Here is a 141728-nt window from a genome sequence, read left to right as displayed (position 1 = left end):
TGGAGAGGGATAGGAGTCGACGGTATGGGAAAGTATTTAATTAGGGGAGGGAGAATTACAATGCTATTAGGCAGGAACTGGGCCACCTAGACTGGGAACAGATGTTCTCAGGGAAATGTATGACAGAAATGTGGAGGTTGTTTAGGGAGCACTTGCTGTGAGTGCTGGACAGGTTTATCCCACTGAAGCAAGGAAGGAATGGTAGGGCGAAGGAACCTTGGGTGACAAGGGATGTGGAACATCTAGTCAAGAGGAAGAAGGAAACTTACTTAAAGTTGAGGAGGCAAGGATCAGACAGGACTCTGGAAGGTTACAAGGTAGCCAGGAAGGAACTAAAGAATGGATTTAGGAGAGCTAGAAGGGGCATGAGAAAGCTTTAGCACGTAGGATTAAGGAAAAGCCTAAAGCATTCTACACTTCTGTGAGGAACAAGAAAATGGCCAGAGTGAGGCTAGGGCTGACCAGGGATAATGGAGGGAACTTGTGCATGGAGTCGGAGGTAGGTAGGGGTGGTCCTTAATGAATACTTTGCTTCAGTATTCACTACTGAGAGGGACTGCGTGAAACAGACTGAAATGCTAGAACAAGTTGATGTTAGGAAGGAGGATGTGCTGAAAAGTTTGAAAAACATAAGGATAAATAAATCCCTGGACCAGATGGGATATAGTCAAGGTTACAACAGGAAGTGAGGGAAAAGATTGCTGCACCTTTAGCGATGATCTTTGCTTCCTCATGGTCGAATAGAGCTCTATTCCTGATACAGGAACAGGATGCTGCTTGACCTGCGTGCTTTCCCAGCACCACTCTAATCTAGACTCTGGTTTCGAGCATTTGCAGTCCTTGTTTTTACCTATGATCCTGGGAATTACAAACCAGTCAGTCTTACATCAGTGGTGTGCAACGTATTGCAGAGGATTCTGAGAGACAGGATTTATGAATACTTGGAAAACCATAGTTTGATTAGAGATAGTCAGCATGGCTTTGTGAGGGGCAGGTTATGCCTTAAAAACCTTATTGAATTCTGTGAGGGTGTGACAAAAAACGTTGATGAAAGTAGGGCAGTAGATGTGGTGTACATGGATTTTAGCAAGGCCTTTGATAAGGTTCAACATTTCATTCAGAAAGTAAGGAGGCGTGGGACACAGTGAAATCTGGCTGTTTGGATACAGAATTGGCTGGCTCAGCTGTTATGGACTAGGCCAGACTACTCAAAATATTCTTAAGCAGGCAGCCCAGACCATAACTTTGCTATTCCTTTTGGTAAGTGTACAGTGAAAATTACCCTGGAGTAAGTTAGCTAGGTTGACTACCAGGTTTTAAAACAGACAAAAATGTATTCACAAAATTACGGAATGAAACACAACGAACAGAATATAGAATACCCACAGAGCTCAGTCTTTCCAAACTAGACTTAATTATGCTGTTCCAAAAATATACAACAGTCCCAATATTACAACCTCCTTATACACAGAGTAACAATGAAAGAGGTCGAACTTAGAAGGGCAACAGGAGAGAGAGAAGTTCCAGTCTGACTCCAGCAGCCTTTCCTCCGCACAGGCCGCTGCTGAACTGAACTAACTAAAGTTCTGAACTAAACGGCACAGCTAGAGAGCTGGCCATGCCCCCTTGACTGTACAGATTACTTCTGAAGCATAAAAGCTTTGGCCTAAAGTCTCACCTGCTTACATATAAACAAAAAGCCTTTCAGTAAACCCTTTCATCTCAGTACCATTTCGGCCAATTCTGTGCAGGCGCTGTTTGATGACCCCTCTGAAAAAAGTCAAGGACTCGGTAACCTTGAGAAGAAGGAACAGCTTTTAGAAAAAAGGACCACTTTTGTGACATAGAAGACAGAGGGTCGTGGTAGATGGACAGTATTCAGCCTGGAGCTCAGTGACCAGTGGTTCTCTGCAGGGATTGGTTTTGTGACCTCTGCTGTTTGTGATTTTTACAAATGACATGGATGAGGAAGTGGAAGGATGGGTTAGTAAGTTTGCTGATGACACATAGGTTGGTGGAGTTGTGGATAGTGTGGAGGGCTGTTATAGGATGCAGTGGGACATTGACAGGATGCAGAACTGGGCTGGGAAGTGGTACATGGAATTCAACCTGGGAAAATGTGAAGTCATTCACTTTGGAAGGTCAGATTTGAATGCGGAATACAGGATAAAGGCAGAAATAGAGAGATCTTGGGGTCCATGTCCATAGATCCCACAAAGTTGGCACCAAGGTTGTTAGCATTGTTAAGAAGGCATATGGTGTGTTGGTTTTTATTAGCAGGGGGATTGAGTTTAGAGCCATGAAGTTATGCTGCAGCTCTGTAGAGCACTGGTTAGACCACACTTGGAATATTGTGTTCAGTTCTGGTCACCTCATTATGGGAAGGATATGGAAGCTTTAGAGAGGGTGCAGGGGAAAGTTACCAGACTGCTGTCTGGACTGGAGGGCATGTCTTATGAAGAAAGATTGAGAGAGCTAGGGCTTTTCTCATTGGAGTGAAGAAGGATGAGAGGTGATTTGATAGAGATATATAAGATGACGAGAGGCATAGATAGAGTGGATAGACAGAGACTTTTTCCCAGGACGGAAATGTCTATCATGAGGGGACATAATTTTAAGGTAATTGGAGGAAGGTTTAGGGGAAATGTCAGAGGTAGGTTTTTTACACAGAGAGTGGTGGGTGCGTGGAATGCAGTGGTAGTAGAGTCAGAGACATTAGAAACATTAGAGACATTTAAGTGACTCTTGGATAGGTACATGGATGACAGTACAATGAAGGGTATGTAGGTTAGTCTGATCTTAGAGTAGGATAAAAGGTCGGCACAACATCGAGGGCTGAAGGGCCTGTACTGTGCTGTGCTGTTCTATGTTCTATGATTGAGCGATTGAGTAACCCACTCCTGTTCCTGTGTTCTACATCGGTATTTCAGCACAACAATGTCTTTAATTGTATGAAAAGAAAGTTTTCCTTTGCGAGAAACTCCATCACTCGATGTCAGTTTCACCAGCTCTAATAAATTGGCATTTTATTGCTTTGTTGTCTCGTAAAAGTCTGTTGCTTGAATCCATGGGCTTTTATTCAAGACATCTTTAGTTCCAGCTAAAGATACACGCACATTGGACCTTGACTCAAGGTTAGAGTTTCTGCTCCCTCCCAAATCCTTTGACCTCATATAAAAAATGAATATATGAACAAGAGGAGGCCACTCAGCCCATCGAGCATGCTAAGCCATTTAATAATGTTATGGATGATTGGATTTGAACTGCAATTCTATATTTCCCCACAGTAGGATTGACTGGCACAAGGGTTCATAGTTTTAAGGTGTTAGGGGGAAGGCATAGAGGAGATGTCAGGGGTAGGTTCTTTACGCAGAGAGTTGAGAACGCATAGAATGCGTTACCAGTGGTGGCGGTAGAAGCAGAGTCATTAGGGACATTTAAGCAACTGCTCGACATCCACATGGACAGCAGTGAATTGAGGAGTGAGTAGGTTAGGTCATTTTATTTTAGATTAGGAATAATTCTCGGCACAATGTTGTGGGCCGAAGGGCCTGTTCTGTACAGTACTTTTCTGTGTTCTATGTTCTTTCTCCTTGCATATCCCCCAATAATCTTTCAGCCCCATGGTCATCATGAATTTACTTACATGTGCCTTGAAAATAGTAAAAGCTTCTACATCTGCTGACTCTTGAGGAAGGGAATTCCAAAATCTTACAACCCTCTGAGAGAAAAATGCTTCCTCACCTCCAACTTAAATTGGTGACCCCACATTTTTACACGATAAACCCTAGTGTTAGAATTCTGATATTATCAACGCATTATTATCATGTATGTGTCTGATGTTAACCCCAGTACTCCGCAATTATTAGGCAATATTAACATAAGGACAGAACATTAACACTTACTTTGTTTTGTGGTAGGACAGCAAAGAAGGTTACCTCACATTACAACAGGATCTGGACCAGATGGGCCAATGGGCTGAGAAGTGGCAGATGGAGTTTAGTTCAGATAAATGCAAGGTGCTGCATTTTGGAAAAGCAAATCTTAGCAGGACTTATACACTTAATGGTAAGGCCCTCGGGAGTGTTGCTGAACAAAGAGACCTTGGAGTGCAGGTTCATAGCTCCTTGAAAGTGGAGTCGCAGGTAGATAGGATAGTGAAGAAGGCGTTTGATATGCTTTCCTTTATTGGTCAGAGTATTGAGTACAGGAGTTGGGAGGTCATGTTGCGGCTGTGCAGGACATTGGTTAGGCCACCGTTGGAATATTGCGTGCAATTCTGGTCTCCATCCTATCGGAAAGATGTTGTGAAACGTGAAAGGGTTCAGAAAAGATTTACAAGGATGTTGCCAGGGTTGGAGGATCTGAGCTACAGGGAGAGGCTGAACAGGCTGGGGCTGTTTTCCCTGGAGCGTCAGAGGCTGACGGGTGACCTTATAGAGGTTTATAAAATAATGACTTTTTTTACCCTATACATCCTTGAGGGGGATGGATAGGGTAAATAGGCAAAGTCTTTTCCCTGGGGTTGGGGAGTCCAGAACTAGAGGGCATAGGTTTAAGGTGAGAGGGGAAAGATATAAAAGAGACCTCAGGGGCAACTGTTTCATGCAGAGGGTGGTACGTGTATGGAATGAGCTGCCAGAAGAAGTGGTGGAGGCTGGTACAATTGCAATATTTAAAAGGCATTTGGATGGGTATATGAATAGGAAGGGTTTGGAGGGATATGGGCCGGGTGCTGGCAGGTGGGACTAGATTGGGTTGGGATATCTGGTCGGCATGGACGGGTTGGACCGAAGGGTCTGTTTCCATGCTGTACATCTCTATGACTCTATGACAAGATATGATATTAAAGCTGGAATAATAGTGTTAAAAATGCTAATGAATGGTTCTAACAGTTTTTTTTATTATCCATTCATAGGATGTGAGTACCATTGACTGGACCAGCATTTATTGCCCATCCCTAATTGCCTAGAGGGCAGTTAAGAGTCAACCACATTGCTGTGGATCTGGAGTCACATGTAGGACAGACCAGATAAGAACAGCAGTTCCCTTTCCTGAAAGACATCAGTGAACCAGAACGTTATTTCCTGACAATCAGCAATGGCTTCATGGTCATCATTCAACCCATAATTCCAGATCTTTATTGAAATGCCACCATCTGCCATGGCAAGATTTGAAACCAGGCCCCCAGAACAGAAGCTAAGTTCCTGCATTAAGAGTCCAGTCATAATGCCACTAGGCCATTACCTCTCCAATGATTTTCTACCCTTCTGTGATTTGGTCTCCAATCTCCATGGACAGAATCAGTAAAAAACAAAACCTGAGTTGAAATTATTTCAATAAGCGATTTGTCTAGGAAAGGAACAGCTCGGCAAAGTTTTGTTATCCTAGTGCATTGTTGTTGCAACTCTCTAGTGCACATAGTCTGGATGTGCTCTGTACCAGTGATACTACAGACAATAAAACCATTCATTTGACCACAGTCTTGACAAATTCCCTTCCCAAACAAAGCAATAAAAATATGTACTTGTGTTCTGCTTTTATAACCCAGATCTGAAGAAGGGTTATACCTGAAATGTTGACTTCTCCACCTTCTGATGCTGCCTGGCTTGCTGTGTTCTTCCAGCCTCCTGCCTGTCTACTTTTTATAACCTCTGGGACATCCCAAAACATTTTACAGCCATTGAATTCAAACTCTAGACACTTTTTGTAACAAAGGAAAGCCACGCATCTCTACGAATCATCAGCTTGACGTGAGGGAGAGGTATTGACCTTCATTTGATCTCTTGACCAAAACCATTGAGAGCCCCTTGCTCCTGGCAGGACCACCCAGAGAGGGCAGAGGTGCCAGACGATGCGCAGTCCAAAATGTTCCAGAAGTCCTCAGTGGTCTAACAGGTGAAGGAAAACTGAGCTGGAAATGGCTCAGAAGATAGAAAGAAGGCTGTGGTGATGAGGTGTACACTGAAAGGTGATCATCGAGACTATCTGGACAAAGAGGGGAACCCAAAGTTGTTAAATAAAGTCTCGCAAATAAAAGCCTTTGACCAAATTCCACACAAAGATCAATGGGTTGAGAATTGGCTAGTTCTGTCACATGAAAACCCATGACAGAATCAAATGTTAGCCAATTTAGAAAAAAACAGTTATACCAAAGACTACATTAATTTAAAGCAACCAGTTAATCTGCTTCATTTTAATCATAGAATTCCTATAGTGTAGAAGCAGGCCATTCAGCCCATTGAGTCCACTCTGACCTTCCAACGAGATCCCACCCACTCCTTTCACTGTTTTTCCTATGGCTAATCCACCCTCCCTGGACTCTATAGACAATTTAGCATGGTCAATCCATCTAAGCTACACATCTTTGAACGATAGGAACACACACAGGAAGCCCATACAGAAAAGGGGAGAATGTACAAACTCCACATTGACAGTCACCCGAGGGTGAGATCAAACCCAGGCCCCTGGTGCTATGAGGCAGCAGTGCTAACCATTGAGCAACTATGCCGCCTCTTTTTAATACCTACTTTTATTTTGTCAGTGTTTTCTATGAAACAGTATTTAATTTTGGATAGACACAAGCAAGATAAATCCACTCTTAGCAACCTATTGTTATATGAGGGTGTGACAAAATGACATTATTGATATTTGAGCTGGCAGCATTGTGTGTAAATACAGTCGCTAATTAAATATGATCAGCAAGTATTTGAATCAGCTGCACAGCTTTGTTTTAGTCTGATCCAGGTGACAGTTGATGCAAGAAAAATGGATTTTCCACACTTGGCTATTTCAGTAAGAGGCACAGATGTGGTTAAACTAGGTACACACACAGAAAAGTCAGAAATGAAGGACTTTTGTCTGAAACGTCAATTCTCCTGCTCCTCAGATGCTGCCTGAACTGTTGCACTTTGCCAGCACCACACTCTTGACTCCGATCTCCAGTCCTCACTTTCTCGCGCCAAACATTTGGAGAGCATCCCTCCCAGACTCACCCCTCTACCCTATCCCTGTAACACCACATTTCACATGGCTAACACACACATCCCGAGACATTATGGGCAATTTCCCATGGCCGACCCACCCAATTGCACGTCTTTGGACAAGAGGAGGAAACCGGAGCACCTGGAGGAAATCTGCAGAGACATGGGGAGAATGTGCAAACTCCACACAGTCAGCCAAGGCTAGAATTGAACCCAAGTCTCTGGTCTGATGAAACAGCAGTGCTAACCACTGAGGCACTGTACCACTCATAAGCACCTTTATGTGTGCCACATAAATTAATCATTCAGGCTTCAACTTAAGGTGGGCGATGCCATGTTTTTATGAAACGTGCAGTGTAAATGCATCTACAAATAGTCATGAAGTTAAATTTCAGGCAGAACCATAACATTCAACTGTGTTAAGTCAGTATAGTCTGCCTGGTGAAAACTGACCCTCTCTTCTTGTCAACCTCCATTTTCTTTCTTTTATTATTTCACAGGATGTGGACATTATTGGCTAGGCGGTATTTATTAGCCATCCCTGACCAGCTTGAGAAGGTGTGCCTAGTTGCCTTCTTGAATTACTGCAGCCCATCATGTAGCCACTCAGAGTTTGAGGTTATCTGGAAGAGTGTCCAACACTGATTATGTTTGACACATTTGGAGCAGGCTCAGAACCGAATCAAACCTGTCTTTTTTTCCCAGTGCAAGCTTATTGTTGGTAACACCGTCAAGTTCCCTGCCAAGCCACTCACCACCCTGACATGGAAATTAATTGCCGTTGTTTAGCTGTCGCTGGATCAAAATCCTGAAATTCTCTCCCTTATGGGATTGTGGGTCTACTTACAGCAGCGGTTCACGAACACAGCTCACCCCCACCTTCTCAAGGGGCAACTAGGGAGTAAATGTTGCCCACATTCCACAAATAAACAAAGAAAAACAGATTAAGTAAATCATTCAAGTGAACAATAACTCTTGGTGACTCTGCCACTCATACAAATGGGGCTAGCCTTTTTATAGATCGTCCCAAGACCAAAATCAAATTGAGAGTTTCAGCATCTAATTATCCAGCAAGTCAAAGCATAATCTTATATTTCGAGCATACTAGGTTGTGATTAGAAGTATTTCAGTAATGGCTTGTAGAAGCCATACATACCATAGTAAAACCAATATTTTGTGGATAAACATTCTTTCAAGAGCCAGATTAGGGTAAATGTTAAAGGCACAACTTTACTTTCTGGCTATACCTCCTACACTCATATGACAAGCAGTATAGGCAGGGTGAGATGAACGATACTTTAACAGGTCTGTGATTTCCAATTCCGTGATATTTACCTGTAACAGTCGAAAATGTACAACAATAATTAGAAGCTCTCAATAAATAGCAGTTTTGCTTTTGTAACATATTTCATGCGATTACAGAAACTGCACATCCTTTCAAGAAATGCCCTTAAGGTAAGATAGCAAGCCTTCGGGTGGGATTTTAAGACATATCCTGTGGAAATTATCACTGGCCTGTAAATTCAGAGACTAGGAGAAAGCGAGGACTGAGGATGCTGGAGAGTCAGAGTCGAAACGTGTAGTGCTGGATAAGCAGAGCAGGTCAGGCAGCATTATGCCCAAAACGTCAACTTGTCTGGTCGTCAAATGATACCTGACCTGCAGTGCTTTTCCAGCGCCACACTTTTCAACTCTGTTAAGCCAGAGATTCGGGTAATGCTCTGGGAACCCAAGTTCAAACCCCACCATGATAGATGATGGAATTTAAATTGAATGAAAATAATCCTCTACTGTTATGGTTTCAAGGACCTCTGCTGTTTTACATCCTCAGAAGAATTCACACACACAACAAGTGCTTTTTCTACACCACATCGGACATTAAAAACTGTAAGATGAACAGACTTTCATGTACCCACCTCAATAGTCGGGATTCCTCAACCATGTCAGAAACATCCCTTCGGCTTCCGGAACTGCTCGGCCGACATCAGCCACACCAGCCACCGTCACCACGGGGAATGATGACATCATTTCCATCCCCGCCACCTCGCAGCCATGGCTGACCATGTCACCTCCGCGACAACCGGCTAGACAACCGGCTAGACCACGGGCCATACACCCGACTCCACATCCACCGGCCAGACACACAGCTCCACGACCACCTGCCAAGCACCCGGCTCCACAACCACCAGCCAGACACCCGGCTCCACGACCACCTGCCAAACACCAGCTCCACAACCACCAGCCAGACACCCGGCTCCACATCCACCGGTCAGACACACAGCTCCACGACCACCAGCCAGACACCGGGCTCCACAACCACCAGTCAGACACACGGCTCCACAACCACCGGCCAGACACCCGGCTCTACAACCACCGACCAGACACCCGGCTCCACAAACACCAGCCAGACACCCGGCTCCACAACCACCGGCCAGACACCCGGCTCCACAACCACCAGCCAGACACCCGGCTCCACAACCACCGGCCAGACACCCGGCTCCACAACCACCGGCCAGACACCCGGCTCCACAACCACCAGCCAGACACCCGGCTCCACAACCACCGGCCAGACACCCGGCTCCACAACCACCAGCCAGACACCCGGGTCCACAACCACCAGCCAGACACCCGGGTCCACAACCACCAACCAGACACCCGGCTCCACAACCACCAGCCAGACACCCGGCTCCACAACCACCAGTCAGACTCACGGCTCCACAACCACTGGCCAGACACCCGGCTCCACAACCACCAGCCAGACACCCGGCACCACAACCATCGGCCAGACACCCGGCTCCACAACCACCGGCCAGACACCCGGCTCCACAACCACCAGCCAGACACCCGGCACCACAACCATCGGCCAGACACCCGGCTCCACAACCACCGGCCAGACACCCGGCTCCACACCCAAAGGCCAGACATCGGGCTCCACACCAAACAGCCAGACCCCCTGCTCCACAGCCACTGGCCAGACACCCTGCTTCACGACCAAGGGCCAGACACCCTGCGCCACAACCACCGGCCAGACACCCTGCTCCACGACCACCGGCCAGACACCCTGCTCCACGACCACCTGCCAGACACCCGGCTCCACAACCACCTGCCAGACACCCGGCTCCACAAACACCGGCCAGACACCCGGCTCCACAACCACCTGCCAGACACCCGGCTCCACAACCACCGGCCAGACACCCGGCTCCACAACCACCGACCAGACACCCGGCTCCACAACCACCGGCCAGACACCCGGCTCTACAACCAATGGCCAGACACCCGGCTCCACAGCCATTGGCCAGACACCCAGCTCCACAACCACCTGCCAGACACCCGGCTCCACAACCACCTGCCAGGCACCCGGCTCCACAACCACCGGCCAGACACCCGGCTCCACAACAACCGGCCAGACACCCGGTTCCACAGCCATTGGCCAGACACCCGGCTCCACAACCACTGGCCAAACACCCGGCTCCGCAACCACCTGCCAGACACCAGGCTCCACAACCACCGGCCAGACACCCTACTCCACAACCACAGGCCAGAACCCCTGCTCCACAACCACCTGCCAGACACCCAGCTCCACAATCACCGGCCAGACACCCGGCTCCACAACCACCAGCCAGACACCCGGCTCCACAACCACCGGCCAGACATCCGGCTCCACAACACCGGCCAGAAACCGTGCTCCATAACCACCGGCCAGACACCCGGCTCCACAACCACCGGCCAGACACCCGGCTCCACAAACACCGGCCAGACACCCGGCTCCACACCAAACAGCCAGACATCCGGCTCCACAACACCGGCCAGACACCCGGCTCCATAACCACCGGCCAGACACCCGGCTCCACAACCACCAGCCAGACACCCGGCTCCACAACCACCGGCCAGACACCCAGCTCCACAAACACCGGCCAGACACCCGGCTCCACACCCAACGGCCAGACATCCGGCTCCACAACACCGGCCAGAAACCGTGCTCCATAACCACCGGCCAGACGCCCGGCTCCACAACCACCGGCCAGACACCCGGCTCCACAAACACCGGCCAGACACCCGGCTCCACACCAAACAGCCAGACATCCGGCTCCACAACACCGGCCAGACACCCGGCTCCATAACCACCGGCCAGACACCCGGCTCCACAACCACCGGCCAGACACCCGGCTCCACAAACACCGGCCAGACACCCGGCTCCACACCCAACGGCCAGACATCCGGCTCCACAACACCGGCCAGAAACCGTGCTCCATAACCACCGGCCAGACACCCGGCTCCACAACCACCGGCCAGACACCCGGCTCCACAAACACCGGCCAGACACCCGGCTCCACACCAAACAGCCAGACATCCGGCTCCACAACACCGGCCAGACACCCGGCTCCATAACCACCGGCCAGACACCCGGCTCCACAACCACCGGCCAGACACCCGGCTCCACAAACACCGGCCAGACACCCGGCTCCACACCCAACGGCCAGACAACCGGCTCCACAACACCGGCCAGAAACCGTGCTCCATAACCACCGGCCAGACACCCGGCTCCACAACCACCGGCCAGACACCCGGCTCCACAAACACCGGCCAGACACCCGGCTCCACACCAAACAGCCAGACATCCGGCTCCACAACCACCGGCCAGAAACCGTGCTCCATTACCACCGGCCAGACACCCGGCTCCACAACCACCGGCCAGACACCCGGCTCCACAAACACCGGCCAGACACCCGGCTCCACACCAAACAGCCAGAGCCCCTGCTCCACAACCACCAGCCAGACACCCGGCTCATTAACCATCGGCCAGACACCCTTCTGCACAACCACCAGCCAGACACCCGGCTCCACAACCACCTGCCAGACACCCAGCTCCACAACCACCTGCCAGGCACCCGGCTCCACAACCACCGGCCAGACACCCGGCTCCACAACCCCCGGCCAGACACCCGGCTCCACAACCACCAGCCAGACACCCGGGTCCACAACCACCAGCCAGACACCCGGGTCCACACCCAACGGCCAGACATCCGGCTCCAGAACCACCGGCCAGAAACCGTGCTCCATAACCACCGGCCAGACACCCGGCTCCACACCAAACAGCCAGACCCCCTGCTCCACAACCACCAGCCAGACACCCGGCTCCACACCCAACGGCCAGACATCCGGCTCCACAACCACCGGCCAGAAACCGTGCTCCATAACCACCGGCCAGACACCCGGCTCCACAACCACCGGCCAGACACCCGGCTCCACAACCACCGGCCAGACACCCGGCTCCACACCAAACAGCCAGACCCCCTGCTCCACAACCACCAGCCAGACACCCGGCTCCACAACCACCTGCCAGACACCCGGCTCCACAACCACCTGCCAGGCACTCGGCTCCACAACCACCGGCCAGACACCCGGCTCCACAACCACCGGCCAGACACCCGGCTCCACAACCCCCGGCCAGACACCCGGCTCCACAACCACCAGCCAGACACCCGGCTCCACAACCACCGGCCAAACAACCGGCTCCACAAACACCGGCCAGACACCCGGCTCCACACCCAACGGCCAGACATCGGGCTCCACACCAAACAGCCAGACCCCCTGCTCCACAGCCACTGGCCAGACACCCGGCTCCACAAACACCGGCCAGACACCCGGCTCCACACCCAACGGCCAGACATCCGGCTCCACAACACCGGCCAGAAACCGTGCTCCATAACCACCGGCCAGACACCCGGCTCCACAACCACCGGCCAGACACCCGGCTCCACAAACACCGGCCAGACACCCGGCTCCACACCAAACAGCCAGACATCCGACTCCACAACACCGGCCAGACACCCGGCTCCATAACCACCGGCCAGACACCCGGCTCCACAACCACCGGCCAGACACCCGGCTCCACAAACACCGGCCAGACACCCGGCTCCACACCCAACGGCCAGACATCCGGCTCCACAACACCGGCCAGAAACCGTGCTCCATAACCACCGGCCAGACACCCGGCTCCACAACCACCGGCCAGACACCCGGCTCCACAAACACCGGCCAGACACCCGGCTCCACACCAAACAGCCAGACATCCGGCTCCACAACCACCGGCCAGAAACCGTGCTCCATTACCACCGGCCAGACACCCGGCTCCACAACCACCGGCCAGACACCCGGCTCCACAAACACCGGCCAGACACCCGGCTCCACACCAAACAGCCAGACCCCCTGCTCCACAACCACCAGCCAGACACCCGGCTCCTTAACCATCGGCCAGACACCCTTCTGCACAACCACCAGCCAGACACCCGGCTCCACAACCACCTGCCAGACACCCAGCTCCACAACCACCTGCCAGGCACCCGGCTCCACAACCACCGGCCAGACACCCGGCTCCACAACCCCCGGCCAGACACCCGGCTCCACAACCACCAGCCAGACACCCGGGTCCACAACCACCAGCCAGACACCCGGGTCCACACCCAACGGCCAGACATCCGGCTCCAGAACCACCGGCCAGAAACCGTGCTCCATAACCACCGGCCAGACACCCGGCTCCACACCAAACAGCCAGACCCCCTGCTCCACAACCACCAGCCAGACACCCGGCTCCACACCCAACGGCCAGACATCCGGCTCCACAACCACCGGCCAGAAACCGTGCTCCATAACCACCGGCCAGACACCCGGCTCCACAACCACCGGCCAGACACCCGGCTCCACAACCACCGGCCAGACACCCGGCTCCACACCAAACAGCCAGACCCCCTGCTCCACAACCACCAGCCAGACACCCGGCTCCACAACCACCTGCCAGACACCCGGCTCCACAACCACCTGCCAGGCACCCGGCTCCACAACCACCGGCCAGACACCCGGCTCCACAACCACCGGCCAGACACCCGGCTCCACAACCCCCGGCCAGACACCCGGCTCCACAACCACCAGCCAGACACCCGGCTCCACAACCACCGGCCAAACAACCGGCTCCACAAACACCGGCCAGACACCAGGCTCCACACCCAACGGCCAGACATCGGGCTCCACACCAAACAGCCAGACCCCCTGCTCCACAGCCACTGGCCAGACACCCGGCTCCACAACCACCAGCCAGACACCCTGCTTCACGACCAAGGGCCAGACACCCTGCGCCACGACCACCGGCCAGACACCCTGCTCCACGACCACCGGCCAGACACCCTGCTCCACGACCACCTGCCAGACACCCGGCTCCACAACCACCTGCCAGGCACCCGGCTCCACAACCACCGGCCAGACACCCGGCTCCACAACCACCGGCCAGACACCCGGCTCTACAACCAATGGCCAGACACCCGGCTCCACAGCCATTGGCCAGACACCCAGCTCCACAACCACCTGCCAGACACCCGGCTCCACAACCACCTGCCAGGCACCCGGCTCCACAACCACCGGCCAGACACCCGGCTGCACAACCACCGGCCAGACACCCGGCTCCACAGCCATTGGCCAAACACCCGGCTCCGCAACCACCTGCCAGACACCCGGCTCCACAACCACAGGCCAGAACCCCTGCTCCACAACCACCTGCCAGACACCCAGCTCCACAATCACCGGCCAGACACCCGGCTCCACAACCACCAGCCAGACACCCGGCTCCACAACCACCGGCCAGACACCCAGCTCCACAAACACCGGCCAGACACCCGGCTCCACACCCAACGGCCAGACATCCGGCTCCCCAACACCGGCCAGACACCCGGCTCCACAACCACCGGCCAGACAACCTGCTCAACAACCACCGGCCAGAAACCGTGCTCCATAACCACCGGCCAGACACCCGGCTCCACAACCACCGGCCAGACACCCGGCTCCACAACCACTGGCCAGACACCCGGCTCCACACCCAACGGCCAGACATCCGGCTCCACAACACCGGCCAGAAACCGTGCTCCATAACCACCGGCCAGACACCCGGCTCCACAACCACCGGCCAGACACCCGGCTCCACAAACACCGGCCAGACACCCAGCTCCAAATCAAACAGCCAGACCCCCTGCTCCACAACCACCAGCCAGACACCCGGCTCCACACCCAACGGCCAGATATCCGGCTCCACAACCACCGGCCAGAAACCGTGCTCCATAGCCACTGGCCAGACACCCGGCTCCACAACCACCGGCCAGACACCCGGCTCCACAAACACCGGCCAGACATCCGGCTCCACACCAAACAGCCAGACCCCCTGCTCCACAACCACCAGCCAGACACCCGGCTCCACAACCATCGGCCAGACACCCTTCTGCACAACCACCAGCCAGACACCCGGCTCCACAACCACCAGCCAGACACCCAGCTCCACAATCACCTTCCAGACACCCAGCTCCACAATCACCGGCCAGACACCCGGCTCCACAACCACCAGCCAGACACCCAGCTCCACAATCACCGGCCAGACACCCGGCTCCACAATCACCGGCCAGACACCCTGCTCAACAACCACCAGCCAGACACCCAGCTCCACAACCACCAGCCAGACACCCGGCTCCACAACCACCGGCCAGACACCCTGCTCCACAACCACCTGCCAGACACCCGGCTCCACAACCACCTGCCAGACACCCAGCTCCACAATCACCGGCCAGACACCCTGCTCCACAACCACTGGCCAGACACCCTGCTCCACACCCAGCAGCCAGACACACTGCTCCGCAACCACCTGCCAGACACCCAGCTCCACAACCATCGGCCAGACACCCAGCTCCACAATCAAAAGCCAGACACCGGCTAAAAAAACCACCGTCCAGACACTCGGCCTAACAAACACAGGCCAGACACCCGGCTCCACAACCACCTGCCAGACACCCGGCTCCACAACCAACGGCCAGACACCCGGCTCCACAACCACCTGCCAGACACCCGGCTCCACAACCACCGGCCAGACACCCGGCTCCACAACCACCTGCCAGACACCCGGCTCCACAACCACCGACCAGACACCCGGCTCCACAACCACCGGCCAGACACCCGGCTCTACAACCAATGGCCAGACACCCGGCTCCACAGCCATTGGCCAGACACCCAGCTCCACAACCACCTGCCAGACACCCGGCTCCACAACCACCTGCCAGGCACCCGGCTCCACAACCACCGGCCAGACACCCGGCTCCACAACAACCGGCCAGACACCCGGCTCCACAGCCATTGGCCAGACACCCGGCTCCACAACCACTGGCAAAACACCCGGCTCCGCAACCACCTGCCAGACACCCGGCTCCACAACCACCGGCCAGACACCCGGCTCCACAACCACAGGCCAGAACCCCTGCTCCACAACCACCTGCCAGGCACCCAGCTCCACAATCACCGGCCAGACACCCGGCTCCACAACCACCAGCCAGACACCCGGCTCCACAACCACCGGCCAGACACCCAGCTCCACAAACACCGGCCAGACACCCGGCTCCACACCCAACGGCCAGACATCCGGCTCCACAACACCGGCCAGAAACCGTGCTCCATAACCACCGGCCAGACGCCCGGCTCCACAACCACCGGCCAGACACCCGGCTCCACAAACACCGGCCAGACACCCGGCTCCACACCAAACAGCCAGACATCCGGCTCCACAACACCGGCCAGACACCCGGCTCCATAACCACCGGCCAGACACCCGGCTCCACAACCACCGGCCAGACACCCGGCTCCACAAACACCGGCCAGACACCCGGCTCCACACCCAACGGCCAGACATCCGGCTCCACAACACCGGCCAGAAACCGTGCTCCATAACCACCGGCCAGACACCCGGCTCCACAACCACCGGCCAGACACCCGGCTCCACAAACACCGGCCAGACACCCGGCTCCACACCAAACAGCCAGACATCCGGCTCCACAACACCGGCCAGACACCCGGCTCCATAACCACCGGCCAGACACCCGGCTCCACAACCACCGGCCAGACACCCGGCTCCACAAACACCGGCCAGACACCCGGCTCCACACCCAACGGCCAGACATCCGGCTCCACAACACCGGCCAGAAACCGTGCTCCATAACCACCGGCCAGACACCCGGCTCCACAACCACCGGCCAGACACCCGGCTCCACAAACACCGGCCAGACACCCGGCTCCACACCAAACAGCCAGACATCCGGCTCCACAACCACCGGCCAGAAACCGTGCTCCATTACCACCGGCCAGACACCCGGCTCCACAACCACCGGCCAGACACCCGGCTCCACAAACACCGGCCAGACACCCGGCTCCACACCAAACAGCCAGACCCCCTGCTCCACAACCACCAGCCAGACACCCGGCTCCTTAACCATCGGCCAGACACCCTTCTGCACAACCACCAGCCAGACACCCGGCTCCACAACCACCTGCCAGACACCCAGCTCCACAACCACCTGCCAGGCACCCGGCTCCACAACCACCGGCCAGACACCCGGCTCCACAACCCCCGGCCAGACACCCGGCTCCACAACCATCAGCCAGACACCCGGGTCCACAACCACCAGCCAGACACCCGGGTCCACACCCAACGGCCAGACATCCGGCTCCAGAACCACCGGCCAGAAACCGTGCTCCATAACCACCGGCCAGACACCCGGCTCCACACCAAACAGCCAGACCCCCTGCTCCACAACCACCAGCCAGACACCCGGCTCCACACCCAACGGCCAGACATCCGGCTCCACAACCACCGGCCAGAAACCGTGCTCCATAACCACCGGCCAGACACCCGGCTCCACAACCACCGGCCAGACACCCGGCTCCACAACCACCGGCCAGACACCCGGCTCCACACCAAACAGCCAGACCCCCTGCTCCACAACCACCAGCCAGACACCCGGCTCCACAACCACCTGCCAGACACCCGGCTCCACAACCACCTGCCAGGCACCCGGCTCCACAACCACCGGCCAGACACCCGGCTCCACAACCACCGGCCAGACACCCGGCTCCACAACCCCCGGCCAGACACCCGGCTCCACAACCACCAGCCAGACACCCGGCTCCACAACCACCGGCCAAACAACCGGCTCCACAAACACCGGCCAGACACCCGGCTCCACACCCAACGGCCAGACATCGGGCTCCACACCAAACAGCCAGACCCCCTGCTCCACAGCCACTGGCCAGACACCCGGCTCCACAACCACCAGCCAGACACCCTGCTTCACGACCAAGGGCCAGACACCCTGCGCCACGACCACCGGCCAGACACCCTGCTCCACAACCACCGGCCAGACACCCTGCTCCACGACCACCTGCCAGACACCCGGCTCCACAACCACCTGCCAGGCACCCGGCTCCACAACCACCGGCCAGACACCCGGCTCCACAACCACCGGCCAGACACCCGGCTCTACAACCAATGGCCAGACACCCGGCTCCACAACCACCTGCCAGACACCCGGCTCCACAACCACCTGCCAGGCACCCGGCTCCACAACCACCGGCCAGACACCCGGCTGCACAACCACCGGCCAGACACCCGGCTCCACAGCCATTGGCCAAACACCCGGCTCCGCAACCACCTGCCAGACACCCGGCTCCACAACCACAGGCCAGAACCCCTGCTCCACAACCACCTGCCAGACACCCAGCTCCACAATCACCGGCCAGACACCCGGCTCCACAACCACCAGCCAGACACCCGGCTCCACAACCACCGGCCAGACACCCAGCTCCACAAACACCGGCCAGACACCCGGCTCCACACCCAACGGCCAGACATCCGGCTCCCCAACACCGGCCAGACACCCGGCTCCACAACCACCGGCCAGACACCCTGCTCAACAACCACCGGCCAGAAACCGTGCTCCATAACCACCGGCCAGACACCCGGCTCCACAACCACCGGCCAGACACCCGGCTCCACAACCACTGGCCAGACACCCGGCTCCACACCCAACGGCCAGACATCCGGCTCCACAACACCGGCCAGAAACCGTGCTCCATAACCACCGGCCAGACACCCGGCTCCACAACCACCGGCCAGACACCCGGCTCCACAAACACCGGCCAGACACCCGGCTCCAAATCAAACAGCCAGACCCCCTGCTCCACAACCACCAGCCAGACACCCGGCTCCACACCCAACGGCCAGATATCCGGCTCCACAACCACCGGCCAGAAACCGTGCTCCATAGCCACTGGCCAGACACCCGGCTCCACAAACACCGGCCAGACACCCGGCTCCACACCAAACAGCCAGACCCCCTGCTCCACAACCACCAGCCAGACACCCGGCTCCACAACCATCGGCCAGACACCCTTCTGCACAACCACCAGCCAGACACCCGGCTCCACAACCACCAGCCAGACACCCAGCTCCACAATCACCTTCCAGACACCCAGCTCCACAATCACCGGCCAGACACCCGGCTCCACAACCATCGGCCAGACACCCTTCTGCACAACCACCAGCCAGACACCCGGCTCCACAACCACCAGCCAGACACCCAGCTCCACAATCACCGGCCAGACACCCAGCTCCACAATCACCGGCCAGACACCCTGCTCAACAACCACCGGCCAGACACCCTGCTCCACAACCACCTGCCAGACACCCGGCTCCACAACCACCTGCCAGACACCCAGCTCCACAATCACCGGCCAGACACCCTGCTCCACAACCACCGGCCAGACACCCTGCTCCACACCCAGCAGCCAGACACACTGCTCCGCAACCACCTGCCAGACACCCAGCTCCACAACCATCGGCCAGACACCCAGCTCCACAATCAAAAGCCAGACACCGGCTAAAAAAACCACCGTCCAGACACTCGGCCTAACAAACACAGGCCAGACACCCGGCTCCACAACCACCGGCCAGACACCCGGCTCCACACCAAACAGCCAGACCCCCTGCTCCACAACCACCAGCCAGACACCCGGCTCCACAACCACCTGCCAGACACCCGGCTCCACAACCACCTGCCAGGCACCCGGCTCCACAACCACCGGCCAGACACCCGGCTCCACAACCACCGGCCAGACACCCGGCTCCACAACCCCCGGCCAGACACCCGGCTCCACAACCACCAGCCAGACACCCGGCTCCACAACCACCGGCCAGACACCCGGCTCTACAACCCCCGGCCAGACACCCGGCTCCACAACCACCGGCCAGACACCCTGCTCCAGGACCACCTGCCAGACACCCGGCTCCACAACCACCAGCCAGACACCCGGCTCCACAAACACCGGCCAGACACCCGGCTCCACAAACACAGGCCAGACACCCGGCTCCACAACTACTAGCCAGACACCCGGCTCCACAAACACCGGCCAGACACCCGGCTCCACAACCACCAGCCAGACACCCGGCTCCACAACCACCAGCCAGACACCCGGCTCTACAATCACTGGCCAGACACCCGGCTCCACAACCACCAGCCAGACACCCGGCTCCACAACCACTGGCCAGACACCCGGCTCCACAACCACCAGCCAGACACCTGGCTCCACAACCACCGTCCAGACACTCGGCCTAACAAACACAGGCCAGACACCCTGCTCCACAACCACCAGCCAGACACCCGGCTCCACAACCACCTGCCAGACACCCGGCTCCACAACCAACGGCCAGACACCCGGCTCCACAACCACCTGCCAGACACCCGGCTCCACAACCACCGGCCAGACACCCGGCTCCACAACCACCGGCCAGACACCCAGCTCCACAACCACCGGCCAGACACCCTGATCCACAACCACCGGCCAGAAACCGTGCTCCACAACCACCGGCCAGACACCCGGCTCCACAACCACCGGCCAGACACCCGGCTCTACAACCACCGGCCAGACACCCGGCTCCACAACCACCGGCCAGACACCCTGCTCCACGACCACTTGCCAGACACCCGGCTCCACAACCACCTGCCAGACACCCGGCTCCACAACCACCGGCCAGACACCCAGCTCCACAAACACAGGCCAGACACCCGGCTCCACAACTACTAGCCAGACACCCGGCTCCACAAACACCGGCCAGACACCCGGCTCCACAACAACCGGCCAGACACCCGGCTCCACAACCACCAGCCAGACACCCGGCTCTACAACCACTGGCCAGACACCCGGCTCCACAACCACTGGCCAGACACCCGGCTCCACACCCAACGGCCAGACATCCGGCTCCACAACACCGGCCAGAAACCGTGCTCCATAACCACCGGCCAGACACCCGGCTCCACAACCACCGGCCAGACACCCGGCTCCACAAACACCGGCCAGACACCCGGCTCCAAATCAAACAGCCAGACCCCCTGCTCCACAACCACCAGCCAGACACCCGGCTCCACACCCAACGGCCAGATATCCGGCTCCACAACCACCGGCCAGAAACCGTGCTCCATAGCCACTGGCCAGACACCCGGCTCCACAAACACCGGCCAGACACCCGGCTCCACACCAAACAGCCAGACCCCCTGCTCCACAACCACCAGCCAGACACCCGGCTCCACAACCATCGGCCAGACACCCTTCTGCACAACCACCAGCCAGACACCCGGCTCCACAACCACCAGCCAGACACCCAGCTCCACAATCACCTTCCAGACACCCAGCTCCACAATCACCGGCCAGACACCCGGCTCCACAACCATCGGCCAGACACCCTTCTGCACAACCACCAGCCAGACACCCGGCTCCACAACCACCAGCCAGACACCCAGCTCCACAATCACCGGCCAGACACCCAGCTCCACAATCACCGGCCAGACACCCTGCTCAACAACCACCGGCCAGACACCCTGCTCCACAACCACCTGCCAGACACCCGGCTCCACAACCACCTGCCAGACACCCAGCTCCACAATCACCGGCCAGACACCCTGCTCCACAACCACCGGCCAGACACCCTGCTCCACACCCAGCAGCCAGACACACTGCTCCGCAACCACCTGCCAGACACCCAGCTCCACAACCATCGGCCAGACACCCAGCTCCACAATCAAAAGCCAGACACCGGCTAAAAAAACCACCGTCCAGACACTCGGCCTAACAAACACAGGCCAGACACCCGGCTCCACAACCACCGGCCAGACACCCGGCTCCACACCAAACAGCCAGACCCCCTGCTCCACAACCACCAGCCAGACACCCGGCTCCACAACCACCTGCCAGACACCCGGCTCCACAACCACCTGCCAGGCACCCGGCTCCACAACCACCGGCCAGACACCCGGCTCCACAACCACCGGCCAGACACCCGGCTCCACAACCCCCGGCCAGACACCCGGCTCCACAACCACCAGCCAGACACCCGGCTCCACAACCACCGGCCAGACACCCGGCTCTACAACCCCCGGCCAGACACCCGGCTCCACAACCACCGGCCAGACACCCTGCTCCAGGACCACCTGCCAGACACCCGGCTCCACAACCACCAGCCAGACACCCGGCTCCACAAACACCGGCCAGACACCCGGCTCCACAAACACAGGCCAGACACCCGGCTCCACAACTACTAGCCAGACACCCGGCTCCACAAACACCGGCCAGACACCCGGCTCCACAACCACCAGCCAGACACCCGGCTCCACAACCACCAGCCAGACACCCGGCTCTACAATCACTGGCCAGACACCCGGCTCCACAACCACCAGCCAGACACCCGGCTCCACAACCACTGGCCAGACACCCGGCTCCACAACCACCAGCCAGACACCTGGCTCCACAACCACCGTCCAGACACTCGGCCTAACAAACACAGGCCAGACACCCTGCTCCACAACCACCAGCCAGACACCCGGCTCCACAACCACCTGCCAGACACCCGGCTCCACAACCAACGGCCAGACACCCGGCTCCACAACCACCTGCCAGACACCCGGCTCCACAACCACCGGCCAGACACCCGGCTCCACAACCACCGGCCAGACACCCAGCTCCACAACCACCGGCCAGACACCCTGATCCACAACCACCGGCCAGAAACCGTGCTCCACAACCACCGGCCAGACACCCGGCTCCACAACCACCGGCCAGACACCCGGCTCTACAACCACCGGCCAGACACCCGGCTCCACAACCACCGGCCAGACACCCTGCTCCACGACCACTTGCCAGACACCCGGCTCCACAACCACCTGCCAGACACCCGGCTCCACAACCACCGGCCAGACACCCAGCTCCACAAACACAGGCCAGACACCCGGCTCCACAACTACTAGCCAGACACCCGGCTCCACAAACACCGGCCAGACACCCGGCTCCACAACAACCGGCCAGACACCCGGCTCCACAACCACCAGCCAGACACCCGGCTCTACAACCACTGGCCAGACACCCGGCTCCACAACCACCAGCCAGACACCCGGCTCCACAACCACTGGCCAGACACCCGGCTCCACAACCACCAGCCAGACCCCTGGCTCCACAACCACCGGCCAGACTCCCGGCTCCACAACCACCGGCCGGACACCCGGCTCCACAAACACCGGCCAGACACCCGGCTCTACAACCAATGGCCAGACACCCGGCTCCACAGCCATTGGCCAGACACCCAGCTCCACAACCACCTGCCAGACACCCGGCTCCACAACCACCTGCCAGGCACCCGGCCCCACAACCACCGGCCAGACACCCGGCTCCACAACCACCGGCCAGACACCCGGCTCCACAACCACTGGCCAAACACCCGGCTCCGCAACCACCTGCCAGACACCCGGCTCCACAACCACTGGCCAGACACCCTACTCCACAACCACAGGCCAGAAACCCTGCTCCACAACCACCTGCCAGACACCCAGCTCCACAATCACCGGCCAGACACGCGGCTCCACAACCACCAGCCAGACACCCGGCTCCACAACCACCGGCCAGACACCCAGCTCCACAAACACCGGCCAGACACCCGGCTCCACACCCAACGGCCAGACATCCGGCTCCCCAACACCGGCCAGACACCCGGCTCCACAACCACCGGCCAGACACCCTGCTCCACAACCACCAGCCAGAAACCGTGCTCCATAACCACCGGCCAGACACCCAGCTCCACAACCACCGGCCAGACACCCGGCTCCACAAACACCGGCCAGACACCCGGCTCCACACCCAACGGCCAGACATCCGGCTCCACAACACTGGCCAGACACCCGGCTCCACAAACACCGGCCAGACACCCGGCTTCACACCAAACAGCCAGACCCCCTGCTCCACAACCACCAGCCAGACACCCGGCTACACAACCATCGGCCAGACACCCTTCTGCACAACCACCAGCCAGACACCCGGCTCCACAACCACCTGCCAGGCACCCGGCTCCACAACCACCGGCCAGACACCCGGTTCCACAACCACCGTCCAGACACCCGGCTCCACAACCACCGGCCAGACACCCGGTTCCACGACCACCGTCCAGACACACGGCTCCACAACCACCAGCCAGACACCCCGCTCCACAACCACCGGCCTGACACCCTGCTCCACAAACACCGCCCAGACACGCTGCTCCACACCCAGCAGCCAGACACCCGGCTCCACAACCACCGGCCAGACACCCGGCTCTACAACCACCGGCCAGACACCCGGCTCCACAACCACCGGCCAGACACCCTGCTCCACGACCACTTGCCAGACACCCGGCTCCACAACCACCGGCCAGACACCCGGCTCCACAACCACCGGCCAGACACCCAGCTCCACAAACACCGGCCAGACACCCGGCTCCACAACAACCGGCCAGACACCCGGCTCCACAACCACCAGCCAGACACCCGGCTCTACAACCACTGGCCAGACACCCGGCTCCACAACCACCAGCCAGACACCCGGCTCCACAACCACTGGCCAGACACCCGGCTCCACAACCACCAGCCAGACCCCTGGCTCCACAACCACCGGCCAGACTCCCGGGTCCACAACCACCAGCCAGACACCCGGCTCCACAACCACTGGCCGGACACCCGGCTCCACAAACACCGGCCAGACACCCGGCTCTACAACCAATGGCCAGACACCCGGCTCCACAGCCATTGGCCAGACACCCAGCTCCACAACCACCTGCCAGACACCCGGCTCCACAACCACCTGCCAGGCACCCGGCCCCACAACCACCGGCCAGACACCCGGCTCCACAACCACCGGCCAGACACCCGGCTCCACAACCACTGGCCAAACACCCGGCTCCGCAACCACCTGCCAGACACCCGGCTCCACAACCACTGGCCAGACACCCTACTCCACAACCACAGGCCAGAAACCCTGCTCCACAACCACCTGCCAGACACCCAGCTCCACAATCACCGGCCAGACACGCGGCTCCACAACCACCAGCCAGACACCCGGCTCCACAACCACCGGCCAGACACCCAGCTCCACAAACACCGGCCAGACACCCGGCTCCACACCCAACGGCCAGAGATCCGGCTCCCCAACACCGGCCAGACACCCGGCTCCACAACCACCGGCCAGACACCCTGCTCCACAACCACCGGCCAGAAACTGTGCTCCATAACCACCGGCCAGACACCCAGCTCCACAACCACCGGCCAGACACCCGGCTCCACAAACACCGGCCAGACACCCGGCTCCACACCCAACGGCCAGACATCCGGCTCCACAACACTGGCCAGACACCCGGCTCCACAAACACCGGCCAGACACCCGGCTTCACACCAAACAGCCAGACCCCCTGCTCCACAACCACCAGCCAGACACCCGGCTCCACAACCATCAGCCAGACACCCTTCTGCACAACCACCAGCCAGACACCCGGCTCCACAACCACCTGCCAGGCACCCGGCTCCACAACCACCGGCCAGACACCCGGTTCCACAACCACCGTCCAGACACCCGGCTCCACAACCACCGGCCAGACACCCGGCTCCACGACCACCGTCCAGACACACGGCTCCACAACCACCAGCCAGACACCCCGCTCCACAACCACCGGCCAGACACCCTGCTCCACAAACACCGGCCAGACACGCTGCTCCACACCCAGCAGCCAGACACCCTGCTCCGCAACCACCTGCCAGACACCCAGCTCCACAACCATCGGCCAGACACCCAGCTCCACAATCACAAGCCAGACACCGGCTAAAAAACCACCGTCCAGACACTCGGCCTAACAAACACAGGCCAGACACCCTGCTCCACAACCACCAGCCAGACACCCGGCTCCACAAACACCTGCCAGACACTCGGCTCCACAACCAACGGCCAGACACCCGGCTCCACAACCACCTGCCAGACACCCGGCTCCACAACCACCGGCCAGACACCCTGATCCACAACCACCGGCCAGAAACCGTGCTCCACAACCACCGGCCAGACACCCGGCTCCACAACTACCGGCCAGACACCCGGCTCCACAACCACCAGCCAGACACATGGCTCCACAACCACCGGCCAGACACCCGGCTCAACAACCACCAGCCAGACACCCGGCTCCACAACCACCTGCCAGACACCCGGCTCCACAAACCCCGGCCAGACACCCGGCTCCACAACTACTAGCCAGACACCCGGCTCCACAAACACCGGCCAGACACCCGGCTCCACAACCACCAGCCAGACACCCGGCTCCAAAACCACCAGCCAGACACCCGGCTCTACAACCACTGGCCAGACACCCGGCTCCACAACCACCAGCCAGACACCCGGCTCCACAACCACTGGCCAGACACCCGGCTCCACAACCACCAGCCAGACACCTGGCTCCACAACCACCGGCCAGACTCCCGGCTCCACAACCACCAGCCAGACACCCGGCTCCACAACCACCGGCCAGACACCCGGCTCCACAAACACCGGCCAGACACCCGGCCCCACACCCAACGGCCAGACATCCGGCTCCACAACACCGGCCAGACTCCTGGCTCCACACCAAACAGCCAGACCCCCTGCTCCACAGCCACTGGCCAGACACCCGGCTCCACAACCACCGGCCAGACACCCTGCTCCACAACCGCCAGCCAGACACCCGACTCCACAACTACTGGCCAGACACCCGGCTCCTCAACCATCGGCCAGACACCCTTCTGCACAACCACCAGCCAGACACCCGGCTCTACAACCACCAGCCAGACACCCTGCTCCACAACCACCGGCGAGACACCCGGCTCCACAACCACCGGCCAGACACCCGGCTCTAAAACCAATGGCCAGACACCCGGCTCCACAGCCATTGGCCAGACACCCAGCTCCACAACCACTGGCCAAACACACGGCTCCACAACCACCTTCCAGACACCCTGCTCCGCAACCACATGCCAGACACCCAGCTCCACAACCATCGGCCAGACACCCGGCTCCACAACCACCTGCCAGACACCCGGCTCCACAACCACCTGCCAGACACCCGGCTCCACAACCACCTGCCAGACACCCAGCTCCACAACCACCTGCCAGACACCCAGCTCCACAACCATCGGCCAGACACCCAGCTCCACAACCACCTGCCAGACACACAGCTCCACAACCATCGGCCAGACACCCGGCTCGACAACCACCTGCCAGACACCCGGCTCCACAACCACCAGCCAGACACCCGGCTCCACAACCACCGGCCAGACACCCGGCTCCACAACCACCAGCCAGACACCCGGCTCCACAACCACCGGCCAGACACACGGCTCCACACCCAACGGCCAGACATCCGGCTCCACAACCACCAGCCAGACACCCGGCTCCACAACCACCGGCCAGACACCCGGCTCCACAACCACCAGCCAGACACCCGGCTCCACAACCACCGGCCAGACACCCGGCTCCACAAACACCGGCCAGACACACGGCTCCACACCCAACGGCCAGACATCCAGCTCCACAACACCGGCCAGACACCCGGCTCCACAACCACCGGCCAGACACCCGGCTCCACAACCACCGGCCAGAAACCGTGCTCCACAACCACTGGCCAGACACCAGGCTCCACAAACACCAGCCAGACATCCGGCTCCACAACTACTAGCCAGACACCCGGCTCCACACCCAACGGCCAGACATCCGGCTCCACAAACACCGGCCAGACACTCGGCTCCACAACTACTAGCCAGACACCCGGCTCCACAACCACCGGCCAGACACCCGGCTCCACAACCACCGGCCAGACACCCGGCTCTACAACCACTGGCCAGACACCCGGCTCCACAGCCACCAGCCAGACACGCAGCTCCACAACCACCGGCCAGACACCCTGCTCCACAGCCACCAGCCAGACACCCTGCTCCACACCCAGCGGCCAGACACCCGGCTCCACAACCATCGGGCAGACACCCAGCTCCACGACAACCGGCCAGACACCCTGCTCCACAACAACCAGCCAGACACCGGCTAAAAAACCACCGTCCAGACACTCGGCCTAACAACCACGGGTCATACACCCTGCTCCATGATGACTGGCCAGACACCCTGCTACACAACCACTGGCCAGACACCCGGCTCCACAACACCGGCCAGACACCCGGCTCCACAACCACCTGCCAGACACCCGGCTCCACAACCACCTGCCAGACACCCGGCTCCACAACACCGGCCAGACACCCTGCTCCACAACCACCTGCCAGACACCCGGCCCCACACCCAACGGCCAGACATCCGGCTCCACAACACCGGCCAGACTCCTGGCTCCACACCAAACAGCCAGACCCCCTGCTCCACAGCCACTGGCCAGACACCCGACTCCACAACTACTGGCCAGACACCCGGCTCCTCAACCATCGGCCAGACACCCTTCTGCACAACCACCAGCCAGACACCCTGCTCCACAACCACCGGCGAGACACCCGGCTCCACAACCACCGGCCAGACACCCGGCTCTAAAACCAATGGCCAGACACCCGGCTCCACAGCCATTGGCCAGACACCCAGCTCCACAACCACTGGCCAAACACACGGCTCCACAACCACCTTCCAGACACCCTGCTCCGCAACCATCGGCCAGACACCCGGCTCCACAACCACCTGCCAGACACCCGGCTCCACAACCACCTGCCAGACACCCAGCTCCACAACCACCTGCCAGACACCCAGCTCCACAACCATCGGCCAGACACCCAGCTCCACAACCACCTGCCAGACACACAGCTCCACAACCATCGGCCAGACACCCGGCTCGACAACCACCTGCCAGACACCCGGCTCCACAACCACCAGCCAGACACCCGGCTCCACAACTACTAGCCAGACACCCGGCTCCACAAACACCGGCCAGACACCCGGCTCCACAACAACCGGCCAGACACCCGGCTCCACAACCACCAGCCAGACACCCGGCTCTACAACCACCTGCCAGACACCGGCTCAAAAACCACGGGCCGGACACCCTGCTGCACAACCACCGTCCAGACACACGGCTCCACAACCACCAGCCAGACACTTGGCTCAACAACCACTGGTCAGACACACGGCTCCACAACCACCTGCCAGACACCGGCTCAAAAACCACGTGCCGGACACCCTGCTCCACAACCACCGTCCAGACACACGGCTCCACAACCACCAGCCAGACACTTGGCTCAACAACCACTGGTCAGACACACGGCTCCACAACCACCTGCCAGACACCGGCTCAAAAACCATGTGCTGGACACCCTGCTCCACAACCACCATCCAGACACACGGCTCCACAACCAGCAGCCACACACCCGGTTCCACAACCACCGGCCAGACACCTTCCTCCACAACCACCGGCAAGATACCCGAATTCACAACCACCGACCAAACACCTGGCTCCATAACCACCAGCCAGACACTAGGCTCCACAACCACAGGCCAGACACCCAGCTCCACAACCACCTGCCAGGCACCCAGCTCCACAAACATCGGCCAGACACCCAGCTCCACGACAACCGGCCAGTCACCCTGCTCCACAACAACCAGCCAGACACCGGCTACAAAACCACCGTCCAGACACTCGGCCTAACAACCACGGGTCATACACCCTGCTCCATGATGACCGGCCAGACACCCTGCTTCACAACCACCGGCCAGACACCCGGCTCCACAACACCGGCCAGACACCCGGCTCTACAACCACTGGCCAGACACCCGGCTCCACAACACCGGCCAGACACCCGGCTCTACAACCACTGGCCAGACACCCGGCTCCACAACACCGGCCAGACACCCGGCTCTACAACCACTGGCCAGACACCCGGCTCCACAACCACCAGCCAGACATCCGGCTCCACAACCACCGGCCAGACACCCGGCTCCACAACTACCAGCCAGACACCCGGGTCCACAAACACCGGCCATACACCCGGCTCCACAACCACCAGCCCGACACCCGGCTCCACAAACACCTGCCAGACACCCGGCTCCACAACACCGGCCAGACACCCTGCTCCACAACCACCTGCCAGACACCCGGCCCCACACCCAACGGCCAGACATCCGGCTCCACAACACCGGCCAGACTCCTGGCTCCACACCAAACAGCCAGACCCCCTGCTCCACAGCCACTGGCCAGACACCCGACTCCACAACTACTGGCCAGACACCCGGCTCCTCAACCATCGGCCAGACACCCTTCTGCACAACCACCAGCCAGACACCCTGCTCCACAACCACCGGCGAGACACCCGGCTCCACAACCACCGGCCAGACACCCGGCTCTAAAACCAATGGCCAGACACCCGGCTCCACAGCCATTGGCCAGACACCCAGCTCCACAACCACTGGCCAAACACACGGCTCCACAACCACCTTCCAGACACCCTGCTCCGCAACCACATGCCAGACACCCAGCTCCACAACCATCGGCCAGACACCCGGCTCCACAACCACCTGCCAGACACCCGGCTCCACAACCACCTGCCAGACACCCGGCTCCACAACCACCTGCCAGACACCCAGCTCCACAACCACCTGCCAGACAACCAGCTCCACAACCATCGGCCAGACACCCGGCTCGACAACCACCTGCCAGACACCCAGCTCCACAACCACCAGCCAGACACCCGGCTCCACAACCACCGGCCAGACACCCGGCTCCACAAACACCGGCCAGACACCCGGCTCCACAACAACCGGCCAGACACCCGGCTCCACAACCACCAGCCAGACACCCGGCTCTACAACCACCTGCCAGACACCGGCTCAAAAACCACGGGCCGGACACCCTGCTCCACAACCACCGTCCAGACACACGGCTCCACAACCACCAGCCAGACACTTGGCTCAACAACCACTGGTCAGACACACGGCTCCACAACCACCTGCCAGACACCGGCTCAAACACCACGTGCCGGACACCCTGCTCCACAACCACCGTCCAGACACACGGCTCCACAACCACCAGCCAGACACTTGGCTCAACAACCACTGGTCAGACACACGGCTCCACAACCACCTGCCAGACACCGGCTCATAAACCATGTGCCGGACACCCTGCTCCACAACACCGGCCAGACACCCGGCTCCACAACCACCGGCCAGACACCCGGCTCCACAACCACCGGCCAGAAACCGTGCTCCACAACCACTGGCCAGACACCAGGCTCCACAAACACCAGCCAGACATCCGGCTCCACAACTACTAGCCAGACACCCGGCTCCACACCCAACGGCCAGACATCCGGCTCCACAAACACCGGCCAGACACTCGGCTCCACAACTACTAGCCAGACACCCGGCTCCACAACCACCGGCCAGACACCCGGCTCCACAACCACCGGCCAGACACCCGGCTCTACAACCACTGGCCAGACACCCGGCTCCACAGCCACCAGCCAGACACGCAGCTCCACAACCACCGGCCAGACACCCTGCTCCACAGCCACCAGCCAGACACCCTGCTCCACACCCAGCGGCCAGACACCCGGCTCCACAACCATCGGGCAGACACCCAGCTCCACGACAACCGGCCAGACACCCTGCTCCACAACAACCAGCCAGACACCGGCTAAAAAACCACCGTCCAGACACTCGGCCTAACAACCACGGGTCATACACCCTGCTCCATGATGACTGGCCAGACACCCTGCTACACAACCACTGGCCAGACACCCGGCTCCACAACACCGGCCAGACACCCGGCTCCACAACCACCTGCCAGACACCCGGCTCCACAACCACCTGCCAGACACCCGGCTCCACAACACCGGCCAGACACCCTGCTCCACAACCACCTGCCAGACACCCGGCCCCACACCCAACGGCCAGACATCCGGCTCCACAACACCGGCCAGACTCCTGGCTCCACACCAAACAGCCAGACCCCCTGCTCCACAGCCACTGGCCAGACACCCGACTCCACAACTACTGGCCAGACACCCGGCTCCTCAACCATCGGCCAGACACCCTTCTGCACAACCACCAGCCAGACACCCTGCTCCACAACCACCGGCGAGACACCCGGCTCCACAACCACCGGCCAGACACCCGGCTCTAAAACCAATGGCCAGACACCCGGCTCCACAGCCATTGGCCAGACACCCAGCTCCACAACCACTGGCCAAACACACGGCTCCACAACCACCTTCCAGACACCCTGCTCCGCAACCATCGGCCAGACACCCGGCTCCACAACCACCTGCCAGACACCCGGCTCCACAACCACCTGCCAGACACCCAGCTCCACAACCACCTGCCAGACACCCAGCTCCACAACCATCGGCCAGACACCCAGCTCCACAACCACCTGCCAGACACACAGCTCCACAACCATCGGCCAGACACCCGGCTCGACAACCACCTGCCAGACACCCGGCTCCACAACCACCAGCCAGACACCCGGCTCCACAACTACTAGCCAGACACCCGGCTCCACAAACACCGGCCAGACACCCGGCTCCACAACAACCGGCCAGACACCCGGCTCCACAACCACCAGCCAGACACCCGGCTCTACAACCACCTGCCAGACACCGGCTCAAAAACCACGGGCCGGACACCCTGCTGCACAACCACCGTCCAGACACACGGCTCCACAACCACCAGCCAGACACTTGGCTCAACAACCACTGGTCAGACACACGGCTCCACAACCACCTGCCAGACACCGGCTCAAAAACCACGTGCCGGACACCCTGCTCCACAACCACCGTCCAGACACACGGCTCCACAACCACCAGCCAGACACTTGGCTCAACAACCACTGGTCAGACACACGGCTCCACAACCACCTGCCAGACACCGGCTCAAAAACCATGTGCTGGACACCCTGCTCCACAACCACCATCCAGACACACGGCTCCACAACCAGCAGCCACACACCCGGTTCCACAACCACCGGCCAGACACCTTCCTCCACAACCACCGGCAAGATACCCGAATTCACAACCACCGACCAAACACCTGGCTCCATAACCACCAGCCAGACACTAGGCTCCACAACCACAGGCCAGACACCCAGCTCCACAACCACCTGCCAGGCACCCAGCTCCACAAACATCGGCCAGACACCCAGCTCCACGACAACCGGCCAGTCACCCTGCTCCACAACAACCAGCCAGACACCGGCTACAAAACCACCGTCCAGACACTCGGCCTAACAACCACGGGTCATACACCCTGCTCCATGATGACCGGCCAGACACCCTGCTTCACAACCACCGGCCAGACACCCGGCTCCACAACACCGGCCAGACACCCGGCTCTACAACCACTGGCCAGACACCCGGCTCCACAACACCGGCCAGACACCCGGCTCTACAACCACTGGCCAGACACCCGGCTCCACAACACCGGCCAGACACCCGGCTCTACAACCACTGGCCAGACACCCGGCTCCACAACCACCAGCCAGACATCCGGCTCCACAACCACCGGCCAGACACCCGGCTCCACAACTACCAGCCAGACACCCGGGTCCACAAACACCGGCCATACACCCGGCTCCACAACCACCAGCCCGACACCCGGCTCCACAAACACCTGCCAGACACCCGGCTCCACAACACCGGCCAGACACCCTGCTCCACAACCACCTGCCAGACACCCGGCCCCACACCCAACGGCCAGACATCCGGCTCCACAACACCGGCCAGACTCCTGGCTCCACACCAAACAGCCAGACCCCCTGCTCCACAGCCACTGGCCAGACACCCGACTCCACAACTACTGGCCAGACACCCGGCTCCTCAACCATCGGCCAGACACCCTTCTGCACAACCACCAGCCAGACACCCTGCTCCACAACCACCGGCGAGACACCCGGCTCCACAACCACCGGCCAGACACCCGGCTCTAAAACCAATGGCCAGACACCCGGCTCCACAGCCATTGGCCAGACACCCAGCTCCACAACCACTGGCCAAACACACGGCTCCACAACCACCTTCCAGACACCCTGCTCCGCAACCACATGCCAGACACCCAGCTCCACAACCATCGGCCAGACACCCGGCTCCACAACCACCTGCCAGACACCCGGCTCCACAACCACCTGCCAGACACCCGGCTCCACAACCACCTGCCAGACACCCAGCTCCACAACCACCTGCCAGACAACCAGCTCCACAACCATCGGCCAGACACCCGGCTCGACAACCACCTGCCAGACACCCAGCTCCACAACCACCAGCCAGACACCCGGCTCCACAACCACCGGCCAGACACCCGGCTCCACAAACACCGGCCAGACACCCGGCTCCACAACAACCGGCCAGACACCCGGCTCCACAACCACCAGCCAGACACCCGGCTCTACAACCACCTGCCAGACACCGGCTCAAAAACCACGGGCCGGACACCCTGCTCCACAACCACCGTCCAGACACACGGCTCCACAACCACCAGCCAGACACTTGGCTCAACAACCACTGGTCAGACACACGGCTCCACAACCACCTGCCAGACACCGGCTCAAACACCACGTGCCGGACACCCTGCTCCACAACCACCGTCCAGACACACGGCTCCACAACCACCAGCCAGACACTTGGCTCAACAACCACTGGTCAGACACACGGCTCCACAACCACCTGCCAGACACCGGCTCATAAACCATGTGCCGGACACCCTGCTCCACAACCACCATCCAGACACACGGCTCCACAACCAGCAGCCACACACCCGGTTCCACAACCACCGGCCAGACACCTTCCTCCACAACCACCGGCCAGATACCCGAATTCACAACCACCGACCAAACACCTGGCTCCATAACCACCAGCCAGACACTAGGCTCCACAACCACCGGCCAGACACCCGGCTCCACAACACCGGCCAGACACCCGGCTCCACAACACCGGCCAGACTCCCGGCTCTACAACCACTGGCCAGACACCCGGCTCCACAACACCGGCCAGACACCCGGCTCTACAACACCGGCCAGACACCCGGCTCTACAACCACTGGCCAGACACCCGGCTCCACAACCACCAGCCAGACATCCGGCTCCACAACCACCGGCCAGACACCCGGCTCCACAACTACCAGCCAGACACCCGGGTCCACAAACACCGGCCAGACACCCGGCTCCACAACCACCAGCCCGACACCCGGCTCCACAAACACCAGCCAGACACCCAGCTCTACAACCACTGGCCAGACACCCGGCTCCACAACCACCAGCCAGACACCCGGCTCCACAACCACCGGCCAGACACCCGGCTCCACAACAACCGGCCAGACACCCGGCTCCACAAACACCGGCCAGACACCCGGCTCCACACCCAACGGCCGGACATCCGGCTCCACAACACCGGCCAGACACCCGGCTCCACACCAAACAGCCAGACCCCCTGCTCCACAACCAGTGGCCAGACACCCGGCTCCACACCCATCGGCCAGACACCCTTCTGCACAACCACCAGCGAGACACCCTGCTCCACGACCACCGGCCAGACACCCTGATCCACAACCACCGGCCAGAAACCGTGCTCCACAACCACCGGCCAGACACACGGCTCCACAACAACCAGCCAGACACCGGCTCAAAAACCACGTGCCGGACACCCTGCTCCACAACCACCGTCCAGACACCCTGCTCCACAACCACCGGCCAGACACCTTCCTCCACAACCACCAGCCAGATACCCGAATTCACAACCACCTGCCAGACACCCGGCTCCACAACAACCAGCCAGACACCGGCTAAAAAACCACCATCCAGACACTCGGCCTAACAACCACGGGTCATACACCCTGCTCCATGATGACCGGCCAGACACCCTGCTACACAACCACATGCCAGACACCCGGCTACACAACCACCGGCCAGACACCCGGCTCCACAACCACCGGCCAGACACCCGGCTCTACAACCACCGGCCAGACACCCGGCTCCACAACCACCGGCCAGACACCCGGCTCCACAACCACCGGCCAGACACCCGGCTCCACAAACACCGGCCAGACACCCGGCTCCACAACCACCAGCCAGACACCCGGCTCCACAACCATCGGCCAGACAACCGGCTCCACAACCACCAGCCAGACACCCGGCTCCACAACCACCAGCCAGACACACGGCTCCACAACCACCGGCCAGACACCCGGCTCCACAAACACCGGCCAGACACCCGGCCCCACACCCAACGGCCAGACATCCGGCTCCACAACACCGGCCAGACACCCGGCTCCACGACCACTGGCCAGACACCCTGCACCATGACCACCGGCCAGACACCCTGCTCCACAAACACCTGCCAGACTCCCGGCTCCACAACCACCGGCCAGACACCCGGCTCTACAACCAATGGCCAGACACCCGGCTCCACAACCACCAGCCAGACACCCGGCTCCACAACCACCGGCCAAACAACCGGCTCCACAAACACCGGCCAGACACCCGGCTCCACACCCAACGGCCAGACATCGGGCTCCACACCAAACAGCCAGACCCCCTGCTCCACAGCCACTGGCCAGACACCCGGCTCCACAACCACCAGCCAGACACCCTGCTTCACGACCAAGGGCCAGACACCCTGCGCCACGACCACCGGCCAGACACCCTGCTCCACGACCACCGGCCAGACACCCTGCTCCACGACCACCTGCCAGACACCCGGCTCCACAACCACCTGCCAGGCACCCGGCTCCACAACCACCGGCCAGACACCCGGCTCCACAACCACCGGCCAGACACCCGGCTCTACAACCAATGGCCAGACACCCGGCTCCACAGCCATTGGCCAGACACCCAGCTCCACAACCACCTGCCAGACACCCGGCTCCACAACCACCTGCCAGGCACCCGGCTCCACAACCACCGGCCAGACACCCGGCTGCACAACCACCGGCCAGACACCCGGCTCCACAGCCATTGGCCAAACACCCGGCTCCGCAACCACCTGCCAGACACCCGGCTCCACAACCACAGGCCAGAACCCCTGCTCCACAACCACCTGCCAGACACCCAGCTCCACAATCACCGGCCAGACACCCGGCTCCACAACCACCAGCCAGACACCCGGCTCCACAACCACCGGCCAGACACCCAGCTCCACAAACACCGGCCAGACACCCGGCTCCACACCCAACGGCCAGACATCCGGCTCCCCAACACCGGCCAGACACCCGGCTCCACAACCACCGGCCAGACAACCTGCTCAACAACCACCGGCCAGAAACCGTGCTCCATAACCACCGGCCAGACACCCGGCTCCACAACCACCGGCCAGACACCCGGCTCCACAACCACTGGCCAGACACCCGGCTCCACACCCAACGGCCAGACATCCGGCTCCACAACACCGGCCAGAAACCGTGCTCCATAACCACCGGCCAGACACCCGGCTCCACAACCACCGGCCAGACACCCGGCTCCACAAACACCGGCCAGACACCCAGCTCCAAATCAAACAGCCAGACCCCCTGCTCCACAACCACCAGCCAGACACCCGGCTCCACACCCAACGGCCAGATATCCGGCTCCACAACCACCGGCCAGAAACCGTGCTCCATAGCCACTGGCCAGACACCCGGCTCCACAACCACCGGCCAGACACCCGGCTCCACAAACACCGGCCAGACACCCGGCTCCACACCAAACAGCCAGACCCCCTGCTCCACAACCACCAGCCAGACACCCGGCTCCACAACCATCGGCCAGACACCCTTCTGCACAACCACCAGCCAGACACCCGGCTCCACAACCACCAGCCAGACACCCAGCTCCACAATCACCTTCCAGACACCCAGCTCCACAATCACCGGCCAGACACCCGGCTCCACAACCATCGGCCAGACACCCTTCTGCACAACCACCAGCCAGACACCCGGCTCCACAACCACCAGCCAGACACCCAGCTCCACAATCACCGGCCAGACACCCGGCTCCACAATCACCGGCCAGACACCCTGCTCAACAACCACCAGCCAGACACCCAGCTCCACAACCACCAGCCAGACACCCGGCTCCACAACCACCGGCCAGACACCCTGCTCCACAACCACCTGCCAGACACCCGGCTCCACAACCACCTGCCAGACACCCAGCTCCACAATCACCGGCCAGACACCCTGCTCCACAACCACTGGCCAGACACCCTGCTCCACACCCAGCAGCCAGACACACTGCTCCGCAACCACCTGCCAGACACCCAGCTCCACAACCATCGGCCAGACACCCAGCTCCACAATCAAAAGCCAGACACCGGCTAAAAAAACCACCGTCCAGACACTCGGCCTAACAAACACAGGCCAGACACCCGGCTCCACAACCACCTGCCAGACACCCGGCTCCACAACCAACGGCCAGACACCCGGCTCCACAACCACCTGCCAGACACCCGGCTCCACAACCACCGGCCAGACACCCGGCTCCACAACCACCTGCCAGACACCCGGCTCCACAACCACCGACCAGACACCCGGCTCCACAACCACCGGCCAGACACCCGGCTCTACAACCAATGGCCAGACACCCGGCTCCACAGCCATTGGCCAGACACCCAGCTCCACAACCACCTGCCAGACACCCGGCTCCACAACCACCTGCCAGGCACCCGGCTCCACAACCACCGGCCAGACACCCGGCTCCACAACAACCGGCCAGACACCCGGCTCCACAGCCATTGGCCAGACACCCGGCTCCACAACCACTGGCAAAACACCCGGCTCCGCAACCACCTGCCAGACACCCGGCTCCACAACCACCGGCCAGACACCCTACTCCACAACCACCGGCCAGACACCCTACTCCACAACCACCTGCCAGACACCCAGCTCCACAATCACCGGCCAGACACCCGGCTCCACAACCACCAGCCAGACACCCGGCTCCACAACCACCGGCCAGACACCCAGCTCCACAAACACCGGCCAGACACCCGGCTCCACACCCAACGGCCAGACATCCGGCTCCACAACACCGGCCAGAAACCGTGCTCCATAACCACCGGCCAGACGCCCGGCTCCACAACCACCGGCCAGACACCCGGCTCCACAAACACCGGCCAGACACCCGGCTCCACACCAAACAGCCAGACATCCGGCTCCACAACACCGGCCAGACACCCGGCTCCATAACCACCGGCCAGACACCCGGCTCCACAACCACCGGCCAGACACCCGGCTCCACAAACACCGGCCAGACACCCGGCTCCACACCCAACGGCCAGACATCCGGCTCCACAACACCGGCCAGAAACCGTGCTCCATAACCACCGGCCAGACACCCGGCTCCACAACCACCGGCCAGACACCCGGCTCCACAAACACCGGCCAGACACCCGGCTCCACACCAAACAGCCAGACATCCGGCTCCACAACACCGGCCAGACACCCGGCTCCATAACCACCGGCCAGACACCCGGCTCCACAACCACCGGCCAGACACCCGGCTCCACAAACACCGGCCAGACACCCGGCTCCACACCCAACGGCCAGACATCCGGCTCCACAACACCGGCCAGAAACCGTGCTCCATAACCACCGGCCAGACACCCGGCTCCACAACCACCGGCCAGACACCCGGCTCCACAAACACCGGCCAGACACCCGGCTCCACACCAAACAGCCAGACATCCGGCTCCACAACCACCGGCCAGAAACCGTGCTCCATTACCACCGGCCAGACACCCGGCTCCACAACCACCGGCCAGACACCCGGCTCCACAAACACCGGCCAGACACCCGGCTCCACACCAAACAGCCAGACCCCCTGCTCCACAACCACCAGCCAGACACCCGGCTCCTTAACCATCGGCCAGACACCCTTCTGCACAACCACCAGCCAGACACCCGGCTCCACAACCACCTGCCAGACACCCAGCTCCACAACCACCTGCCAGGCACCCGGCTCCACAACCACCGGCCAGACACCCGGCTCCACAACCCCCGGCCAGACACCCGGCTCCACAACCACCAGCCAGACACCCGGGTCCACAACCACCAGCCAGACACCCGGGTCCACACCCAACGGCCAGACATCCGGCTCCAGAACCACCGGCCAGAAACCGTGCTCCATAACCACCGGCCAGACACCCGGCTCCACACCAAACAGCCAGACCCCCTGCTCCACAACCACCAGCCAGACACCCGGCTCCACACCCAACGGCCAGACATCCGGCTCCACAACCACCGGCCAGAAACCGTGCTCCATAACCACCGGCCAGACACCCGGCTCCACAACCACCGGCCAGACACCCGGCTCCACAACCACCGGCCAGACACCCGGCTCCACACCAAACAGCCAGACCCCCTGCTCCACAACCACCAGCCAGACACCCGGCTCCACAACCACCTGCCAGACACCCGGCTCCACAACCACCTGCCAGGCACCCGGCTCCACAACCACCGGCCAGACACCCGGCTCCACAACCACCGGCCAGACACCCGGCTCCACAACCCCCGGCCAGACACCCGGCTCCACAACCACCAGCCAGACACCCGGCTCCACAACCACCGGCCAAACAACCGGCTCCACAAACACCGGCCAGACACCCGGCTCCACACCCAACGGCCAGACATCGGGCTCCACACCAAACAGCCAGACCCCCTGCTCCACAGCCACTGGCCAGACACCCGGCTCCACAACCACCAGCCAGACACCCTGCTTCACGACCAAGGGCCAGACACCCTGCGCCACGACCACCGGCCAGACACCCTGCTCCACGACCACCGGCCAGACACCCTGCTCCACGACCACCTGCCAGACACCCGGCTCCACAACCACCTGCCAGGCACCCGGCTCCACAACCACCGGCCAGACACCCGGCTCCACAACCACCGGCCAGACACCCGGCTCTACAACCAATGGCCAGACACCCGGCTCCACAACCACCTGCCAGACACCCGGCTCCACAACCACCTGCCAGGCACCCGGCTCCACAACCACCGGCCAGACACCCGGCTGCACAACCACCGGCCAGACACCCGGCTCCACAGCCATTGGCCAAACACCCGGCTCCGCAACCACCTGCCAGACACCCGGCTCCACAACCACAGGCCAGAACCCCTGCTCCACAACCACCTGCCAGACACCCAGCTCCACAATCACCGGCCAGACACCCGGCTCCACAACCACCAGCCAGACACCCGGCTCCACAACCACCGGCCAGACACCCAGCTCCACAAACACCGGCCAGACACCCGGCTCCACACCCAACGGCCAGACATCCGGCTCCCCAACACCGGCCAGACACCCGGCTCCACAACCACCGGCCAGACACCCTGCTCAACAACCACCGGCCAGAAACCGTGCTCCATAACCACCGGCCAGACACCCGGCTCCACAACCACCGGCCAGACACCCGGCTCCACAACCACTGGCCAGACACCCGGCTCCACACCCAACGGCCAGACATCCGGCTCCACAACACCGGCCAGAAACCGTGCTCCATAACCACCGGCCAGACACCCGGCTCCACAACCACCGGCCAGACACCCGGCTCCACAAACACCGGCCAGACACCCGGCTCCAAATCAAACAGCCAGACCCCCTGCTCCACAACCACCAGCCAGACACCCGGCTCCACACCCAACGGCCAGATATCCGGCTCCACAACCACCGGCCAGAAACCGTGCTCCATAGCCACTGGCCAGACACCCGGCTCCACAAACACCGGCCAGACACCTGGCTCCACACCAAACAGCCAGACCCCCTGCTCCACAACCACCAGCCAGACACCCGGCTCCACAACCATCGGCCAGACACCCTTCTGCACAACCACCAGCCAGACACCCGGCTCCACAACCACCAGCCAGACACCCAGCTCCACAATCACCTTCCGGACACCCAGCTCCACAATCACCGGCCAGACACCCGGCTCCACAACCATCGGCCAGACACCCTTCTGCACAACCACCAGCCAGACACCCGGCTCCACAACCACCAGCCAGACACCCAGCTCCACAATCACCGGCCAGACACCCAGCTCCACAATCACCGGCCAGACACCCTGCTCAACAACCACCGGCCAGACACCCTGCTCCACAACCACCTGCCAGACACCCGGCTCCACAACCACCTGCCAGACACCCAGCTCCACAATCACCGGCCAGACACCCTGCTCCACAACCACCGGCCAGACACCCTGCTCCACACCCAGCAGCCAGACACACTGCTCCGCAACCACCTGCCAGACACCCAGCTCCACAACCATCGGCCAGACACCCAGCTCCACAATCAAAAGCCAGACACCGGCTAAAAAAACCACCGTCCAGACACTCGGCCTAACAAACACAGGCCAGACACCCGGCTCCACAACCACCGGCCAGACACCCGGCTCCACACCAAACAGCCAGACCCCCTGCTCCACAACCACCAGCCAGACACCCGGCTCCACAACCACCTGCCAGACACCCGGCTCCACAACCACCTGCCAGGCACCCGGCTCCACAACCACCGGCCAGACACCCGGCTCCACAACCACCGGCCAGACACCCGGCTCCACAACCCCCGGCCAGACACCCGGCTCCACAACCACCAGCCAGACACCCGGCTCCACAACCACCGGCCAAACAACCGGCTCCACAAACACCGGCCAGACACCCGGCTCCACACCCAACGGCCAGACATCGGGCTCCACACCAAACAGCCAGACCCCCTGCTCCACAGCCACTGGCCAGACACCCAGCTCCACAACCACCAGCCAGACACCCTGCTTCACGACCAAGGGCCAGACACCCTGCGCCACGACCACCGGCCAGACACCCTGCTCCACGACCACCGGCCAGACACCCTGCTCCACGACCACCTGCCAGACACCCGGCTCCACAACCACCTGCCAGGCACCCGGCTCCACAACCACCGGCCAGACACCCGGCTCCACAACCACCGGCCAGACACCCGGCTCTACAACCAATGGCCAGACACCCGGCTCCACAGCCATTGGCCAGACACCCAGCTCCACAACCACCTGCCAGACACCCGGCTCCACAACCACCTGCCAGGCACCCGGCTCCACAACCACCGGCCAGACACCCGGCTGCACAACCACCGGCCAGACACCCGGCTCCACAGCCATTGGCCAAACACCCGGCTCCGCAACCACCTGCCAGACACCCGGCTCCACAACCACAGGCCAGAACCCCTGCTCCACAACCACCTGCCAGACACCCAGCTCCACAATCACCGGCCAGACACCCGGCTCCACAACCACCAGCCAGACACCCGGCTCCACAACCACCGGCCAGACACCCAGCTCCACAAACACCGGCCAGACACCCGGCTCCACAACCACCGGCCAGACATCCGGCTCCCCAACACCGGCCAGACACCCGGCTCCACAACCACCGGCCAGACACCCTGCTCAACAACCACCGGCCAGAAACCGTGCTCCATAACCACCGGCCAGACACCCGGCTCCACAACCACCGGCCAGACACCCGGCTCCACAACCACTGGCCAGACACCCGGCTCCACACCCAACGGCCAGACATCCGGCTCCACAACACCGGCCAGAAACCGTGCTCCATAACCACCGGCCAGACACCCGGCTCCACAACCACCGGCCAGACACCCGGCTCCACAAACACCGGCCAGACACCCGGCTCCAAATCAAACAGCCAGACCCCCTGCTCCACAACCACCAGCCAGACACCCGGCTCCACACCCAACGGCCAGATATCCGGCTCCACAACCACCGGCCAGAAACCGTGCTCCATAGCCACTGGCCAGACACCCGGCTCCACAACCACCGGCCAGACACCCGGCTCCACAAACACCGGCCAGACACCCGGCTCCACACCAAACAGCCAGACCCCCTGCTCCACAACCACCAGCCAGACACCCGGCTCCACAACCATCGGCCAGACACCCTTCTGCACAACCACCAGCCAGACACCCGGCTCCACAACCACCAGCCAGACACCCAGCTCCACAATCACCTTCCAGACACCCAGCTCCACAATCACCGGCCAGACACCCGGCTCCACAACCATCGGCCAGACACCCTTCTGCACAACCACCAGCCAGACACCCGGCTCCACAACCACCAGCCAGACACCCAGCTCCACAATCACCGGCCAGACACCCAGCTCCACAATCACCGGCCAGACACCCTGCTCAACAACCACCGGCCAGACACCCTGCTCCACAACCACCTGCCAGACACCCGGCTCCACAACCACCTGCCAGACACCCAGCTCCACAATCACCGGCCAGACACCCTGCTCCACAACCACCGGCCAGACACCCTGCTCCACACCCAGCAGCCAGACACACTGCTCCGCAACCACCTGCCAGACACCCAGCTCCACAACCATCGGCCAGACACCCAGCTCCACAATCAAAAGCCAGACACCGGCTAAAAAAACCACCGTCCAGACACTCGGCCTAACAAACACAGGCCAGACACCCGGCTCCACAACCACCGGCCAGACACCCGGCTCCACACCAAACAGCCAGACCCCCTGCTCCACAACCACCAGCCAGACACCCGGCTCCACAACCACCTGCCAGACACCCGGCTCCACAACCACCTGCCAGGCACCCGGCTCCACAACCACCGGCCAGACACCCGGCTCCACAACCACCGGCCAGACACCCGGCTCCACAACCCCCGGCCAGACACCCGGCTCCACAACCACCAGCCAGACACCCGGCTCCACAACCACCGGCCAAACAACCGGCTCCACAAACACCGGCCAGACACCCGGCTCCACACCCAATGGCCAGACATCGGGCTCCACACCAAACAGCCAGACCCCCTGCTCCACAGCCACTGGCCAGACACCCGGCTCCACAACCACCAGCCAGACACCCTGCTTCACGACCAAGGGCCAGACACCCTGCGCCACGACCACCGGCCAGACACCCTGCTCCACGACCACCGGCCAGACACCCTGCTCCACGACCACCTGCCAGACACCCGGCTCCACAACCACCTGCCAGGCACCCGGCTCCACAACCACCGGCCAGACACCCGGCTCCACAACCACCGGCCAGACACCCGGCTCTACAACCAATGGCCAGACACCCGGCTCCACAGCCATTGGCCAGACACCCAGCTCCACAACCACCTGCCAGACACCCGGCTCCACAACCACCTGCCAGGCACCCGGCTCCACAACCACCGGCCAGACACCCGGCTGCACAACCACCGGCCAGACACCCGGCTCCACAGCCATTGGCCAAACACCCGGCTCCGCAACCACCTGCCAGACACCCGGCTCCACAACCACAGGCCAGAACCCCTGCTCCACAACCACCTGCCAGACACCCAGCTCCACAATCACCGGCCAGACACCCGGCTCCACAACCACCAGCCAGACACCCGGCTCCACAACCACCGGCCAGACACCCAGCTCCACAAACACCGGCCAGACACCCGGCTCCACACCCAACGGCCAGACATCCGGCTCCCCAACACCGGCCAGACACCCGGCTCCACAACCACCGGCCAGACACCCTGCTCAACAACCACCGGCCAGAAACCGTGCTCCATAACCACCGGCCAGACACCCGGCTCCACAACCACCGGCCAGACACCCGGCTCCACAACCACTGGCCAGACACCCGGCTCCACACCCAACGGCCAGACATCCGGCTCCACAACACCGGCCAGAAACCGTGCTCCATAACCACCGGCCAGACACCCGGCTCCACAACCACCGGCCAGACACCCGGCTCCACAAACACCGGCCAGACACCCGGCTCCAAATCAAACAGCCAGACCCCCTGCTCCACAACCACCAGCCAGACACCCGGCTCCACACCCAACGGCCAGATATCCGGCTCCACAACCACCGGCCAGAAACCGTGCTCCATAGCCACTGGCCAGACACCCGGCTCCACAACCACCGGCCAGACACCCGGCTCCACAAACACCAGCCAGACACCCGGCTCCACACCAAACAGCCAGACCCCCTGCTCCACAACCACCAGCCAGACACCCGGCTCCACAACCACCAGCCAGACACCCAGCTCCACAATCACCTTCCAGACACCCAGCTCCACAATCACCGGCCAGACACCCGGCTCCACAACCATCGGCCAGACACCCTTCTGCACAACCACCAGCCAGACACCCGGCTCCACAACCACCAGCCAGACACCCAGCTCCACAATCACCGGCCAGACACCCAGCTCCACAATCACCGGCCAGACACCCTGCTCCACAACCACCTGCCAGACACCCGGCTCCACAACCACCTGCCAGACACCCAGCTCCACAATAACCGGCCAGACACCCTGCTCCACAACCACCGGCCAGACACCCTGCTCCACACCCAGCAGCCAGACACACTGCTCCGCAACCACCTGCCAGACACCCAGCTCCACAACCATCGGCCAGACACCCAGCTCCACAATCAAAAGCCAGACACCGGCTAAAAAAACCACCGTCCAGACACTCGGCCTAACAAACACAGGCCAGACACCCGGCTCCACAACCACCTGCCAGACACCCGGCTCCACAACCAACGGCCAGACACCCGGCTCCACAACCACCGGCCAGACACCCGGCTCCACAACCACCGGCCAGACACCCAGCTCCACAACCACCGGCCAGAAACCGTGCTCCACAACCACTGGCCAGACACCCGGCTCCACAACTACTGGCCAGTCACCCGGCTCTACAACCACCAGCCAGACACAAGGCTCCACAACCACCGGCCAGACACCCGGCTCCACAACCACCGGCCAGACACCCGGCTCTACAACCCCCGGCCAGACACCCGGCTCCACAACCACCGGCCAGACACCCTGCTCCAGGACCACCTGCCAGACACCCGGCTCCACAACCACCAGCCAGACACCCGGCTCCACAAACACCGGCCAGACACCCGGCTCCACAAACACAGGCCAGACACCCGGCTCCACAACTACTAGCCAGACACCCGGCTCCACAAACACCGGCCAGACACCCGGCTCCACAACCACCAGCCAGACACCCGGCTCCACAACCACCAGCCAGACACCCGGCTCTACAATCACTGGCCAGACACCCGGCTCCACAACCACCAGCCAGACACCCGGCTCCACAACCACTGGCCAGACACCCGGCTCCACAACCACCAGCCAGACACTCGGCCTAACAAACACAGGCCAGACACCCTGCTCCACAACCACCAGCCAGACACCCGGCTCCACAACCACCTGCCAGACACCCGGCTCCACAACCAACGGCCAGACACCCGGCTCCACAACCACCTGCCAGACACCCGGCTCCACAACCACCGGCCAGACACCCGGCTCCACAACCACCGGTCAGACACCCAGCTCCACAACCACCGGCCAGACACCCTGATCCACAACCACCGGCCAGAAACCGTGCTCCACAACCACCGGCCAGACACCCGGCTCCACAACCACCGGCCAGACACCCGGCTCTACAACCACCGGCCAGACACCCGGCTCCACAACCACCGGCCAGACACCCTGCTCCACGACCACTTGCCAGACACCCGGCTCCACAACCACCGGCCAGACACCCGGCTCCACAACCACCGGCCAGACACCCAGCTCCACAAACACAGGCCAGACACCCGGCTCCACAACTACTAGCCAGACACCCGGCTCCACAAACACCGGCCAGACACCCGGCTCCACAACAACCGGCCAGACACCCGGCTCCACAACCACCAGCCAGACACCCGGCTCTACAACCACTGGCCAGACACCCGGCTCCACAACCACCAGCCAGACACCCGGCTCCACAACCACTGGCCAGACACCCGGCTCCACAACCACCAGCCAGACCCCTGGCTCCACAACCACCGGCCAGACTCCCGGGTCCACAACCACCAGCCAGACACCCGGCTCCACAACCACCGGCCGGACACCCGGCTCCACAAACACCGGCCAGACACCCGGCTCTACAACCAATGGCCAGACACCCGGCTCCACAGCCATTGGCCAGACACCCAGCTCCACAACCACCTGCCAGACACCCGGCTCCACAACCACCTGCCAGGCACCCGGCCCCACAACCACCGGCCAGACACCCGGCTCCACAACCACCGGCCAGACACCCGGCTCCACAACCACTGGCCAAACACCCGGCTCCGCAACCACCTGCCAGACACCCGGCTCCACAACCACTGGCCAGACACCCGGCTCTACAACCACCTGCCAGACACCCAGCTCCACAATCACCGGCCAGACACGCGGCTCCACAACCACCAGCCAGACACCCGGCTCCACAACCACCGGCCAGACACCCAGCTCCACAAACACCGGCCAGACACCCGGCTCCACACCCAACGGCCAGACATCCGGCTCCCCAACACCGGCCAGACACCCGGCTCCACAACCACCGGCCAGACACCCTGCTCCACAACCACCGGCCAGAAACCGTGCTCCATAACCACCGGCCAGACACCCAGCTCCACAACCACCGGCCAGACACCCGGCTCCACAAACACCGGCCAGACACCCGGCTCCACACCCAACGGCCAGACATCCGGCTCCACAACACTGGCCAGACACCCGGCTCCACAAACACCGGCCAGACACCCGGCTTCACACCAAACAGCCAGACCCCCTGCTCCACAACCACCAGCCAGACACCCGGCTCCACAACCATCGGCCAGACACCCTTCTGCACAAACACCAGCCAGACACCCGGCTCCACAACCACCTGCCAGGCACCCGGCTCCACAACCACCGGCCAGACACCCGGTTCCACAACCACCGTCCAGACACCCGGCTCCACAACCACCGGCCAGACACCCGGCTCCACGACCACCGTCCAGACACACGGCTCCACAACCACCAGCCAGACACCCCGCTCCACAACCACCGGCCAGACACCCTGCTCCACAAACACCGCCCAGACACGCTGCTCCACACCCAGCAGCCAGACACCCGGCTCCACAACCACCGGCCAGACACCCGGCTCTACAACCACCGGCCAGACACCCGGCTCCACAACCACCGGCCAGACACCCTGCTCCACGACCACTTGCCAGACACCCGGCTCCACAACCACCGGCCAGACACCCGGCTCCACAACCACCGGCCAGACACCCAGCTCCACAAACACAGGCCAGACACCCGGCTCCACAAACACCGGCCAGACACCCGGCTCCACAACCATCGGCCAGACACCCAGCTCCACAATCACAAGCCAGACACCGGCTAAAAAACCACCGTCCAGACACTCGGCCTAACAAACACAGGCCAGACACCCTGCTCCACAACCACCAGCCAGACACCCGGCTCCACAAACACCTGCCAGACACTCGGCTCCACAACCACCGGCCAGACACCCGGCTCCACAACCACCGGCCAGACACCCAGCTCCACAACCACCGGCCAGACACCCTGATCCACAACCACCGGCCAGAAACCGTGCTCCACAACCACCGGCCAGACACCCGGCTCCACAACTACCGGCCAGACACCCGGCTCTACAACCACCAGCCAGACACCCGGCTCCACAAACACCTGCCAGACACTCGGCTCCACAACCAACGGCCAGACACCCGGCTCCACAACCACCTGCCAGACACCCGGCTCCACAACCACCGGCCAGACACCCGGCTCCACAACCACCGGCCAGACACCCAGCTCCACAACCACCGGCCAGACACCCTGATCCACAACCACCGGCCAGAAACCGTGCTCCACAACCACCGGCCAGACACCCGGCTCCACAACTACCGGCCAGACACCCGGCTCCACAACCACCAGCCAGACACATGGCTCCACAACCACCGGCCAGACACCCGGCTCAACAACCACCAGCCAGACACCCGGCTCCACAACCACCTGCCAGACACCCGGCTCCACAAACCCCGGCCAGACACCCGGCTCCACAACTACTAGCCAGACACCCGGCTCCACAAACACCGGCCAGACACCCGGCTCCACAACCACCAGCCAGACACCCGGCTCCAAAACCACCAGCCAGACACCCGGCTCTACAACCACTGGCCAGACACCCGGCTCCACAACCACCAGCCAGACACCCGGCTCCACAACCACTGGCCAGACACCCGGCTCCACAACCACCAGCCAGACACCTGGCTCCACAACCACCGGCCAGACTCCCGGCTCCACAACCACCAGCCAGACACCCGGCTCCACAACCACCGGCCAGACACCCGGCTCCACAAACACCGGCCAGACACCCGGCCCCACACCCAACGGCCAGACATCCGGCTCCACAACACCGGCCAGACTCCTGGCTCCACACCAAACAGCCAGACCCCCTGCTCCACAGCCACTGGCCAGACACCCGGCTCCTCAACCATCGGCCAGACACCCTTCTGCACAACCACCAGCCAGACACCCGGCTCTACAACCACCAGCCAGACACCCTGCTCCACAACCACCGGCGAGACACCCGGCTCCACAACCACCGGCCAGACACCCGGCTCTAAAACCAATGGCCAGACACCCGGCTCCACAGCCATTGGCCAGACACCCAGCTCCACAACCACTGGCCAAACACACGGCTCCACAACCACCTTCCAGACACCCTGCTCCGCAACCACATGCCAGACACCCAGCTCCACAACCATCGGCCAGACACCCGGCTCCACAACCACCTGCCAGACACCCGGCTCCACAACCACCTGCCAGACACCCGGCTCCACAACCACCTGCCAGACACCCAGCTCCACAACCACCTGCCAGACACCCAGCTCCACAACCATCGGCCAGACACCCAGCTCCACAACCACCTGCCAGACACACAGCTCCACAACCATCGGCCAGACACCCGGCTCGACAACCACCTGCCAGACACCCGGCTCCACAACCACCAGCCAGACACCCGGCTCCACAACCACCGGCCAGACACCCGGCTCCACAACCACCAGCCAGACACCCGGCTCCACAACCACCGGCCAGACACACGGCTCCACACCCAACGGCCAGACATCCGGCTCCACAACCACCAGCCAGACACCCGGCTCCACAACCACCGGCCAGACACCCGGCTCCACAACCACCAGCCAGACACCCGGCTCCACAACCACCGGCCAGACACCCGGCTCCACAAACACCGGCCAGACACACGGCTCCACACCCAACGGCCAGACATCCAGCTCCACAACACCGGCCAGACACCCGGCTCCACAACCACCGGCCAGACACCCGGCTCCACAACCACCGGCCAGAAACCGTGCTCCACAACCACTGGCCAGACACCAGGCTCCACAAACACCAGCCAGACATCCGGCTCCACAACTACTAGCCAGACACCCGGCTCCACACCCAACGGCCAGACATCCGGCTCCACAAACACCGGCCAGACACTCGGCTCCACAACTACTAGCCAGACACCCGGCTCCACAACCACCGGCCAGACACCCGGCTCCACAACCACCGGCCAGACACCCGGCTCTACAACCACTGGCCAGACACCCGGCTCCACAGCCACCAGCCAGACACGCAGCTCCACAACCACCGGCCAGACACCCTGCTCCACAGCCACCAGCCAGACACCCTGCTCCACACCCAGCGGCCAGACACCCGGCTCCACAACCATCGGGCAGACACCCAGCTCCACGACAACCGGCCAGACACCCTGCTCCACAACAACCAGCCAGACACCGGCTAAAAAACCACCGTCCAGACACTCGGCCTAACAACCACGGGTCATACACCCTGCTCCATGATGACTGGCCAGACACCCTGCTACACAACCACTGGCCAGACACCCGGCTCCACAACACCGGCCAGACACCCGGCTCCACAACCACCTGCCAGACACCCGGCTCCACAACCACCTGCCAGACACCCGGCTCCACAACACCGGCCAGACACCCTGCTCCACAACCACCTGCCAGACACCCGGCCCCACACCCAACGGCCAGACACCCGGCTCCACAACACCGGCCAGACTCCTGGCTCCACACCAAACAGCCAGACCCCCTGCTCCACAGCCACTGGCCAGACACCCGACTCCACAACTACTGGCCAGACACCCGGCTCCTCAACCATCGGCCAGACACCCTTCTGCACAACCACCAGCCAGACACCCTGCTCCACAACCACCGGCGAGACACCCGGCTCCACAACCACCGGCCAGACACCCGGCTCTAAAACCAATGGCCAGACACCCGGCTCCACAGCCATTGGCCAGACACCCAGCTCCACAACCACTGGCCAAACACACGGCTCCACAACCACCTTCCAGACACCCTGCTCCGCAACCACATGCCAGACACCCAGCTCCACAACCATCGGCCAGACACCCGGCTCCACAACCACCTGCCAGACACCCGGCTCCACAACCACCTGCCAGACACCCGGCTCCACAACCACCTGCCAGACACCCAGCTCCACAACCACCTGCCAGACACCCAGCTCCACAACCATCGGCCAGACACCCAGCTCCACAACCACCTGCCAGACACACAGCTCCACAACCATCGGCCAGACACCCGGCTCGACAACCACCTGCCAGACACCCGGCTCCACAACCACCAGCCAGACACCCGGCTCCACAACTACTAGCCAGACACCCGGCTCCACAAACACCGGCCAGACACCCGGCTCCACAACAACCGGCCAGACACCCGGCTCCACAACCACCAGCCAGACACCCGGCTCCACAACCACCTGCCAGACACCGGCTCAAAAACCACGGGCCGGACACCCTGCTGCACAACCACCGTCCAGACACACGGCTCCACAACCACCAGCCAGACACTTGGCTCAACAACCACTGGTCAGACACACGGCTCCACAACCACCTGCCAGACACCGGCTCAAAAACCACGTGCCGGACACCCTGCTCCACAACCACCGTCCAGACACACGGCTCCACAACCACCAGCCAGACACTTGGCTCAACAACCACTGGTCAGACACACGGCTCCACAACCACCTGCCAGACACCGGCTCAAAAACCATGTGCTGGACACCCTGCTCCACAACCACCATCCAGACACACGGCTCCACAACCAGCAGCCACACACCCGGTTCCACAACCACCGTCCAGACACCCAGCTCCACAACCAGCAGCCACACACCCGGTTCCACAACCACCGGCCAGACACCTTCCTCCACAACCACCGGCAAGATACCCGAATTCACAACCACCGACCAAACACCTGGCTCCATAACCACCAGCCAGACACTAGGCTCCACAACCACAGGCCAGACACCCAGCTCCACAACCACCTGCCAGGCACCCAGCTCCACAAACATCGGCCAGACACCCAGCTCCACGACAACCGGCCAGTCACCCTGCTCCACAACAACCAGCCAGACACCGGCTACAAAACCACCGTCCAGACACTCGGCCTAACAACCACGGGTCATACACCCTGCTCCATGATGACCGGCCAGACACCCTGCTTCACAACCACCGGCCAGACACCCGGCTCCACAACACCGGCCAGACACCCGGCTCTACAACCACTGGCCAGACACCCGGCTCCACAACACCGGCCAGACACCCGGCTCTACAACCACTGGCCAGACACCCGGCTCCACAACACCGGCCAGACACCCGGCTCTACAACCACTGGCCAGACACCCGGCTCCACAACCACCAGCCAGACATCCGGCTCCACAACCACCGGCCAGACACCCGGCTCCACAACTACCAGCCAGACACCCGGGTCCACAAACACCGGCCATACACCCGGCTCCACAACCACCAGCCCGACACCCGGCTCCACAAACACCTGCCAGACACCCGGCTCCACAACACCGGCCAGACACCCTGCTCCACAACCACCTGCCAGACACCCGGCCCCACACCCAACGGCCAGACATCCGGCTCCACAACACCGGCCAGACTCCTGGCTCCACACCAAACAGCCAGACCCCCTGCTCCACAGCCACTGGCCAGACACCCGACTCCACAACTACTGGCCAGACACCCGGCTCCTCAACCATCGGCCAGACACCCTTCTGCACAACCACCAGCCAGACACCCTGCTCCACAACCACCGGCGAGACACCCGGCTCCACAACCACCGGCCAGACACCCGGCTCTAAAACCAATGGCCAGACACCCGGCTCCACAGCCATTGGCCAGACACCCAGCTCCACAACCACTGGCCAAACACACGGCTCCACAACCACCTTCCAGACACCCTGCTCCGCAACCACATGCCAGACACCCAGCTCCACAACCATCGGCCAGACACCCGGCTCCACAACCACCTGCCAGACACCCGGCTCCACAACCACCTGCCAGACACCCGGCTCCACAACCACCTGCCAGACACCCAGCTCCACAACCACCTGCCAGACAACCAGCTCCACAACCATCGGCCAGACACCCGGCTCGACAACCACCTGCCAGACACCCAGCTCCACAACCACCAGCCAGACACCCGGCTCCACAACCACCGGCCAGACACCCGGCTCCACAAACACCGGCCAGACACCCGGCTCCACAACAACCGGCCAGACACCCGGCTCCACAACCACCAGCCAGACACCCGGCTCTACAACCACCTGCCAGACACCGGCTCAAAAACCACGGGCCGGACACCCTGCTCCACAACCACCGTCCAGACACACGGCTCCACAACCACCAGCCAGACACTTGGCTCAACAACCACTGGTCAGACACACGGCTCCACAACCACCTGCCAGACACCGGCTGAAACACCACGTGCCGGACACCCTGCTCCACAACCACCGTCCAGACACACGGCTCCACAACCACCAGCCAGACACTTGGCTCAACAACCACTGGTCAGACACACGGCTCCACAACCACCTGCCAGACACCGGCTCATAAACCATGTGCCGGACACCCTGCTCCACAACCACCATCCAGACACACGGCTCCACAACCAGCAGCCACACACCCGGTTCCACAACCACCGGCCAGACACCTTCCTCCACAACCACCGGCCAGATACCCGAATTCACAACCACCGACCAAACACCTGGCTCCATAACCACCAGCCAGACACTAGGCTCCACAACCACCGGCCAGACACCCGGCTCCACAACACCGGCCAGACACCCGGCTCCACAACACCGGCCAGACTCCCGGCTCTACAACCACTGGCCAGACACCCGGCTCCACAACACCGGCCAGACACCCGGCTCTACAACACCGGCCAGACACCCGGCTCTACAACCACTGGCCAGACACCCGGCTCCACAACCACCAGCCAGACATCCGGCTCCACAACCACCGGCCAGACACCCGGCTCCACAACTACCAGCCAGACACCCGGGTCCACAAACACCGGCCAGACACCCGGCTCCACAACCACCAGCCCGACACCCGGCTCCACAAACACCAGCCAGACACCCAGCTCTACAACCACTGGCCAGACACCCGGCTCCACAACCACCAGCCAGACACCCGGCTCCACAACCACCGGCCAGACACCCGGCTCCACAACAACCGGCCAGACACCCGGCTCCACAAACACCGGCCAGACACCCGGCTCCACACCCAACGGCCGGACATCCGGCTCCACAACACCGGCCAGACACCCGGCTCCACACCAAACAGCCAGACCCCCTGCTCCACAACCAGTGGCCAGACACCCGGCTCCACACCCATCGGCCAGACACCCTTCTGCACAACCACCAGCGAGACACCCTGCTCCACGACCACCGGCCAGACACCCTGATCCACAACCACCGGCCAGAAACCGTGCTCCACAACCACCGGCCAGACACACGGCTCCACAACAACCAGCCAGACACCGGCTCAAAAACCACGTGCCGGACACCCTGCTCCACAACCACCGTCCAGACACCCTGCTCCACAACCACCGGCCAGACACCTTCCTCCACAACCACCAGCCAGATACCCGAATTCACAACCACCTGCCAGACACCCGGCTCCACAACAACCAGCCAGACACCGGCTAAAAAACCACCATCCAGACACTCGGCCTAACAACCACGGGTCATACACCCTGCTCCATGATGACCGGCCAGACACCCTGCTACACAACCACAATGCAGACACCCGGCTACACAACCACCGGCCAGACACCCGGCTCCACAACCACCGGCCAGACACCCGGCTCTACAACCACCGGCCAGACACCCGGCTCCACAACCACCGGCCAGACACCCGGCTCCACAACCACCGGCCAGACACCCGGCTCCACAAACACCGGCCAGACACCCGGCTCCACAACCACCAGCCAGACACCCGGCTCCACAACCATCGGCCAGACAACCGGCTCCACAACCACCAGCCAGACACCCGGCTCCACAACCACCAGCCAGACACACGGCTCCACAACCACCGGCCAGACACCCGGCTCCACAAACACCGGCCAGACACCCGGCCCCACACCCAACGGCCAGACATCCGGCTCCACAACACCGGCCAGACACCCGGCTCCACGACCACTGGCCAGACACCCTGCACCATGACCACCGGCCAGACACCCTGCTCCACAAACACCTGCCAGACTCCCGGCTCCACAACCACCGGCCAGACACCCGGCTCTACAACCAATGGCCAGACACCCGGCTCCACAGCCATTGGCCAGACACCCAGCTCCACAACCACTGGCCAAACACACGGCTCCACAACCACCTGCCAGAAACCCTGCTCCGCAACCACATGCCAGACACCCAGCTCCACAACCATCGGCCAGACACCCGGCTCCACAACCACCTGCCAGACACCCGGCTCCACAACCACCTGCCAGACACCCAGCTCCACAACCATCGGCCAGACACCCGGCTCCACAACCACCGGCCAGACACCCGGCTCCACAACCATCGGCCAGACACCCTGCTACACAACCACCTGCCAGACACCCGGCTCAACAACCACCTGCCAGACACCCGGCTCCACAACCACCGGCCAGACACCCGGCTCCACAACAACCGGCCAGACACCCGGCTCCACAACCACCAGCCAGACACCCGGCTCCACAACCACCGGCCAGACACCCGGCTCCACAACCACCGGCCAGACACCCGGCTCCACAACCACCGGCCAGACACCCGGCTCCACAAACACCGGCCAGACACCCTGCTCCACACCCAACGGCCAGACATTCAGCTCCACAACCACCAGCCAGACACCCGGCTCCACAACCACCGGCCAGACACCCGGCTCCACAACCACCGGCCAGACACCCGGCTCCACAACCACCGGCCAGACACCCGGCTCCACAAACACCGGCCAGACACCCTGCTCCACACCCAACGGCCAGACATTCAGCTCCATAACCACCAGCCAGACACCCGGCTCCACAACAACCGGCCAGGCACCCGGCTCCACAACCGCCGGCAAGACACCCGGCTCCACAGCCACCGGCCAGACACCCGGCTCCACAACCATCAGCCAGAGACCCGGCTCCACATCCACCGGCCAGACACCCGGCTCCACGACCACCTGCCAGACACCCGGCTCCACGACCACCAGCCAGACACCCGGCTCCACAACCATCAGCCAGAGACCCGGCTCCACATCCACCGGCCAGACACCCGGCTCCACAACCATCGGCCAGACACCCGGCTCCACAACCACCGGCCAGACACCCTGCTCCACGACCACCTGCCAGACACCCTGCTCCACGACCACCTGCCAGGCACCCGGCTCCACGACCACCTGCCAGACACCCGGCTCCACATCCACCGGCCAGACACCCAGCTCCACAACCATCGGCCAGACACCCGGCTCCACAACCATCGGCCAGACACCCGGCTCCACAACCACCGGCCAGACACCCGGCTCCACAACCACCGGCCAGACACCCGGCTCCACAACCACCGGCCAGACACCCAGCTCCACAACCACCTGCCAGACACCCTGCTCAATAACAACCAGCCAGACACCAGCTAAATAACCACCGTCCAGACACTCGGCCTAACAACCACGGGTCATACACCCTGCCCCATGATGACCGGCCAAGCACCCGGCTACACAACCACCTGCCAGACACCCGGCTCGACAACCACCTGCCAGACACCCGGCTCCACAACCACCGGCCAGACACCCGGCTCCACAACAACCGGCCAGACACCCGGCTCCACAACCACCAGCCAGACACCCGGCTCCACAACCACCGGCCAGACACCCGGCTGCACAAACACCGGCCAGACACCCGGCTCCACAACCACCGGCCAGACACCCGGCTCCACAACCACCGTCCAGACACCCGGCTCCACAACCACCGGCCAGACACCCGGCTCCACAAACACCGGCCAGACACCCTGCTCCACACCCAACGGCCAGACATTCAGCTCCACAACCACCAGCCAGACACCCGGCTCCACAACAACCGGCCAGACACCCGGCTCCACAACCGCCGGCAAGACACCCGGCTCCACAGCCACCGGCCAGACACCCGGCTCCACGACCACCAGCCAGACACCCGGCTCCACAACAACCGGCCAGACACCCGGCTCCACAACCATCGGCCAGAGACCCGGCTCCACATCCACCGGCCAGACACCCGGCTCCACGACCACCTGCCAGACACCCGGCTCCACGACCACCTGCCAGACACCCGGCTCCACATCCACCGGCCAGACACCCGGCTCCACAACCATCGGCCAGACACCCGGCTCCACAACCACCGGCCAGACACCCTGCTCCACGACCACCTGCCAGGCACCCGGCTCCACGACCACCTGCCAGGCACCCGGCTCCACATCCACCGGCCAGACACCCGGCTCCACAACCATCGGCCAGACACCCGGCTCCACAACCACCGGCCAGATACCCTGCTCCACGACCACCTGCCAGGCACCCGGATCCACGACCACCTGCCAGACACCCGGCTCCACATCCACCGGCCAGACACCCGGCTCCACAACCATCGGCCAGACACCCGGCTCCACAACCATCGGCCAGACACCCGGCTCCACAACCACCGGCCAGACACCCGGCTCCACAACCACCGGCCAGACACCCGGCTCCACAACCACCGGCCAGACACCCAGCTCCACAACCACCTGCCAGACACCCTGCTCAATAACAACCAGCCAGACACCGGCTAAATAACCACCGTCCAGACACTCGGCCTAACAACCACGGGTCATACACCCTGCCCCATGATGACCGGCCAAGCACCCGGCTCCACAACCACCGGCCAGACACCCGGCTCCACAAACACCGGCCAGACACCCTGCTCCACACCCAACGGCCAGACATTCAGCTCCACAACCACCAGCCAGACACCCGGCTCCACAACAACCGGCCAGACACCCGGCTCCACAACCGCTGGCAAGACACCCGGCTCCACAGCCACCGGCCAGACACCCGGCTCCACAACCATCGGCCAGAGACCCGGCTCCACATCCACCGGCCAGACACCCGGCTCCACGACCACCTGCCAGACACCCGGCTCTACATCCACCGGCCAGACACCCGGCTCCACAACCATCGGCCAGACACCCGGCTCCACAACCACCGGCCAGACACCCTGCTCCACGACCACCTGCCAGGCACCCGGCTCCACGACCACCTGCCAGACACCCGGCTCCACATCCACCGGCCAGACACCCGGCTCCACAACCATCGGCCAGACACCCGGCTCCACAACCATCGGCCAGACACCCGGCTCCACAACCACCGGCCAGACACCCGGCTCCACAACCACCGGCCAGACACCCGGCTCCACAACCACCGGCCAGACACCCGACTCCACAAACACCGGCCAGACACCCGGCTCCACACCCAACGGCCAGACATCCGGCTCCACAACACCGGCCAGACACCCGGCTCCACAAACACCGACGAGACACCCGGCTCCACAACCACCAGCCAGACACCCGGCTCTACAACTACTGGCCAGACACCCGGCTCCACACCCATCGGCCAGACACCCGGCTCCACAACCACCAGCCAGACACCCGGCTCCACAACCACCAGCCAGATACCCGGCTCCACAACCACCAGCCAGACACCCGGCTCTACAACCACTGGCCAGACACCCGGCTCCACAACCACCAGCCAGACACCCGGCTCCACAACCACCAGCCAGACACCCGGCTCCACAACCACCGGCCAGACACCCGACTCCACAAACACCGGCCAGACACCCGGCTCCACACCCAACGGCCAGACATTCAGCTCCACAACCACCAGCCAGACACCCGGCTCCACAACAACCGGCCAGACACCCGGCTCCACAACCGCCGGCAAGACACCCGGCTCCACAGCCACCGGCCAGACACCCGGCTCCACAACCATCGGCCAGAGACCCGGCTCCACATCCACCGGCCAGACACCCGGCTCCACGACCACCTGCCAGACACCCGGCTCTACATCCACCGGCCAGACACCCGGCTCCACAACCATCGGCCAGACACCCGGCTCCACAACCACCGGCCAGACACCCTGCTCCACGACCACCTGCCAGGCACCCGGCTCCACGACCACCTGCCAGACACCCGGCTCCACATCCACCGGCCAGACACCCGGCTCCACAACCATCGGCCAGACACCCAGCTCCACAACCATCGGCCAGACACCCGGCTCCACAACCACCGGCCAGACACCCGGCTCCACAACCACCGGCCAGACACCCGGCTCCACAACCACCGGCCAGACACCCGGCTCCACAACGACCGGCCAGACACCCAGCTCCACAACCACCTGCCAGACACCCTGCTCAATAACAACCAGCCAGACATCGGCTAAATAACCACCGTCCAGACACTCGGCCTAACAACCACGGGTCATACACCCTGCCCCATGATGACCGGCCAGACACCCGGCTCCACAACACCGGCGAGACACCCGGCTCCACAACCGCCGGCCAGACACCCGGCTCCACAACCACCTGCCGGACACCCGGCTCCACAACCACTGGCCAGACACCCGGCTCCACAACCACTGGCCAGACACCCGGCTCCACAACCACTGGCCAGACACCCGGCTCCACAACCACTGGCCAGACACTCGGCTCCACAACCACCGGCCAGACACCCGGCTCCACAACCACCTGCCAGACACCCGGCTCCACAACCACCGGCCAGACACCCGGCTCCACAACCGCCGGCCAGACACCCTGATCCACAACCACCGGCCAGACACCCGGCTCCACAACCACCGGCCAGACACCCGGCTCCACAACCACCGGCCAGACACCCTGATCCACAACCACCGGCCAGAAACCGTGCTCCACAACCACCGGCCAGACACCTGGCTCCACAACCACAGGCCAGACACCCTGCTCCACAACCACCAGCCAGACACTTGGCTCAACAACCACTGGTCAGAAACACGGCTCCACAACCACCTGCCAGACACCGGCTAAAAAACCACCGTCCAGACACTCGGCCTGACAACCACGGGTCATACACCCTGCTCCATGATGACCGGCCAGACACCCTGCTCCACAACCACCGTCCAGACACACGACTCCACAACCACCGGCCAGACACCTTCCTCCACAACCACCGGCCAGATACCCGAATTCACAACCACCGACCAAACACCCGGCTCCATAACCACCAGCCAGACACTAGGCTCCACAACCACAGGCCAGACACCCAGCTCCGCAACCACCTGCCAGGCACCCAGCTCCACAAACATCGGCCAGACACCCGGCTCCACAACCACCTGCCGGACACCCGGCTCCACAACCACTGGCCAGACACCCGGCTCCACAACCACCGGCCAGACACCCGGCTCCACAACCACCTGCCAGACACCCGGCTCCACAACCACCGGCCAGACACCCGGCTCCACAACCGCCGGCCAGACACCCTGATCCACAACCACCGGCCAGACACCCGGCTCCACAACCACCGGCCAGACACCCGGCTCCACAACCACCGGCCAGACACCCTGATCCACAACCACCGGCCAGAAACCGTGCTCCACAACCACCGGCCAGACACCTGGCTCCACAACCACAGGCCAGACACCCTGCTCCACAACCACCAGCCAGACACTTGGCTCAACAACCACTGGTCAGAAACACGGCTCCACAACCACCTGCCAGACACCGGCTAAAAAACCACCGTCCAGACACTCGGCCTGACAACCACGGGTCATACACCCTGCTCCATGATGACCGGCCAGACACCCTGCTCCACAACCACCGTCCAGACACACGACTCCACAACCACCGGCCAGACACCTTCCTCCACAACCACCGGCCAGATACCCGAATTCACAACCACCGACCAAACACCCGGCTCCATAACCACCAGCCAGACACTAGGCTCCACAACCACAGGCCAGACACCCTGCTCCATAACCACCAGCCAGACACCCAGCTCCACGACAACCGGCCAGACACCCTGCTCCACAACAACCAGCCAGACACCGGCTAAAAAACCACTGTCCAGACACTCGGCCTTACAACCATGGGTCATACACCCTGCTCCATGATGACTGGCCAGACACCCTGCTACACAACCACCGGCCAGACACACGGCTCCACAACCACTGGCCAGACACCCGGCTCCACAGCCATTGGCCAGACACTCAGCTCCACAACCACCTGCCAGGCACCCTGCCCCACAACCACCGGCCAGACACCCTGCTCTACAACCACCTGCCAGACACCCAGCTCCACAACCCTCGGCCAGACACCGGCTAAAAAACCACCGTCCAGACACTCGGCCTTCCAACCACGGGTCATACACCCTGCTCCATGATGACCGGCCAGACACCCGGCTCCACAACCACCGGCCAGACACCCGGCTCCACAACCACCGGCCAGACACCTGGCTCCACAACCACAGGCCAGACACCCGGCTCCACAACCACCGGCCAGACACCTGGCTCCACAACCACCGGCCAGACACCCTGCTCCACAACCACCAGCCAGACACCCGGCTCCACAACCACCGGCCAGACACCCGGCTCCACAACCACCGGTCAGACACACGGCTCCACAACCACCAGCCAGACACCGGCTCAAAAACCATGTGCCAGACACCCTGCTCCACAACCACTGTCCAGACACACGGCACCACAACCAGCAGCCACACACCCGGTTCCACAACCACCGGCCAGACACCCGGCTCCACACCAATCAGCCAGACACCCGGCTCTACAACCACTGGCCAGACACCCAGCTCCACAACCATCGGCCAGACACCCTTCTGCACAACCACCAGCCAGACACCTTCCTCCACAACCACTGACCAGACACCCGGCTCCATAACCACCGGCCAGACACCCTGCTCCACGACCACCTGCCAGACACCAGACTCCACAACCACCGGCCAGACACCTTCCTCCACACCCAACGGCCAGACACCCGGCTCCACAACCACCAGCCAGACACCCAGCTCCACAACCACCGGCCAGACACCCGGCTCCACAACCACCGGCCAGACACCCGGCTCCACAACCACCGGCCAGACACCCGGCTCCACAACCACCGGCCAGACACCCGGCTCCACAACCACCGGTCAGACACACGGCTCCACGACCACCTGCCAGACACCCGGCTCCACACCAATCAGCCAGACACCCGGCTCTACAACCACTGGCCAGACACCCAGCTCCACAACCATCGGCCAGAAACCCTTCTGCACAACCACCAGCCAGACACCTTCCTCCACAACCACTGACCAGACACCCGGCTCCATAACCACCGGCCAGACACCCTGCTCCACGACCACCTGCCAGACACCAGACTCCACAACCACCGGCCAGACACCTTCCTCCACACCCAACGGCCAGATACCCGGCTCCACAACCACCAGCCAGACACCCTGCTCCACAACCACCGGCCAGACACCCGGCTCTACATCCACCGGCCAGACACCCGGCTCCACCACCACCGGCCAGACACCCGGCTCCACAACCACTGACCAGACACACGGCTCTACATCCACCGGCCAGACACCTTGCTCCATGACCACCGGCTACACACCCTGCTCCAAACCACTGACCAGACACACGGCTCGACAACCACCGGCCAGACACCTTCCTCCACAACCACCGGCCAGACACCTTCCTCCACAAGCACCTGCCAGACACCGGCTCAAAAACAACCGGCCAGACACCCTGCTCCACAAACACCTGCCAGACACCCGGCTCCACAAACACCTGCCAGACACCCGTCTCCACAACCACCAGCCAGACACCCGGCTCCACAAACACCTGCCAGACACACGGCTCCACATCCACCAGCCAGACACCCGGCTCCACATCCACCGGCCAGACACCCGGCTCCACATCCACCGGCCAGACACCCGGCTCTACAACCAATGGCCAGACACCCGGCTCCACATCTACCGGCCAGACACCCGGCTCCACATCCACCGGCCAGACACCCGACTCCACAACTACCGGCCAGACACCCGGCTCCACATCCACCGGCCAGACACCCGGCTCCACATCCACCGGCCAGACACCCGGCTCCACAACCACCGGCCAGACACACGTCTCCACATCCACCAGCCAGACACCCGGCTCCACATCCACCGGCCAGACACCCGGCTCCACATCCACCGGCCAGACACCCGGCTCCACAACCACCGGCCAGACACCCTGTTCCACCACCACCGGCCAGACACCCGGCTCCACAACCACTGACCAGACACACGGCTCTACATCCACCGGCCAGACAGACTGCTCCACAACCACCGGCTACACACCCTGCTCCAAACCACTGACCAGACACACGGCTCCACATCCACCGGCCAGACACCCGACTCCACAACCACCTGCCAGACACACGGCTCCACATCCACCAGCCAGACCCGGCTCCACATCCACCGGCCAGACACCCGGCTCCACATCCACCGGCCAGACACCCGGCCCCACGACCAGCAGCCAGACACCCGGCTCCACAATCACTGGCCAGACACACACGCTCCACAACCACCAGCCAGACACACGGCTCCACAATCACTGGCCAGACACACGGCTCCACAACCACCGGCCAGACATACGGCTCCCCAACCACCAGCCAGACACCCGGCTCCACATCCACCGGCCAGACACCCGGCTCCACAACCACCAGCCAGACACCCGACTCCACAACCACCGGCCAGGCACCCTGCTCAACAACCACCAGCCAGACACCCTGCTCCACAACCAACGGCCAGACACCCGGCTCCACAAACACCGGCCAGACACCCGGCTCCACAACCACCAGCCAGACACCCTGCTCCACAACCACTGGCCAGACACCCGACTCCACAACCACCGGCCAGAAACCCTGCTCAACAACCACCAGCCAGACACCCTGCTCCACAACCAACGGCCAGACACCCGGCTCCACAAACACTGGCCAGACACCGGCACAACAACCACCAGCCAGACACCCAACTCCACAACCACCAGCCAGACCCCCTGCTCCACAACCACCGGCCAGACACCCAACTCCACAACCACCAGCCAGACCCCCTGCTCCACAACCACCGGCCAGACACCCTGCTCCACAACCACTATGCGATCAGCTGCCGCTTAAACCAGCACAAGGCCTAACTGGAACATCATTTCCGCCCCCTTTGTTGCAGCGGCCGCAGCCATTTCCGCCACCACTGACATCACATTTGCCACGTGTTTCGCCACTTCCAGCCCCGTAGCTTCCCCCGTCGCAGCCACATCCGCTCCCACGGATGCTACTCACCTGAACACCACCGACCGAATCCCCGTCCCTCACCCCCGCGGATCCCACAATCACCACCTCCGCGCACCCCCACCGGTGGGCGTCACTTCCGTAAATGATGTCATCCCAGTCCCTCTACTACCACCCCCACTCCCAGCTCCTAGCCCTGCTGAGTTTTCACCATTCCCCCCAAGACCTCCCCCTCACTGAGGACAAATGATCAGTCCTCAACAAAGGCCTTATCTTCATCCCCCTCCACTCCCGGATCAACAAATTCAATGCACGTTGTGACATCGAACACCTTTTCCTCCTCCTCCTCCGTGTTTACTCCTCCCGACCACTTTCCAAGGACCCCTTCTCTCACCTCCAACACGGCCCATCCACCTGGACACCCCCTACCTGTCTGTTACCCCACCCTCAACCTCTTTATTTCCAACTGCCGCTAGGTCATTGACTGCTTCAACCTGACCACTCCCCTCCCCCACTCCAACCTCTCACCCTTGCAATGCACAGTCCTCCACTCCCTCCACTCCAAACCCCCAACCTCATCTGCAGCCCTCACTTTTGCCTTGAAAATAAACCTAATTAATCAGATATTTCTATTGTTCTCTCCCGTTCTTAAATACTTGTTTCTGGTGTTATTGGCTTTAATTTTATATTGCTTGCTGAATTAAGTCTTTGATTGCAGTGACATTATCACTGGCAAATATCCAGAGTCATAAGATGCATTCCAGTGCAAAAATAGAGTAACAGAGTTGAGATCTTATCAAAATACAGCAAATAAAATTGGGTCATCTGGTGTACATATTTGCGTGATCATTGTCGGGACACATAAATATTCAAATACTTTAATAGCTAAAAATAATACTGTGGGAAAAGTTCTGCTATTTACTTTAAGAACAGATCAAACAACTTGTGCAGCATGCATTGAAAGCTAGAAAGCCACATTCTGTTTTAGTTGCATTATTTCAACACTGACTAAATCCCAGAATTGACTCAAAAGTAAGTTTAAATTTAGAATAACTGATGCATGATGGTTCCGGATGCTTTTGATCGTTGAGAAAGCACATTTTGTCCAAATAATCATTGGATTGCTCTTCTGGAGTACTGTGTCATGTTTTTAAAGTGAGAGGAGGAAGATTTAAAAAAGACATGAGGGGTAATTGTTTTACACAGGGGGTGGTTCGTGTGTAGAATAAACTTCCAGAGAAAGTGATGGATTCGACTACAGTCACAATGTTTAAAAGACATTTGGAGAAGTACATGAATAAGAAATGGTTGCAGGGATTTGGGACAGCAGCGGGCAGGTGGGACTAGTTTAGTTTGGATTATGGTTGGCATGGACTGGTTGAACTAAATGGTCTGTTTCCATGCTGTTTGACACTACGACTCTGTGATTTATGACTCTACACGTGGCTGGGCACACTAACAGGGGATCACACAAAGAATTGGATCATCAGAGTAGTTTGCAATGTGCAATTGTTCATTTTGGAAGAGAGAACAAAAGAACAGAATACTGTTAAAATGGAGAAAAACTGCAGAAAGCTGCAACACAAAGGGACTTGGAGGCACTTCTGAATAAAACACAGAAAACTAGCACACAGAGGCAGCAGGTAATCAGAAAGGCTGGAGGAATGTTGGCCCTTATTTCAAGAGGGTTGGAGTATAAGAACAAAGAAGTCTCACTGCAACTGTACAAGGTCCTGTGAGCAGTTTTGATCCCCTTATTTAAGGAACAACATCATTTCATTGGGGGTAGTTCAGAGAAGGTTCACTCAGATGATCCCTGGGATGGAGGGATTGTCATATAAGCATGAAGAAGGGCCTGTGCCCGAAACGTCGAATCTCCTGTTCCCTGGATGCTGCCTGACCTGTTGTGCTGTTCCAGCAATAAAGTTTCAACTTTGATCTCCAGCATCTGCAGACCTCACTTTCTCCTCATATAAGCAAAGGCCAAGCAGGTTGAGGCTCTACTCACTGGAGTTTAAGATTATATTATATCACTTACAGGGTGGAAACAGGCCCTTCGGCCCAACTAGTCCACACCAACCCTCCGAAGAGCAACCCACCCAGACCCATTCCCCTACACCTAACACTACGGGCAATTTAGCGTGGTCAATTCACCTAACCTGCACATTTTTGGACTGTGCGAGGAAACCAGAGCACCAGAGGAAACCCACACAGACAGGGGGAGAATGTGCAGACTCCGCACAGACAGTTGCCTGAGGCGGGAATTGAACCCAGGTCTCTAGCACTGTGAGGCAGCAGTGCTAACCACTGTGCCACCATGCCGCCCATTAAAGGGTTGAGTGGTGATGACCTCATTGACACGTATGGTATTCTCAAGGGGCTTGACGGGGTAAATGCTGAGAAGATGTTTCACCCCATGGGAGAGTCTAGGACCAGAGGGCATAATCTCAGAATAAAGGGGCACCAATTTAAGACTGAGATAAGGAGGAACCTCTTCTCTCAGAGGATTGTGAGCTTTTGGCACTAATTACCACAGAGAGAGGTGGGGCCAGAGTCCTTGTGCGTATTTAAGGCTGAGATCGATAGATCGCTGATCAGTCGGGAATCAAGGGGTATGGGGAAAGAGCAGGAAAGTGGATGTGAGGAGTTTTGGATCAGCCATGGTCCTATTGAATGCTGGAGCAGGCTGAAGGAGCTGAATGGCCCACTCCTGTTATAGAGTCATAGAGTCATAAAGTTGTACAGCACAGAAATAGACCCTTCGGTCCAACTTGTCCATGTTGACCAGATATCCTAACCTAATCTAGTCCCATTTGCCAGCATTTGGCCCATATACCTCTAAACCCTTCCTATTCATATATTCATCTAGATGCCTTTTAAATGTTGTAATTGTACCAGCCTCCACCACTTCCTCTGGCAGCTCATTCCATACCCATACAACCCCCTGCATGAAAACATTGCTCCTTAGGTTCACTTTATATCAGCCCCCTCTCACCCAAAATCTATGCCCTCTAGTTCTGGACACCCCCACTCCAGGGAAAAGACTTTGTCTATTTACCCTATCCATGACCCTCATAATTTTATAAACCTCTATAAGGTCACCCCTCAGCCTCTGCGCTCCAGGAAAAACAGCCCCCGCCTGTTCACCCTCTCCCTGTAGCTCAAACCTTCCAACCCTGGCAACATCTTTGTAAATCTTTTCTGAACCCTTTCAATTTTCACAACATCCTTCCGATAGGAAGGAGACCAGAATTTCACGCAATATTCTTAAAGTGGCCTAACCAACGTCCTGTACAGCTGCAACATGACCTCCCAACTCCTCTACTCAATACTCTAACTGATTAAAGAAAACATATCGAGCGCCTTTATTTCACAAGGTCTTATGTTGTCATCATGGTCATCACAGAATCACAAAATTGCAACTGTACAGAAGGAGGCCATCCATCCCTCTGGTCCTAGAGTCATAGGGTCATCCAGCATGGAAACAGACTCTTCAGTCCAACTTGTCGATGCAGACCAAATTTCCCAAACTGAACGAGTCCCATTTGCCTGTGTTTGGCCCATATGTTTTCCTATTCATGTACCTGTCCAAACATCTTTTAAATGTTGTAATTGTACTATATCTAACACTCTCTCTGGCAGCTCATTCCATATACAAACAAACTCTGTGCCCCTCAGATCCCTTCTAAATCTTTCTCTTCTCACCTTAAAAATGTGCCGTCTAGTTCTGGACTCCCACTACCCCTGGGGAAAATAACTTGACTATTCACCTTATCCATGCCCCTCATGATTTTATGCACCTCTATAACATCACTCCTTAACCTCCCACACTCCTCAACTCTCGCTCTCCCATGTGGGGAACCATCCTGTCAGCATTCATCCTGCAAAGCCCTTGTTCTCAAAGTAAAATCCGACAGAGAACTAGCTGCAGTAAAACCCATCTCTTGACTTACTTAGTACTGCTTCTTGTGGTCACCTAGATGACATGCAATATTATAACAGCCTCAACAATTTCTTTACAACATCTTGAAACACGTTAACATTGAAGCTCAAGCTACACCTTCATTATAGTCATTTTTTAAGCAATATATTGAAGATAATCTTAACAATCATCTTTGGGATTGATCCATAATGAAGCTGCTGATAATGCAATTCCTTTTATTTCATTCTGAAATATGAAACCTCTCAACCTGTGAATTGTTTCACTGACATGGCTGCATTGACTCGCTCCTGCTTGTTGCCAGCTTTGTAAAGACAGCCACACCTGAATGATTAAGCATAACTCAAAAAGAGGCAGCTCCTATGTAAGAAAACTCTCCAACATTTCTTTCCAAAATTCTGCCAATATTAGCTGTCCCTCCACCTACTGTGTGCCCCAGGTTTCTGCCCATGGTTCTTCATTTGTCTGGTGAGGCCAAATTGTGGCCCACAGATCTTTGGGCACCTGCAACCCACATCCTGGGGTTTACTGTTGACCAGAAACTCAATTAGACTCACCACACAAACGCAGTTAAAAATCTTAGAACACTGCATTATAGTCCAACAGGTTTATTTGGAAGCACAAGGTACACTAACTAGGTAGTTGTGGAATATAAGATCATAAGATACAGAATTTATAGCAAAAGTTTCAGTGTGATGTAACTGAAATGCATTATCTGGGCTGATATGACACCTATTGTTAAAGTTCACTTGAGAATGTAACTTAAAAAAAGTTCTGAGATTTACATATAAAAGAACTGAAACCAACATGGTCAATTCTAAACAATGAGAGATTTAACAAACAATCCAGGTCTTTTTCAATATATAATTTCAATTACATCACAGTGTAAATCTTTGCTATAAATTCTGCGTCTTACGATCTTATACTCCACAACAACCTGATGAAGGAGCAGCACTCCGAAAGCTAGTGCTTCCTAATAAACCTGTTGGACTATAACCTGGTGTTGTGTGATTTTTAACTTTGAACACCCCAGTCCAACACCGGCATCTCCAAATCAATAAACACAGTATTTACAAAAGCAAGTCAGAGGCCAGGAATACTGTGGCGAGCAACTCACCTCCTGACTCCCCAAAGCCCATCCATCATCTATAAGGCACAAGTCAGGAGTGTGATGGAATACTGGATGGATGCAGCTCCAACTACGCACAAGAACCCTGACACCATCCAGGGCAAAGCAGTGACTGGCACTATATCCACAAACATCTGCTCCCTCCACCACCGACACTCAGCAGCAGCAGTGTGTACTATTGACAAGATGCACTGCAAAAATTCACCAAAGATCTTCAGACTGCACCTGCCAAACCCCAAATTCCATCTGGAAGGACAAGGGCAGCAGATACATGGAAGCTCCACCAGCTTTAAGTTCCCCTCCAGGTCACTCACCATCCTGACTTGGGAATATATCGTTGTTCCTTCACTGTCACTGGCTCAAAATCCTGGAATTCCCTCCCTAATGGCTTTGTGGGTCTACCTACATTACAACAGTTCAAGAAGGCAGCTCATCCCCACCTTCTCAAGGGGCAACTAGGGACCAGCAATAAATGTTGGCCCAGCCAACAACAACCACATCCCACAAATCAATAAAAAGAATCAAGGCTGATACTCAGTGCAGTGCTGATGGGGTTCTACACTGTCAGAAATGCTGCCTTCTGTTTGAGACATTATACCAAGGTCCCATTTGCCTGTGAAGTGGATGTAAAGGAACACATGCAATAGCTCAAGAAGAGGAGGGCTCAGTGTTGCTACCTCTGGGTCAGGAGGTCTAGGTTCAAGTCGCAGTTGCTCCCAGAGGTGTGTAATAATATACTGAACAAGCCATTTTATGAAGTCCTAAGATAAATGCAAATTGGTTCTTTCTTTCTATGCAGCAGCTTCTGGTAAGATATTTTATGATGTAAATTGTGGGTGGCATAGTGGCACAGTGGTTAGCACTGCTGCCTCAGCGCCAGAGACCTGGGTTCAATTCCCGCCTCATTTGCACGTTCTCCCCGTGTCTGCGTGAGTTTCCTCGGGATGCTCTGGTTTCCTCCCACAGTCCAAAAACGTTCAGGTTAGGTGAATTGGCCATGCTAAATTGCCTGTAGTGTTAGGTGAAGGGGTAAATGTAGGGGAATGGGTCTGGGTGTGTTGATCTTCGGAGGGTTGGTGTGGACTTGTTGGGCCGAAGGGCCTATTGCCGCACTGTAAGTAACCTCATCCATCACAATTCATGCTTGTCATAATAATTGAATATCGATCCGTCAAACAAAGCACTGAAAAAGACTGGATCTAAGGCAAAATACTGTGAATGCTGAACATTTAGGAAGTGGTTTTGAGCTGTGTCTATTGGATGTTGCTCTGTGCTAACTGGTTGTTGTGTTTGTGTGTGTAACAACAGTGATTACATTTAAAAATGTTTAATTGCCCAGGAATTGTTTTGAAATGTACTGAAGATATGAAAGTTCCATAACAAAAGCAACTTTCTTCCTTTCCCCAAAATGCTGAATTTTCGAATACCAAAATCACAAACTGTAAATGTGCAATATGCTTTAACATTCAGTGCATTGCAAGTTCCTCATGTTAAAACTCTAAAAGGAAAGTTTAGATATAAAACACACAACAGATTGGGGAAATTAGGTCCATGCAATTAAAGACTTTCATAACAATAACTAATAAGCAAAGTACATCATGACGGCAGTAACTTAAAAGGAAATTGGCTTCAAAATGCTTCCTGTAAAACAATGAATGCTTCTTGGCAGTTTTATTTTACAGAAGTAATGCTCATTTGACTAGCACTTATGTGTGGATAATCTCGATCAGTTTCCTGGAGTGAAACAAAAATCAAGTCATAAATTCTCAGGTGAAATATAGGATTTCCATAGCAGTTAGTATAGCAGGTCCAACTGGTAACATGGTAAGCATGAAGGAAGTTAGAATGTTTTGTTGATAAAGGTAGTGTGACTCATGATCATGCAAAAACCTGTTTTCAGATTTACATCTACCTTTGAGGAGAGTTATCATATATGGCTGCCTTGGCATTAAATTAAAATGCTAATTTCAAGTTAGGAACAACTTGCTGTCTCAAGCCAACATCCACAGCATCAAGGCATTGGCCATGGTCAATCAGCTGCGTTGAGTGGATCACATTGTCTTCCTGCCAAACAAAAGACTCCCAACGTGAACTGTCTACTCCGAACCCCATCATGGGTACTGGGAGGGCAGAGGAAACACTTCAACAGCATTCTGAAAGCCTTGCTGGAAATGAGCAATAACCTCACAGACTGACTTGAGTCTCCAGCCCAGATCGCCGATATTAGAGAAGAGGCAATAGCAAAAGAGCCAACCACTTTGACCATCGTTACATGGAGGCCAAGCATTAATCACTAAAGGAGGACATGGAAGCTGGTGGCAGGGTGGGTGGACTCCATATTGCATTACTTAATCACCTCAGGACTCACAACAGCAGAGTGGAGGAAATTCTCAACCTCAAGAGACTGGCTAAGAGCAAATCATAGAATCTCTACCGTGTTGAAACTGGCCATTCAGCCCTTCAGATCCCCACCAACCCTCCGAAGGGCATCCCACTTATCCACAAGCCATTCCTATCCCTGTAATCCTACGTTTCCCATGGTTAAACCACCCAGCCTGCACATTCCTGGACACCATGGGACACTTTAGTATGGCCAATCCACCTTAACCTGCACATCCCTGGACACTATGGGGCAATGCAGAATGACCAATCCATGCTAATCTGCACATCTTTGGACTGTAGGAGGAAACCAGAGAAAACCCACACAGTGACAGGGAGAATATGCAAACTCCATAAAACAGTCACCCAAGGACGGGATCAAACCTGGGACTCTGGAGTTATAAGCCAGCGACACTAACCACCAGGCCAGCATGCCTCCCTGGCAGTTTTGATGGCGCTTGCAGGAAATCTCAAAGCACTTCCCTGGACATTAATCACTTTTAAGTGTAATCACTGACATTATGTACACAAACACAACAGCCACTTTGCACAGAGCAATATTCTATAGACAGCAGACACAATAATTAATCAATTCATGGATACCCAGTATTGACAAAAGAAGAAAGTAATGACCACATCGCCCGTAATGGAATTTACTAATTTAGTTCCAAACACAAATTTTTGTTACCAGTTGTTAAAGGTGAATGGGCAGCTATCCAATACAATAGAGGGAAGTGTTTTTATTTATTCTGATAAAGCAGAATAGAGAAATGAGTTAAAGTAGGAAGTTATATAAATACTTCTGCGACCAAGTTAAATATTCTTTGCCTATGTAAACAATCAATGCCTGCACTTGCTTACCCAATTCAGACAGGCCTAAAATCAGGACATGAGGAGTGATTGGAAATTAAAGAAACTAGACTTGCTGTGGCAATGACTGAAGCACTCCTGTCTCTGAGCCCAAAGATTGTGGCGTCAAGTCTCTCTCCAACGTCCTGAACACAAACTCCAGGGTGCCACTTTCACACAACTTTCATGGAGGAAGCGTTTCATCGTTGGAGGATATTTCGGATGAAACATGAAACTGAGACCCTGAACAGTGGGGCAAAAAAAGTTCCCACATCACTATTAGAGGTAAAGCAGGAATCTTCTGGCGAACACTCATTTCACACACACCTAACACAGAGGATCTATTCATTAATTATACTGTCACCCTGTCTATGATGAAACTGGGCTGTCACCTTCTTTAATTACAGCAATGATATGTTACTTGAGGCCATGAAAAACATTGCATAAATTCAAGATTCAGCAGGACGATAAACTTCATTTATAATTTCACACCTTCAGTTGCTTCTTTGAAAACAAACATTAACTTTATGCATGTACACTGGGATATGTTTACCTTGTCAAAAAACGATTACATTCACTATGATAAAAGCAAGTGGCACAAAAGCATATACAGTACTCATTATCATGATTTTATTTTATTCATGGGATATGCATGTCACTGGCTAGGCCAGCATTATTACCCCTCCCTAATTGCCCAGAGGGCAGTTAAGTGTCGACCACATTGCTATGAGTCTGGAATCACATGTAGGCCAGACCTAGGAAGGACAGCAAATTTCCTTCCCTGAAGGGCCATCAGCTCTTCAGATTCTAAGACCATAAGATATAGGAGCAGAATTAGGTAATTTGGCCCATTGTGTCTGCTCTACCATTCAATCAAAATGATATGTTTCTCTCTTGCCTTCTTCCTGTAAACCTGGATTCCCTTACAATTCAAGAACCTATCTATGTCTGTCTTAAATACACTCAAATGACTTGGCCTCCACGGCCTTCTACAGCAATCAGTTCCACATATTCACCACCTTCTGGCTGAAGGAATTCCTCCTCATCTCTGTTCCATAGGGTCAGCCCTTCACTCTGAGGCTGTTATAGCAGGTCTTAGTCTTTCCGTCTGGTGGAAACATCTTCTCCATGTCCACTCTATCCCAGTATCTGTAAGTTTCAACAGATCCCCCTCATTCTTCTAAACTCCACCAGTACAGACCCAGAGTCCTCAACCACTCCTCATATGACACACACTTCATCCCAGGATCATTCTTATGAACCTCCTTTGGACCCCTGGAAGGCCAGCACGTCCTTCCTTAGATACTAGGCCCTAAACTGTTCACAATATTCTAAATGTAGTCTGGTCAATCTTATACAGCCCTAGCAATATATCACTGCTCATGCATTGTAGCTCTCTCAACATGAATGCATTTGCTGTCCTAATTGCCAACTGAACCTGCGTAATAACCTTGAGAGAATCCTGAACTCGGACTTCCAGTTCCCTTTATGCTTCAGATTTCTGAATCCTTTTCCCATTGAGAAAAGAGTCCAGACCTCTATTCTTCCTACCAAAGTGCATAACCTCACACTTTCCCATATTCTATTCCATCTGCCATTTCTTTGCCTACTCTCCAACCAGCCAATCCTCTATCCATGCCAACATCTTATCTTTAACACCATGCCTCCCGTGCAGTACCTTATCAAAGGCCTTCTTAAAATTCAAACACATCACAGCCACTGGCTCTCCTTTGTCTGACTTGCTCATTACCTCCCCACAACTTTAACAGATTTGTCATGGAATGACCTCTCCTTGATGAAGCCACACTGACTCAGCACTATTTTACCAGCACAACCAAGTACTCTGCAATGTTATCACTAATGCTGGACTCCAAAATGGACTAATGAAGGTATGGGGAGAAAGTGGGAACAGGATTCTGAGTTGGATGACCAGCTATGTTGAATAGTGGATCAGGCTCAAAGGGCTGAATGGCCTACCCCAGCTCTGATTTTCTATGTTTCTATGGCTGACCTGCACACTTAGTCTAAGAAAACCAGATACCACCAATTGAAATTCACAAAATACCAATCTATACTGGTCAGTGAGTATACTGCAATGCATTGAATGGTAAATATGACTATTTTTGCACTACGTTGCATCCTGGATAATTTCAGCATGAAATATGGAGACTGAATGAAAAAACATTCATTCGGAAGCAAGAGTTGTACATCCTGCAGCAAATCCCAGCTTTTATTTGCAGTAAAACACCTGGCTTCAGGTGATTGAACTGAGTGTTTATTCAAGAACACCCTCCTTTTGGAGAGTATTTTGCTGAATTGCTCTTATATCTGACATTAAGTCAACATGTTGGCTCAGATTCACTTGCAAATTCTGGCAAGGTTGGAGAACAAGGTGGGCATGTGAACATTTTTGGAGGTGTTTCCTGGGTTGGGACCAGTTTGCATTGAGTTGGCACATGCATAATGACAGTGCTGCAATAATTATCATTTTCTGTGCCTTTTGTGAAATGAATATGGTGATACTCCTGAAAGCCTATTAATTTACATGACCGATTCTGAGTGCTGAGAAACTTTCACTGCTGCGTCTGGGCTAGTTAATGGAGGCAAGCTTGTTACCACCGTGAGTGCAGATTGGTAATAGAGCCTGCAGAATGAAAACCCTTTGATGAAAGTTGCCATCATGCCTAATAATTGATCCCTTTCTGGCATTGGTTTGTGGGTCTGAGATGAGAGGACACTGCCATCTCCTTTTGCATGGCATGGAAGACAATTTGACAGTTTCTTCCTGGGGTCACTCGCTAGTCCTCGGCTGGAATTGTGTGATCATGCAGGCTAGGCACTTACAGGTGGAAAGGCATTAGATGCCAGGGTGGTAGCATACCCAAACCCTACCATCTTCCCACCTTCACTAGACCAATGATGACCCTCTTGTTCCACTGCCGTTTGAGATTCTTAAGACATTACTGAAGGAAAATATAAGCACCTCAGCCCTACTGTAGCTGCGTATGTTACAGTGTAATATTCCCATGCGAGGGGAGGGTGTCAGCTGGCAGAGATCGGGAGAGAGGTATCCCTCGATCAAAGCCGCTCACTGCTCAATCGAGAGATTGGACGTGGTTGCAAGGTGTCAGTCTGACGACACACAAATCCTCCCCCCGCCTTTGCTTCTGATTCCACCCACCCCCTCACCCAATGACTGCACCCAGATCTCCTTCCCCAACCCCCAGCAAATCATTTATCCTCCACCATGTTGCATGTCTTTCTGGGCAGTACCTACTGCCAATCTGTAGCACGGTCAAGTGCAAGAGCGGCCAGCCCCTGTCTGTCTGTCTGTCTGTCTGGGGCTTCAATTCCTTGGGATCTTCATTCCAGGTGAGGCCTCACCAATGGCTGATATTACTGTTGGTAGATCTTCGATTAGAAAGTCAGTGTCAGCTTCTCACCTCCAGCTCCTCATTCAGACTCCAGCCTTTATCTCCATTCCTCCATCAACTCCAAGGTTAACCTCATTAAAGTGTTTTGCTTCTCTCTCCTTCCCATACCCTGTCCACCTCGATGATTGCCTCTCTTGTTCTCCTGCTTGAAGACATTCTTCATCATTGTCATAATATTTCATCTGATATTACAGTTGACTCAATAGCCCAGCACCTAGCCCATATCCCTCCAAACCCTTCCTGTTCATATACCCATCCAGATGCCTTTTAAAAGCTGTAATTGTACCAGCCTCCACCACTTCCTCTGGCAGCTCATTCCATACATGAACCACCCTCTGTATGAAAATGTTGCCCCTTAGGTCTCTTTTATATCTTATCCCTCTCATCCTAAAACTATCCCCTCTAGTTCTGGACTCCCCACCCCAGGAAAGAACCTTTGTCTATTTATCCTATCCATGTCCCTCACAATTTTATAAACTTCAATAAGGTCACCCCTCAGCCTCCAATGCTCCAGGGAAAACAGCCCCAGCCTATTCAACCTCTCCCTAAAGCTCAAATCCTCCAACCCTGACAACATCCTTGTAAATATTTTCTGAACCCTTGCAAGTTTCACAATATCTTTCCGATAGGAAGGAGACTAATATTCCAAATGTGGCCTAACCAATGTCCTGAACAGCTGCAATGTGACCTCCCAATGCCTGTACTTAATACTCTGACCAATAAAGGAAAGCATACCAAACACCTTATTCACTATACTATATATCTAGGGCTCTACTTTCAAGGAGTTATGAATCTGCACTCCAAGGTCTCTTTATTCAGCAACATTCCCTAGGACCTTACCATTAAGTGTATAAGTCCTGCTATGATTTGCTTTCCCAAAATACAGAACTCGCATTTATTTAAATTAAACTCCATCTGCCACTTCTCAGCCCATTGGCCCATCTGATCAAGATCCTGTTGTAATCTGAAGTAACTTCTTCGCTGTCCACTACACCTCCAATTTTAGTGTCATCTGCAATCTTACTAAGTATACCTCTTATGCTCACATCCAAGTCAGTAATATAAATGCTGAAAACTAGTAGACCCAACACCGATCCTTGTGGCACTCCACTGGTCACAGGCCTCCAGTCTGAAAAACAACCTTCCACCACCACCCTCTGTCTTCTACCTTTGAGCCAGTTCTGTATCCAAATAGTGAGTTCTCCCTGTATTACGTGAGATCTAACCTTGCTAATCAGTCTCCCATGGGGAACCTTGTTGAACACCTTACTGAAGTCCATATAGATCACATCTACTGCTCTGCCCTCATCAATCCTCTTTGTACTTCTTCAAAAAGCTTAATCAAGTTTGTGAGGCATGATTTCCCATGCACAAACCCATGTTGACTATCCCTAATCAGTCCTTGCCTTTCCAAATACATTTAGATCCTGTCCCTCAGGATTCCCTCCAACAACTTGCCCACCACCGATGTCAGGCTCACTGGTCTATAGTTCTCTGGCTTATCATTACCATCTTTCTGAAAGTGTGGCACCACGTTTGCCAACCTCCAGTCTTCCAGCACCTCACCTGTGACTATCGATGATACAAATATCTCAGCAAGGTCTCCAGCAATCACTTTCCTAGCTTCCCACAGAATTCTAGGGTACACCTGATCAAGTCCAGATGATGTATTCACTTTTATGCATTTCAAGACATCCAGCACGTCCTCCTCTGTAATATGACATTTTTCAAGATGTCACCATCTATGTCCCCACAGTCTATATCTTCCATTGTCCTTTTTCACAATAAACACTGATGCAAAATACTCATTTAGTAACTCCCCCATCTCCTGCATCTCCACACAAAGGCTGCCTTGCTGATCTTTGAGGGGCCCTATTCTTTCCCTAGTTACCCTTTTGTCCTTAATGTATTTGTAAAATCTGTTTGGATTCTCCTTAATCCTATTTGCCAAAACTACCTCATGTCCCCTTTTTGACCTCCTGACTTCCCTCTTAAAAATACTCCTACTGGGCACCCAGGACAAATTTTATTCCAACAGCCTTCTCTAATCATGAGAGGCATGGATGGGGTGAATAGTCAGTGTCTATTTCTCAGGGTAGAGGAGTCCAAAACTAAAGGACATAGGTTTAAGTTGAGGCGGGGTTTGGGTTGGGGGAGGGAGGGGGAGGGGGGGTGCAAAGACTGTACAAGAGACCTAAGGGCTAACTTTTTTCACACAGAGGGTGGTGTATGGAACGAGCTGCCAGAGGAAGTGGTGGAGGCTGGCACAATTACAACATTTAAAAGACATCTGGATGGGTATATGGATAGGAAGGGTTTAGAGGGATATAGGCCAAATGCTGGTAAATGGGATTAGATTACTTTAGGATTTCTGGTCAGCATGGATGAGTTGCACTGAAGGGTCTGTTTCTGTGCTTGACATATCTATGACTCTATGATTTTACATAATGTAATGGCATTTGTCATGTTTCTATACTGACTTACATCTAAAAATATTACTTTTGCTTTTTTTCAAATTGGTTGCTCACTGGCAAAACTATTTGTTCCGTCAAATCTTTATCTCGTAATGATGCCTCATTGCCCACGATGTGAGCCTAAATTTTTCTTAATTTAAAACTGAGATGAGGAGGCATTTCTTCTCTCAGACGGTTGTGAGACTTTGGAACTCTTTACCACAGAGAGCCGAGGGAGCAGTGTCCTTGTGCACAATTAAGAATGAGATAGAGAGATTTTTGATCAGTCGGGGAGCCAGGGGTCATGGGTGAAAACACAGGAAAGTGAACATGAGGAATACTAGATCAGCCATGAATTTATTGAATGGCAGATCAGATTCGAGGAGCTGAATGGTCTACTTGTTATGATAAACCTGTCATTTTCTTTTGTTCCTAGTTCATGGATGCCAAAGAGTGATGCATTTTTACAAAAAAAGCATATTTGTTTGAAAAAGAATCAACAGCGGCAATCTGACCCGACCAGCATTGTGAAGGGGTCAGGCAGAAAAAAAGTTGACATTCCCTGGGTGATCTGGGGTGTGTTTCTCATTATATTTTCATTGGAATAGACTAAAAAAACAAATAAGCTCGGGTTTGAAATGCACGTCATCGCTGGACTGTGTTTGTATATTGCCCAGAATCTCCCTTCCAACCTGCGTACTGTTTTTGATGAGCAGCTAACAATATAAACGCACAAGGTTCTCAATGCCTCTGCAGATACTGGGATGTTACATATGATCCCGAAAAGACTCTCAAAAGGCCCCGACTAAAGTCGATTCAATAGTAAAAAAAATTCAACTTGGGAATGAATATATTGGTACATAAAACAGTTAACATTAAATCTTTGTGTGATTTTTCTCTAAAGTTTTTATTTGAACAAGCCATATTTTGTTTTTTTCAAAGTAAGATGAGAAGGAAAAACACGTGCAAGCAAAGTATCTGTTACATTCTGATGACTACGAGCTCTGTTCATTCAGAATGGATTGTGGTCATAGTCACATGCTTTCTTTTCAGTAACAAGAGAGTGTGTGTTTCAGTCTGAAAACAATTAAATCTGATACAACCCGCTAACGTCACCTCTGTTAATTAGTAATCTATCTACTTTCCTTTATTTCTGTACTATCTCTTTGTGAAGAGATCTCCAGCTCATGCCAGTCAAGCTGCTGGTATTTGGCAAAAGTAGCGATTCTTTGCAGAAGTCTAAACAGTGGGTGGCAGCAAACTGTTCAGTCGGAGTGTGCATCGCTGCCATTAATCCTGTCTGTGTCCAACAGGTACTCAAATGCATTGCCAGCCATTAAGTAACAACAGAGGTTTGCTTGTTAGCTGAGCTGGCTGGATAGCTGGTTTGGGATGCAGAGTTAGGCCAGTAATGTAGGGTCAGCTCCCACATTGGCTGAGGTTGTCATGATGGATTTTCCCTTTCAACCTCTTCCTTCAACCAAGGCATGGTGACACTCAGGTGAACCATCACCTCACTGTCTCGTGATGGAGGAATCCTCTGGAACAATGGCCACTTCATTCTTTTTTATGTAAGTAAGGTAAATTGTAAAAGAGCTGAAAATGTGTTGCTGGAAAAGCGCAGCAGGTCAGGCAGCATCCAAGGAGCAGGAGAATCGACGTTTTGGGCATGAGCCCTTCTTTATGCCCGAAACGTCGATTCTCCTGTTCCTTGGATGCTGCCTGACCTGCTGCGCTTTTCCAGCAACACATTTTCAGCTCTGATCTCCAGCATCTGCAGTCCTCACTTTCTCCTCGTAAATTGTAAAAGAGTTTGCCAAATGAATTCCTTGCATTTAATAGGGTAAAGAGCAAAGTATTTTCTTTATTAAGCAGACACTGTTAACCTGCCCTTTATTGGGAACTGAGAAGATCCTATTTATTGTCATTGTAGAACTTGAAGCGTTATGAACAAGCAGTAAGCTCAGTGGCATTTCATTTAGGCATGTGTTCACTTGCAAGTTGGAAAGGATAACGATGAAAAGGAATTTTTTGAAACAGGAGTGGCAAAATGACTCAATCTCCTGCATTAGATGAAAGAATAGGTGCGGCAGTAAATATGTGGCTTTACGTTTAACTTATCTAGCTGTAGGGGGAGACATTATATTCTGACACACCCATTACACAAATCAGGAACCTTACATAGTAACGATCTGAACATTGTGTACATTGTTGGTCTTGAGAAGTGTTTTTCCTTAAGAAGTTAATCATAGCATTAGAAGTAGTTCAGAGAAGGTCATTCAATTGATTCAAAGAAATATAGGAAATAAGGGCAGGGGAAGGCCATTCGGCCCTTTGAGCCTGCACCTTCATGCAATACCATCTTGGTTGATCATGCAGTCTCAGTATCCCACTCCCATTTTCTCTCCAAACCCCTCGATCCCTTTTGTCACAAGGGTCACGTCCAGCTCCCTCTTGAATAATGAACTGGGCCCAACAGCTTCCTGTGGTAAATAACTCCACAGGTTCACAACTCTCTGAATGAAGAATTTTTTCCCCAACTCAGCCCTGAGTGGCTTACCCCTCATTTTTAGACTGTAACTTCTAGTCCTGGACTTCCCCAACATCAGGAACATTCTTCCCACATCTAGCTTGTCCAATCCGATCAGGATTTTATATGTTTTATATGATCGCGCCCCCCCCCCCCCCTCCCCCCATTTATCTAAAGCCCCGATGATCCAGTCTTTTCTCATGTCAGGCCTGCAATCCCAGGAATCAGTCTGATGAAACTTCACCTGATTACATCAGTAACAAGAATGCTCTCTCCAAGTTATGGCCTCATCAAGGCCCTGTATATCCGCAGCAAGACTTCTTTACTCCAATACTGAAATCCTTTCTCTATGAAGGCCAGCATGCCATTAGCTTTCCTCACTGCCTGCTGCACCTGCATGCCAACCTTCAGAGACTGTTCCACCATGACCCCCAGGTCTCATTGCACCTCACCTTTTCCTAAACTGCCACCATTCCGATAATAACCTGTCTTCTTGTTTTTATCACCAAAGTGGATAACCTCACATTTATCCACATTTAGTTGCATTTGCCAAGTATTTGCCCAGTCTGCCAGCCTGTCCAAGTCACCCTGCAGCCTCTTAGCATCCTCCTCACAGCACACACTGCCACCCCGCTCAGTGTCATCTGCAAATGTGGAGATATTGCATTCAATTCCTTCGTCCAAATCATTAATGTATATTGTGAACAGCGAGGGTCCCAGCACTGAACCCTGCAGTATCCCACTTGCCACTGGCTGCTATTCTGAAAAGGACCTGTTTATTCCAAGTCTCTGCTTCCTGTCTGCCAACCAGTTCTTTATCCATGTCAATACATTACCTCCGATATCATGAGCTTTCATTTTCCTTACTAATCTCTCATGTGGAAACTTGTCAAAAACCTTTTGAAACTCCAGATACACAACTTCCATTTATTCACTCTTGTCCACTCTACTATACACATCCTTAAAACAATCCAAAAGATTTATCAAGTATTGTCTCTCTTTAGTAAATCTATGCTGACTAGGACTGAGTCTGTAACTGCTTTCCAAATGTTCAGTTATTACATCCTTAATAATTGAATCCAGCAATTTCCCCACCGCCAATGTCAGGCTAAGTAGTCTATAATTCCCCTATTTTCTCTCTCCCTCCTTTCTTAAAATGTGAGTTAACATTAGCCACCCACTAGTCCATTGGAATTCTTCTAGAGCCTATAGAATGCTGGAAAATGATCACCAATGTATCATCGATAGTCAATGGTGAGGTGCCAGAAGACTGGAGGTTGGCTAATGTGGTGCCACTCTTTAAGAAGGGTAGTAAGGACAAGCCAGGGAACTATAGACCAGTGAGCTTGATGCAGTGGTGGGCAAGTTGTTGGAGGGAATCCTGAGGGACAGGCTGTACATTTATTTGGAAAGGCAAGGACTGATTAGGGATAGTCAACATTGGTTTGTGCATGGGAAATCATGTCTCACAAACTTGATTGAGTTTTTTGAAGAAGTAACAAAGAGGATTGATGAGGGCAGAGCGGTAGATGTGATCGATATGGACTTCAGTAAGGCATTCGACAAATTTCCCCATGGGAGACTTGGTTAGACCTCACCGAAGGTTAGATCTCACGTAATACAGGGAGAACTCGCTATTTGGATACAGAACTGGCTCAAAGGTAGACAGAGGGTGGTGGTGGAGGGTTGTTTTTCAGATTGGAGGCCTATGACCAGTGGAGAACCATAAGGATCGGTGCTGGGTCCTCTACTTTCTGTAATTTATATAAATGATTTGGATGCGAGAATAAGGGGTACAGTTAGTAAGTTTGCAGATGACACCAAAATTGGAGGTGTAGTGGACAGCGAAGAAGGTTACCTCAGATTACAACAGGATCTTGATCAGCTGGGCCAATGGGCTGAGAAGTGGCAGATGGAATTTAATTCAGATAAATGCGAGGTGCTGCATTTTGGGAAAGCAAGTCTTAGCAGGACTTATACACTTAATGGTAAAGTCTTAGGGAGTGTTGCTGAAGAAAGAGACCTTGGAGTGCAGGTTCATAGCTCCTTGAAAGTGGAGTCGCAGGTAGATAGGATAGTGAAGAAGGTGTTTTATATGCTTTCCTTTATTGGTCAGAGTATTGAGTACAGGAGTTGGGAGGTCATGTTGTGGCTGTACAGGACATTGGTTAGGCCACTGTTGGAATATTGCGTGCAATTCTGATCTCCTTCCTATCGGAAAGATATTGTGAATCTTGAAAGGGTTCAGAAAAGATTTACAAGGATGTTGCCAGGGTTGGAGGATTTGAGCTATGGGGAGGGGCTGAACAGCTGGGGCTGTTTTCTCTGGAGCATCGGAGGCTGAGGGGTGACCTTATAGAGGTTTACAAAATCATGAGGAGCATGGATAGGATAAATAGACAATGTCTTTTCCCTGGGGTGGGGGCATCCAGAACTAGAGGGCATAGGTTTAGGGTGAGAAGTGGAAGATATAAGAGGAACATGAGGGCCAACATTTTCACACAGAGGGTGGTACGGGTATGGATTGAGCTGCCAGAGGAAGTGGTGGAGGCTGGTACAATTGCAACAATTAAAAGGCATCTGGATGGGTATATGAATAGAAAGGGTTTAGAGGGATATGGGCCAAGTGCTAGCAAATGGGACTAGATTAGGTTAGGATATCTGGTAAGCATGGATGAATTGGACTGAGGTCTGTTTCCATGCTGTACATCTCTATTATTCTATGACTCTGAATCTGTGCTTTATCCTTCTCAATCCTTTCATGGGTGAATTCTCAAGATTTTGAACACTTCAATCAGATCACCTCTCAGCCTTCTCTTCTCCAGGGTCAGTCCTGTTCCTGCAATCATTCTACAATTCATCATCCCTGGATCCAGACTCATCGAACTCTTCCCCACTCTCTCCAACGTCTTCACATCCTTGTGAAAGTGTGGCACCAAGAACTGGATATAATACTCAAGCTGAGGCCAATCTAGTGTCTTGTATAAGTCTCAAAGCAACATTCTTGTTATACTCTTACCAGTATTAATAAAGCCTTGGCTATTGGTATGCTTTAATAACTGCTTTCTCAATTTCCTTAATCAAGAAAGAGACATTCAGGAGGGTATGAGGCATTTAAGAGGGCATTGAATGGTTAGTTGGATTGAAATGGTGTGCAAAGATGTGGGAAAAGGGAAGAAATTGGCAGTAGGTAATAGGATTGAAAAGAGTAGCACTGGAAAAGCATAGCCGGTCAGGCAGCATCCAAGAAGCAGGAGAATCGACATTTCGAGCATAATATCCACATTCCTGCTCCTCAGATGTGCCTGACCTGCTGTGCTTTTCCAGCTGCACACTTTTCAAATTGTCATGTGGCAGTCAGATCAAGTGGGAGAGACTTCACTGAGGAATCCCGGCACAGAAAGTCAAGGGCAGCCTTCTATACTAGTCCAGGGTGTTGGACATGATCGGTTAGCTGCTCAGGGTGGTCAGTATTTGGATCATCTCCACATAAAGGATGAGGAATGAATATCAGGCAGCTGATCATCCAACCTGACTCTTTCTGCCCTATTGAGGGCTGTTTTCCCCCTGGAAAGAGAGACAGAGGCTGGTATTAAGGGAAATGAGAGTGGGTGGCACAGCTGTTACTGCTAATGCAGTTGAAGTTGTCCTGAATGAGTAAGTAGGCAGCACAGAGGGCATGCAGGGTCAGTGGTGCCCAGTGTTAGGTGGGTTAGGGCGGGTGGAGAAGGCGTTGCAGGGAACAGTGAGAATGGTGGATACAGGAGCAGAGATGGTGAGAGATCAGAGAGAATCTTTTGGCACTCTTGTTGGCAAAGTGGAGAAGGTCATTGACCTTCTGACAGTGTGGGGCACTCAACTGGATAAGGAACCTCAGACCAGGCTGGTGTGCTCTGGTGTGACCTCCACCTGGTGGTTCTGAGGCAAGTGGACGTACCACCTCTTCACCAGCTTGCCCAACAGGGCCTTCTTTGCTGTGCCCATAAAGTGGAGCTTTCCAATTTACCCCACTCGGGGCAAATATGCAGGGCAGCTCTGCACTGACAGCTGTCCTCTGGATGCACAGCGGAACTTTATTGATGGTGCAGCTGATGGGCACATTGCTTTTGTGGCAGATGCTTACTGTGTGCTGAGTTGTTTCAGAAACGGCACATGGTCACAATTGGGTGTCAGTTACTAAACAAGGGGAGGTGGGACCGTTAGGTGTGCGATGCATCTGGTCACATGGTGAGAATCCCTTCAGAAAACTCAATGTAACTTGCACTTAATAAAATGGCATAAAATTCAGCCGATTAAAACTCTGACTCCTACAAAAAAATGCTGCTTGGCTTGCTAAGTATTTCCAGCATTTTTGCCTTGTTTACAGTGTATCATTCAAGCTTTGAACTTGAGGCGACAAATCCTAAAAGTGGAGCCATTATTTGTAGTGGACTTTTTCTCTGCCATCAATGCCCGAAGTTCTTTGTCAGTGTTTCATTTATTTTTGGGTTATTCAACTGTCAATCTTACCATTTTATACCCAGCTGCTTTCAACGCTAATAACCTCTGGAGGCAAATGCAGAAACACACTTTAAATTGCGCAAGTCAAATTTGAACAGTTTGTTCTGAATGAGACCTGGGCACGTCAGGCATCATACTGGGATGGAAGGTCAAATCTTTCAATTTCCCAAGGATAACAAACAATTAAAAAAACAGTGAGCATGTCATAATCTGGGCAAGGTTACATAAGTCTGTGGTACCTTGTAAATTGATGTAAAGTACATTTAGGCCAACATTTTATTATCTCTCCTTGTCGAAAAGTTAGGAATAAAAATTGTAGAATCCCTACAGTTTGGAAGTAGACCATTTGGTCCATCGAGTCTACACTGACCGTCCGAAGAGGAGCCCACCCAGACTCACCCCGCTGCCCTATAATATTCCCCCGGCTAGCCTGCACATCCCTAGACACCATGGGGCAATTTAGCATGGCTAATTCACCTGACCGGCATATCTTTAGACTGTGGGATGAAACCCACGCAGACACAGGGAGAATGCATAAACTCCACACAGGCAGTTGCCAGAGGTTAGAATCGTACCCGGGTCCCTGGCGCTGTGAGGCAGCGGTGCTGACCACTGAGCCACCATGCCACCCTAAAGATGCCACAGCAGCGGGATTCAAGATGTGGCGATCTAACAGGTCTGCCTGGCTAACATCTGCACCATAATCCAGGTAAAGTGGTGCTCCCATCCTCCCATACTAGCCATTTCTGAAAAAAGAATCAGTAGAATAAAGCCCCCAGAACCTTTAAATATTAATTTTAATGTTTAGGGAAGAAGAAGAAGAAGATGACAAAAGAAAAGGGATTGCTAGGATCGCAACATGCAGGCCACACTCCTACAGCAATGGGCTGGCCCGCGGCCCCAGCTGCAGAGGTGCCTTTGATCTCGTTGGAGCAGCAGAACTTAATCTGGGAATTCGTGAAACTCCGAGAGAAGATTAAGGCAGCGCTGGAGGAATCTTGCACCAGACTGGAACCGATCTCTGCCATGCTACAAAAGCATGAGTAGGAGATTCAAAGTCTTGATCAACGTGTTGGCCAGGTCGAACAGAGAACCGAGGTGTTGGAGACTGTGGCGGAGACTTCAGCGGGGCAGGTCCAGGTCCTGGAAAGTCAAGTGCGGGCATTAATCGTCGACGACCTTGAAAATCGAGGTCGAAGTAAGAATGTATGTATAATCGGGCTGCCAGAACGCAAAGAAGGTGAGCTTCTGGTCAGCTTCCTGGCACAATGGCTCCCACAGCTCCCGGGACTGGGAGTCGAGTCGGGCTGCGTGCGAGTGAAACAGGCCCATCGGATCACGGTGCACAGGCCCAGATTGGACCAGCGCCCCCTGCCCGGTCCTAGCAGGATTCCAGTGTTATAAAGAGAAACAAATTGTTATGGAAGCCTCCAGAAAACTGGGGAAAGACTCATAGGCCCTAATTTACAAGGGGTCAAAAATTATGTTTTTTCAAGACTCTTCTGGGGCTGTGATTAGAAAATCATATGATGAAGTAAGGAAGAGGCTGAGATGCTTGAACATCCAATATTCTGTAAGGTACCCAGCTGTGTTGTCTTTGGCCATGGAGGCCCCATGTATAACTTTGACTCAGCAGAGAAGGCAAAGGATTTTCTGGATTCTTTAAAATAGACTGGCTGGGTTAAATATCATGGATAATAGTGTATCCTTTACTCTCTCGGTTGTCTATTGTATATGCCTGACACTATTTCGAGAATGAGTGTGGTTAGGGGGATTTCTTACCTCTCTTTCCCCTTTCTTGTGTTTTTCTTTTGCTAATTCCTGTTATTCCCTTTATTATTTCTTGGCTTGGGATGGTAATTTCTTTAATTGATTATAAGCAGGTTGATGTATGGGGGGGAGGCAGGTTGGAAGCCTACTTTTAATTCCCATGTGTATAAAATAGATGTTTTTCTTGTCTTTGTTTTGCTTGGGTTTGGGGCACAGCTCTAGCCAAAAGAAGCTATAGTGGTATTAGGGCATAGGATGAGTGCCCCCATGGGCAAGGGGGGATGTCTCCAGCTATTGGGTATTTTTTGTTCGGTTTAAAAGTAGTAGTAGTAGTTTGAGTTTTTGCTTTTGTAGTGTTTGCAGTGGGGTTTTCTAGACTTTATGAATTCTATTTTATCTCCACTCGACCGGGTTTCTTCCTCTCGGGGTGGGGGAAGGGGGGGTGCCCAGCTTTAGACAGTTATAGCTAGTTGTTCGTTTAGATAGTGTACCTGAAAAATAAAGGGGAGGTCACTCACCGGTCAAAATAAAGAAAGTGCTCTCAAATCTCAGAAAGGAAAGCGTTGATGTTGTTCCACTATAGGAAACACACTTGAATGATAAGGAGCATTTCAAACTACAGCTCAGAGAGTTTGGCAGGGTGTTCTTTTTGTTTTTCAATTCTAAAAGTAGAGAAGTGGCTATATTAATACAGAACAACCTTCCCTTCCAGTTAATAGACCAACTTCAGGATGAACAGGGGCAGTTTATCATCCTCAAAGCCTTAATACATGGGAGGAGTATGGCATCTTGAATTTCTACTGCCCTCCTGCATGCCCCCTTAAATTTTTAATTGATGCACTTTCTAGATTAATGGCTCTTGGGGTGCGCCATACAATTACAGGGGGACACTTTAACCGTCTCTTGGATCCAAGGGGTCTTTTGGGCATCTCCCTACAATCCAAGTAGTTGGTGGACTTGTGTGGGGAGTCGGGGCTGGTAGATGTGTGGACGTGTCTTCACCCTGAGGGCAGGGATTTTACCGTTTACTCCAACTTGCACAAGTGCCACACAAGGATAGATATGTTCTTTGCTCCATCGATCTTTCTGAATTCGATATTATCCTGCAGAATTGGCAATATCGCCATTTCAGACCATGTGGCAGTGTATTTGGAGACTAAGATCGGGGCAGTGGTACAGGCACACGGCACTGGATCCATTTCTTTTGTAAGACAGCAAATTTATTGAGTACTTCACAAGGGAGTTTAAGACTTGTTGGGACATTAACACAGGTACGGTCAGTAATCCATCAGTGCTCTGGGAGGCCACCAAGGCTTATTCGTGGGGTATAATTATTTCGTAATCAGCAACCAGGAAGAGACAGAGGGGAGAGCAGCAGCATATGCTCGAGGCCTGGCTGAAGGAGCCAAGGAGCCATACTATAACAGACAGTCTGTGACTAAATTGCAGCGGTTTACCACTCTCTGGGCTGCCCTGAACTCTGTACTTATTCAAGCAGCAAAGAGAGAAGTTTCCTTCATAAAGCAAAGATTATTTGAGTACTTACTTACAGTGTGGAAACAGGCCCTTCGGCCCAACAAGTCCACACCGCCCCGCCGAAGCACAACCCATCCATACCCCTACAGTTACCCCTTCCCTAACACTACGGGCAATTTAGCATGGCCAATTCACCTGACCTGCACATCTTTGGACTGTGGGAGGAAACCGGAGCACCCGGAGGAAACCCACGCAGACACGGGGAGAAATTGCAAACTCCACACAGTCAGTCGCCTGAGGCAGGAATTGAACCCGGGTCTCTGGCGCTGTAAGGCAGCAGTGCTAACCACTGTGCCACCGTGCTGTACGGTGATAGGTCCGGTAGATACTTGGCATATCTGGCCAGGAAGAAGAGTGCACTGCAATCTATCCCCTTCATTAGGGAAGGTAATGATACTCTCACCCGTGAGTCTAAAAAGATCAATGCAACATTCAGGAAATTCTATGCAGACTTAGACCAGTCAGAGGGATGTGAGGATGGGTTAGCAAGGATGAGATCCTTTTTTGAGAACTTGGATCTCCCAGGCATAACTGCAGTGCAGGCCTCCTTTCTGAATGCTCCTCGAACAACACAAGATTCAAGAAGCGATAAGGCAGCTCCAAAGATGCAAAGCAGCTGGCCCAGGCGGGTTCCTAGCGAGCTCTACAAGTAATTCATAAACATACTGGCTGAGCCAATGTTGGGAACGTGTAACCGTTCATACAGTCAGGACTGTCTTCCTCCCTCCCTTAGGGAAGCTAATATCTCTCTTATTCTTAAGAGAGGGAACGTTCCTGAGGGCTGTGGCTCGTACAGGCCTGTCTCACTGCTGAACATAGATTTTAAAATTCAGTCTAAAACGCTAGCATTGAGATTGGAGAACGTTTTGCCTCCTCTGGTAAAGGAGGATCAGACAGGCTTTATTAAGGGTTGCAGTTCTTCCAATAACATTAGAAGAGTGTTAAATATGATGCAGGCATGTCAGCAGAGGTCAATCGCGGGCTTGGTGGTCTCCTTAAATGCAGAAAAGGTTTTTGACCAGGTGGAGTAATTGTATCTCTTTTATGTCTTGGAATGTTTTGATTTTGGGGAGGCCTTCATCAGGAGAGTGGCCGTGTTATATAGTGATCCCATGGTGGTGCTCCTTACGAACGGAATAAAATCAGAAAACTTTAGTATTGGGAGAGGCAGCCAACAAGGGTGCCCTCTTTCACCGCTGCTGTTCACATTAGTGATTGAACTGCTGGTGGAGGCTATTTGGAAGGACTCTAAAATAGCTGCCCTGGTAATGGGAATATGAGAGCATAAAATCACTCTCGATGCAGACAATGTCCTTCTCTTTCTGGCTAACGCAACAAAGTCTGTGCCCCATTTAATACGAAAGATTAGTTTATTTGGTACCTTTTCGGGGTATAAAATGAATTATATGAAATCAGAGGCCATGCCCGTCGGAGGGCCTTGTGGGAGTACCTGACCTGGCAGACGGAACTTGACTTCCTTTTAAATGGTCACAGAAAAGTTTCTTGTCTCATCACCACCCCCTTTTCACCAATTGTGCAGAGCCAATTTTGTACAGTTGTTTGAGAAAATAAAACAAGACCATCAGCATTGGGAAGGGTTACCGACATCATGGTTTGGTCGAATAGCTTTGATGAAAATGAATGTTTTTCCTCACCCACTATACCCGATGAGAATGTTACTGTTGTTGTTGCCTAGACAAACGTGCGGAGGGTTAATAGTTGGCTTGGTTCACTCATCTCGCACCGCAGCCATCCTCTTATTAAATTTGCTAAGTTGCAACTTCCACAGGGACTGGGAGGGGTAGATCTCCCAGACTTTAAGTAATAGCAAATAAGCTCCTTATTGTCCTATGTGAGTGATTGGATGTGTAAGGATCCGAGGTCGGTATGGCTTGATATTGAGGCCTCCCAGGCAAAATGTCCCCTCCTCAATTTGTTATTTATGGACAAGATGGAAACTGTTGCTGAGTACTGTAAGAGTCCAATCATTTTCAACACAGTCAAAGTGTGGAGAACGATGCAACAGAGCGAGGGTAATTTACATAAGACCTCCCTGTTCACCCCCTTTGTAGGAACAGGGAGGGATTCAGGCCAGGATCAATGGACTCTGGCTATAAGGCATGGGAGGCCAGGGGAGTCTCCTGTCTGGAGCTCTCCAGTAGGGACCTTTTCCATTATTTCCAGATCTGGGACTACATGCAGAAAAGGACACTCTTGGCTCAGCCCTATAAGTCTGATATGGAGAGAAGTGTGCTTTGGTGTGCGGACACTCTTTCAGTCAACTACAGAGAGGGGGTACCCTGGAAGATGTGGAAAGACTTTATGGAGTCAGGAATCAGGAATTGGGAACGGAAATCTCATTGGAAGTATGGATGGATATCTGGGAGAATGTGAAAAAAATTCCGATTTGCAATAAAGCGCAGGCTATGCAACTAAAGACTCTCCACAGGGCCCATTTGGCCCCAGAACCAACTGGCAAAATTTAAGACAGGAGCATCCCCAAGGTGTCCTACATGCAAAACAGACACTGGTACTCTCACGCACTGCTTATGGTCGCACCATAAGATTGTAGGTACTGGGGTGCCATAGCGAACGTGTTGGAGAGAATCTTGGGAACGGAGGTTAAGGTGGATCCGGTATCCTTCCTTCTGGGACTGCCAAATCTGCCTTTGCTAGATGAGCAAGGGAAGAGGTTATCCAACATTCTCATGTAATGTGCAAGGAAGAACGTTCTAATGAGCTGGATCGCGGAAACCCCCCACCCCGTGTCTTCCAGAATGGCATATGTTAGTAATGGAGCATGTCCCCAGGACTTTCTTACAAATGTGGTGCACCAGAAATTGGAATTATTTTATAAGATGAGGCGGTCCTACCTGAACCACATAGACGCGGACATATCAGCCAAACTAATTAGGGCCTTTTGTACCGTCACGAAGGCCAGATTTGGCGGCTCGGGGGCCCCCTTAAGGAGGAAGCTTGAATGAATGGTTAAATAAATACGGGTATATTAACTGATGCTCCCATTGGTGGGAGCCTCGGTGGGGGAGCATCTGGTGATGTAAATTAAATTAAATTAGTTTAGTCCAATTCAAGTTAGCTTAATTTAATTTGTAATGTTTAATTACTTATTGAATTGCAATATGGCAAAATTGTTCTGTATTTCTGTAATAGTTTGGTTTGATCTGTCGAGTAGTGGGTAGTTTGTTCTGGTACAGTTGTTGTACCATAAGATTGCTGTATTATCTTTTGTACTTTTATAATTTTGTAAAACAAAAACCTTTCTCAATAAAAAAAATGCCACAGCAAGTAAATATTTTCTCATACTTCTTTTTGAAAAAAACAATTGGCGAACATTTGCAACTGGAAGTTACATTGCAAGGGTACTCAGCAATTATCCATTTGGTGCTAATCAGGAGGAAGAGAAATCTCCCTCTCCAATTATCGCTGTCTAGTTTCGTTATGGTAAACATCAAAAAGAGGCATGCATCACAAGTTTAGCTGATGTTTCTCAAATGGAGGAACACGCTATCTGTGAGATGTTTAATTTTTTTGTGCATTTAGCACATTACAAGAAAAATTAGTCATCATGGATTGGGATAATTAATTAGCGTCACCTGAAGATTGGTTAAACTACAGAAAACAAGGAGTACAAATAAATAGGCCATTTTCAGAATGTCTGAGTATAGCTGGTGGAGCAGCACAGTTGGGCTTCAACTTAGTATCTATAGTAATGATGTACGTGTGGGGACCAATTGTAATCTGTTTAAGTTTGCTTATGATAAAAAAATCTAGACAGCAATAAGGAGGAGTCAAAAAGTGTGGCGCTGGAAAAGCACAGCCGGTCAGACATTCCTGATGAAGAGCTTATGTTCGAAATGTTGACTCTCCTGCTCCTCGGATGCTGCCTGTCCTGCCGTGCTTTTCCAGTATCACACTCTTTGACTCTGATCTCCAGCATCTGCACACCTCACTTTCTCCTCAGAATAAGGAGGACACAAAGCATTTACAAAGGGATATTAATGTGCAAAGTGGTAGGATAAGAAGTTGGTAAATAGATTATTTTGTGAGGAAGTGCGGAATTATCCACATTGGTCAGAAGAATAGAAAAGGAAAATACATTTTCAGTGGTGAGAGACCAGAGAGTAATTTTGGTGGCATTGTACACAAAACAAAACGTTGCAGGTACAACAGGGAATTAAGTAGAAAAATTATATTTATTTCAAGGGTATTATAGTATAAAAGTGAGAAAATCTTACCTGGAGGGGGCAAAATAATAATTCCCTTGATGATTCCTGTGATTAGAGGGACATCCCTTGAGAAGACATTGAGTAGAATAAATCTATTGTCACAAATGGGTCTGTTTTTTCCCAGGACTCTTATGGAGATTTTCTCAAGGGCATTTATAAAAATAATTTTGGTGGATATGTTATGATTTTTGATAGCATTTCAGCACTGCAGCTGTTATTTCATGTAGCAGAATGACATCCACACTCTCAACAGAACATGACTTTGCTGGACTATACATAGGTTAGGAGGCTTGAGTAACAGGCAAGGTATATTCCCCCCTCTTGCCTGCCACCTGAATGGTTTCTGCTCACCTGTTTCCCAGGTTACAAAACTAAACTAAAATTGCTGCCACCGCAGGACTTGCAGGGAAGTTGAACTGAGACAGATCCTCTTCCCACAGTGTTTAGCATGTCTGGTTTCTCTTCTGCAAATTCTGCCTGCACAGTAACATTACCTTTCAATTCTTTTAGACTCATTTAACACAAAGCAGCATTTGATATTTCTTCAATCCTTTCTGTCAAATAGCCATGTCAATATTAGATTTGATCTTTATTGCAAGGCCACACAGAGAACTGGGAGGGTCCTAATGTATACACCTAAAGTTCGCTGACTTTCTGTTTACACAACAGGATTGTTCCCATCAGGAATTGATCTCAGCTCTCTGGCTTGTCCCTCTATTTCAGCCTATGTCAATACCCTCAGTTTAATAATCCGCTATATTTCATTCCTAACTTTGCTTTAACGTATGAAACGTCAAGACATTAACAGGTGGATTATCTGTTGGTAGACCATTAGGATTACTTAAGAGGCAACCTCCTTCTCTATGTCTACTTGATTCACATCACCGTCACCACGATCATTAGATGGCCTCTATGATGTCCGGGTGCTTACTTTCTCCCCCTCCTGTCTTCAATCTCCTCGTGTACGCCATTGTCCTGTTTCTTCAGCTCGACAATTGCCTTAGCTCCAAGTGCAGGACGTGAATACTTCACTTGGCCTTGATATTCTGCCTGCAAGTTACATAGAAGATCAACGAACTCCTCAAATCAGAACGAGATAACTCAAAGGTTAATAGTCTGGACTACTACTCCAGAGCCCCAAGTAATGATCTGGGGAATACCAAAAGAACTGTGGCTGCTGTAAGTCAGAAACAAATACAACAATTGGTGCAAAATCTCAGCAATTCTGGCTGCAATTGTGGCATGAAATCAGAGTTAACTTCAGCAGCTTCACAGATGCTGCCAGACCTGCTGAGCTTCTCCAGCAATTTCTGTTTTTATTGTTAATGACCTGGGGACCCATGTTCCAATCCCACCATGGTGGAGTTTAAGTTGAGAGTGTAGTGCTGGAAAAGCACAGCAAATAAGGATTCCATCAAATTTCTGATGAAGGGCTTATGCCTGAAACATCGATTCTCCTGCTCCTTGGACGCTGCCTGACCTGTTGTGTTTTTTCTAGCCCTACACTCTTGACTCTGATCTCCAGCATCTGCACTCCTCACTTTCTCCATGGTTGAATTTAAACCCAATTGTTTTTTTAAAGAATCTAATGATGACCATGAAATTGCTGCCAATAGTCAGGAAAAACCCATCAGGAAAAACCAATTAATACTGTTTAGGAAAGGCAGCTGACCTGGTCTGGACTACATGTGACTCTAGACCCACAGTGATGTAGTTGACTCTGGCCTAGCCCCACCCATGAATTAATTATAATAAGATGCTGTCTCTGTAGGAACATCAAGAATGGGAGAATGGAAACCAGTAATTGGAGGAGAGTGAGCAGGAAAAGAAAGAATTTGAGATTAGGGAAATGATTGTATTCATCTCACTGAAGTATCTTTTATCTCTTCAATATCTTAGAATAAAGGGAAGACCTTTTAGAATGGAGATAAGGAGAAACTTCTTCAACCAGAGAGTGGTGAATCTGTGGAACTCATTGCCACAGAAGGCTGTGGAGGTCAGGTCACTGAGCATATTTAAAGCAAAGATAGATAAGTTCTTGATTGCCAAGGGGATCAAAGGTTATGGGGAGAAAGCAGGAAAATAGAGTTGAAAAACCTATCAGCCATGATTGAATAGCAGAGCAGACTCAATGGGCTGAATGGCCTAATTTTTGCTTGCTGCTATGTCTTATGGTGTTATCTTTCATTGTTCCTGCTAAACACAGTGACCTTAACTAGAAGAATTTTAATCTCCTACATTTCCTTTTCAGAGGAACTGTTTCAGGCTAACACCATCTGGTTGACATTTTATTGTGTGAATGTCCATCTTAGGTCATCTCTTCCTTGCAATGTGCTGGATTTTCAGACAAGGTCATTTCTCCTTCATGGCCATGTTTTGAATCTATGGGTGTTGAACTGATCTACGTTGAACTGTGGTGTCAATGCAGCACACCTCCATATGATTCAGGCAAGTTTTTACTCTCAGTTTATTGATGCACCATCCATGGAGCAGATACATCCTCTTGCGGGGCATTCTAGGATGAGATATCATACTCATGATAAGGGACAGAAAATTTAAAACAGAGTTGAGGAGAAACTACTTCTCTCGAAGGGTTGTGAATCTGGGACAGTGAGTAAATTTAAAGAGGAGTTAGACAGATTTTTAATTGGCAGGCAAATGGAGGTGAGGAGCAAATCGGGAGAAAGTGAGAATTGCAGATGCTGGAGATCAGCCCTTTGTGGGCGGCACGGTGGCACAGTGGTTAGCACTGCTGCCTCACAGCGCCAGAGACCCGGGTTCAATTCCCGCCTCAGGCGACTGACTGTGTGGAGTTTGCACGTTCTCCCCGTGTCTTCGTGGGTTTCCTCCGGGTGCTCCGGTTTCCTCCCACAGTCCAAAAGATGTGCAGGTCAGGTGAATTGGCCATGCTAAATTGCCCGTAGTGTTAGGTAAGGGGTAAATGTAGGGGTATGGGTGGGATGCGCTTCGGTGGGGTGGTGTGGACTTGTTGGGCCGAAGGGCCTGTTTCCACACTGTAAGTAATCTAATCTAATCTAATTCTCCTGATGAAGGGCTTCTGCCCGAAACGTCAATTCTCCTGTTCCTCGGATGCTGCCTGACCTGCCATGAGGAGCATATCAGCCATGATCGAATGGCAGAGCAGACTGGATGGGCCAAATGGCAGAAGTGGGTACTACAGATGCTGGAGATTAGAGTGGTGCTGGAAAAGCACAGCAGGTCAGGCAGCATCCGAGGAGCAGGAAAAATGAGGCTCATTTCTGATGAAGAGCTTTTGCCCGAAACGTTGATTTTTCCTGCTCCTCAAATGTTGCCTGACCTGCTGTTCTTTTCCAGCACCACTCTAATCTAGACTTAATGGGCCAATGGCCTAATACTGCTCTTATGAACTAAAACATGTAAGATTGATACTTAACTTTTTGATGAGATTGGGCAACTTCACTCACCCTCTGCAATTGTCTTGTTGATGAACCAGACATGGTCATACCCTTAAACATATTACTGAAAGTTATAGTTTCCTGTTACATACAAATGTCAATGGGCCTTATTTGTCATCTATATAATATTCCGTCCATTCATAAACAAATAAAATTAACATAAATTTTGTCATCATTTTTAACTCTGTTGTTAAAAGTTGGTGCTACATTCTCTTGAGACAGCAAAACTATCTCTTCTTGAATCACCATTGAAGTAAGAAAACTTAAATTAACTAAACATTTTCCATTTCTCTTCTTGTCCTACAATAACTTATTCAGCAGGGTGAAGATCGTGAGAATAATTTGATCACCAAACAGACATAATACTTTTAAAAACTGCATCAAAATTTTCTTTTAATGTAAAACATTCACTTATTTCAACTAATACATTGAATCCATTTTCATTTTCAAGTTTCCATCATTCAGATGAGATCGAGCTGCCTTGCAACAAAGCCCAACTAAGAGGGATTCCTGAGAAGTTGGAGATGGTCACAAGAAGTATAAAACCTGTGCCTACCACCTCCCGCCCTCACCTTCATCCAAGGCCCCAAAGTATCCTTCCACATCAGGCAGATATTTTCCTGCAAATCCAAACACCTCATCTACAGTGTCCGTTGCTCTCAATGTGTTCTCCTCTACATTGGGGAGACAGAACGCCAACTTGCAGAATGTTTCAGGGAACATCTCCAGGACACATCCACTAAACAACCCCACTGCCCTGTGGCCGAACAGCTTCAACTCCCCCTCCCACTCCCCCAAGGAATTGCAAGTCCTGGGCCTCCTCCACTGCCAAATCCTAGCTAACTAACAGCTGGAGGAAGAACAACTCATATACCTCCTTGGGACCATCCAACCACACGGCTTCAATGTTGATTTCACCAATTTACTCATTTCCACTGACCCCACCTTATCCCAGATCCAACCCTCCAACTCGGCACTGCCTTCTTGAACTGACCTACCTGTCCATTTTCCTTCCCACCTGTCCACTCCACCCTCCGCTCCAACCTGTCACCACCCCCAACTTCATCTACCTATCGTCTTCCCAGCTACCTTCCCCTGCGTCACCCACCTCCCATTTATCTCTCAGCCCCCTTAGGTCCCCCCACATTCCTGATGAAGACATTATGCTCAAAACATCGACTTTCCTGTTCCTCCGATGCAGCTTGACTGGCTGTGCTTTTCCACCACCACAATTTTTGACTCCTTAATAATCAGTTGATTAAATATGGAGGTTGCGAGCAGTCTGGATATGAAGCTCATTCTGTGCCTGTTTAATAATGAAGACCAAGAAAATGAGTTCTACAATCTTCTAGTTGGATTGCGGTCTCAGTTTGTCCACTGAGGTCACTGCTATCATTGGTCAATCACCTTGTGTAGAACTGCAAATATTTTGCCTCATCATCTCAGCTGGATGCCGGTTCACAGTCTGAGACATCAAAAGTAAGATTGCAGTATTGCATGCTGTTCGACTTATAACTTGTAATTATGATCTACATCAGGCGAAAGAATCCCTCCAGCATTGTCCTCAACTTGGAATTCACACTTCTAAACATTTTGCAGTAATGCACTCAAATATCAAGACTGGAATACAGCACAGAAAGTTAGGATTACAAATAATGTACTGAAGCATTTGTGTTTCACACATCAGACTAGCTAACTACCAATTGTTTTTATATGATGAGCTTTTGTAACAAAGAATTTCCTGTCCATCTCATGTCAATTAGCTCCAGTAAATCACTGTTTATGAACAAGAAAGTTATAATTTTAAAACTTCATTCGGCTTAGACATATGAACAATGTTCAATACAATGAGTTGGCGTTGACGGTGATATTGTTCTTTGAATGAGACATTACAATAAGGATCTATCAAGTATTCTCTGTTAAGACAGACTTTTGTATGTACATCTGGCTCCGTCTAGAATAGGTAAAAACAATGGCTGCAGATGCTGGAAACCAGAGTTTAGATTAGAGTGGTGCTGGAAAAGCACAGCAGTTCAGGCAGCATCCGAGGAGCAGTAAAATCGACATTTCGGGCAAAAGCCCTTCATCAGGATTCCTGATGAAGGGCTTTTGCCCGAAACATCAATTTTACTGCTCCTCGGATGCTGCCTGAACTGCTATGCTTTTCCAGCACCACTCTAAACTAAACTCATCTAGAATACTGTGACCTGTTTTAGCTCCCTCTCAGGGTGCGCAATATGGAGGGCCACTTAATTGATATCTAATGTCATGATGATATAAAATGCAAATTATTGTTCTTGGAATTCCATTGCTGGTTTAATAGCTGGTAGTGAAACAGTTTTAAAATGGGAACAAAGCACTATCTTAAAATGGCCACAGTGAACATTTGATCCACATAGATTGGTCAATTTTGATGAAACTAACTTGAATTAGATCAAAGACAGTCTAACCTGAAATTGACACCATACAGGTGGGCAATAGAAACTGTCAGCCAAGCACCCCATAGATAGCTTGCAAAGATTCTCATCCTCTATTTGACTTACACCATTACGAGAATCATCACATGTTGGAGGTGAAGTCTATCCACAACGAACAAACCTGCATAAATAACGTCAACAGACATGGAATATTTAGAAAAGCTGCTACTTAAAGGCAATTTTTGGGCAGAGTAGAGGAAATTAGTTATAGTATGTAAAACTCAACACAGGCAGCGATAAGTCTTCCTCAACAAGAAACAACATGCAAGGTGTGACGCAGAGAGTGGAAAGGAGCTTAGCGAACCAGGCGTGGAAAGGATAACTAACAATACAAGAATCTAACAAACCAACTGGAATATGAGGTTAAAACTTTATGCCTCGGGGATACCCAAAGTATTCTAAACTAATTCTTTTAGTTACTTTTATACTTTTAGCTTTGCATACTTACGTTTTTCCCTTGAGACAAGTGAATGTGCATATGCTTAATGCACATCTTTATTACTTTTCAAGGGTCAGCAGGTAACAAACTTGTTTTTTCTTTAACTCAAGAATATAATTGTGATTGGCTCATTATGGCTTGAAGTAGGAATTAACTAATTACATATTATTGGAAGAATGGTATAGCATCTTGAAAAGTATTTAAACCTTTGATATGATCAGTCATGGGTTCCCCTATTCTCCCAGCTCATAACATCAGAATCCCTACAGTGTGGGGATACACCATTTGACCCATCAAATCCACATTGACCCTCCAACACACAGCCCAGCCCCCTATCCTGTGTTCCATTCACTTCCATGGCACACAATGGACAATTTAGCATGGCTAATCCACCTGACCTGCACATCTTTGGACTGTGGGAGGAAACCAGAGCAAACCTGCACAGACACAAGAAGAACGTGCAAGCTCCACACAGACAGTCACCCGATGGTGGGCTCGAACCTGAGTCCTTGACACTACAAGGCAGCAGTGCTAACCACTGAGCCACAATGCCTTCTGGTTTAAAGTATTAGATCCAATAGCAAGAAGCCTAGTGAGTGTGGTATGTTGCAAGATCTGAGCATTTTGTTATATCACCTCTTTGCTGGGACATGTAAATGAAGTTAGTTTATTAATAGTTATCTGGATTTGAACGTAGCTGGTCATAGTTCAACTGACAGTAAAATGGGACAAAGGTGGAGTGGAATGTTCTTTTAGATATCATTTGTGAAATTAAGGAATAAAGAACATTATGTCATGTCTTTGGAATGTCTAACAATGGTTTTGAAGAGGTTTGGGGAGTTTGAAATATGCTGTGTCATGTTTAGGTATGTGGTAAGGCAGCTCAACACAGAGAAAGGGACACTGAAGGGTTTGTTGGGGATAATGAGGACTAACGTAATTATAAATGAAAGTCATACATTTGGCTGCAAGTAAATAATATGAGATGAGAATAAAATCAATATTTCCCCATAATGTGTCTAACAACGATTCCTTGTGAAAACACAGAGCTACGGGCTTGCTAGAAAAAAAAGGGTGACTCAGTGTTTCGACAGCTGCCTCACAGTGCCAGGGACCCACGTTCAATTCTAACCTCCGGTGACTGTGTGGCATTTGTACATTCTCCCCATGTCAACATGGATTTCCTCCCACTGGCCAAAGAAGACAGGTTAGATGGCTTGTCCACCTCGTGCTCCCGCGAGGAGGTTGAGCAATTCATCAACTTCACCAACACATTCCACCCTGACCTTAAATTTACCTGGACCATCTCTGACACCTCCCTCCCCTTCCTGGACCTCTCCATCTCCATTAATGATGACCGACTTGACACTGACATTATTTACAAACCCACCGACTCCCACAGCTGCCTGGATTACACCTTTTCCCACCCTACCTCTTGCAAAAATGCCATCCCGTATTCCAAATTCCTCTGCCTCCACCGTATCTGCTCCCAGGAGGACCAGTTCCACCACAGAACACACCAGATGGCCTCCTTCTTCAGAGACCGCAATTTCCCTTCCCACGTGGTTAAAGATGCCCTCCAACGCATCTCGTCCACATCCCGCACCTCCGCCCTCAGACCCCACCCCTCCAACCGTAACAAGGACAGAACGCCCCTGGTGCTCACCTTCCACCCTACCAACCTTCGCATAAGCCAAATCATCCGCCGACATTTCCGCCACCTCCAAAAAGACCCCACCACCAGGGATATATTTCCCTCCTCACCCCTTTCCGCCTTCCGCAAAGACCGTTCCCTCCGTGACTACCTGGTCAGGTCCACGCCCCCCTACAACACACCCTCCCATCCTGGCACTTTCCCCTGCCACTGCAGGAACAGCAAAACCTGCGCCCACACCTCCTCCCTCACCTCCATCCAATGCCCTAAAGGAGCCTTCCACATCCATCAAAGTTTTACCTGCACATTCACCAATATCATTTATTGCATCCGTTGCTCCCGATGCGGTCTCCTCTACATTGGGGAGACTGGGCGCCTCCTAGCAGAGCGCTTTAGGGAACATCTCCGGGATACCCGCACCAATCAACCACATCGCCCTGTGGCCCAACATTTCAACTTCCGCTCCCACTCTGCCGAGGACGTGGAGGTCCTGGGCCTTCTTCACCACCGCTCCCTCACCACCAGACGCCTTGAGGAAGAACGCCTCACCTTCCACCTCGGAACATTTCAACCCCAGGGCATTAATGTGGACTTCAACAGTTTCCTCACTTCCCATTCACCCACCTCACCCTAGTTCCAAACTTCCAGCTCAGCACTGTCCCCATGACTTGTCCTACCTGCCTATCTTCTTTTCCACCTATCCACTCCACCCACCTCCCTGACCTATCACCTTCATCCCCTCCCCCACTCACCTAATGTACTCTATGCTACTTTCGCCCCACCCCCACCCTCCTCTAGCTTATCTCTCCACGCTTCAGGCTCACTGCCTTTATTCCTGATGAAGGGCTTTTGCCCAAAACATCGATTTTGCTGCTCCTCGGATGCTGCCTGAACTGCTGTGCTCTTCCAGCACCACTAATCCAGAATCTGGTTTCCAGCATTTGGAGTCATTGTTTTTACCATGTTAAATTACCCAATTGTGTTCAGGAATGTGTAGGTTAAGTGGATTAACATGGGAAATGCAGGGCTGCAGGGATAGGGTAAGAGGGACGGGTCTTGATGGGATGCTTTTCAAAGGTAAAAGCAGAAGTTTGCCAGAAAAGCACAGCAGGTCTGGCAACATCTGTGAGGAGAAATCAGAGTTTAAGTTTTGGGTCTGGTGGCCCTTCCCCAGAATGGCTGTTCAGAGGGTCGGTGTGGACTTGTTGGGCTGAATAGCCTGTTTCCACATTGGAGAGATTCTATGATTGAATGAGATCGCACTGAGGAAAACTCAAGGTGTGGATTCATTGTGAACTACTGCTCTCTCTCTTAAGGAGGTGTACATAATGTTAGTTCCATAATAATTGCCTGCAGTTGAGCATGTGTCAGGCATAGTGCAACACGTTTGTATATTTATCTTATAGAATGCGTAAGGAAATTTGCTTAAAATTATGAAAGACTTAAATCTTTGAGCTGAGAAATTGAACCAGAAACAGACTTATCAGTTAAGTGGTAAACACAGGAGCAAATTACTGCAGATGCTGGACTCTGTACACGACTTGAGAGACATCTGTTTCAGATTAAAGCCTTTGACTGATAAGACTACAGGGTGAGAAAAACAACAAACTTTGGAGACTCTGGAGCCTTTTGTTGCAGATTTTGTGATAAAAATAATGATGTTTTTAAGAATGTGAACCTCATGGCTTGTTGGAGCCAAGGAGAGGAGGGACTTGTGCTGTATATAATGGGAGACTTTGTAAGCCTCAGCGCGCCTTTTCTTTAAGGGTGCCCGACTCTGCAGACTTGACTTGTTAATAAAACTTTGTTTTCCTGAATTTGTCTAGAGCGATTATTGAGAAGCGATTTTCGTTTCTAACAGTACTGAAAACAACAAATGCTGGAGATCACAGCGGGCCAGGCAGCGTCTGTGGAGAGAGAGCAAGCTAATGTTTCGAATCCACATGACTCATCATCAACATTTGCTGTTTTCAGTTAGGTAAGCATTGGACTAGATGCAAGGAGGCTTTCCTAATTCACAGAGTGTTGGCCAACCTTTTGAATAAGCTAGCAGTTCTTTCAACAGACGCAAATTTGCCAGAGCTTCCTTCGGAGCTGATCAAGTCTCTGACACGACAATGTACAAATGTAGGTCAGGGATCGGGGAAGATATCTTGGTGTAGCCAACAGGAACTTCATGTTCAAAAAAGAATTTCCCAGGGCTTTATTTCCTGGATCAGCCTACATTCATTCCCTCTGTTTCTTGCCTCTTCAGGGAGATTAGGTAACTTGTGGTAGATGGGAGGAGTCGCTGTTATTAAATAGCCATGCTATTAAACTGGTATTAAATGACAGGGTTTATGCAAAATGGTAACATCTTTCACCACATGTACACACCTTGGCATAACTTATTTTACATTAATGGCTCTATATAAATGCATCCTGTTGTTATTCTGATCATTCGTTTGTTGTTGCAGGGATCCTGCTGCATATAAGTTTTGATGTTGTACTTATCAATGGAAAGTGCTTAGCAATGAATGAGTTATTTTGAAATGGACTCCACTTTGGACAGGGGAAAGTGAGGACTGCAGATGCTGGAGATCAGAGCTAAAAATGTGTTGCTGGAAAAGCACAGCAGGTCAGGCAGCATCCAAGGAGCAGGAGAAGGAGCAGGAGGAGCCCTTCCTGAAGAAGGGCTCATGCCCGAAATGTCGATTCTCCTGCTCGTTGGATGCTGCCTGACCTGCTGCGCTTTTCCAGCAACACATTTTCAGCTCCACTTTGGACAGAACCATTGATATAAAAAAGCATGAGGAAGTGGCAAGGCACCATCTAAGGTTGTTTCTTGCAATAATTCTGATAATCTAACAGAATGATCATTCACTCTGGTGGAATGTTTTAGTACCCAATCAATCAGCTATTGCAGAACTTTAGATTAAGAACTAAAAAAATTGTTCACTGCCAAAGATCTGCAATTAATTTGAATTGGCAGGGGGTTGGTGTAGACATGATAAGTTGCTTGTTCTGACAGAGCAAGTGGCAAGATTTGAATAAATTGCAACATTCTTTGCCTATTCTAGCCTTGCTCTGACACACCTAAAACCACAGCAGAATGTCACGCAGTTGTAAAATTCCATTTACTTTCATTTGTTTGTTTTTGCTACCTTGAACACATATCCTGACAGACTCTGACATGTAATTGAAGAATGGTTTGCAAAAAAAAAAGCTTGCAACAGCAATTTGGAACTATTCAACCTTTCTTATTCCATAAGTACCAAAAATAAAATCCAAACAAAATCGCACCTGTTTTGACAACTGATGATCAGTTTTGAACTTGAAATTGTACGATTGGCTTAGACCACAAAATGGCGTTCAGCAAATTATGGCACTTGCCATTCCGAAGGAGGGGTTGGTGTTGGGGTGGGGGGTTGTGCAGCGGTTTCTCTCAGGTGCTCACACAGTGAAGTTTTTAAAAGTAACAAAGTCATGGAGAAGAGCAATCCATTTTTGGACCACCCCAGACTGTTCTATAATGTATCAGAGCTACAATGAAATATACCTTGAAATGGTATGCTCACAATGTCACCACTATATCAAGGCATGCGGCCTGATGTTGCAAGGTTCTCATACTCTATTTATTGAGTCCAGTTGTAGTATGACATACTGATTGAAGCACGTTCTAACCTGTCTCGGGAATTACTTCATTAGAGTTCATTCAGACAATAGAGGTCATAGGTTTAAGGTGAAAGGGGAAAGATTTAAAAGAGATCTAAGGATCAACCTTTTCATTCAGAGGGTATGAAATGAGCTGCCAGAGGAGGTGGTGGAGGCTGCTACAATTACAACATTTAAAAAGCACCTGGGTGGGTACATGAATAGGAAGGGTTGAGAGTGAAGAGGGGCCAAGTGGTGGCAAAATGGGACTAGATTAAGACTGATGGACTGAAGGGTCTGTTTCCATGCTGTACAATTCTATGACTCTAAGTGTCCATATTGTAATATACATAGACACCAGGGAATGTAATAAAGATCAATTCAATCCCTCAGAACTGTATTGCATGCATTTTATTATTATGGGAGCTAACACATGTATCACTCATCAGGTACAAATATCTTGCAGTAGTTGAAAAGGCTCATCACTGCCCTTACAATTGATCATTAGGGCAGAACAACTCAGGGTTAACTGAAATGGCTGTTCATAAAGGAACAACTTGCAGATCCAAATATCTTATGTGTGGTGTAGTGGCATTGTCATTGGGCTCAAAATCCAGGGGTCCAGGCTAATGTTCTGGGAATTTGTTTGCAATATCTTTTCACTCACTCATGGGATGTGGGTGTCACTGGCTGGGCCAGCGTGTATTGCCCATCCCTAGTTGCCCCTTGAGAAAGTGGGGGTGAGCTGCCTTCTGGAACCACTGCAGTCCATGTGCTGTAGGTAGACCCACAATGTTCTTAGGGAGGGAATTCCAGGATTTTGACCCAGCAACAGTGAAGAAACAGCGATATATTTCCAAGTCAGGAATGTGAGTGGCTTGGAGGGGAATTTGCAGGGGGTGGTGTTCCCATGTGTCTGCTGCCCTTGTCCTTCTAGATGGAAGTGGTTGTGAATTTGGAAAGAGCTGTTTAAAGTTCTTTAGCAAATTTGTGCAGTGCATCTTGTAAATGGTGCATACTGCCGCTACTGGATGCTTGTGGAAGTGGTGTCAATCAAACAGGCTGCTTTGTCCTGGATGATGCCAAGCTTCTTGAGTGTTGTTGGAGCTGCATCCATCCAGGCCCGTGGGATATATTCCATCACACTCCTGACTTATGCCTTCTAGATAGTGGACAGGGGTTGAGGAGTCAGGAGGTAAGTTAATTGCCGCAGTGTTCCTAGGCTCTGATCTGCTCTTGTAGCCAATGTGTTTATGTCGTGATTCCAGTTGAGTTTCTGATCAATGGCAGCCCCTAGGATGCTGATAGTGGGGGATTCAATGATGGTAACCCCATTGAATTTCAAGAGGCAGTGGTTAGATTATCTCTTATTGGAGATGGTCATTGCCTGGCATTTGTGTGGCACAAATGTTACTTGCCATCTGTCAACACAAGCCTGGATGTTGCCCAGATTTTGTTGCGTTTGAACATGGACTATTTCAGTATCTGAGGAGTCATGAATGGTGCTGAACATTGTGCAATAATTGGCACACATCCCCACTTCTGTCCTTGTGATGGAGGGAAGCTCATTGATGAAGGAGTTGAAGATGGTTGGGCCCAGGGTACTACCCTGAGCAACTCCTGCATAGATGTCCTGGAATTGAGCTGACTGACCTGACCTCTAACAAGCATAAACACTTTCCTCTGTGCCAGATATGACCCCAACCAGCAGAGAGTTTGCCACTGCTACCCATTGGCACTCAGTCAACTATAGCTTTGATGTCAAGGGGTATCGCTCTTACCTCACCTCACCTCAGGAATTTAGCTCATTTGTCCATGTTTGAACTGGAATCAGGTCAGGAAACCAAACTGGATGTCACTGAGCAGGTTATTGCTGAGCAGGTGCTGCTTGACAGCATTGTTGATGACACCTTCCATCACATTACTGATGATTGAGAGCAGACTGATGCGGTGGTGGCGGGGGGGTGGGGGAGTAATTGGCCTGGTTGGATTTGTCCTCTTCTTTGTGTCCACAACATATCCTGAGATAAAGGATGTGATTGCAGGTCATTTAAAAACACCAGCAGGATTAGACTTGAATATTCTCAATGACTGAGTTTCCACAGCCTTCTGGGGTTGAGTCATACAGCACAAAAGAGGCTCTCCAGCCTATTGAGCCTGTGCCAACCCCCCACTTGCCCCTAAACTAGCTCAGGGAAACAACAAAGGAAAAAGAACAATACAGCACAGGAACAGGCCCCTTTGGGCCTCCAACCCTGCGCCGCCACATTTTGCCCTTCCATGTAAAACCTCCTTCTTGCACCTACCCAATTGACTCCTTCAAGAGTTCTAATTAAATCATTAAGGTGCCCTTGGGGCAGCTATTTAAATGCATTATGTAGAACATAAGGTTAGCTGTTGGTTTATTATTTCTGGCAATTATTTGATTTTTGGATGTTTCCTTGTTCCCAACACACTGCAGAGTTTAATTTGATCACACACAATGACAACTTGCTGCTCTCATGCAATTGTTGGGAGCAATCTCACACGCTATCTATACCAGCAGCCTTCACCTTTCTCGTTATTAGTGAGTAACATGGATTATTGACACCCAAGCTCCCCCCACCTAAACCTCAAACCTGGTTCCTGCTGTCCAAACCCACCATCTCGGACATGCCTCAGCTCATGATTGCAATTAGAAACTGTTGTGCCGCCAAACAATTGGTCTACGATGGGAGGCAGAAATCCACATCATTGAGCCAATGATCAGTGATTTCACCCAATTCATCCAGTGCCTAGGCTGTTCAGGAGCTGACTGTCAAGAGTTAGACTGGGTGGGCAATCAGATTCGCGAGCATGTTTTGCCGACTCTGCAACTCAGCCGGAGTTAGCCGTTATGGCCACTCGTAAGCCAATACGTTCTGATGTGGAATGGCAGAGGAGGAGAAGACACAGTGCACAAGAGAGCCCCAGTCAGCTTGCATTCTTGAAGATTCAATTAATATCATGTTAGAATTCATTCATGAGCTGTAAGCATCACTAGCCAGGTCAGTATTCATTGCTAATCCCTAATTGCCCAGAGGGAAGTGTGGGCCTACCGCATTGCTGTGGGTTTGGAGTCACATGTAGGCCAGACCAGGTAAAGATGACAGATTTCCTTCCCTTAAGAACATTAGTAAAGCAGCTGGATTATATGCTTATATATGATTATATTAGCCTAACTATTTAATTCCAGATTTATATCGAATTCAAATCTTGCCACCTGTCACTATGTCCTGAGGAACATTAACCTGGGGTTTAGGATTGCTAGCTGAAAATGTGTTGCTGGAAAAGCGCAGCAGGTCAGGCAGCATCCAAGGAATAGGAGAATCGACGTTTCCTGAAGAAGGGCTTATGCCCGAAACGTTGATTCTCCTGTTCCTTGGATGCTGCCTGACCTGCTGCACTTTTCCAGCAACACATTTTCAGCTCTGATCGCCAGCATCTGCAGACCTCACTTTCTCCCCGTTTAGGATTGCTAACCCAGTGACATTACTGCTGCACCACTCCAGATTTTTCAACTACAGGAGAGTCAAAAGTTACAGACAATGGGCAGCAAAACAAGGAGGGTCACTGGGCATGAAACGTTAACTCTGTTTCTCTCTCTACAGATGCTGCTGATTTGCTCCAGCGCTTTCTGCTTTTGATAGGCCAAATTCAAGTTTGTTTTTGTCTCATAGCAACCCAGGTACTGCTAGCTGCTGAACCAAATGTTACATTGTAAATTCTCCAGCACTCTGTGTGCTTGCTAAGTCACTCACTCTCTTAAAGATATAGTACACCTCTACACCTTCATAACACCTCCTCTTTAACAAAAAGTGAACCATCATAATGAAAAGATGGTTTTTTTTCTCTATTCTTTAAACACATTACCCTAACACACAGATAACTTTAATCTAAGTTCACCTCAACAGCTTCCCATATAACTGTATATATGTATATAACATTAAATAAAGACAAATCTCACCTAAACGTTATCAGTTAAATCCATGATAACACACCTACAATTACATTCTTATGACCCACTACATGTATGATTTTAAAATTAAAAGTCTGTAACGTAAGACTCTCATGAAATGGTCTCATATTCTTGTCTTTAAAGTGGTCTACAAATGTAAGCAGATTGTGACCCGTGTACACAACCGTCTCCGACACATTGTTTGTGACACACACATTAAAATGTTGTAAGGCCAGTACCAACCTCAATCGTTCCTTTTCGATCGTGGAGTATTTCCTCTGGTCGATGTGGAGCTTCTTTGAAAAGGAACCAACTGGCAGTTCAATCCCATCCTTATCTTCCTGTCGGAGTACAGCTCCAACTCCTATGTCACTAGCATCGATGGCGACTTTAAAAGGTTTTGAAAATTTTGGTGGAGCTAAAACTGGTTTGGTGGTTAACATCGATTTCAAATGGTTGAATGCCTCCTGGTATTGTTCTGTCCACCGAAACTTTGTGTTCTTCTTCAGCAAATCGGTTAACGGTGCCACTACACTACTGAAGTTTGGAACAGACAAGAGACTTGCGATAGAAGTCTTAAGAATTGAAGCACCTCTTTCTTTGAGGTTGGTTGTGGAAACTCCTTGATGGCGTTCATGTTCACATTTTGTGGGCTCAACCTTCCGTGACCGATGTTATGCCCCAAGAATGTCACCACTGCTTTCACAAATTCAGTTGTTTAAGTTTGTTACCAGTTTTGCTTCTCGTGGTTGTTCAATGAGCTCTGCCAACTGTACCATATCATCTTTCCAGTTCTTACTAAAGATCACTCCATCGTCCAAATAGACCGCACAGTTTGTTCACCCAGCCACAACTCTGTCCATGAGTCTTTGGAATGTGGCGGGTGTGTTCTTCATTCCAAAGGGCATCACTTCAAACTGATATAGCCCATTTGGGGTTACAAACACAGAAATTTCTTTCGCCATCTCTGATGAAGGTAACTGCCAATAACCACACAGTAAGTCCAACTTGGTGATGTAAATGTCTTGTCCAACTTTCTTGACACAATCCTCCAGTCTAGGAATTGGATACAAGTCTGATTTTGTAATGCCGTTGACCTTCCGATAATCCAGCAGAATTGTTGAGTCCCGACCGGTTTGGAAACTAAGACAATCTGTGAACCCCACTCGCTCTGACTTGGTCCAATGATGTTCTCATCGAGCATGGCCTCCACCTCCTTCCAGACCAGTTTGGCTTTGAAAAGATTAAGCCGATAGGGGTGTTGCTTTATCAGAGCAATATTCCTGACATCTACTTCATGTACAATAGCATTAGTCCTCCCCAACTGATTCTTACATATGTCTTCATACTGCAGTAATAGATCTTTCAACTGTGTTCTATGTTCCTGAGACACATAGCTTACTAACCTATCCCACTCCTCAAGGACTTCTTCATTTTTGGATCTATTTTGAGGCACCTCAAAATAAATATCTTCTGGATTTGATTCCTCACTCTGCGGGGCAGTAACTAACACCTGTTCCTCCAGTTCTTTCTCTCTCGTATGATACGGTTTCAACATGTTCACATGACATACCCAATACCTTTCTTTCCTATCTGGCATGTTTACTAGATCGTTTACTTGCCTCAACCTTTTCTCAGTTTGATAGGGGGTTGAGAAAAGAAGTGAGTCAAACCATCAGGGCAGGCAGGAACAAAGCAGAGAACAAGGTAGGACTGATAAATTAAACTGCATTTATTTCAGTGCAAAAGGCCTAACAGGGAAGGCAGATGAACTCAGGGCATGGTGACGAACATGGGATTGGGATATCATAGCAATTACAGAAACATGACTCAGGGATGGACAGGACTGGCAGCTTAATGTTCCAGGATACAAATACAATAGGAAGGACAGAAAGAGAGGCAAGAGAGGAGGGGGAGTGGCGTTTTTGATAAGGGATCTGCATTACAGCTGTACTTAGGAAGGATATTCCCAGAAATACATCCAGGGGCATTATTTGGGTAGAACTGAGAAATAAGAAAGGGACGATCACTTTATTGGGATTATATTATAGACTCCCTAATAGCACGAAATTGAGAAACAAATTTGCAAGGAGATTTCAGCTATCTGTAAGAATAATAGGATGGTTATGGTAGGGAATTTTAACTTTCCAGACATAGACTGGGACTGCTATAGTGTTAAGGGTTGAGATGGGGAGGAATTTGTTAAAAGTGTACAAGAAAATGTTCTGAGTCAGTATGTGAATGTACCTACTAGAGAAGATGCAAAGTTCACCTAGTCTTGAGAAATAAGGCAGAGCAGGTGACTGAGGTGTCAATGGGGGAGCATTTTGGGGCCAGTGACCATAATCCTATTAGTTTTAAAATAGTGATGGAAAAGGATAGACCAGATCTAACAATTGAAGTTCTAAATTGGAGGAAGGCTAAATTTTAGGTATTAAGCAAGAACTGTCAAAAGCTGATTGGGTGCAGATGTTCACAGGTAAAGGGACAGCTGGAAAATGGGAAGCCTTCAGAAATGAAATAATGAGAGTCCAGAGACAGTATATTCCTGTTAGGGTGAAAGGAAAGGCTGGTAGGTGTAGGGCATACTGGATGACAAGAGAAATTGAGGTTATGGTTCAGAAAAAGAAGGAAGCGAACGTCAGTTCTAGACAGGAGAGATCGAGTGAATCCTTAGAAGAGTATAAAAGCATTAGGAATATACTTAAGAGGGAAATCAGGAGAGCAAAAAGGAGACATGACATAGCTTTGGCTGACAGGGTTAAGGAAAATCCTAAGGGTTTTCATGAATGCATTAAGGATAAAAGGGTAACTAGGGAGCGAATAGGGTCCCTCAAAGATCAGCAAGGCGGCGTTTGTGTGGAGCTGCAGGAGATGGGGAAGATACTAAATAAATATTTTACATCAGTGTTTACTGTGGAGAAGGACACAGATGATATAGATTGTGGGGAAATAGATGGCGACATCATGAAAAACGTCCATGTCAGAGAGGAGGAAGTGCTGGACGTCTTAAAATGCATAAAGGTGGATAAAACTGTAGGTCCTGATCAGATGTACCCTAGAACTCTGTGGGAAGCAAGGGAAGAGATTGCTGGGCCTCTTGCTGAGATATTCGCATCATCGATAGTCATAAGTGAGGTGCCGGAAGACTGGAAGTTGGCTAACATGGTGCCACTGTTTAAGAAAGGAGGTAAGGACAAGCCAGGGAACTATAGACCGGTGAGCCTGACATCAGTGGTGGGCAAGTTGTTGGAGGGAATCCTGAGGGACAGGATGTAAATGTATTTGGAAAGGCAGGGACTGATTAGGGATAATCAACATGACTTTGTGCGTGAGAAGTCATGTCTCACAAACGTGATTGCGTTTTTTGAAAAAGTAACAAAGGTGATTGCTGAGGGCAGAGCAGTGGACATGAACTATATGGACTTCAGTAAGGTGTTGAACAAGGTTCCCCATGGGGGACTGGTAAGCAAGGTTAGATCTCACGGAATACAGGGAGAACTAGCCATTTGGATGTAGAACCAGCTCAAAGATAGAAGTCAGAGGGTAGTGGTGGAAGATTGTTTTTCAGACTGGAGGTCTGTGACCAGTGGAGTGCCATAAGGATTAGTGCTGGGTCCACCACTTTTCATTATTTATATAAAGAATTTGGATATGAACATAGGAGATATAGTTAGTAAGTTTGCAGATGACACAAAAATTGGAGGTGTAGTGGACAGTGAAAAAAAGTTACCTCAGATTATAATGGGACCTTGATCAGATAGGTCAATGGGCTGAGGAATGGCAGATGGAGTTTAATTTAGATATAAGTGAGGTGCTACATTTTGGGAAAGCAAATCTTAGCAGGACTTATACATTTAATGGTAAGGTCCTGGGGAAGGTAGCTGAATAAAGAAACCTTGGAGTGGCGTTTGGTATGCTTTCCTTTATTGGTCAGAGTTTTGAGTACAGGAGTTGGGAGGTCATGTTGCGGCAGTACAGGGCATTGGTTTGGTCACTTTTGGAATATTGCGTGCAATTTTGGTCTCCTTCCTATCGGAAGGATGTTGTGAAACTTGAAAGGGATCAGAAAAGATTTACAAGGATGTTGCCAGGGTTGGAGGATCTGAGCTACAGGGAGAGGCTGAACAGACTGGGACTGTTTTCCCTGGAGCGTCAAAGGCTAATGGGTGACCTCACAGAGGTTTATAAAATCATGAGGGGCATGGAAGGATAAATAAACAAAGTCTTTTCGCTGGGGTGGGGGAGTCCAGAAGTGGAGGGCATAGGTTTAGGGTGAGGGGGGAAAGATATAAAAGGGGCCTGAGGGGCAAAATTTTCACACAGAGGGTAGTGTGTGTATGGAATGAGCTGCCAGAGGAAGTGGTGGAGGCTGGGATAGTTGCAACTTTTAAAAGGCATCTGGATGGATATATGAATAGGAAGGGCTTAGAGGGATCTGGGCCAAGTGCTGACAAATGGGATTAGATTAAGTTGAGACATCTGGTCAGCATGGACGAGTTGGACCAAAGGATCTGTTTCTGTGCTGTATATCTCTGTGACTCTATGGCAACAAAACCTGACTTTGAAGGGATCTCCTATTACTGGTAACAGTACTAAAATGTTATCCCCTCAGGGAAATGTCCATGTCTCAGAGCTTTTATCTGCCACCTCCTTCATTCTATACTGTGCCCTCTTTAGGTGCTGTTTAGCTAACTCATCTACTTGATTTAATCTCCCCCTCACCTGCAACACATAACCTAAGTGTGAGATCTCTGACTTTGGTCCTGTCAATTTTTCTTTAAGTAATTTCCAAGGGTCTCTCACTTCATGCGTGAATATTAACTCAAAGGGAGTGAACTGAGTAGATTCATTTGGGGCATCTCTAATGGCCAACAATACGAATGGGATACCTTTATCCCAATCATTCAGGTAATCCTGACAGTATGCTCTCAACATGGTCTTCAAGGTCTGATGCCATCTTTCTAAAGCTCCCTGGGATTCAGGATGATACACACTGGATTTAAAGTGCTGTATACTTAAGCTATCCATAGTTAAAAATCACACAACACCAGGTTATAGTCCAGCAGACTTAATTGGAAACACACTAGCTTTCAGAGCAGCGCTGGTTCATCAGATGATTTTCAGCCACTATCACCTGATGAAGGAGTGGCGCTCTGAAAGCTAGTGCTTCCAAATAAACCTGTTGGAGTATAATCTGGTGTTGTGTGATTTTTAATTTTGTACACCCCAGTCCAACACCGGCATCGCCAAATCATAAGCTATCCATAACCTCCTTAAATAGCTTAGCAATAAAATTTGACCCTTGGCCTGACTGACTCTCTCTGGGTAGCCCATACAGTTTGAAGAAAGCTCCTAACTCCTCTACCACCCTTTTTGCCTTGATCCTCCGTAATGGAATTGACTCCAGAAATCTTGTAGACACATCCATTCTGGTTAACAAGTACTGGTTCCCACTTTTAGATCTCGGATGAGGACTTGCACAATTATAACCCACGTGAAAGGTTCTTCAAATGCGGAATTTGGCAGCAAAGGGGCTGGTTTTATTCCCGTCTGTGGTTTACCTACCATTTGGCATGTATGACACATACAGCAAAAGTTAACCACATCCTTGTGCATTACAGGCTAATAAAATTGTCTTTGTATCTTAGCCTGAGTTTTTTCTACCCCTAGGTGACCTCCTACAGGTAGTCCATGTGCTACCTGTAACACCTCCTGTCTGTATGCTACCAGCAATTCAATCTGGTGCACTTTGGCCCAGTTCTTCTCTGCACTAACCTGCCAGGGTCTCCGTTTCCATCTTCATATTCTATCTTTCAGATAACAACCCTCCGGAATATTCTCTGCCTCCTTTTTGGAGTGCTCATCCACATATGTATCTTTTATCATCTTGTTTTGCTGTTGCAAGTCCCTTAGCCTTTCAGGACTAAACACTTCTGTCTGACCCTCTGTCTGTTCAGGTTTCTCCTGCATCATTTCGTCAAACAGGGGATCCACTTACTGAACCTCAACTCCTTCATCTTTCTCTTTAGGTTTTGCTTTGTACTGTGATTTATGATAGTGGGATCTGGTTACAACACAGTCTGGGAAAATATCAGGATATTTCTGTTTTAATTCCTCAGTTTCTTGGTCTTCCTTGGGCTTCTCTACAATAAGGGGTGTCACTCCCACCTTGGATCCTGCCAAATCATCCCCAACAACAAACTGAATTCCTGGAGCTGACAGTCTGTCAATCACCCCCACTGTAACTTACCCAATCTTGAGTTGGCACTCCAACCTGATCTTACATAGGGGAACGCTAAATTTATGTCCATCTATCCCACAAATTACCACCCTCTTGGGTAACTGATCAGAAAGAGTGCATACTCGCTCATCCCTTACCATCGGTGACTGGTTAGATCCTGCATCTCTCAAATTATAGCTTCTTGTCCTTCTCCCCCTGTTGTTTCTGGAAACAGGCCCTTCGGCCCAACAAGTCCACACCGGCCCTCCAAAGAGTAACCAACCCAGACCCATTCCCCTACACTTACCCCTGACTAAAGCACCTAACACCATGGGCAATTTAGCATGGCCAATTGACCTAACCTGCACACATTTGGATTGTGGGAGGAAACCAGAGCACCCCACACAGACACAGGTAGAATGTGCAAACTCCACACTGACTGTTGCTTGAGGGCAGAATCGAACCCGGGTCCCTGGCGCTGTGAGGCAGCAGTGCTGACATCTGAGCCACCATGCCACCAAACTTTACCCACATAGGCAAATTCTTTGTAGAGATCAGGTACTAACTCTATACCCAGCCCTTGCCTAGGCTGTGCACTCTTCTGCGGCTCCTTGGTGCTTCTTGGGGTCTCCTTTACTACCTTCACTAATGCCACTGGCTTAGCTTCTTTTACCACATATTTTCCCACAGAGCCTTTCATTAATGACCAGCACTGTGTCTGTATGTGTCCCACCTTCTGGCAGTGAAAACACCTTTTCCCAGTGCCCTTCTGAAACCACCAGCACTGTCATTTTCTGTGTCCCACTCCATTAGTGAAAGCACCTGAGGTCTTTCACCTCCTTTCCACCCTCTTGGGCTTTTTTTAACATGTGGTAAATTCTTACCTGTGTTCTCTACTCATTCTTTTGTAGTGTAGGATCACCTCTTCTCCCAACTTCTATCCCTCACAGGATGAAATTCTGGCCGGAAGCTTATCTTATGCACCAACACGTACTCATCTGCTAATTCTGCTGCCCTTCTCACTTTCTGAACTTTCTGTTCCTCCATGTGAATTCTTACCATCTCTGGAAGTGAGTTTTTAAATGCCTCCAGCAGAATAATCTCTCGTAAAGCCTCAAAGATCCGATCTATTTTTAATGCATGCACCCATCGAACTCAACATAAGTCTGACTTGGTTCCTTCTTTGTGTTTCTGAACGGCTGTCTATATGTTTCTGGCACCAATTCATAAGCATTTAAAATAGTCTCTTTAATGTCTTCATAATCTCTTAACCCCCTCATCCGACAACACAGCAAATACCTCACTAACTCTGCCTTCCAGGCGAAAGTGAGGACTGCAGATGCTGGAGATTAGAGTCAAGATTAGAGCGGTGCTGGAAAAGCACAGCAGGTCAGGCAGCATCCAAGAAGCAGGAAAATCGACGTTTCGGGCAGGAGCCCTCATCAAGAATGAGGTTGGAAGCCTCGGGGGTGGAGAGATAAATGGAAGGAGGGTGGGGCTGGGGAGAAGGTAGTTGAGAGTGCAATAGGTGGATGGACGAAGGGGTAAAGGTGATAGAGAGAAGGGTGGAGCAGATAGGTGGGAAGGAAGACTGACAGGTGGAACAAGTCATGAGGATGCCGCTGAGCTGGATGTTTGAAACTGGGGTAAGGTGGGGGGAGGGGAAATGAGGACGCTGATGAAGTTCATATTGATGCCCTGGGCTTGAAGGGTTCCGAGGTGGAAGATGAGGCAGTCTTCCTCCAGGCGTCGGGTGATGAGGGAGTGGCGATGGAGGAGGCCAAGGACCTCCCTCACCACCCGACGCCTGGAGGAAGAACGCCTCATCTTCTGCCTCGAAACTCTTCAACCCCCAGGGCATCAATGTGGACTTCATCACGTTCCTCATTTCCCCCACCTTACCCCAGTTCCAAACTTCCAGCTCTGCCTGCCAGTTTAGTCTGAATAAGCATTAACCATAAATTCTCAGAGCACTCCATTTGCCTAACCAATTTTTCAAATGAAATAACGAAGGCTTCAACATCTTTCTTATCAAAATGTGGCAGAGCTTTGACATATTTGTATATATCACTACCTTCTTTTTTAATCTCCACCCTGGAAACTTGAATTTGCTGTCTAAGTAACGACTTCTCAAGTTCAAATTCTCTCTCGCTTTGCTCAGCTAAGAACCTTCTTTTTTTAGATTAGATTGCCTTCAGTGTGGAAACAGGCCCCTTCGGCCCAACAAGTCCACACCGCCCCGCCGAAGCGCAACCCACCCATACCCCTACACCTAACACTACGGGCAATTTAGCATGGCCAATTCACCTAACCTGCACATCTTTGAATTGTGGGAGGAAACCAGAGCACTTGGAGGAAACCCACGCAGACACGGGGAGAACGTGCAAACTCCACACAGTCAGTCGCCTGAGGCGGGAATTGAACCCAGGTCCCTGGCGCTGTGAGGCAGCAGTGCTAACCATGTGCCACCGTGCCGCCCATGTCTCTCTCTTTTTCCTTTCTCTCTTCTCCCTCTTTCTCTTTCTCTCACTGTCTGTTTATCTTCTAACTCCATTTTCCTCCATTGTAATTTCAGTTTTTCTGCCTCTACTGCACTTGTCGGTTTCTCTAACACACCTAAATGTTTGAGTAACTGCCTTACAATTTCAGCTTTACTTTTGTCCTTGGTTAAACCCAAATCTAATTTCTTTGCTAATTTTAAAAATATGGTCTTTTTCTTTCCTTCTAAACTTTTTTGGCAAATTTGAGAATCATCTTCAAAACTCAGAATCTCTTCAGCAATTTTAAGAGCCATTTCTCTCACTTTTAATTTAATCAACCACAAGTCACCAAAATTAAATGAATTGTCTCACCTACATTTTATTTAAAGATCTAGGACACTAACCTGCAAGCGTATAAATCTGCTGGGACTTTTCATACCCCCAAGTGTATTCGAATCGGTCTAAACCCATTTAAATCCTGGACAAGCCCCCAAGCCGTTATGACACGGGATAACCCCCAACGGCTAATTTAAACCTGCAACACAGTAATCTGTGAAAATTTGAGTGGTGAAGAACTATCCCAAAAGTTACTATTTAAAGTAGAAATTAACATTTTTTAAGTCTAATTGAGAATAATTAACTAACAACTATTTACAACTCCTTTTTCTAACCTATCTTTTACCTGCCCTCTACAATACTGGTCCAATAAAACCCCCAATTAAGATTTATCAAAATGCCCAAATTTGAAAACCAGCCAGCTGTCAAATCTTCTCTTTGTATCTTCCTCAGTCTTCTTTTCTTATTCTTAGGGATTTCTGTTTCACAGGTCATTGATAGATAAAGGTATCTTTAAGAGAGCTATTCTGTGGTCAATCTGTATATGTTGGTGGCTTGGCAGTTCTCCTCCAACTGCTCAATTTGTTAAATATTTATACCCCAAAGCATCAGATAGTTTCATTGGTTTTAATATTGTCAAAATACCAAATTAAAATTTGATTGCAGTTTAGCATCTTGGGCATAATTTAAACTGATTGACCAAATTCAAGTTTATTTTTGTCTCATAGCAACTCAGGTACTGCTAGCTGCTGGACCAAATGTTACATTGTAAATTCTCCAGCACTCTGTGTGCTTGCTAAGTCCTTCATCTCTCTTAAAGGTACGGTACACCTCTATGCCTTCATAACATGGTATAATAGGAATGTTAATTAATAGACTCACAATTTAAAAGCCTGGGCTAATGATCCAAAGAAATCTAATTACAATTCAATCAATTAATAAATCTAGAACAGAATATTAGTCAGCAAGATTTGTAGCTCAGTTTGAGGTTCTGGATGGAGGTTTGCTCGCTGAGCTGGAAGGTTCATTTTCAGATGTTTCATCACCATACTTGATAACATCATCAGTGAGCGACCAGTGAAGCACCGGTGTTAATGACCCACTTTCATGTATCCTGTGGCTAGGTTTCTGCCTGTTTGTCCAATGTCGTGTTTGTTACAGTTCTTGCAAGGTATTTTTGACAAGCAAAATTAATGTCATTTAGAAAATACCTTGCAAGAACTGTAGCAAACACTACATTGGACCAACAGGCAGAAAACTAGCCACAGGATATATGAACATCAACTAGCCACAAAAAGACATGACTCACTCTCACTAATATCCTTACATACAGATGAGGAAGGACACCACTTCGACTGGGACAACACATCTATCCTAGGACAAGCCAAACAGAGGTATGCACAAGAATTCCTAGAGGCATGGCATTCCAACCAGAATACTATCAACAAACACATCGACTTGGACCCTATTTACCATCCTCTGAGAAAAAGAACGGGAAGTAGCAAAACTATAGGAACTGGCATCACCACAGGAAATGACATCACCAATCCAAGGAAACCTAAACACTTAAATAGCAAGCGAGTCACTAACACCAGTACATCACCAGAGGCTCACTGATGATGTTCCCTAGTATGGTGACAAAACATCTAAAACCGAACCTTCCAGCACAGCGAGCAGACTTATATCCAGAATATTAGTCAATTGAATAACAATTATAAAACTATCAGATTGTTGTAAAAACTCTGATTCATTAATGTCCTTGGATGGAGGAAATCTTCAATCCTTACCCAGTCGGGCCTACATGTGACTCCACCCCCTCACAGAAATGTTGTTGACTTTTCATTTCTGCTACAGACGCACAACAGCTTTATCCACACCAGACAGCATAGAGTCCAACTCCATTCACCCAAGATCAGCAAGGCCTGCATCTTGCCTGATTATAGTCATATCAATGTTTTCAAGAAAAAGTTAGATATTGTTCTTCGGGCTACTGGGATCAAATGGTTTGGGGAGAAAGCAGGAACAGGGGACTGAGTTGGATGATCAGCCATAACTAAATTGAATGGCGGTGCAGGCTCAAAGGGCTGAATGGCCTACCCCTGCACCTATTTTCTATGCTTTATAGCTGAAGAACATTCATTTTTTAAAATGAACTGCTAGCTTGTGAAATGTGATTTGTGGGTATAGCTTTACTGAGTGGTTAAGGATAGCCTATAAAAAATGAAGAGGATTGCAGTTTACTGACCAATTCAAAGTGCAGAGCAGTGATGGAGGGGGATGCTGGGAGTGCTGCAGTTAATGAGGCTACCAATGGTGCAGCCACAATGAGTAGGAACTTGCAGTGTGTCCTTACCTTGATAACGCCAGCAAAGCCATTAACCTTCTTCCAGCATCGCCGCCACACCCTTGGTGAAATGGCCTCAGTATTGACCACATTGGCAGGTTCCTTTCACTGTCCCCTCATCCTGGATGGAGCCATATGTCATGGAGGGAATAAAGGATACCTGTCATCCTCTCCACTTCCGGCACAGATGCCTCCAGTGTCGCAATTGAGACCTTTGGTGCCCTCTCTCCTCCAGCCACTCTTAGGTAGAATATCAGTTTGCAAAACTAGGATTGACCTCCTTTTTAAGGGCTGTTGGTCCCCTTTAAATAGTACTGTGGTCTTGGTGCATTGCATCCCCACCCTCTGCTCTTCCCTCCCCTTCATGCATGTATCCAATGATCAGTGTCAGGAGTGTTGGCAAATAGGGGAATGAGCAAGCAGCTATGGGTCCATTCTTACCAGTATTGCCAATAAGGCCAATCCATGCAGTTATCACACTGTTCAAATCCTGGGCTTGTACGTCATTTGTTCTTCTACAAACAAGAACTACCAAGAAACTGACGTGGGGTGTTGAATTTTGTCAATAGATTCTGGAGTTGAGCTTTAGGGTGGGTCAGCAGGTGATGACAATGTGCAAACAAGAACAGTATGTCAAAATGTTTGCAAATAATCCTCCCCCTCACTCTGACCTTTGAAAAAAATCCCACTGATGTCTTTTTGTAGCTTTTCTGCTAGTTCATGAGAAACGTTTTGTTAGGAAAGCGTCCATCGACCTTATAGGTGAGCTGTCAAGGAAACAAGAGACAGAACGTCACTCACCCCTGCACCTTGAAGTTGGAGCAAAATGTTTCAGTGAAATGAAAATTGGGCATATGCATTCAATGTGTTGTATTAATGTTGTGTTTTACGATTACACAGTTCATTTCACCAACAATGTCAAGTTCAAAATGTAACCAACTTCCTCGTTTTTATGTTTACTCATGAGATATGGGCATCGCTGGCTGGGTCAGTATTTATTGTCAGTCCCTAATTTCCCTTCAGAAGGTGGTGATTATTTGCCTTCTTGAACCACTGCAGTCCATGTGCTGTAGGTTGACAAATTAGGGACGGAGCTCTGGGATTTTGACCTGGCAACAGTGAAGGAACGACATAATTCCAAGTCAGGATGGTGAGTGGCTTGGAGGGGAACTTGAAGATGGCGGTGTTCCCATGTATCTGTTGTCCTTGTCCTTCTAGATGGAAGTGGTCGTGAATTTGGAAGGTACTGCTGAGGATCTTTGGTGAATTTTTGCAGTGTATCTTGTAGATGGTACACACTGCTGCTACTGAGCGTCGGTGCTGGAGGGATTGGAAGCTTGTGGTGCCAATCAAGCGGGGGCTGCTTTATTCTGGATGGTGTCAAAATTCTTGAGTATTGTTGGAGTATTATTCCAGGAAAGTGGGGAGCATTCCATCACACTCCTGACTTATGCCTTGTAGTTGGTGGGACAGGCTGTATGGAATCAGGAGGGGTGGGGGGGGGTGGGGGGGTTACTCACTACAGTATTCCTAGCCTCTAACTTCCTTTAGGAGCATCTGTATTTATGTAGTGAATCCAGTTCAGTTCCTGTCTTCAGGTATAGTAACTCAGAGTAGAAAATGTCTCTTTATGAAGCCCATTCTAAATGAATGGCGCAACAGGCTTAAAATGCTGTTCCTATCTGCAGTCAGTTCTTCTATAACATGGTGGTTGTGTTCTAGTGCAACCCCGCATTATAGAAAAATTGCTCTTTAGAAACGCTGCTTAAAGTGTTGGCGATGTAATCGTGTAATCTTGCTCTGTAGAAACAGTGTCCCCAATTCATCAGTTGCATTACAACAGATTCTCACTGACGAAACACGTTATAACAGAACGGCCTGAATTTAACCAGACCGTCACTGGTTTCCTGGCTTTGCATTGATGCAAAATGGTAAGGCAGGGCAGAAGCCTGTGACAGGTGTCAGCTCATACATATCCCCGCTAATCTAACCTCTTGGGTCGCAATGGCATCAGTATCGCAGTTGATTGCAGTGAAAATAAGACTTAGTCCATAGTGAGCCCATACGGTCTGGTTAAATTCAGGTCGTTCTGTTATAACATGTGTTTCGTCAATGCAAATCTGCTAAATGCAATTGGCAAATTGGAGATATTGCTGGGGGCCTGTGAGAACAAAACTCAAAGCCTGAAGGCAAGGCAGGGATGGTGTGATCATCAGAGCAGTGAGCATCAAGTGAGTGAGTGTTAAAGTGAGAGAGCACGAAGAGAGCAAGCAAGCAGCTCTGAGATGCAGCCCAGTCCAGCCTGCTCACCAAGATACCCTGCCGATGCACTTCATTGCTGGTTCCTGGTGCTCCCCAAAGTACTGCTGTGAATTACAGGAGCATTCTGTGATTGGATCGGAGAGGTCCCTTGAGGGTACTGAGAGTCTGGCAGCTGTAACATGCCAGTGTCATCGGATGGAGTGCAGCCAGTGTCCAGGAAGGTACCCTGAGATGGTGCTGTGGGGTGTCTGACATGGTGGCCCAGAGAAATAAGCAAAACTGTCCTGCATTCTCAACGTCCCATTTCCTGAATATGGGAAAGGGCTGAGGTCAGACAGGAAGTTCCATATTCAATGAGGTGAGATGTGCAGTCAACGAGGTCGACAACAAGTAATAATCCTCCAGAATAAGCATCGCCCTGCTGCCTAGCGAGAACCTTGTCTGGACTCTGTTACAATATCCAGTGAGTTGCTGCCGTCATGGAGAAATGACTTGCCTGATTTCTCACAGGGTTCCCAGGTTTCTCACTATCATGCACACTGTCAGGGCCCTATGTGATTCTCCACTGTGAGGCAAACCAAACAGGGCCAATTTAATTCAGAAGTCCATCAGATTCAAATGGATCGTATCCTACTGCTTTCCTGATAAGTATAGGAGTCCATTTTCTGTTTCAAGACTTACATTCATTTTGATGCTATGTCAGCTTTTATAGTGAAATAACTCCCCAGAGGCTGGTATCCCAGCAAAAAGTCACCCTTTATTTACATGTGGAGAATCCTTGACACTGATCCAGCTCCCTCAGAGTGAACAGAATCTCTGACACTCCTGTTTCTATCTGTCAGCCGGGCTCCTTGTTTGGACCAGGCTAACAGCCCCAATCAGGGAACTCATATTCTATGAGGTCCACCTGACTAACCTCCTTACAATCACTACAGCCGTTGGTTACAAACAGCAGCCGTATGCCAAATAATATTTGCTGTTCCAACCACACCAACATGATCATTTTTCTCAAGGATTTCAACTCATGTGGGAGGTGAGGGGGAAATCAATGAGAGGTACCTTCAAATGGGGTTTGGAAGGATGAGTGGCAGGGAATGAATAGTGGGCAACTACAAGAATCAGTACTTGAAACAATGAAACAAAACTGGGTGGGTAATGACTTGGATAACAGCATAGAAAGTCATGCATCCAAATTTGCTGATGGCACAAAGTTGGCGGCATTTTAGAGTGTGTAGGTGATACCGTAAAACCACAAATGGGCAAAGTGAATGGACAAAACCAGTGTGGATGGAATTTAATGTAAACAAGAGTGAGGCTATCCATTTGGACCAAGAAAGGATAGATAAGGGTATTTCTTAGATGGTATGGAGTTAAATACAGTAGATGCCGAAGAGACTTGAGGGTTCAGGTGCATAAGTCTTTAAAAAGTCATAAACAGGTACAGAAAATAATCAGGAAAGCTAATGGAATGCTGGTCTTTATGTCTAGAGGACTGGAGTATGAAGATGCAGATGTTATGCTGCAGTTATCCAAAACCCTGGTTACCCACATCCCTCCACCACCACCAGCCCCCAACAGATCTGAGTAGATCTGGGCAGCACAACTTAGGTGAAGTGATTGGAATTAGTTGGATCTTGTTGACTATGAGATCCTTGATTGGGGCTTCCTTGTAAATCAGGAAGACCTGGCTGACCAATATAAACAGGAGATGTCCTGTACAGACTGCTGCTGCACACCGTTCACCTCTTCTCCCTCATCCACCATCCAGACACACCTTGGCATGCCCATTTGCCACCAGGCGGTGGAGATCTCCAATAGAGGGCTCTCTATGTGGGGGTCCTCCCCCTTTCTCTTGGGGATCTGGAGTGGAGGGTGTTGCACGCAGCAGTCCTCTGCAACCACACATTGCAGTGGTCCATGGACTCCCAGCCCAACTGCTTGTTCTGTGGTGCTGTGGAGTCAGTGGGCACTTGCACTCCCTTTTTGATTTTCTTAAAAACTTCCTTCTCTGTTTTTGGTTGCACTTCAGTCCTGATATTTGGGCACCCAGTACGGAGGGGGGAGGGTAGGTCAGAGGATCTCCTCGTGGGTCTGCTCCTGGGCCTGGCCAAACTGGCCATAAACAGGTCCAGTCAGCGGGCCGAGGAGGGGTCATTTGAGCCGACTGCCTGCCCCTCTTCCGCGGTTACGTTAGAGCCCGGGTGTCTCTGGAGAAGGAGCACATGGTGTCCACCAACACCCTTGAGCTGTTCAGGGAGAGGTGGGCACCGCAGGGAGTGGAGTGCATTATTTCCCCCTCCAACTCTATTTTGATTTAATCCCTGCCCTCCCCTTCACTGTTTGATCACACAGCATTGTCCTTTGATGTGAAGGGCACTGCTTGTCACTGGCCAAAAAAAAATTTTTAAATGAACAGGAGGTGCCCTGTACAGACTACTGCTGCACACCATCCCCCTCTTCGCCCTCATCCACTGCACAGACACGTCTTGGCGTGCCCATTTTCCCACCGTGCGGTGGGGATCCTCAGTGGAAGGCTCTCTACATGGGACTAAAGAAATTGAGGGTTTGGTTAAGAAAAAGAAGGAAACCTATGTCAGGTATAGACAGGATAGATCAAGTGAATCCTTAGAAGAGTATAAGTAGGAGTATACTTAAGAGGGAAATCAGGAGGGCAAGAAGGAGACATGAGATAGCTTTGGTAAATAGAATTAAGGAGAATTCAAAGAGATTTTACAAATACATAAAGGACACAAGGGTAACTAGGGAGAGAATCGGGTCCCTCAACGATCAGCAAGGCGGTCTTTGTGTGGAGCCACAGAAAATGGGGGAGATACTAAATGAGTATTTTGCATCAGTATTTACTGTGGAAAAGGATATGGAAGATATAGACTGTAGGGAAATAGATGGTGACATCTTCAAAAATGTCCAGATTACAGAGGAGGAAGTGCTGGATGTCTTGAAACGGGTAAAGGTGGATAAATCCCCAGGACCTGATCAGGTGTACCCTAGAAATCTGTAGGAAGCCAGAGAAGTGATTGCTGGGCCTTTTGCTGAGATATTTGTATCATCGATAGTCACAGGTGAGGTGCCGGAAGACTGGAGGTTGGCTAACTTGGTGCCACTGTTTAAGAAGGGTGATAAGGACAAGCCAGGGAATTATAGACCAGTGAGCCTGACGTCGGTGGTGGGCAAGTTGTTTGGGGGAATCCTGAGGGACAGGATGTACATGTATTTGGAAAGGCAAGGACTGATTAGGGATAGTCAACATGGTTTTGTGCATGGGAAATCATGCCTCACAAACTTGAAGTAACAAAGAGAATTGATGAGGGCAGAGTGGTAGATATGATCTATATGGACTTCAGTAAGGTGTTCGAAAAGGTTCCCCATGGGAGACTGATTAGCAAGGTTAGATCTCATGGAATACAGGGAGAAGTAGCCATTTGGATACAGAACTGGCTCAAAGGTAGAAGACAGAGGGTGGTGGTGGAGGGTTGTTTTTCAGACTGGAGGCATGTGACGAGTGGACTGCTACAAGGATCGGTGCTGGGCCCTCTACTTTTTGTCATTTACATAAATGATTTCAATGCGAGCATAAGAGGTACAGTTAGTAAGTTTGCAGATGACACCAAAATTGGAGGTATAGTGGACAGCGAAGAGGGTTACCTCAGATTACACCAGGATCTTGACCAGATGGGCCAATGGGCTGAGAAGTGGCAGATGGAGTTTAATTTAGATAAATGTGAGGTGCTGCATATTGGGAAAGCAAATCTTAGCAGGACTTATACACTTAATGGTAAGCTCCTAGGGAGTGTTGCTGAACAAAGAGATCTTGGAGTGCAGGTTCATAGCTTCTTGAAAGTGGAGTCGCAGGTAGATAGGATAAGGGTATACTTTCCTTTATTGGTCAGAGTATGGAGTACAGGAGTTGGGAGGTCATGTTGCGGCTGTACAGGACATTGGTTAGGCCACTGTTGAAATATTGCATGCAATACTGGTCTCCTTCCTATCGGAAAGATGTTGTGAAACTTGAAAGGGTTCAGAAAAGATGTACAAGGATGTTGCCAGGGTTGGAGGATTTGAGCTATAGGGAGAGGCTGAACAGGCTGGAGCTGTTTTCCCTGGAGCGTCGGAGGCTGAGGGGTGACCTTATAGAGGTTTACAAAATTATGAGGGGCACGGATAGGGTAAATATACAAAGTCTTTTCCCTGGAGTTGGGGAATCCAGAACTCGAGGGCATAGGTTTAGGGTGAGAGGGGAAAGATATAAAAGAGACCTACGGGGTAATTTTTTCACACAGAGGGTGGTACGTGTATGGAATGAGCTGCCAGAGGAAGTGATGGAGGCTGGTACAATTGCAACATTTAAGAGGCATTTGGATGGGTATATGAATAGGAAGGGTTTGGAGGGATATGGGCCGGGTGCTGGCAGGTGGGACTAGATTGGGTTGGGCTATCTGGTCAGCATGGACGGGTTGATCCGAAGGGTCTGTTTCCATGCTGTACATCTCTATAGCTCTATGACTCTATCACACACAACATGGGTGCTGGGGAAAATATAAGCACTACCGCAGTTAGGCAGTAGTGTGGGTGTGAAAGAAAAAAAACCAGCAAATAAAAGAAAGAATATATTTAAAAATATGAAGAGGAGATAACACTGTTTCTCATTTGATTGTACTGTCTTGTCAGTGTTTGTTATTGTTATTTTTGTGTTAAATGGAAGTGGGATTTGAGGTTAGTCCTCATCTCCCTGAAAACTGGTTGAATGGTGGGATTTGGGGTTTGGCTTTGCTGTATATAGTGGGTTGTTTTTGTGAACTGCTGCTTTCTGTTTATTGTCAAACTGTAATTTGTACTGTTTAATAAAATAAAAAAAAGAACAGGAGATAACTTATTCGCTTGATACAAATGGTATCATTGTGAGATAGACTACCAGAACAAGTTGGGCAAATCTGTCACAGCCAAAATGAGTATTCCTGCAGGACCAAAACTGACTCTGGACATGATGACGGTGAAGAAGGCAGAACCTAAAGGCATGAACCAGATGACATCTATAAACTGGCGGGGGAGCAAGTTAACACCAAGATCAATTCTGATGAAACAATCACATGTGACATGATTGCAAATTATAGCAAGAAGTGCTGAGTTTCTACAAAGATGGGACATGAGGTGGACATCCTCGAATTTTTAAATTTCCAATATAAAAAATTGTAACCAATCATGCCTTTTAATTTACATTGAGTTTTAAATGGGTGTGTGTGTGTGTGTGTGCGTGTGTGTGTGTGTGGGGTGGGGGTGGGGGGGAGGCAAGTGTCATATTTACACTTGTTTCTGCCAAATCTATGACATGAAAACTGCTGTATCAGAGGCTTGATTATTTGAATAAAAGATGATGAAACTTGAGGAAAATATGTCACTTTGACCTCAGACCAGAATTATTCACATGGAAATTATAAGGCAGGAATGTTCGATCTGTGTTTCTTTGTAGACCAAACTGTTTGAAATAAAGCAAAACAAAAATGTCACATACAAAAATATAAACAGGAGATTTAGAATCTGACTCTGAGCTGGCTGGCCACAGCCAGTGTACTGCGCACAAGTAAATAAAGGGGACTTGGTGACGGGATCCTGGGCTGTGCATGTTATTTCAGAAGGATATATCCGCCTTGGAGGGAGTACAATGTATCTTCACAAGAATGATACCGGGGGTTAAATGTCAAGGAGGGATCAAACAAATTTGGTCTGCTTTCTCTAGAAGTTAGAACATAAACGGTGATCTGATCAAATGTTTCAAAATATTATCAGGATATACAAGGTAAAGAAAGATAAACTATTTCCATTGCTTTGAGACTCTAGAACTCAGGGGCAGATTTTGAAAATAAGGCCACGTTATTCTCGGGACATGTTAGGGTGGTCAAAGACAAAGGGCAGTGAATGTTGGATCAGTTGTTAATTTTAAATTTGAGATAGATAAATGCTTTTTCATCAAAGATATTAAGGGCCAAAAACAGATATAAGTCATTAGGTCATAAACCAGCCATGATCTCATTGAATGGCAGGAGAAGCTCAAGGGGCTGCACCTCTTGCTCTGTTCCCACGTGGTGAGGAGGATGCAGGGAGGCTTTAAGGTGATTTAGACAAGTGAATGGACAAAAACATGGCAGATGTAGTAGGACATGGGAAGATATACACTTGGTGCACAAAAGGGAAGTGTGTTATCTATGTGGTGATATATTGGAAAGTGTAGATGTGTAAAGGGATCTGAGTGTCGTCGTACACCACTCGATGAAAGTAGGCAGTCAGTTGCAGCAAGTAGTTAGGATGGCAAATGGCATATTGACCTTCACTGTGAGGGGATTTCAGTTCAGAGGTCGGGAAATCTTACTGCAATTCGACAGGTGAGACCAAACATGGTATATTGTGTGTGGTTTTGGTGTCCTCACTTAAGAACATAGAAAATAAAACATAGAACATTACAGCACATTACAGATCCTTTGGCCCTCGATGTTGCGCTGACCTGTGAAACCAATCTGAAGCCCATCCAGCCTAAACTATTTCATTTTCATCCATATGTTTATCCAAGACCATTTAAATGCCCTTAATGTTTGCAAATCTACTACTGCTGCAGGCAGTGTGTTCCATGCCCCTACCACTCTCTGAGTAAAGAAACTACCTTCGACATCTGTCCTATATCTATCACCGCTCAATTTAAAACTATGTCCTCTTGTGCTGACCATCACTATCCGAGGAAAAAGGCTTTCACTGTTCACCCTTTCTAACGCTTTAATTATCTTATATCTACCAATTAAGTCATCTCTCAACTTTCTTCTCTCTAACAAAAACAGCCTCAAGTCCCTCAGCTTTTCCTCATAAGACCTTCCCTCCATACCAGGCAACATCCTAATAAATCTCCTCTGAACCCTTTCTCCAAGTGCGGTCACACCAGAGTTTTGTGCAGCTGTAACATGACCTCACAGCTCTGAAACTCATTTCCTCTACCAATAAAAGCTAATACACCATATTCCTTCTTGCTACCCTATTAATCTGAGTGGTAACTTTCAGGGATCTATGTACATGGACAGCGGTGAAGAAGGGCTTATGCCCGAAACGTCGATTCTCCTGCTCCTTGGATGCTGCCTGACCTGCTGCACTTTTCCAGCAACACATTTTTAAGCTCTGATCTCCAGCATCTGCAGACCTCACTTTCTCCTAGCGAGATTTCTCTGCTCATCTACACTACCAAGAAACTTGCCATTACCTCAATACTCTTTATTCCTGTTACTCTTTCCAAAGTGAATCACCTCACACTTTCCCACAGTAAACTCCATTTGCCGCCTCTCAGCCCACATCTGCAGCTTACCTATGTCCTTGTGTAACCCACAACATCCTTTGGCACTATCCATAACTCCACCGACCTTAGTGTCATCTGCAAATTTACTAACCCATTCTTTTATGTCATCATCTAGGTCTTTATAAAAATGACAAACAGCAGTGGCCCCAAAACAGATCTTTGCAGTAAACACCCACTTGCAACTGAACTGCAGAATGAACATCTCCCATCAATCACCACCCTCTGTCTACTTTCAGCGAGCCAGCTTCTGATCCAAACCACCAAATCACCCTCAATCCCATGCCTCCTTATTTTGTACAATAGCCTACTGTGGAGAAGCTTATCAAACGCCTTACTGAAATCCATATACACCACATCAACTGCTTTACCTTCATCCACCTGTTTTGTCACTTTCTCAAAGAACTCAATAACATTTGTGAGGCATGACCTATCCTTCACAAAACCATGTTGACCATCCCTAATCAACTTATTGCTTTCTAGATGATTATAAATCCTATCTCTTATAACTTTTTCCAACACTTTACCCACAACTGAAGTAAGGCTCACTGGTCTATAATTACCAGGGTTGTCTCTACTCCCCTTCTTGAACAAGGGAACAACATTTGCTATCCTCCTTCTCGCACTATTCTTCTAGACAATGACAACTTAAAGATGAAATCTAAAGGCTCTGCAATCCCCTCCCTGACTTCCCAGAGAATCCTAAGATAAATCTCATCTGGCCCAGAACTTTCCAGAACCACTAACACCGCTTCCTTGTGAACCTCAATCCCGTGTAGTCTAGTAACCTGTATCTCAATATTCTCCTCGACAACATTGTCTTCTCCAGTGTGAATACTGACAAAAAAAAATTCATTTAGCACTTCTCCTTTCTCCTCTGACTCCACGCACAACTTCTCACTACTATCCTTGATTGGCCCTAATCTTACTCTAGTCAACCATTTATTCCTGATGTATCTATAGAAAATGTTAGTGTTTTCCTTGATCCTATCTGCCAACGACTTCTCATGTCCCCTCCTGGCTCTTCTTAGCTCTCTTATTAAGTCCTTGCCTTTCCCCCAGCTATAACCCTTGCCATGTGGTATATACCTATCCCTTTCCATCACTAAAGTAAACATAACTGAATTGTGGACATTATCACCAAAGTGCTCACCTACTTCCAAATCTAACACCTAGCTGGGTTCATTACCCAGTACCAAATCTAATGTGGCCTCACCCCTTGTTGGTGTGTCTGCACACTGTATTAGGAAATACATTGAATAAAAATTGATCCATCTAAAGTGCTCGAATATAGTATTTCCAGATGATATTTGGAAGGTTGAAGGCCCCATAACAATTATCCTATTACTATCCCTCCTATTCAAAATCTTCCTTGTTATCCTTTCCTCTACATCTCTGGAACTATTCAAAGGGCTATGGAAAACTCCCAACTAGGTGACCTCTCCTTTCTCGTTTCTAACCTCAATCTGTACTACCTCAGTAGATGTGTCCTCAAATGTCCTTTCTGTCACTGTAATACTGTCCTTGACTAACAATGCCACACCTCCCCCTCTTTTACCACCTTCCTTGTTCTTCCTGAAACATCTATATCCCAGAACCTGCAACAACCATTCCAATCCCTGCTCCAACCATGTCACCGAAATGGCCACAACATCAAAATCCCAGGTACCAACCCACGCTGCAAGTTCACCCACCTTATTCCAGATGCTCCTGGCATTGAAGTCGACAGACACAATTGAGAAAGGATATTCTTGTCATGGAGGGATTACCACAAAGGTTCACTTGGCTGCTGTCAGGGATGGCAGGACTGTCCTCTGAGGAGAGATTGGTTCGAATGGGCCTGAATTCACTAGAATTTGGAAGGATGAAAGTGGGATCTAACAGAAACGTGTAAAATTCTAACAGGACTGGACAGACTAGATACAGGGATGATATTTTCCCCAGTTGGGGATTCTAGAACCAGCGGTCACGATTTCAGGATATGGGGTAGTCCATTTAGGACTGAGGTGAGGAAACAGTTCTTCAGAGAAAGGGTTGATAGCCTGTGGAATCCTCTACTACAGAAGTCACTAACCTACTCAAAAAAAAGATAAATGTTTGGCTGTTAAAGGAAGTAGGAATTGAAACAGTGGATCAGCTGAGATCCTACTGAATAGTCAAAGTCAGAAGTCACACGGCACCAGGTTATAGTCCAACACATTTATTTGAAATCACAAGCTTTCGGAGAGCTGCTCCTTCATCAGATGACCCAAAAAAGGAGCAGCACTCCAAAAGCTTGTGATTACAAATAAACCTGTGGACTATAACTTGGTATCATGTGACTACTGACTTTGTTAACCCCAGTCCAACACTGACATCATACTGAATGGTGGCATAGGCTCAAAGGGCTGAATGGCCTATTCCTGCTGCTCGATTCGATGTTTTCATTGCTTTTGCAGTGGTAGTTTGCCATTGGCTTCAACTCTCCGGGACAGGACAAGGAGACAGTTTCCAGAATGGGAATCAAACCCATCCTGTTGGCAATATTCTCAATTATAGACTGGCCCTCAAGCCAACTGAGCTAACGGATAGAATGTATAACATGATATATCTGTGTATAACGTGTATAATGTGAGCGAACTCATGACAGCTTCATTTTGCTCCACCACCTGAGATGACTGTTAAGCCAAAATTGTAAAAGCTTGATTACTCCTCAGTGTTCCATGGTGGATTTGGATTTGATCCCCTACCTGACAAGGTGGGACCTCATTCAATTTAACCATGATTTCTTTTATTACTGGCGGAAATTAACATGAGGTCTCAATAAACAATCCTCAGTCATCAAAGGCTAAGGCTTGATTATTATCCCTACCTCAGGCTATTTCCTCTATATTTGCACTATCTGCATTCAATAAAATGACAGCTGCATATCCCCAAGGCCAGGCTGTCTCTCCCTTATAATCACTGCTGACATTTAATAAAATATCACCTTAGAAACTGGATGACTAATGCATCTTCTCTCTCTGCTGCATAGGTACACGGGAAATGAACAGGGAGATTGACCAAGCTAAAAATGTTAAAGGTAATAGAATTGATGACAGCAATGATTCAGAAAGATGCATGAAATAAAGTGCCAAGTATTGCATGGTGTCCACACACTGCATAACTTGTTATGCAGGCGAGATTCATGAGAAGCAACAAATTAAACGCTTGGATACTTGAAACAGCAAACAGCAAGTTTGACCAAGTGATACAACAGTCTATTTGAACTATGCTTTATTCATAGGAGTGTGATACTTGGGTGGCTAAATTGGATAGTCCCCTGATTTGGTCACATGACCATGATGCACAATTATCCCACCCCTGATTGAGGTACTTGCGAATCTCACATTGCCTGCTTTTACCCATGGTTGTGCATCTCTGCAACACTATGTTCATTCAACCACTGGTGCCAGTTAAAACCAGCCTGAGTGGGCTTCATTAAGAGAGAAAGTGAGGACTGCAGATGTTAGAGAGTCAGAGTCAAAAAGTATGGCGCTGGAAAAGCACAGCAGGTCAGGCAGCATCCGAGGAGCAGGAGAGTCGACATTTCAAGCAGAAGCCCTTCATCAGGAATGCTGTGCTTCTCCAGCACCACACTTTTCAACTCTGAGCTTCATTAAGGCAAGGTGCAGCCTATTCGTAGCAAGAAACAAAATTAATTGGGCTATATTGGAAAACCTTCAAGTCAAGACCAAAAATGATGCAACAAGGAAGTGAGCATATTCCCAGGTTTTGAGATATAATTCCAGAATGGAAAAGCGAATGGGATGCAGTCACAGGAGAAAAGTTCTCTTCCCACAACACAGCAGGAGGTAGTTTGCTGTGATGTTCAATGTCAATGGTTTGACTCTGAGAATCCAGTGCTGTAAGAAATCCACTGAATTCATAGAATCATAGAATCCCTACAGTGTGAAAGCCCATTTAGCCCATCGAGTCCACACCAACCCGCCAAAGACCATTCCATCCAGACCCACAGCCTCACCTTCTCCCTGTAACTCTGCATTTCCCATGGCTAATCCACCTAAACTACACATCTTTGTCACTGCAGTAGACAGGTTAGTGAATGCATTCTTATGAAAAGCCCTACCAACTATTCAGTTAGCCTCAAATAACACTAATCTTCACACCAACTTCACGCGGAGGCAGAAGTTCAGGATAAGCTCAGAAAGGTGTTCAAATTCACTGGGTTGCATTTTGAGCTTATGAGGAGGCCATTTAAGACTGAGATGAGGAGACATTTCTTCACCCAGAGAGTGGGCTGCCTGTGGAATTCTCTGCCACAGAAAGCGGTTAAGACCAAAACATTGAACATTTTCAAGGAGTTAAATATAGGCAAAAGGGAGGAAGCAGGAACAGGGTACTGAGTCGACGGGTCTGCCATGATCATATTGAATGGTTCAGCACACTCGAAGGGCCAAATAGCCTACTCCTGCTCCTATTTTCTCTGTTTCCATGTGATTCTCTTGGTGAGTGGCAGTGATAAGGTGCAGTCAAACATGCTGCCCTCTCTCAAGCAGGTATCATTTACGGTCCCTCCGCTGTCACCCCGCACTTCTGTTGCTAGTCAGCCAGAGCATCACGGTGCCAAACCCCAAGGTACAGGGTTCCAGGAGGCATACCCACACGGCCATCTGCCATCCCCCTACAGAGAAAGCCAGCTGTCTCCAACTCTCAGCGCTGCAGTAGGGACTTAAATGGGATAAGGAAAATAGACATAGCTCAGTTCTAGCATGGCATTCACTCCCTTTATGTCACATTGATGCAAAGAGCTGGATTTTACAGGCTATCCACACAGCGCTGAAAATAATTTAGGACACAGTGTCATCATGGCATGGCTGCCCTGACATGCATGTGCTAGGAACAGGAGTAGGCCATTCAGCCCTTCGAGCCTGTACCACCCTATTCAATGAGATCATGGCTGATCTGAAAAGAAAGACTAGATCTGAATGGCGCAGATAAATGTGATCAGTGTTTAATCACTGATGCGTGACAGTTACTATTTAGAAAACATTTATTATGAGAGCAATAAATTATGTGGAAGTAATCTGTTTGCAGTTCATATATGAAGTAATACCTGATCATTGAATGAAAAACAACACTTCAGAATAATGTCTCTCCCAACCTTTCTTCTCTTAGGGAACAAGTTCTCCATTGAAGAATCAGGAAGGTGACAATATCCTGAGATTTGTCAGAGATTTATAGTTATTGTTTTAAAATATTTACAAAACCTTTGACTGAAGGTATTGTTTGCATGCTCTTCCTGTTTGATGATGTTGGCACCAGATTTTCAATATTGCTTTTACATTTTATTGTTGTAATGTGTTGAGTTCTTGGAAAATGTACTGTATATATTTGTGTAAAAGCCAAATCTTTTAGATTACTTTTTAACATTAAATTTATGGGGGTAACTATTACATGGATACTACTTTTGAAATTCATACTATAATCCAAAATACCATGTCATAACAAAAGCCCAAATGATCTCTAAATGAATAAAGAAAACAAAAACCACAAAATACGGTAATTACTGGCAAAAGAAAATAGAAACAAAAACAAATCAGTAAGCTTTTATTTATACATGCAAAAAGTGAAGCAGAAATATAATTTAGTTTTAAATCACAGTTACAGGGTACATCTTAAATTAAACATGTAAAATACAAAAGTTCATTAAAATCCTGCAAAATCACATACTCAAAATCTTCAGCACCGAATAAAGCTTCAAAATCATCAGGATGAATGATATCATTATATGGATCCTCTTCATCCTCACTGTCTGGAGTTAGAGGTACCACATCAGCCTCTTCTTCTTCTTAATCTGTGTCATCGTCCTCTGCACTTTCTAATGCATTTGAAATTCCACCTTTCTTGAATGATTTAGAAGTAATGTCAGTTTTTATTTCCTTCCATGAATCAACGGTCCATTCACAGATCAACAGCAATGATGGAGCCCACATACTGCCTCCTTTTGTGTACGTTTTTTCTCCAACACACCTCCAGTTATTTCACTTCATTCTAATCATGTCCTTAAATGGCTTATTAATACCAACAGCTATTGATTGAGGAACACTTGTGATTCTATCGGGAGCTACAGCGACGTCAGTGTTCTCTGTTCGGATGTAACATTCTTCACTGGATGGGATCTAAACTGGTTCCAGATGAGCAAACCCTTTTCCTTGCATAGTCCATCAGGTCATAAATTCCAAACTTCCTTTCTCCATTTTCTACATCCATCCATATGGATTACAATTTCTTTTGGAAATTTCTCCTTTGGCAAAGTTTTTCTCTTAAAAACAGTTTTAACTTTGTGCCATCAGCCATTCAAGAAAAAAAACTAAAGGAAACCTATTTTTCTCATGGCCAGTGGTTTTCACCAATCCTGTTTTTTCTCCTTTTTGGTTCACAGTTCAATTCTCCGACATGTGGAGAGTAATAGGCTTTTTCATGCATGGTTACAATGCACGATAACTTGTAGCCTTCCATCTGCTGATTTCAGATTACAAACTGGTGAAACTGTAATATCTTTTCTAGTTCAGCAGGCAGCTTTTGAGCAATCTTACCTCTCTGTCAGAGTGCTAAGTCATGCCTTCTCATGAACCTTGAATATACCATCCAACAATTGCCTTAAAACCCGAAATTCCAACCTTCTTTGATTTGTTTCGTGCATGGATTCAGATCGATTCACGACTAACACATTTTCCGTTTTGACGATTTTCAAATACCCACCCAGCAACCTTTTCTCCAATTGTGTGACCACTTGCTAGGGTTACACTTTCATTGTAGCATTGTCTGAAGTTTGTTCGATATCTTTCCCCAGTGTCTCCAAAACATAAAATTCTCTTGCTGCTACACAGTTATTTGTCTTGTCTGAAACTTCAATAACTTTCAGTTTAAATGCTGCTGCATATTTTTTGTTTTTTCTGCACAGCATTTTTACATAAAATGATGAAGAAATTTCAAAACCTCAACTAAGTATTTGACTACATTCCACGAGGTTGGTTGTCACCTGACTCTTTTGCACATCATTAGTGTGAATTGCACATCAAATCACATAACAGCACAAAAAAAATGTGTCCTCATAGTAACGTTTATGTACAGGATAATACCCTTGACTTACAGATGTTGATCTGTTATCTGTGAAGAACTAGTGTCGACTTTTACATGAGATAAATGGAAATTTCCAGAAAAATCAGGGTTGACTTTTACATGAGATCGACTTTACGGTATATACGGTAATTTTTTTAAAAATTCACTTGTAGGAAGTGGGCATTGTTGGCTGGCCAGCAATTTTTTTTATTGCCTGTTCCTAGTTGCCCTTAAGAAGGTGGGGGTGAGCTGCCTTCTTGAATTGTTACAGGCCATATGACCATGATGCCATGAGGAAAGGAATTCTAGGATTTTGACCCAGTGACACTAAAGGAACAGCAATATATTTACAAGTCAAGATGGTGAGTGGCTTGGAGGGGAACTTGCAGATGGTGGTGTTCCCATATATCTGCCCACTCTTCTCCATCTCGATGAAAATGGGTTGTGGATTTGGAAGGTGCTGTTTAAGGATCTTTGGTGAATTTCTGCAGGGCATCTTGTAGATGGTATACAGTGCTGCTACTGAGCGTCGGTGGTGGAGGGAGTGGATGCTTGTGGCTATGGTGCCAGTCAAGTGGGGACTACTTTGTCCTGGATAGTGTCAAGCTTCTTGAGTGTTGTTGGAGCTACACTAATCCAGCAAGGTGGGGTGGTATTCCGTCGCACTCCGGACTTGTGCCTTGCAGATGGTGGATAGGCTTTGGGGAGTTAGAAGATGAGTTACTTGCTGTACAATTCCAAGCTTCTGACCTGCTCCTGTAGCCACTATGTTTATGTGACACGTCCAGTTAAGTTTCTGGTCAATGACAACCTCAAGGTGTGACAAGGCTGTTCATTCTGGCAAGGTCATGTCATCAATTTTTTTTTCAGAGAGGTTGTAAATGGCCCAGACTCTGAAAGGTCTGAGAGTTTGGATAGATTTTAGGGACTATTCATTTGCAGATAACAGATATTGCCTCACGCAGAAGGCTTCCGAGTTGTAATAAACCTTGTATAATGAAAGGGGAGCGGCCAGTTCAGCAGCTCTGGCTGTTCAGCAGCAGTGTGTGTGAAGAAAGGCTGGGCTCTCTTTTCTGACCTCAAACCTGTAAGTCTTTGTTTCATTTTCACCTTTTGTGCCAAGGGAATGTTTTGGGATCGTTGCAAGTATTTTGGAACAGCATCATTATGTTGGGATAGTCTGTTGGGTTTTCGAATAGGATAAGGTATGTGGTATTCTGTTTTCTGTTCTTTATATTTCATTCAGTAATCATGAATTCTATTTTGTTTAAAACTAAGTAGTCTGACCAGCTAATTCTCTCCTGGAATATCCACTTTACACCTGGTTAAAACAACTAGCAAAGTTAGGGTCTGGGCTATCTTCTTGAAATGTTTTGAGGGGGTCTGGCCTGGTCCATAACAAAGGATGTGGTGGGGGATTCAGTGATAGTAACACCATTAAATGGCAAAGGTGGTAATTAGATTGTCTCTTATCCCAATGTAATGATGCTGTTCCAAAATACTTGCAACGATCCCAAAACATTCCCTTGGCACAAAAGGTGAAAATGAAACAAAGGCTTACAGGTTTATGAAAGGCTTTATCTTTTGCTCTGATGTGTTGGTCTTTTCCATCATTGTGGATGGGGATATTTGTGGAGCTCCTCCTCCAGTGAGTTGTTTAATCATCCACCACCATTCACAACAAGATGTGTCAGTACTGCAGAGCTTAGATCTGATCTGTTGGTTCTGGGATTGCTTAGCTCTGTCTATCACTTGCTGCTTATGCTGCTTGGCACACAAGTAGTCCTATTTGGTGGCTTCACCATGTTGACATCTCATTTTCAGGTAATCTTGGTGCTGTTCCTGGCATGTCCTCCTGCACTGTCCATTGAACCAGGGTTGACCCCCTGACTTGATGGTAATGGTTGAGTGGGGGATATGCCGGGCCATGAGATTACAGATTGTGCTGGAGTATAATTCTGCTGCTGTTGATGGCCCACAGCACCTCACAGATGCCCAGTCCTGAGCTGCTAGATCTAATCAAAATCTGTCCCATTTTGCACAGTGATAGTGCCACACAACATGATGGAGGGTATTCTCAATGTGAAGGCAGGACTTCATCTCCGCAAGGATTGTGTGGTGGTCACACTTACTGATATTGTCATAGACAGATGAATCTACAGTTGGCAGATTGGTAAGTATGAGGTCAAATATGCTTTTCCTCTTGTTGCTCCCTCACTACCTGCTGCAGACCCAGTCTAACAGTTATGTCCTTTAGAACCCAACCAGCTTGATCAGTAATTCTAGAGCCGAGCCACTCTTGGTCTTCGACACTGAAAACCCCCACCCAGAGTACATTCTGTGTCCTTGCCACCCTCAGTGCTTCTTCCAAGTGTTCTTCAAAATGGAGGAGTATGGATTTATCAGCCAAGGGAGGATGGTATATGGTAATCAGCAAGAGGTTTCCTTGCCCATGTTTAACCTGAATTCGTAAGACTTCATGAGGTCCAGAGTCAATGTTGAGAACTCCCAGTGTAATTCCCCCCTGACTGTATACCACTGTGCCACCGCCTCTGTTGGGTCTGTCCTGCCAATGGGACAGGATATATCCAGGGATGGTGATGGTGGTGCCTGCGACATTGTAAGATATGATTCCGTGAGTATGGAAATGTCAGGCTGTTGCTTGATGAGTCTGTGAGACAGCTCTCTCAGTTTTGGCATTAGCCCCCAGATGTTTGTAAGGAGGACTTTGTAGGGGCAACTGGGCTGTTTCTGCTGCTGTGTTTTCCGGTGTCTAGGTCGATGTCAGGTGGTCCTTCCAATTTCAATTTGGATTGATACAACTGATTGGCTTGCTCAGCCATTCCAGAGGACAGTTGTGAGCTGACCACGTTATGGCGGTCTGGAGTCACATGCAGGCCTGACCAGGAGAGGACAGTAGATTTCCTTCCCTGAAGGACATTAGTGAGCCACACATCTTCCAAACAATCAACAGTTTCATGGTCATCATTAGATCCTTAACTCCAGATTTTTATTGAACTAAGATTCCACCCTCTGCCAATAGCAGGATTTGACCCAGCTCCCCAGAATTTTACTTGGATTATATTGTTGAATAGTGCAGCGATAGTACATTGTCTTCCCCTTCACTTCAATGAAGAATGTTCCCCTTCCAACTGACAATGAGATTTCACGCTAGTCTAATGAAGCAATTGTTTTCACCATGTTGACATCTCATTTTCAGGTAATCTTGGTGCTGTTCCTGGCATGTCCTCCTGCACTGTCCATTGAACCAGGGTTGACCCCCTGACTTGATGGTAATGGTTGAGTGGGGGATATGCCGGGCCATGAGATTACAGATTGTGCTGGAGTATAATTCTGCTGCTGTTGATGGCCCACAGCACCTCACAGATGCCCAGTCCTGAGCTGCTAGATCTAATCAAAATCTGTCCCATTTTGCACAGTGATAGTGCCACACAACATGATGGAGGGTATTCTCAATGTGAAGGCAGGACTTCATCTCCGCAAGGATTGTGTGGTGGTCACACTTACTGATATTGTCATAGACAGATGAATCTACAGTTGGCAGATTGGTAAGTATGAGGTCAAATATGCTTTTCCTCTTGTTGCTCCCTCACTACCTGCTGCAGACCCAGTCTAACAGTTATG

The 141728-nt window shown here is 52.1% G+C and overlaps 2 long non-coding RNA genes across 3 annotated transcripts; one reads left to right on the top strand and one right to left on the bottom strand.

The window, feature by feature from the left end:
- Window positions 1-73204: 73204 nt before the first annotated feature.
- On the bottom strand, window positions 73205-121701 carry LOC122559312 (uncharacterized). 2 transcript variants are annotated; one of them, XR_006314390.2, is made up of 4 exons: window positions 121382-121701; window positions 110233-111222; window positions 95305-95423; window positions 73205-74146 (listed from the first exon to the last, which is right to left on the bottom strand). It is a non-coding gene; the product is annotated as an uncharacterized LOC122559312 (long non-coding RNA). The 2 variants fall into 2 exon arrangements; XR_015760370.1 differs by lacking the exon at window positions 95305-95423 and having other exon boundaries at window positions 121382-121699.
- Window positions 121702-122193: 492 nt separating this feature from the next.
- LOC122559314 (uncharacterized) lies at window positions 122194-140108 on the top strand. The gene is made up of 3 exons (XR_006314393.2): window positions 122194-122522; window positions 133993-134040; window positions 136137-140108. It is a non-coding gene; the product is annotated as an uncharacterized LOC122559314 (long non-coding RNA).
- The last annotated feature ends 1620 nt before the right edge of the window (window positions 140109-141728 follow it).

This window comes from Chiloscyllium plagiosum, unplaced genomic scaffold (genome assembly GCF_037043375.1).
Source record: "Chiloscyllium plagiosum isolate Xiang-an unplaced genomic scaffold, Cpla_swu_hap1 HiC_scaffold_19, whole genome shotgun sequence".
Classification (NCBI taxonomy): Eukaryota; Metazoa; Chordata; class Chondrichthyes; order Orectolobiformes; family Hemiscylliidae; genus Chiloscyllium; species Chiloscyllium plagiosum.
The sequence above is the reverse complement of the archived record's forward strand: the minus strand, read 5'-3'. Positions and strand labels throughout refer to the sequence as shown.